Below are 138,607 nucleotides of genomic sequence, written 5' to 3'. Positions count from 1 at the left end.
GATGGATCCAAAGCAGCAGGATGGATCCGAGGCAGCAGGACGGAGCTGGTGCAAAGGGACAGAGCCAGCGCAGAGGGATGGATGGGATGCGGGAGGCTGGTTCTGCTGCAGGGGGATGGAGCTGCTGCAAAGGGACAAGTCTGATGCAGAGGGATGCATCTGAGGCAGACGGATGTGACTCAGAGTGACACGAGCGCAGGGGTTTACATCCCCCCCTCCAGCCCTGCCATCAGCGTGGGGCTGATCCCCTCTCCCCCAGCATCGGGGGCAAATGAGCCCATCACCTCCCCTTGTGCACCCCGAGCAGAGCCCCACCTATGCCTCAGTTTCTAAGGGGCAGAGGCTGCTCCATCCCCATTTCCCCACATGCCTCCATCTGCCCGTCCACCCCTCCACCATCACGGCGAGGACAGGGGCTCCGATCCCTCCTGCCGCAGCCAGGAAGGGCCGGAGTGACGCGGGGCCAGCACAAGCTTCACCCCCCCCCCCCCGGGTTATTTATAACCACCTCCAAGTGCCGGTGTGCGGCGGCAGCTCCCGGGGATATTTTTAGCCTGCTGCAGGGAATCACGGCGGCGAGCGCTTGGGAGCAGCAGGAGGGAGGGAGAGGTGCTGCAGCACGAAGCCCTGCCAGCATCCCTGCTCCGACAACCCCCAGCCTCGCTGCCCACCCTTTTCGGGAAGGAAACTTCCCCCTCCCGGGATGGCTGCAGGGTCATGCCTGGCCTTGGCACCACTGCATCCCTTAACGGCCTTCTGGGACCCGAGGGACCACGTCCCCCTGCCACCCGCTGCCTCCCCGCTCCGAAAAGCCGGATGCGGGCAGCGGGGGCTGCACCCCGGCACGGAGCACCCAGCGAGGTGTGGGGTGCCGTGGGGAGGCTGGCGGTGGAGGGGCCGTGCGGACGGCTGCCGCTGTCTTCTCGAGACAGGAAGGCATTAAGGCGAGCAGCGCTGTCTGCATCTCTAATCGGCATCGCTGCCTCCCGCTCCCCCACCCAGCGCCGCTGCGGAGGCTGCGGGAAATCCGGGCGAAGGCACCCCCGGGGCTCCACTCCCCCACCGTGGGGGCTGCCGCCGCCACCCCCCAGCCCCGGCTGCCCGCTGGGTGGGTGCTCCGCACCCTGCAGCACCCGCGCGGCACCGCCACATGCACACACACGTGTGTGTGCAGCACTGGCACCGCAGGGAAGGAGCACCCGTCATGAGCTCCGGGGGTGGAGGTGCCACCCAGGCCCTGCTGAGCAGGGAGGGACCCTTGTGCCACCCCACCCTGGGCACATGGATGACATACGCACCGCAGCTTCACCCGCTGCGACCCCTCCCCTACACCCAGTGCTGGCAACACCCCCAAAATTTTCCAAACCCCAAAGCGCACTGCAGCCTGCAGGAGGTGTTGAGCACCCAGTGTCAGCTTCCCGGGCACCCCAGGACCTGGGAACATGGGGACATGGGCACCCAGGACCAGAGCTGGGCACCCCAGGGTGCAGGGCTGGGTACCCAGCACCAGGGCCGGGCACCCGAGACCAGGGACAGACACCCGGGGACCAGGGACAGACACCCAACCCCGGGCAGCGCCAGCAGGGTGTGGGGCCGAGGTGTGAAGTGCCGCCATCCTGTTCCAGGCAGTTTCCCAGTTTATTTTCTCCCCTATTAGATTCCAGCTGGCGGGATGGCGCTTATAAATATACATAAGGGCTCATTTACATGACGGTTTATTCGGGAGCAAATTCCACAGCTGCCTGGCAGACGGCTCGCTGCAGCGGGCGAGAGCCGTGCCCGAAACCAGCCGTGCCTCAGTTTCCCCAACTGCAACCCAGGCCAGGGTGGGAACGGCTTTCCCCGCATTTTTGACGATCTATTCCTGGAAAGCCCAGGCTGTTATTATCGAGGCTATTTATAGCGCGGTAAATGGGTTATTAATACGATTATTCGCAGCGTGGCAATGGGTAATTGCCCGGGGTGGGGCTGACACCCTGTATGTGTGAGGCGCTGCATGGGGATGGTCTCAGCCCCAACCTGCCTCCAGCCCGGGGGGAAAACTCACCTCAAAGCCCCGGGGGGACATCGGCCATGCCTGACAGGCACTGGGGTCCTGCAGCGGAGCTGGGGGCTCCCGTCTGCCGGGGGCCGGGGGGAGGAAACAGTTTGGCACTGCTGTGCCCCAGTGCTGGAGTCCGGCTCTTGTGTCGATCATGATGATTAGCTGAGTCACAGCTGGGGTGCTGCTAATTAAATGTATTTCTTAATTAACAAGATCACAGAGAAGGCCTGCCAGCCCGGCTTGGCTTTCAATCACGGCTGACAGAGGCAGCTGCAGCCGCAGTGGTACCGCCTGGCCTGAGGTGTGATGAGTGTCCCAGTGCTCAGCTCTGCCCTGCAGCCGCTTCCGCTGCTCTCCCACCCCAGGATCCCATTTCCCCATGCAGCAGCGGTGTGAGGATGAGGAGGGCTCGTACCCAGCATCATCCAGCCCCAGGTGAGACGAGCAGGGCGGCCTCAGCCCCTGCCTGTTGTGGACCTGGGGTGCAGCGAGCGTGTTGGTGCTCAGCACAGGGCTGGGCCACCCCCTGCTCCTGCCCCATGACTCAGGGCTGCTTCATGTCCCCCCCGTCCTCCCCCACCACCTGAGCCCTGACCGAGCCTGGCTATTAATATTAATAATAACCCCCTGCAGCTGCTATTTGCTGACCTCAAAGCACAACCTGAAGTAACCCCACTCCCTAGATGGGGAAATCTCTGCTCCCCACTGGATGGGGAAACTGAGGCATGGGAACTGGGGCAGGAGCACTGCCAGGAGCTTTCCCTGCTCCTCTATAGGGCCTGGCCTGGAAGATGGGGCAACAAAACCCCGGGGAGGTACCGACAGCGACCCACAGATAGGTGAGCCAGAGTGAGTGGGGAGGGTTTTTCTGGCTGTGGGGAAAAAAAAAAAAAGATAATTTTTTTTTTTTTAAAAAAAAAAAAAGCCCATTTTGTGCCCCAGCCCGAGCTCTGCCCTATGGTGATGAGCTGATATCCCTGTGGGAAGCAGAGGCTGAGCTCTCCGGAGGGATTTCGCGCGTCCTCATGCGCCAGCGTGGGCAGGCAGCGGCGTTGGGGCTTCTCCCTGGCTTTGGCAGTCTGGTCATGTCCTGCCGGCGAGAGCAGCAGGACTGAGTCACGTTCCAGCAGCAGCCGTGACTCACGGCCGCCTCAGCCTCCCGGGGAGCCGCCGGCACATTGCAGAGATTCCTGGATGGAGGCAGGAAAATAAAATTAAATAATAACAACCGCCAGTCGTCCCCCCCCCCCCCCCCTCTTTTCCTTCCCCCAGCCTCCTGCAACACAGGCGCAAACAGCAAATTCCTGCGCCACCGGGAAACACCTCCCGCTTCGCCAGACGCCGAGATGCACGACCTGCTTCTCAATCACACCAAACGCAGCCCGTGGGGTCCCCCGAAAAGGAGGGGGAAGCTGAATCTCTCCCCCCTCCCCGAAGCTCCCCTGAGCCTGGGTACACCCCAGCAGCGAGGTGTTGGCACTGCAATGCAAAGGGGGGGGGGTTGCAACTGGGTGGATCCTGGGGTCCCCCTCCTGCTTTGCATTTCTCCCTTGGGGTGATTTGGGGGGGGCGCAGAGCGGTATGGGGGGGTACCCCAGCCCTAAGGTTGCTCAGTCCTGGCTGTGTTTTTTTTTTGGGGGGGGGCATCAGATATCTTACACCATTTAGCATCACCTCCTGTCCTTAAATCCCCCCAAACCCAGGGGGGTACCCCCAGCCTCGGAGGAGATGGGGGGTCCCATGTGCCCCCGCAGACCCCAGCATGGCGGGTAGGGATGCACCAGGGCAGGGTTCCGTTGCGGCCACCTTTGGGCTCGCTATGTCTATTATTTAAAGCGCTCGATGGGAGCGGTGGAAGCCCCCGTGGGCTGCGGAGGCTGCGCGGCAGGGAGAGGCCGTGCTGTTGCAGCTCCGGCCTGTGCAGCCCCAGCGCGGCGGCGCTGCGGCGAGGGCGATGCTGCTGGATCCCCCCTCCCCGCCCCGGGGGCTGCATGCTCAGCATCTCCGAGTAGAGCCCCTGTGGGTCACCGGCCCTATAGGGGATGGCACAGGGGATGGCACCTGCGGAGTTTGACACCTATAGAGCCCAATTCCTATAGAGCAAGAGCACTTGCTGCAGAGGGCTGGCCCCTATGGAGCCCAACCCCTATACAACCCAACCCCAGGCATTATAGAGCCCCAGTGATGCAGTCCGGTAGAGACCAGCCCCTATAGAGCAGGAAATCCCATCACATAGCAGAGTGCAACCCCTATAGGGACCTGCAATTAGCAAGCAAGAGAATATGCCCCATAGAGCTGTCCCTATAGAGGGGGAGTGCCCACCATGTAGGGAAACCCCCTATAGAGCCTGTCCCTATAGAGCAAGAGCCCCCACCCCACAGAGCAGGTCCCAGGGCAAGCAGACCTGGCTGGGGGCGTGGGGACCCATACGGTCCCAATCCCACCCCACACCTGGGGGGCACGTGGGAGAACCAGCCCTGGGACCTGCCGAGCCCCTTGCCAGGGAGAAGGGGGGGATTGCAGCGCGCAGAGCCCCACAGCACGTGAGGCGGACAACAATGCACCCCCCTACTTCTCCGTGTCCCTGCCAGCCACCTCTCTGCTCACCCCATGCCCTTGAACCTCTCTGCACCTCCTTTCCCGCGGCGTGGGGGCAGATCAGGGTGTGGTACCCGGGGTTTGGGATGAACACGGGACAACAAAGCCTCTGCAAAGCAATGGCTGCACCGGCACCCGTTCCCCTTTGCTGCGGGCTGGGTTTTCTCAATGAAGGGTGGCCCGGCCCCCAGCATAGCCGCAGCGGCCAGTTTCACAATGTATTTTGGTCAGTGCTTACAAGAAGAGGCCGTGGGGAGGGCTGTGGCGGGGGGGGGGGGATTCCAGTAAATGGCCTGTGAGCCTTCCTCATTCTCGAGAATAGGAAACTGGCCGACTTCTCCATGGGGTGTCGCTTTCCGCGTGGGGAGGCGAGAGGCCAAACTGCTCCACTTGACCATCGCCGCGATGCAGCAAGGGGACTGAAAAAGCAGGGGAAGAGAAAAAGTCATCATTGCGTTTGCTGCACGTCTTGGGTGCAAAAAAATCTCCTTTTTTTTTTTTTTTTTAATAGGAAAGCAGAGCGGGGGAATCATGAAACCCCACAAGTTAGGTCTCCCACCAGCCTATTTCGGGGATGCAGGTGTCCCTGCCCAGGGCTTGGGGGTTGGAATTAGACAATCTTTAAGGTCCCTTCCAACTCTGACCCTTCTATGGTTCTGCGCTCAGGGCAGCTGAGTGATGCTGTCCCCCAGACAGCTGTTTTTGGGGACAGCGTGATGCTGAGGCCATGGCAGTAACCTGGCCTTATCCATCACCCCCTCCATCCCTTGGCCATCTCTCTTCCCCAGCACACGCGGATGCTGCAGCGGGACAGTGGTCCCCGAAGGGCGGCCGGGGGCCGGGAGCAGGGTGGGCAGGAGCTGGTAAAAATAGCACCCAGGTGCCCTCTGCCCCAGAAGCAATTTCTCATTCGGTAAACAGGAAATCTATTCTTAGGCCCATTCATGAGCCGCGGGCTGACGGCAGCTCCTCGCTCCGGGCTTGTTTTGTTCCTCGCTGACACAGGGGTGACGCCGAGGCGGAAGGCCACCACGCAGAACCTTCCAGCCCTGCGGGCTTCCCCTTGGCTCGCTCTTTTCCCCCTCAGTGGCATCCTGCACTCTCCGGCTTTTCCAGGGGTGTTGGGGTTTCCCTTTCACACAAGGTGGAGGTGGGAGGGGAGGGCTGTTTTGGGGTGTCTCTGTAAACCCCCGTGCTGTTTGCTTCTGGGCTCGGCCCTGTGCTGAGTGGCACCTCAAGGGGGAATTGCTTTGGCAGAGCTCTTCCCCCCAACAGCTAGCTCCTCTCCCCTTTCCTTGATGGTATCTTTCAAGTTGGAGGAGATAAGGCCACCATGGTTTGCCCTTTCCTGGGATGAGCTGGGCTGGGTATATTGAGGAAGGAGGACAACGCTCATAGCTTTCTTCCGGCTCCCCGAAGCCCCCCAGAGTAGCGATGGCTGCGGTTCATCTTTGCTCCCCATCCTTTGCCGAGTTTTGTCCCCATGTGCAGTATCCGGCTCCGACTCTTCAGGCTTCCCTTCCCACTCTCCATGGATCCGTTCAGCCCGTGGCTTCAGCCGTGCTTCAGGCTGGTGGGCTGGAGCTGCTGTGGGATCCCTGTGCAGGCAGCAATCCCTGCCTGCTGGGGACAGCCATCCCTGCCTGCCAGGGACCGCAGGCTCCCCCAGCTCCCTGCGTGGGGCTCCCGCATCCCAGAGCTCAGAATTGGCAACTTCTGCCCTGACAACATTTTTGGGGAGCTTAGAGAGGATGCAGAGAGAGAAATGCGGGGCTGCAGCCTGCAGTGCTGTGTGAAACGACCAGGGGTGCTCGTTATGCTGATGATGGAGAGGGGAATTCCCCCCATGTCTGCCCAGCATCGCTGCCCTGCACCACCTGCGTGCACCCAGCCTTGTCCCAGGGCATCGGCCCCCCAGGAAACCGGTGACTGAGAGAGGTACAAGGGTGGAAGGTGCTTGTGGGCAGGATGGGGTGCAGGGAAAGTCTGGGATGGGCAGGAGCGCAGGGCTGGCTCAGCAACGCAGGCTGGGGGTGGCTGTGGTTAAGGGGTACCCCCACACCATGGGATCGCAGCAGTGCGAGGCCAAGGGGCTATGACAGGCTGGGAGAGGGACACCCTAAATCCAGCACGAGGGTCCCCGAGCCCGGTGAGTGTGATGTACAAGCTGGGTCTCTGCAGCGTATCAGACCGGGGCTGGTTACAGATAGGGCGACGTGGAACCCCGGTGACAATCCCATCGGGCGCTCTGGAAAATACACCCCCAAAAAAGCCTCCTCAGACGGCACACAAGGGTTGCAGGTAGGATTTATCATAGCAGTTCCCGGGCTCGGAGGAAGGCTGAGGCGTTGCTGCCCTCGGGCGGCAGTCGGTGGCGCGGCACAGCGGATCCCGGGGTCCGGCTGGCAGCGGGGACACAGGCTCCCCAGAACGCCTGGTTCTCCCTCCACCTCACAGTTTGGGTACCTCCACCGTCTCCGTGCGGTGCGGAGAGCAAGGAGGGAGGGGAAGGGGCATCCAGCTTGTCCGTGTGGTGGCAAACGTGCCCCCCTGCTCAGCCTTGCCCTTTTTGTGATGAAAAATCAAAACGCAGAGATCGCGGATCTGCCTGGAGCCAGGCGCGGGCAGGACGGGCAGGGGGAGGTTTGACCCCCCAGGCAGCCCAGAAGGTGGGCATGGCCTCATTCTGCTTCGTCGCAGGAGTCTGCATCCTCATCCTCCTCCGGGTGCATGATCCCTGCGGCGGAGCGCGCCATGGCCCTCATCCAGCGCTGCTTCAGCTCCTCCGTGTCAGCCACGAAGGTATAGACCTGCCGGGACTGCGCCAGCTGAAAGAGGTGGCGGGAATCGCCCTGGGGCAGGTCCCTCACCTGGTAGCCCAGCAGTGGGATGGAGGTGTGGGCTCGGACGTCCTGCCAAGAGCAGAGAGAGCAGTGAGAGGGAGGGGACAGGCTCACCGGGATGTCCCTTGAAGATGGAGCCGAGCCTGGCCTTACCTGGGGGGCTGCGTAGATGTACAGCACAAGGGGATCATCCTGTGGGATCACGAACCAGCCCCGTGTGCTCCCTTTGCCATTCTTGTCCAGCAGCTGCAGGGAACTGCACAGCAAACTCCTGCCTGATACTTCTGCAGCTCCTTTCTGCCAAAAAACCAGCAAAGAAATGCCTGAATACCCCATGCGGGAGACAGAAAGGGCTCTGAGCGAAGGTAATTTCCTGGGGAATTCCCTGCCCCCAAACCAGGGGCAGGCGAGGCGTGGTCCTGGGTGTGAGGGTCCTGCTGAGATGCTGTGGGAGAGGGAGCCCCGGCTGCCTGGTCCCCAGGGTCACAGGGTGGGACGGAGGGGGCTTAGCACATCCACCGGCCTTGCAGTTCGCAGGCACCCTCTGACTGCTGCAGCAGCGACTCCCACCCCTCCTGCTGCAGGCACACGGCCAAGCTGTGACAGCAGGGCTGGGGACCGGCGTGGGTGGCAGAGCTCGGAGGAAGAGGGACAGAGGAGCAGGGCACGGGGAGGATGGGCAGCGGTCACCTCCAGGATGCCTTTGTGCTTCTCCTCCTGGTCCTCAAGCACCACGTGGCCCGTCAGGAAGATATAACACTCCTGGCATACGCGGTTCAGGCGGTTCTCATCATACTGCAGCTCAGCCTTGTAGTCAGAGCAGCGAGCGCACACCACCTACAACCACCAGACAGGGACACTGGTGAGACTGGGGCAGGGCTGGGGGATCCCAGGGACAATCTGTGAGGAGCTGAGGGGCAGGAGCCAGGGAAAGGGGTACTCAGGGTTCCTGCCCCAGTGGCCACCTGAGCAGGGCAGGAGGGAGGGAGGGGAGAGGGGACAGGGTAACTCACGTATCCACAAGCTCGGCAGTGGTGTCTCCGGCGCATGATGGCATTGAAGGGCTCCTTGCAGCGCATGCACATGGTAACCAGGTTGTCCCGCACCCACTGTGGAGCTCGGCGACCCAGCTCCTCCGTCTGGGGGTGGGAGATAGCATTGCTGGGGCTAGCTAGCTGTGGTCCAGGTGGTCCCAGCCCCTCTGCTCTCACCTTTCTCCTCCCCAGACCTTCCCCCTTGTCTACAGCTTTCGCCCCCAGCTCTGTTTAGCTAGGGAAACTGAGGCACAGCAAGGTGGGATCTCCCTGAGCTTCCGTGCAGGGGAGTGCTGGAGGCAGCAAGGCATGGGGAGGACAGGAGGGTTACCTTCAATGCAGACGTGCCTGTCTCCAGCCCATGCACTGCTGTCTTAAAGGTCTCGCTCCTCTTCTCCTTCCTGTCAATGGCATCTTGGAAGGCCTAGAGGGGAAGGCAGGGCTGGAGGGGCAGTTGGGGTCTGCCCCTGACACAGGCAGCAGGGGATCAGCCCGGTTTGGGGCGAGTGAGATGTGCCGCCTCTCCCAGCACTCAGTGGTACCTTGATCCAGGCGCTCATCTCTTCCTCAGACCTGGTACAAAACAGGAGTTGGATGAGTTGGTGTCACTCCTCCTCTAGAGGGTCTGCAGGACTGTCGCCCTTCCCCTTACCTAGCTTGCAGCTCCAGCGTCCGCTGCTTTCCCGAGACCAGGAAGGTGTGAGGGAACTGTGTGTCGTTCAGCTCCCGCACCTGAGAGAGACCAAAAGAAAGGATGTGGAGCAGTTGAACCCATATCCAGCACACAGGGACCTTCCTCTATGTGGGGGACAGGGATTTGCCTCAGGCCCAAGCCCTTTGGCCCCATTAAATCTGATGTGCATGAGTTTGCACTGCAGTCTCACAGGATCAGAGCATATTAATCAGTCCTCCTCACCCACAAAGCCATCCCTGGCTCCAACTCCTCCCTCCTTTCCGAGGAACTGCAGGCCAGCAGCCACATTAAGACCCCAGAGTGGTGTGCATTTTAGGGGAGCCAGGGTCCAGGGGAAGCACAAAGACAAGGTGCCTCTCTGACCTTCATGCCATCCACGTTGATGCGGAGGTGGACCTGGAACTCGGCACCCACCTGGATGACCTTGGGCACGCAGTACAGCAGCATGTTGTTGAACTGGGCATGGGAGAGGAGGAGAGGGTTGGTTGGAGCCCAGCACCTTCCTGCTCAGAGCTGGGGACTTCCCTGGGATCCAGGGTCCTTCACCCCCATGGCGCTGAGCTGGTTCTTGGGAAGAATTCAGCCTAAAAAGTGACTGCTTCTGCCCCAGCCCTCTCCTACCCTGCCCAGGCAAAGCACTCTTGGAGCGTGACGTGCCCATGGGATAAGCAGGTTCCCAACCACATCCTCTAAAGGGTGCCCTGCACCAAAGGGCTCAAATCCCCCAGCTCTGAATTCATCCCCTCTGTGTAGAGATTACCCAGTAACACCCCAGGCAGGCTGCGCTGCCCCTCTCTCCATTCCTATCCTATACAACCCCTGTCCCTTCCCCTGGGCATCCCAGCTCCCACCAGGAACAGGTACTTCTCCGATGTGCTGTTGTTACGGGTGGAGATTTTTTGGATCGGTCCCTCCTTGATCAGCTCGTTGGAGGGATCCACAATGTCATCCTCGAGGCCCAGCCGCTGATAGACCGCCCAGAGGTTCTGCAGCCGTTCCTGGGGGAAGGCAAAGGGACCTATTTCTGTGGGGAGCTGAGCAGCCACAACCTTGTCACCCTTGGGTCCCCTCTATCCCCACCTCCCATGCCAGCTGCTGAGTACCAGGAGAGGTGGCACAGCTTTGAGAGTAGCTCCCAGCCTTGAAACAGCCAGTGTCACATCATGGCTGATGTTGCACACACGACTTCCCCAGGCTCGAGGTGACTGGATCAGGCATCAAGAGCAGGGTCTAACCTCCTCTGCTGAACCCACAGTGCTCCTGTCCCGTTCAGGGTAGAGCTGCGCTCCACTGAGTTGCACAGCATGAGGAAATCTGGCAAATCACCATACAGTGAACTGCAAAGCACTGCCAGCCAGGACAGGCACTCACCATCTCGGCGATAGCTGCGTTTGAGTGCTTGGCCACCATAAAAATCATCTCCAGGGCCTCTGCAACGAGAAGAGAAGGGGAGGAGGGTTAAACACTTGCTAGGGAGCTGTGGGAGAAAACCCCGGAGTCTCTCCCTCGTGGGGGAGTCACACGTGCGGTGGCTGCTGCCCTCCCCTGGACACAACCTGAATGGTCCTGAACGCTGCACAAGCGTCTGGGTCCGTCCGGACCGTGGGGTGCCACGGTCGGGTCCCGGGGGGACAGCCAGCCCGCGTTTATCACTTCATCCCAGCAGGACTGGGAGCTGCTGTGATCCGCAGGGGTCCGATAGCTCCCCCGGTCACTGCAGGTCTCCCTGGGGGATGCTTGGGAGGGATCATCCTTATCCTGAAATACCACCCACCTTCCCCGCTGACCTCCACAGACCCTGAAAGGGCAGATTAATCCCTCTCTCTGCTAGAAAAGGATCAGATCGAGAGGTTTATCCAAGGGCACAGGGCAGCTGGTGAGAGAATCCAGGTATCCTGATGCCTGTGTACATTAGGGGGTTGTTATTTCCCCTACAAACCCACCCTGCCGCTCCCCGCACTGGGGAGAGCCAGACGGAGCCCTTACTCTCTGCATCGTCCCGGTCTGGGGACTCGGGTGGTAGTTTTCGGACATAATCTTTCAGGAGGAGTTCGTAGCGTGGGATCCTCTGCACGGGTTCCAGCATGTGGTGCTGCAGCGTTAGGTTGGCGCAGACCTTCCTCTTCTGGGGAGACACATCGTGCATGGAGAAAGAAGCAGTGACTAAGGCAGCTCCCACCCTCTGCTGATTCCCCTTGCGGGCAAATTTCGGGGAGCGTTGTGGTCCCCCACTCTGCTGTGGCCCATTACCTGGATGTCAGCAATGAGCTCCTGGAAGGGCGGAGATTTCTCCGACCAGAAGGTGATGAGCTCCACGGCCTTATCGAAGTTCTTTACATATTCGCCGTACATCTTGAGGAACGGCGCAAGCTTCTGGATCACATCCCCAATCCGTGGGTTGCAGCTCCTGTGGAAGGGAACCGCAGACTGGCAGCTTACTCAGTCCAGCTGGGCAGACAGACAGCGAGGGATAAAGCGAAGGGGTGGCTTGGGCATGGTGGAGAACAGAGGTTTACAGCTGTGACCTGCTACATCCCCATACAACTTCCCGCTCTCCAGAATGAGAACATGCCCAGCTTGCAGCCAGCCTGGACCATTCATACCTCAGCACAACCCTAAAGCACCTGAGATGTCACCCCCCCCCCCCTTTTCAGAAATACTCTGATGTGGGCTGGAGTGTTTTAAGAAAGTGCTCTAGCACAAAGACATTTGGAGCAAAACAGGCCAAGCTCTCTGGTCCTGGTGGGAGACCAAATTCATCACGGCTCCCCCGTTCTGGCAAAGCAGCCCAGGTGTCCTGCCCTCCCTTCCCGCTGCTCACCAATCCTCCATGCGCTTCTGCAGCTCTGGCAGGAAGAACTTGGCGTGGAACTGGTAGATGGAGGAGATGTTGGAGAAGATCATTTTCACCACCTCCTCTGGGACTGTCTTCCCATTTTTGGCTTCTTTCATCAACTCTGTATAGAATATCTGGAAGAAAGCAAGGGTGAATAGAAAAGGCCACGAAGAGGTTTGAGGATCCCATTCCCTCACTAAGAGTGTAATGTCACCCAATTAAAAGGCCTGACTGTGCAGGAGAGAAATCCCAGGCCTCCATGAAGAAGCAGGGGGGATGGAAAGCTTTGCTGGGACAGAGGTGCTCCTTGGAGGTGTGGGGTGTAGGAAAGGCAAAGGCCAGGCTCATTCTCTGCCCATGAAGACCAGCAGCCCAGCACGACTCTCATCTGTACACCTTCAGTCTCTCCAAAACCTCCAGGAAACAGCCCCTGGCTTGTGCATAGGTGGCCAAGCTGTGCTGGTGGGGGCAGACGGCAGCAGGGCTATCACTTCCCAGACTTGTGTGGGCCCCTCTGCTCCCCAGCTCACCTGGTCGAGAAGGTGGAGGCGGTTGACGTAAGCCTGCTCTGTCTCCAGCAGCTCCAGAGCTATTTTCTTTTCCTCTGGTTCCTGCATGGGGAGAAGGGCTCAGTCTCGTGGGCTGTGACGCAAGATTTTCCCACCTGCCCAAGGGGATCCAGCTCTGTTCCCCAGTGTTCACAGCCCACATCAAACTGGACCTCACTCCAGGTGAAGGCAAAAGAAGGATCTCAACAAAGCATATGGTAAAAATTAGGGTGAAAACAAAGTATTTTGGGGGGCTGTTGGGAAGTCTGGATCATGTCCTCCTAGGTCACCCCTTTCTCTGTGTGCCTGTTTCTCCCAGAGCAACACAGGGCTAGCGATCCTAAGGAGTGGGGTAGGGTGGGATGGGTTAACCCCATGGCCTGAAATTCCACCAAGGAATTGAATGCAGCCCTGCAGAAACACGTCTGCAGTCGGCAAAGGGCAGCACAGCCCTAGGATGCCCTGGGATGGACCTGGCTGGGCTCACCTGTGCATCTGACCCCTACAGCATAGTTATATCAGAGCTGGAAGAGACAAGGTCTGCTTGGATCTATCCATCCAAGCAGGGATGGGAATTTGTGCCCCAAGCACCAGGGAACAGGCCACGTCTCTGTCACCCCACGCACTGGCTCTTGCAGGGCAGGGACTTGCTGAGGGCCAACAGAGACCTGGTTCAGCCCACGTGACTTCGCGCCTGAGTGTGGGCACCCATCAGCCTCACCTGAGGTGCCTCTGGAGCTTACCTTGCTGCCAGTCTCAAGGTCTGGGTCCTGCTGCCTCCTCCAGTTGTCCTCGCTGATCTTGTGTCGGAAAGAACGGAGGCATTTGAAGCTGAGCCCCCGCTGACCCTGCTGCTCCTCCTCCTCCTTGTTCTCTTGCTCCGCTTGGTTCCCAGCAGCCATCTGGGAGAGGCTCTGGCCCTCACTGGTGGGGGATGCTGGAAGCTGCTGGGGCTGGCTGGTTGCTGGAGTAGCCTGGCCATGCGGAGACTGCTTGTCCCTCCAGGGAAATTTCCCGGCCCTGCCATGGAGGAATCAGTGTGATCAGTTCACCCATTCCCCCAGCACAGCGCAGCCCGCTCAGGCCCAGGTTACAGCCACTGTCAAGTGAAGGCACTAAGACACAGCAGCACGCTGATGCTGCTTTGCTCTACTACAACCCTGCTGACACAAACCAGGGTCTGAAAGCCCATACATCCTCCAAGAGGGCCAGAATCCAGCCTCTCTTCTCCCAGTGCCTCCTGCTGATGCGGTCAGCCCCCATCCTGCTCTAGAAAAGCATGAGTCTGCTGTTTATCCCACCCACAGCCATCGCTCATCCACAGCCATTCAGTGCCCGAAGCACAGCCCTGCCCTTTGCGACACTGGTACAGCTCTGGCTTTTTCCTGCTGCCACTGTGGAACCAAAGTGGGGAGCCAGCAGCCTTGGGCACGAGGCTTTAAAAGCCCAATAACCAAGAGGTGTCAGCCAAAAGGAGTGTTTGTGTAGGTGGTTTTGCAGACGGGTATTTTTTTGGTGGCTTTCTCTCTTCCCTTTTCTGGCAAAGACAAGGAAAACAGGTCCAGAGCAGCTATGGGGGAGAAACCTCACAGAGCACAGGCCTTGAAGATGATAACAGCTGGTTCCTGTAGTAAATTGCTCCAGGCAGAAACTGGAAAAACATCCGTCAGTGGCCTGCAGACAGAAGTGGAATGAGGAGGGAAAAACCATGACTGAACTGGACATAAAACTGCAAAGTTGAGGATAGGAGATATCTTGAGTGGCAGATGCGCATCTGAAGAGGATGACAGGTCCATCCCCACGCTGATAAGCACATGTCTGTGCCTCAGGAGTGCACCCACAGCCATGCACGCATACCCTCCTGTCCATGGGGGCTGACATAAGCCTTCACGTGACAGAAAAACTTTATCTGTCCCTCCTGGTGCCTCCCAGACTTGTGCCAGCCTAAACCCACTGCCAAGATCCAACAGGGAACTTCTCTCTTTCTGTTTGAGCTGACTTGGACTAAACCGTTTTCTGTTCCAGAAAACTTGTTTCCAGTTTACCCAGCTTCCTCTGAAAGTCATAAGTTACTTTTATTTCCTCTAAATCAAACTCATGCTTCATGATAAACAACAAACACACTACAGCAGCGAAATGGAGGCAGATCAAACGCCGCAAATGGTTCCAACACAACAACATCACAAGCCAAATTTCTACTGTGGGACCATGGGGACAACCACGCTGCCCTGGAGCCATCCAGAGCACAAAGCCTGGGGCAATGGAGATGCAGGCAAAGGTCCTGGAGCAGAAGGAAATCTTGTGCCTGACCATCTTCAGGAAGTGTTGCAAAACTCATCTGTCCAACCACACAGCTTCATTAAGGCTCACTGAGACCACCTCACTGATACAAGGAAAGGCAAGATTCAATCTCCCGATTCAACAGATGGGGAAACTGAGGGACCTCAGGGTCTGTGGGTCCCAGCTCATGCTCCAAGTGAAGCTGCTGTTTTATGGGGCTTCCACACTGCTCAAAAGGAACTTGCTCTTCTCCTTAACATGGTGCTTTCTCTTCCCCTTCCTAGGAGCCACATTGCTGCAAACAACTTGATAGTCTCAGGCTAGTGCCTGAGGCTTGGATCCTCCAGATGCTCCAGCGGCTCATCCCCAGTGAAGACCCCTGTCAACGTATTTGCAAGCCAAAATCTTTTTTCCCCAGCAGCAGGGGAAAAAGCATTCACTAGCTAAGCTGACTGCAAAGGTGCTGAGCATGGAGGGAACAAGCATGCCACAACCTAACCCTGGGCCCAGCACAGAAACCTCCAACAAAGTCAGTCACATCCCACTGAGGTTTTCAGTCTTCTGTCCATGACCTGCAGCAGGAGGAGGACATTGGGGCAGAGCTAAGTGCTAAAGAATAGCAAATCACCTAGTCAGCTTCTCCCCAGCCTCCAAACCACCTCCAAAGTGGGTTTCTTCCATACAAAACCCACACACCAAGGAGTCCTCATACACCCACGGCCCCCAGGATGCTCCTTCCTTACCCGTCCTTTTCAAACAGAGCCACCAGGTTCAGCACTCTCTGTTGATTATCAGCCTCTCCCTCCATGGCACTGGCTGCACGGGCTGGGAGCGGGTCCTGGGTGTAAAGGAGTTGCGGAGTGCTGATGGCTGCAGCTCCCTTCTTCTCTCCCACTCTCTGCTTCAAGGTGTTCCTGGGACCCACGATGTTGTTCGGGGAAGAGGATTTGCACAAGGCAAAGACCATCTGCTGTCCTTCTTACTGTGGTAGGAGAGCTTGTCTCCGGGTTAGCCTCAAAAGGAAAAGAAAAGAGGAAGCGCAGCAGGTTGCAAGTGGGAGAAACCCTGAGAAAACACTGGGAATGTGTTAAGCTTGGGGGGACCTCACCCTGTGGCCCAAACTGGCGGCATAACCAAGCCCAGAGCAGCAGCGGGGATGCTGCAAGGGGACATGCTGGGCAGGAGACCTGACCTGCTGCAATGGGGTGGGCTGCGTCCCACCAGGCGTTAGAGCACTGGGATGTCCCTCAGGGGCTGTGTGCAAGGCTGAACAGTCCCGGTGCTACAAGGGGCTGTGAACAGGCTGGAAGGGGACTCCTGAGAAGGAGGGATGAAGGAAGGGAATGGGTGAGAGGCTTCCTAGCACCACAGGCTCCACAGCCAACCCCCACATGTATGTCCTGCTGGATCCGACCCTCTGAGGAGAGCAGGTGTCCCTGCCCAGGGCAGAGGGTGGGACTAGATGGTCTTTAAAGGTCCCTGCCAACCCAAACCATTCCATGACGCTATGATTCCCAGTCAGGTCTCAGCCCCATGCCCGGCACTGTCACGACCTGTCATGGCCGCGCCGCGCCGCCCCGTCCCCTCCCTCACACCGCGGCTCCATCCCCCCTCCCGCCATGGTTCCGCCCGCGCTCCCCCCGCCCTTTACGCAATGGTTCCGCCCACCCCTCCCGGCGCGGTGACGCATGACGCACTGCGGAGGACGGCGCAGGCGCAGTGGCGGCGGGGCCATGGCGGCGGAGGCGCCGCTGCCCCCGGCTGCGCGGGCGCCCCCTGGCGGCGCCGCGGGGCGGGCGGCGGCGGCGGCCCCGGCGGGGGCCCGGGCCGAGGGCGCCGAGGGGCTGTTCGTGGTGCTGGGAGCGGGGCTCGCCGCCGCCAGCCACCCGCTGCTCTACGTCAAGCTGCTCGTCCAGGTCCGGGGCCGCCGAGGAGGGAGGTAGAGGGGTGGCGGAGAGGGTGGTGGGCACCGAGGGGACGGGAACCCCACGTATAACGGGGGATCAGGACCTCGGTGTAACGGGGGAGGTGCTCCTATGGAGACCTCCATGCGCTGGGGACCACTATATGTACAGCCTCCCCCCCCCCCTTTATAATAGGGGGGCACCTATATAACGGGGGGGACACCCCTATATAAGGAGGCAGTGAGGACCCCCATCCAACGGGAACCTCCGTATATAACAGGGGATGAGGTCACCCTGTATAATGGGGGTCCCTGTATAGTTGGGGGCATAAGGGCACCTGTAAAATGGGGGAATATATTGTAGGAGAATGAGGATACCCACTACAACAGGGACCCCTATACAACGGGGAGTAGGAATCCCTAGGTAATGTAGGGATGAGGAATTCTATACAGTGGGGACTCCTTTATAGTGAGGGCATCAGGACCCCCTCATATGGCAGGGTATGCTAACACCCTGTACAGTGGTGACCCCTACAAAATGGAGAGGATGAGGATACGCTCTGCAGTGGGGGCTCCTATATAAGGAGGGACAAGAAACCCCTATATAATGGGTATCCTGAGAACCCCTCTAATAAAATACCCCATAAAATGGGAGGGTTGAGGACCCCCTGTACCCTGGGGACCCTATAAGATGGGGAAGGGACTGCCCATGTCATGGCACCCCCACGTATCTGAGGGTGACGGGGAGGGGATGTGGCCCTTTGGCAGCTCACAGACACTGGGATTGAGACCCTGTGGCTGGGGGGCTTTGGGAATGCCGGGAAGGGGACCTGCTGACTGGGTTTTTCTTGTAGGTCGGGCATGAGCCACTACCTCCAACCATTGGAAGAAACGTGCTGGGAAGGAAAGTCCTGTACCTGCCTGGCTTTTTCACCTATGGTGAGCGAACATCCGTCCCTCTCTGCCAGCGTGAGGTCCTGCCCAAAACCAGGGCTGGGAGCTACCGATCAACTGAGCTGACCTCCTGCCTCCCCTTGGGGTCATCCTGAGGCTGCAATGAGATATAAACCACTACAACCGGTTGCAAAGCCGTCATATTTACCCACCTGTTGTTGGGGACAAGGAGGTGGCAGTCCCGGTGTTGGTGCTGCATCCCCTTCCCGTGGCATGTTGCTCTGGGTTTGCACCGTAGCGGAGGGGCTGGTGGGGGTTTAGGTGGCATAGGTTTGTCGGTGGAGGGTTTTGTGTGTGTTAGAGACAGAGAAGCACTTTTCTTCGCTACAAAATAGCCCTGCAATAACTTGGCCGCCTGCCCTGCTCATTTGTATTGTAGATGGAGCCCTAAAGGGACAGAAATACCAAGAAAAAGGATGGTAATATGTTTAGAAGGAAAATGAAGTACTATTTTTCTTTCTTTGCGGGTGGAGCAGCACAGGAGAGGGAGGTGAACACTCTGTAACCTTTGGGGTTGCTTTCATAGCGGGATTGCTGGGGGGAAGGGGAGCACAGAGATCTGAGAGATGAGTTGAGCCAATCCCAAATTGGACAGCAGTACCCATGGGGTGGGGGAGATCCAACACAGGACCAGTACGTAAGCACCGCAAACCTGTCCTGGGATACCTGGGTCTGGAAATGCTCCAATGCTGCCCTTTGGAAGATGCATTTTCCAAGCAGATTTACAGCTTTGGATGATGGAGAAGCGCAGAGCCTTCCTGGCTTCACTTGGGACAGCAGAGGATGGGGGCAGGAGCAGTTGGTACCCACAAGCTCATGGTGGGTCGTGTTCCACCTTGTTGCATCAGGGAGAAATTGCATCTGTTGGCTTATTTTTTGGCTGGAGACCTGAAGAAACTTTCCTGGGAGAAGGTGGTGGGCAGGAACTGAACCTGGGTTTGCGAGATCCATATTAACCCTGAGTCCGACCCCCCAGGGCGGAGGGAGGAGGTGACACTGCTCAACACATGAGGTCATCCCTCCCTACCCTGGTTCAGTCCAAACTGCCTTATAGCCCTTTCGGGTGAGCAATCAAGTAGCCCAAAATACTGGAGCTATCCTTCCAGTTTAGACAGATATGACAGAATACTTAAGAATTCTTTGCATCCTATATGAAATTTATTTTGGACTGTTATAATAAAGCACTTACGGTGGGACTGCAGAGCAGCTGCCGTGCTGTGCTGAGCTCTGGTGTGGTTTCGGCTGCACGCCGGAGGTGTTTGGGGTGCTGTCCGCAAGTCGGCCGGTTCCCGACTGACAGCAGCCTGGTGTTTTCTTACCCAGCCAGACACATCGTGGAAGTGGATGGGAAAAGAGGCCTCTTCCGTGGTCTTACTCCTCGCCTCATCTCAAGCACTTTATCAACCATCACCAGGGGGAGCGTGAAGAAGGTAAAGGTCAGCTTCTCCCTCCATAAATCAGCGTGCAGGGTCAGCTGGTGCTACTGCAGCCGAGCCAGGGAGCCTGCATGTGCCTGCACCCAGCCACGACTGCGCATGGAGGAATAAAGCGCCCGTCCCTCTCCATCTCCTAAACGCTTTGAATAGTCCTCCAGGACAGGAGGACAACAGTACCCATACCCCAAAACTTATTTACTAAACAATATTTATTTGAACAACCACTTGCCTTTTGTAAGCAGTTTCATGGCCCCTTTCTTCCCCTGTTTTGCTTTCCCTCCTTCCTCCTGTGTTCCTTCTTGCCTGTTTTTCTTCTCCCATGTAGAGCACAACTGCTTGTGGTTTCCTCCTGTCCTCAGGCATTGAGGGTTTGTGGGTCAGCATCTCTGTCAGTTTTAACCATATTGTTTCTTTTCTCCCCACTCAGGCCTTTCCACTGGAAGACATGGAGCACGTTTCTAACAAGGATGATGTGAAGACCTCCCTTAGGAAAGTGGTGAAAGAGGTGAGAAGTGGATATTGCATGTTAACAGGAAGATCGCATTGGGAATGTGCCTGGAGAGCAAAGGAAGCTTAAACTGTGGGCTGAGGGTGAAATCACTTGGAGAGAAATTCTGGGTGAAAAGGCCATGGTGTTTAGTAGCCACTCTGTATTCAGCTATTAAATATTTTGTAGGCATAGAGGTTTACCATGAACAACAGATTTCAGAAGAGGGACCTGAAATGGGTTTCACTATGCTAAGGAAAAGGGCCTGATCTGTGCAGGTCGATCAGTGCAGCTTTTCATGCAGGTGTGGTTTTTTTTCCCCTTCCCAGACATCTCACGAGATGATGATGCAGTGCGTGTCCCGGGTTGTCTCGCATCCGCTGCACGGTGAGTCCTGTCCCTCTGCCTGGCAGCCCTCTCCAGACTGCAGAGCCCTGCCCTGGCTGGGGATCACCCCAAAACCCCATTTACTTCGTGTACTTCTCTATGAGAAATGGCTTCTTACAAAACCACAGAACAGATGCAGGTCTCGAGCAGTGCTTGGGAAGGCTGATGCTTGGGTTGGCCTTCAGGGGCTAACCCAGCTGAGTGGCGAGGTGCTCTCTTCCCATTCATCCAAGAGCTTGCCCAAGTGATCCCATTGGGGTTAGGGACAGAAATCCTTCCTGCCGCTTACAGACTAGGGGAGAGCTCTGGTTTCTAATGAGTCTGACAGTGATGAGGACCACCAAGAGAAGCTGGAGGTGAGGCGAGGCCAGGGAAGGGAGTACAGAGGGTCAGGTTCCATTTTCCTTCACATCCATTGCAACCCCAACTGGATTTGTTACTTTATTAGCCCTATGTTTCTTTCTTCCTAGTGATCTCTATGCGCTGCATGGTCCAGTTCGTAGGACGGGAAGTCAAATACAGGTGAGCAGCTGCAGCTCTGAAGAGTTTGAGCACATAGAAGCGTGAGTCTGGGAGTCAGTGGAGCCAGATGTTCCCAGGCAGTGGGAGATACAGCAATGCAGGAGCTTTGGGAGACTGAAAAGTGAACCTGAGCCATGGTTAGAGGGTGGATGAGTTGGGGGTAAAGGGATGTGGGGAGGCTGGGCTCTGTCCCTGGCCTGCCTCTGTTCTGCCTTGTGCCTGTGGGGATCTTGGTGGCTGTAACACACCTTGCTGATCACACAGTGAGTCTCTCACCTTTTTGCTTTAGGTGTTAACAGAAAGCAAAGTCAGCAGGGAGGTAGAGTAGGTCATATGAAGCGTTGGTGCAGCCCTGCTAGTCTGCAAGGTCTTTCCAAGCCTTTTTTCAGTAATACCTGCCTCTCTGCAGGACAAACTTACACATGCAGCCACCTGAAAGCATGCTAGACACAATTGCAGCTAGCCCAGGACTGCCAGCACGAGCTCCCAGCGGCAGGACAGGGTTCTTGGGTTGAGAATCAACCTAATCAAAGCACATTATGTGCCATAGTTGCGCCACGCGCATTCACCTGCACAAAGCCAAGCAGAGCTCTTCTAGCTTCAGCATTTAAACAGTTGTCAGCAAGTTGAGCGTTATTGCAGACTGGCAGAACGCAGACATGACCCTCCTTGAGGGGTTGAGGAGAAGGAGCAGAACAGAGCTGCCCGCTGCATTGTTGGCATGGTGGCTTCGGGGGGACGCTGCTATGGCTGGTGGCTGCAGAGTGCATGTGAAGCTGTGTAGGACAGAGACAGAGCAGCCCCAGCATGCTTATAGCTCTTTTCCTTTTTTGGCAGTGGTGTGTTCAGCGCCATCGGCAGGATATTTAAGGAAGAAGGGATCCTGGGATTCTTTGTGTACGTGAGTTGTTTAAATACTTTCTACCATCGTCCAAAGGCACCAGTGGCTCTCCTGGCTGCTCTGCCAACCTCAGAGTGGCGCTGAGCTCCCCCCATCTGAAACCTTGTCTGACCGAACAGGACTCTCACATCACTCCCATGAGCACAGATTAAATCTGTGCCTTTGACAGTGCTCCAGTTTGACCATTAAGTTTGCCCCAGATCTTATCTTCAATCAAACCTTCAGAGCCCAGAGAAAACTCTGTATTTTTTCTTACCTTCCTTTTCCCTCTGGTGCTTCTTTGTGTTTCAGTGAAGGGCCATTTAAAGCATTTGTTTGTGCAACAGGCACCAAGATCAAGGGCAACAATGAGACCCCTTGTTGAAGTAAAAGCCAGGGCCTGGATAAGAAGCACATTCCCCTGAAGAGCACCGTGGGGGCTTGTAATGAGCAGGTGGTTCGTGCTGGCAGCAGGTTTGCCCGTGCGGTGCGAGCGTGGTGCTGCCTGGCTCAGCATCGCTGCCTGGACCAGAAAGAGCTGAAAGGCGCTTCCAGCCGCTTACAAAGCATGGTGAATTGATGGCGTATTGATGGCGTCGCTGAAGTGGAAGTCTAGCAGACACCTTTTTGCTTGAACCCTTAATTAACACTTCTTGCCTTTTTTTTTTTTTTTTCACATCTGTATAAAAGCAGAACCACCTGCTGCCTCCGCTCCCGGTGGGGGGATAACTGGCTTTTTTATATTAATAACAGTAAAGGCAGCTCTGAAATTTCAGGAGGGGCTTTCAGGGGCTTTCATGCCTTTGTCTCTGCAGTCACAAAATTTGGGCCTCCAGATGAAACATGAAGGCATCAGGAGTAGGTGAGCAATCGCAGGGGGTCTCACTGTGTCCTTGGGGAAAAGGCCAGGGACCTGCAGAGACCCTGTCAATTGAGTGTCACTGCATCTTCCTTTTGCAGCCCACAGCTTCTCTGCTGAGCTGTGCGGCCCCAAATCTCCTCTGTTAAATACAGGTTCCTCTGGGATGTTCCCTGTGCGTGGGGCATGGCTGGAGCGTGCTGCCCAGCAGTCCTCCCTCTCCTCCACCTCCTGAAGAAATAACGTGAAAGGAGCCACTGCATTCCCTTCCTTCACATAAAATAAACACTGTTGGTAGCCTAATTAAACTTAATAGTTCACAGGAAAGGCTTTAACACAACCCAAAATGTCTCGGGAGGGCTCTGAAGTTGTACATGCTCTACAGCCCCACTAGGAAATCACACTGCCACGAAGGGAACACAAACAGCATCTGTAGGACCAAACTGCTGCTTTTCTGCTCGCAGCCCTCCTAACGCAATCCAAACACGTCCACTCCCTTAAAATCCCTGCGGTGAACTTATTTCTCATGGCCTTATAACCTCTACGCAGCAATAACAGCAGCACACACTCGCTCTGGATGCATGCCTGGCTAGAGATAAAGACTTTTCAGGGGATGGATGTATCTTGCTTCGTCTCATATCTGCAGCGCCCTCCTGCCTGCAAGCAGGACAGAAGGATGTTCTGGGGCTCCAAAACTCTGCACAGTCACCTCAAAGATGGCTTGTCCCAGCCCTGCCCAGCACTGGGGTTTCTCCTGCTGGGTAGCGTCACCATACATCTAGGCTTTATCATCTGCCTGCTGCTGTTTCAGCTTTTTAATGACTTGTCATCTTCTAAAAATACTCCTAGTCCAGATCTCCTTGGACATCTCGCTGGGTGTGAGATCTGTAGCACAAATGAATTTGGGTTTATTAGTCCCCTTCTGCAGCACCCTCAGACCCCTGGTCTCCAGGCACCCTGCAAACTCAGGCGAAGCATCCATCATTACTCTGATGATGGAGGAGAGAGAGGGATGGGATCCTTATTGCAAATGGAACAAATGATCCGATTCTTTATCAACAGATGGGTGAGGTTTTACTTACGTGGCTGCCATGGCCCAGTTGGTCCTGGACCAACCCTCCGTTTCTGGTCTTTATTAAGGCCCTGTTGTATCTGCAGAAGCTCAGGAGCCTGTTTCAGACTTGACTTTGAGTTAGTAAAAGGATTTTTTGCAAAGGCTGAATGCTAAATGCAAAGCAGACCATCTCTTTGGGACTAGAGGGCTTTGATTTCTTTATGCCGTCCGTTGCTCTCATGTATCACATCTTTTAAGCCAGCAGATCTTCTGCTGAAGACTTCTGCTGTGCCTAACCCCTGAGACCTCGGCTTCATCTCCAGAGCTGCTGGGGCCTTGACAATACACAGGTTGTCTCCAAAAAGTATAAATGCTAACACCAAGCAAGCAAAGCAGGCTGGATCAGAGCATACAGTCCATGCAGTCCAGTGCTGTTCCGCTGCTGCAAGCGACCACAGCAGGAAAGAAAACTGGTCCCCTGCTCCGAAGAGGCAGCCTTGCGTTTGGGAAAAAACAAATGACTCGGACTGGTGTGCTTGGAGGTGGCTCTTCCCAGCCCGGCAAACACTTGTGTGGTTCTCAACAGGCTCATTTTCAGAAGAGCTGTCTGAACACGCCTGCTGGTGAAACAGGCGGGTTTAACACACACCTGGATCCTTTCACAGTGGAACAACCGCACAGCCAAAGCAGGAGGCCCTACGCTCAATGCCCGTGCTGGTGCAACAGATGCTGCAGGAGCACTGACAAACTGGAGAAACCCTCTGGAATGCTTTTTTTTTTTTTTTTCCTCCATGTTTTAGTGCCACTAGCTGTGGAAGCTGGGGGTGTTTGTGCTGCTGGGAGCTCCAGCTGGCGTGTCGATGGGAGCTGTAAGCCAAAGCAGCACATTGCCCCACGTCCCCGTGCTCTCATGTGGCAGCAGGGACTGGGAAAATCAGGGACTGGAGTGCTGCCCCCAGTGTCCTGGTTTGAGGTAAAACCACGACACCCCAGTTAATCCCACTTTGCAGCAGAGCAAGTTTTGCGGGAACAACCTCCCTCATTTTAATTTCTAAAAGGAGGGAGATTCCACAAAGAGATGAACTTCTCCTTCTGCATCCTGAAGAGCATCTGCAAAACGAGCTTAACAGAAACCCTCTTCATCTGTGTCTCACCTGGGGTTCAGAGCAGGAGTTGGGCCAAGGAGGGGTTTGGGGTAGAACAAGGGGACTTGGCTGAGTTGTGCCCACATGGCAGATCCCAAACTTCCTACTCCAGAGCATCCCCTGTCCAGAGCAGTGCACGTAGGACCACATTTGAAGGCCAGGCAAGCTCTTCCCCAAAATCACAGACTGGTGAGGGTTGGAAGGGCCTTCTGGAGCTCCCCCAGCCAGTCCCACCCCCCGCCAGAGCAGGGGCACCTCCAGCAGTGGCACAGGACACCTCCAGGCGGGTTTGGAATGGCTCCAGAGTGGGAGACTCCCCCCCTCTCTGGGCAGCTGTGCCAGTGCTCTGCCGCCCGCACAGGAGAGAAGTTCCTCCTCATGTTTAGATGGAATTTCCTATGGTCAAATTTTTCCCTTTTCCCTTCAATTCCTCCCAAAATAAGGATGCGTTTTGGGGAAGTGGGGTTCTTCTACGCTGGTGGAGGGAGGGCGGGCAGGCTGGGCACCTCGGAAGGCAGCACTGGGACCCTTCTGCACCTCACGCCCCTCTTTTTGTTGTTGCAGCGGTTTAGTCCCTCACATCCTGGGGGATGTCATCTTCCTCTGGTGCTGCAACCTCTTGGCTCACTTCATCAACACCTACGCGGTGGACGATAACGTGAGTGGAAATGCCTGATGGAAGGTTTGGGGGGCCCATACCAAGCACCTGCAGTTTGAAGGAGTTAATGGGAGGTTAATGGCTAATTTAATACAAACAGACACTGGGCTTTCTGTAAAACACTGTGAAAGTGCTAAAGATGCAGCCTCTGCTCAGGGTTGTGTTTCAGCTGCAGTTTAGGGGATCAGGTTTGATAGCAAATGCCTTTCCTGATTCTCAGCTGGGATGCTGTGTAGTTGCCGTTGCGTTCTGCCTTCTTCCCTTGCCCCACACCCATCATCTCAGGCTCAGAGGGGTGTCGTGTAGTGACAGTGACAGCCCAGTGTCATCCACCTCCTCCACAATCCCTGTGGTTTCTCTTTGCAGTTCAGCCAGGCATCGGTGATCCGGAGCTACACAAAATTTGTGATGGGGGTACGTAGGCAACTGCCATGCCATTTCTCCTCTTCCTGCTGCTGTGGGGTGAGAGCTCTTGGTCTGGGGACAAAGGCTGGTCTGTACTTTGTCTCCAAAGAAGATGATAACTTTGTTAACGTGCAAAAGCTGGGACTAGCTTTTTTGACGTGGTGAACATTAGAGAGGCTACCGGTTTTCTGTGCTTTCAGATCGCCGTGAGCATGCTGACGTACCCATTCCTTCTCGTGGGAGATCTCATGGCAGTGAACAACTGTGGGTATGTCCATCACACTGAGATCTAAGGGTTTCCCTTCCTTTCTTCCAGCCCCTTGTTGTCTGAATCCTCTGCTAACGATCGTAAAGCTTTCATACAGAACCGTAAACTATATGGCACCTCGCAGAGTTGGCTCGTTTCCTGTCCCAGGTTGCTTATAATTTTAGATCAGAGGGCACAGACAAGAGCAGCATAAAAGCTCAAGTGGAGAGAAATAGGGAGAGTTGAGGTGGTGTGGTCCAATCTGAATGAGACTGGAGGCAGAAGGGATCAAAGGGACTGTGCGGGCTCCAGGGAGCAGCACAAGGGAGAGCAGAGCTCCTAATGCGGCGGTGGGTGCAGACAGGAGCAGGACCAAGGTAGCTTTCCCAGTCCCACTGCTGGAAGAAATCTTCTGCCTTTGTGCTTGTGGGAAGGGGACTGGATCCAAGCTGCTGTGTAATGTCTCAATATCTGTTCGCTCTTGAAGGTGTAGACAGATCGTATAGTCCTGGTCTTGGTGTATCCAGGTAACGCTCCTTGTTTGTACACTCCAGGGGTAATTAAATTACATGATCTGTTGCATTGTAAATAATGAGTTGGTCATTTGGCCTTCAGCCCGGTGCGGACACTGTTTCTGTGTCCTCGCTTACACTTATTGCTGCTCTTGTGTTACCTGTCTGGATAATGTGACATCTGTAGAGACTGTCCCAGCTCTTTCTCATTGCTGTGCAGGTTGCGTGCCGGCCTCCCTCCCTATGCTCCCGCCTTTACATCCTGGATCCATTGCTGGAGGTACCTCAGTGCTCAGGTGAGGAAGCAGGGCACAGGCAGATTTTGGGCTCCCTCTGTTTCTTCATGAGGTCTCCAGCACTGCCCAAGAAGTGCCTGTGCCACATCCTTGATGTGCTCTGTAACCTGTTCCCATCCCTCCAGTTCTGGCACTGGTACCAGGCATGGCAGTACTGGTCTTGCCCATTAGATGCCCCGAGCTTGCAGCCTGCAAACTTGTGGCATGTGCATTGCATGCAGCAATGCAAGATGTCTCTGCCCTTCTCCGTCACTCATCCCTGGGGGAAATGCCCAACCCCAGCACTCGCCGGGCTCTCACCCCGATTTCTCCTGCGGGGTGCTCAGGCCTCGCAGCCCCGTGGTGGGCACGAGTTGGTCCCTTTTAGCCCAGCTGCGATTCTCCAGCCAGGTCTCAGCACGCCTGCCCTGACCCTCTGCTCTCTCCTTCTCAGGGGCAGCTGTTCCGCGGCTCCAGCCTGCTCTTCCGCAGGGCGCCCATGCCAGCCGCCTGCTTCCCCATCGACTGACTCCCTGGCTTGCAGGGAGAGGTGATGAACTTGGACTCCTCAAGAAACCCTAAGCTTGTTTCGATATATGTATGTTTTTTCTTTTCGATCCGAAGTCCATGGTGCCAGAACAAGACACCTCCACTCCAGCAAGGCCAGCAACAAGTTGGCTTCTGGAGATCTAGCTTCAGGCTCCAGCTGGACCAAAGCCCCATCCTTGCGCCTGTCTCGACCGGGATGTGTAGCAGAGAAAGCAGAAGGGAGTTGTCTCTTTGGTCCAGGCTGTAGCTCTGAAGTCACTGGGGAAGTTTGGGTAACCAGAAGATGCCCAGGTACTAAACGAGCCAGCTCTGAGACGCAAGGACAAAAGACTGCTTCGTTCTGCCTGAGCTGAGAAGTGGCAAGAGATCAAGGATGCCTCACGGGGAAGGCTGCGCCAGCTGATGAGCCTCCCACCTTGTCTTTTCTGGAGAGGGCAAACACTTGTGTGGCGCAGGTAGCTCATCCTGGGTGAGATCAACCCTGCGACGCATATTTAACGTTTTGAGGGTACCTGAACACTCGGGAGCATACCACCTCCCGTGGGCCTGAAAAGGAAATCACAGTATCAAAACAATTGCACTATGAAGAGCAGCGCAGTCCCAAAGAGAGGTACAGCTCTGCTCCAGGGTGGTATTGGGACTTGGACACGGAGAGAGCACTTGGAGAGGGATGTGTGCCGCAGATGGTAACTACTTTGGGAAGGCTTTTTGCAGCGGGATGGGCTGTATTTAGGATACACCTGACAGCTGCTGGGTGTACCCTGGGCAGGCAGTTTGGTTGCCTGTCTCAGGGAAGATGGGTCCTGGATAGGACCAGCCCAGCTGCATCGCATGAGCGTCTCCCTGCTGGCAGGACCACAAGCCCTGTTGGGCTCCTGCTGAACCCAATCACCGCTGATGGATGTGGGGCCATGTGTTGCAGTGCTGGGGTGCTGTGTGGCGGTGTCCTGATAGCTACACACAGAAGGGTTCGCCTTGCAGGAGGGGCGTTCGGTCCATTGCTGTCTACACTAAAGGAATAAACCTTGAGCTGGCCAAAGGCTTGCGAGGCGTCGGGCTTGAGAGCTCCTCATGCACACAGGAGCGCAGCCAGCCATTGCATAGCAGACCTCACCAGTGGCAGCAGGGCAGGATTTATCCACAGCTCCCCTGACCAGAGGTGTTTTTTTTTTTTTTTTTTTGCACCAGTCTGTGCTGGCATGGCAGCCAGGCAGATTTTCCCCCATTTTGGTTCCCCCACGAAGCAGTCTTTTGCACAGAGATGTTGCTGCACTCCCTGGGAAGAGGTTTTGGGGTCCTTGAGCAGGTTCTTGTGTGCTGCTGCAGCAGCAGCTGGGGTCGCATCCCATGCTGGTCCTCTGGGGACCCCAACCTCCCATCACACAGGGGTTTTCCTCCATCAGACAGATTTGATCCACACCTTCCAGCCAGGGCTTGTGGGACAGTGCTGGTACACGCTGGGACCGGTGGTTCCCACCCAGCTTCCTTCGGTGTCGTGAAGTTGGTCCTGTCTGTCCTCCCTTCCTCCCATACAGTTTATGTTACGGTAGAAGTTCAATAATGCATGGCCCTATTCCTTAACACCAGAGATTATTTCAAAGAGGATTTAACTGTGCTCCAAAATACATCTGTAAAACAACAACTCTTGAGTGTTTCTTTTGTTACAAAGTGTTGATTTTTTTTTTTTGCATAACGGGCTCCCTTGCTCAGGGAAGGTTTCAGTTTAAGACAGGCATTTCCTTTGGTTTCTTCCCCAAAGCCAGAACTAAAGCAGCTGCTACAAACTCGGATTCCCTCTGATCTTCCTCAGCTCCATAGAAGGTTGGCAGGTTTAGGCTGAACCAACTGGGAGCACCTGGAGCAAGGGTGCAGGCAGCAGTGGACTGGAGTACTGCCTCCAGCTCTGGAGCCCCCAACATAGGGAAGACATGGACCTGTTGGAGCAGGGCCAGAGGAGGCCCCGGAGATGCTGGGAGGGCTGGAGCCCCTCTGCTGGGAGGACAGGCTGGGAGAGTTGGGGGGGTTCAGCCTGGAGAAGAGAAGGCTCCGGGGAGACCTCAGAGCCCCTTCCAGTGCCTAAAGGGGCTCCAGGAGAACTGAGGAGGGACTCTGGATCAGGGAGGGGAGCCATGGGATGAGGGGGAATGGTTTGACACTGGAAGAGGGGAGATTTAGATGAGATATTAAGAAGAAATTCTTTCCTGTGAGGGCGGTGAGCCCCTGGCACAGGTTGCCCCGAGAAGCTGTGGCTGCCCCATCCCTGGAGGTGGTCAAGGCCAGGTTGGATGGGGCTTAGAGCAACCTGGGCTGGGGGGAGGCATCCCTGCCCAGGGCAGGGGGTGGAACTTGATAATCTTCAAGGTCCCTTCCAACCCAAACCATTCTGTGATTTTATGAAACAACGTACATGCAAGTAGGTATTTGGAGTTAAAGTGACCTGAGCAATTCTAGAAGGGATGATGGACACCCTGTCAGACCCATCGGGTTGGCTTGGTTGCTCCATCTTCCCCTGCACAGCTCACAGGCTCCTTCCTTCCCCACTGGCCTTTTATCACATTAGCTGGTTTCTTGCCTACCCCAACACTGGGCATCGCATCTCCCAGATTGCGTAACACCTGCTCAGGAACACATGCCTTTACCCTCAAAATCAAGGCCACCTTCTGCTGGTCACATGTGTGTAAAACCTCCTCCACCCTGCACATAGCCCGGCTGCAGCCGCTGCAGTGAAAAGTGCTATTTCCTTTAAGGAATTTACCTAAATCTACACCAGAGCAGGCGCCCTGCCTGCGATTCCTACCAGTTTACTGGGACCCACAAGCTTTGCTGGAAACAGAACACCTGAACATAACTTTTGATCAATTTAAATGAAAACCAGGTTTCAAAGCGCTGCCTTACACAAAGCAGGGGCTGCCATTCATAGGATGATTAAATAGTTCCTTACCTCCTCCTGCTTTTAGCCCCAGTTCTTGTCCCATGCTTCATTTGTGGTGTCCCACCATGGGAACAGCATCTGCACCAGGAACAGGCAAGAAGACAACCCAAACTCTGACTTGGCACCCCCCTCCCTTAAATTGCTGCCCCGTTAGCGGGTGCTCAGCCCCGCAGCTGCTGCTCCTGTAGCACAGCTGATGGGGATGGGGTCCCTCTCCCACAGGAGAGGGGATCTGGGGTGAAACCTGCAGTCAGGAGAACAAATGGACGGGCGTAGGAGGAGGTTTGGGTCCGGCACCTGGGATGGAGCCAGGGATTTCTCCCCCACACAGCCCCAGCGCTCCCCTATCTGCCCAGGAAACAAACTTGGGTTTAAATATTGACTCTCCTGCACAAAACTGGGATGGGTGGAGATCACTGCCGTGCTGTGCCCGTGCGGTTTATCAGCCCTCAGTGGAACACAGAGATTGCCGGGACTTTGGCCTCATCTGCTCCCAGCTGCCGGGGGCAGAAGGGAGGCAGCGACTGCAGCCAGGAGAGGGAAACTCAGGTCAAGGCTGCCCCGAGCCTCCTCGGGGCCTGGGCGCGTGGGTCTGGCAGGATTTGGGGAACAACAAGGTGCTGGTGGAGCCCTCGTGCCCAGGGAAAGTGCAGCTGAGCTTGGAGGGAATGCATCGTCCTTCCCTTTCCCCCTGCAGAGCCGTCCTGCTAAAGACCCTGCAATTAAAACCAAACCCCGACTCGGCTGTGCTGCTCTCCCTGCTGCGGAGCCGGGAGGAGAGCGGCCCAGTGGGCCTCTCCCCATGGCTGCCCAGTGCCCGTCGCCCTGGTGTGTGGTCAGCGGGAAGGCCGGGGGCTGCCGGTCCCCCCAGGTCAGCTTTGGCAGCGACGGAGGGGCCCCGTCTTGCGGCCGCACACGAGTAAGCGTCCCTGCGGCACGGCTGCCCTTGATAAGGCTGTTTGAGCTGTTCTCCCGCAGCGCCCAGCTCCACGTAGGCAAATAACTCTTTAAAAAAAAAGAAATAATAAAATAATGATAAATAAATAATAACCCTCGTGGAGGAGATTCTGCCGCCGGGGAGGTGGGACTGGCTGGTGCCGGGAAATGCTCAGGGTGGGGACTTGGACCGGACCCAGGTGCCACCGATGTGCTGGCCCTGGACCTTCGCGCAGCCCCGTCCTCGCTGGCAGCAGGGTGGCCCCGTCCCCCGGGATGGGCTTCGCCCGAAGAGGGAGGTTATGGAGGAGTTGGGTTGTGCTGGATTCCTCCCCCCTGGACAAGGGAAATCCCGGCTGGAAACAGGGAGAAAAGGCCACAAAGGGCACGGTGGGAAAGCTTGGCGCGGCGGCCTGACCTGCCACGCTGGCGGCGGCGGTGGCGCGTAAGAGGAGGGGAAGAGCTGCTTTCCACACTCTCTCTTGTTTGCTGCGGGCCCTTTTTTGGGGACAACTCCCTCAAATCCCCCCAAGATGAGCCACCCCGTTCCCTCCTGGGATGGCAGTGCTCTCGGGGGGTGCCGGTGGCGTTTTACCCCACCCTGAGGAGACCCCAGGCCTTGGGGGAAAGAGGTGGCGGTGCAGGCCGGCCGGGGTTGGCCATGACATCTTTCCCCGCAGCCGCCCTGGCCCCCACATGCCTTCCTTGGCACTTGCATGATGCTGGGCCCCCCCCTCAGTCCCAGGGGAGAAGCAGGAGGCCCGGCGAGCCGGGGAGGGGGGAAAAAGCCTCCTTGGCTTTTGATTTGGCTCGCGACCCGGTGGCCGGGCCGGTGTGGTGAGGGACCGCATGGCTGCCGCAGCGGCCCTCGTTGGAGGCGCCGTCCCTTGCTGCAAAAAGTGTTAATTCCCCAATCTTTAGGAATGGAGTTTCTCCCTTAAAAGCCGCCTGCGCTCTGTGGCCGGGCGGCGCGGCTCTTGTCAGGCTGCCAGAGGAGGCCGGAGCAGCGTCACACGCCGCAAAGTTTTACAAGGCGAGCGGAGCCGTCTGGGGAGAGGGACAGGAGAGGGGACAGACGCACGCACGCACTTGGACGCGCACACAGAGAAACCTCCTCCGGGCTCCCTCCGGCTCTGATCCCAGCGTTTATTTTTTTTTTCTTTTTTTTCTTTTTTTTTTTTTGTGGAAGAACAAAGACTTTGGGGTGGGTTGGCACGTTTGTTTTTCCGGGGTTGGTGTTGGGGACGGAGAGGGAGGGAAGGAGGCCGGAGGTGGAGGGGGGAGCCGGCAGCTTGAAGGCGAGAAAGTCCCGAATTTCCTCGGCCGAGTTGCCAAGACCGTCTCTGCAAAACTTGAAGGAGGAAAGACGGGGCGGGGGGGGGGGAAGGGAGGGAGGAAAAGGCGGGGGGGGGGAGAAATAATTAAAAAATAAAATATGATGACGTCACTTGGAGCAGGGGTGCCTTCCCTGCTGCCTGTCAGATGCGCCTGAAAAGAACAGGGCAATAAAACAACAGCCGCCTCTGTCTCCCTCGTTAAACACGGCACTAATTGGATGTTAATTTCTCCTTGCTCTTCTTGCTGCTCGATTGTGAGGGCTCTGCCCGGCTCTCCCGCTCCCGCTTTCTTTCTTTCCTGTTGCAATGCTCTTGGCAGCTCCGAGGGACTCCGGACTGTGCGTTCCCCTCCCGCTCATGGACTGGAATAATTCAGGAGCTGGGAGTATTAAAAAAGACGAGGCGCGGGGGCGAACGGTTCAGAAACGGGGCGGGCGCGATGGATTTCGAGAGCTACGCTAATCTCCCCGTTTCCCCGTGCATTGTCCTGCCGACTTGGAGCTATTTGATTTCTCTTTCCCCCTGCTTTCCCTTCGCGTTGGGTCTGGGCTGCCGGGAAAAATATATGTTCCAAAAGAAAAACCCCAAAGCAAAAAGGCATTAAGAAAAAAAGAAAATAAGCCAAAAAAAAAAAGAAAAGGAAAAAGGGGAAAAAAGAAGAAAAAGGGGGAAAAAAAGAAAAAAGGCCAAAAAAAAAGGAAAATAGCCAAAAAAAGAGAAAAAAGGCCAAAAAAAGGAAAAAAGGCAAAAAAAAAAAAGAAAAAAGAAAAAAGGCAAAAAAAAAAGGCAAAAAAAAAAAAGCATGGTTCAATGACGACAAACCCCCAAACCTCCTCCCAGCTCCCCCCGTCTCGCCGCGCCGCCTAACCCCTGCGTGGAAACAGGCGTTTTAGGGAGCCGGAGCAGGAAGTTGTTGTTCTCTGTCTTGCCCAGGTCATCCGTAAAGGGTATGTGTGTGCCAGAGCAGTGGGCGTGGGGGGCTTCGGCGGGTGCCCAGCGGTGGTCGGCCGCCCCCCTAAACGCTGCCCCTCGGCCGATGTAGGGGCGGAAGGTGGTGGTGGTGGGTGGGGAGGGGGGGAGCGTGAGCGTGTTTTGGGGGGGACGGGAGAGGGGCCCAAGGGACAGGATGGGTGGGGGAGCGGAGGGGAGGGAGCGGGAGGCGGAGGTGGGGGGAGAGAGCGGGAGCCGGGGAGTAAAGTCCTACCTGGGATCGGTGCCAACTTCCTGCAAAGGGTTACAGACCCGCGGCTTTGAGAGCCCACCAGAGGCGAGTGCGCTCTTGTCACGGTTCCAAGGCGAGATGAAGGCAGCGGGAACAGGTACAGCAGATGCCGAGTGGCCTCGTTTGCCCGCCGAGCGGGGCTTCGGCTCGATTTAAACCTCGCCGACAGGGAGGCTTCGGTTCTCCCACCGGCGGGGGCCTCGCCATCCCCGCACGAGGCCGGCGGGGCCGGTGGGTGCCAAGGGTGGGGTGCGCGGGCCGGTGGCGACGGTGGAGGGGGGGGGCCGGGGGGGTGTTGTTGCGTGCATGGCAAAGGGGGGGCCCTCCGCCGCTGGTTCGCCTTCTCGCCGTTTGGATTAACATGCGGAAGATGCGCCTGTCACTTTGCTTACTGTCAGCGCCGGCTCGGGGATGGGTGACGGCTTTGTTCGGCGCAGCCGGGGGAGCCGTGCCAACTCGGACTTGGCAGGCGAAGGCGGGTGGGCAGGGAGAGGGGGACGAGGGAGCGGGAGCGGCCGCCGGGGCGGCTGCGGAGGGACGTGGCCGCAGGCCCGCGTTGGAGCGCGGCGGCAGCGGCGGCTTTCTTGGCGGCGTGCGCCTCCCTCTCCCTCCCTCTCTCCCGCGCTCGCCTGCGCCCAGGCTGGTGCAGACAAAATGAAAACGTGTTTTGTTTTGTTTTTTTGGCATCTCCCCAGCAGCGCTACCAACCCTGGCCGCCCCGCTCTCCCTCCCCCCCCTTCTCCCTCTCCTCTCTCCGGTCCCTTCCCCAACCCGGCGCGACTCCCCTTTTACAATCGCCACAACCCAGGTGCTTGGGTGGCAAAATATAAAAAAAAAATTAAAGGCCAAAAATACCCCTTGGCACCCAAACCACCCCCAATCCGTTCCCCGTTGGCGGCGAAGGCTCCCAACTGTCCTCCATGGCGGGCAGGCGGTTGTTTATATCTCTATATTTTTTTTTTTTGTCCTTTTTCTTTTTGTCTCCCCCCCCCATCGGATCCCTCTCGCGTTGGGTGTGTGCGTTCCTATTCAAGGACCCGCCGCCTCCTGTCGTGCTCAAACCAGGAAGGAGGGAGCCCAGGGCTTGTTGCTGCCTGGACACTGGGGCAGCAGGCGAGGGAGTTGGCGACGGCGGGTGCAAGGAGGGAGGAGGGGGACGGGCAGGCGGGAAAAAAAGCCTGAGGGGGGGCGGAAAAGAAAATAATCCATCTCCCCAGGCCTTTTGTTTAACCTGCATCGATGCAAAGGAAGGTCTTCGCTTTTATTTTTTTCCTCCCCTTGTCCTTTTCTTCCCCCCCGCCCCCCCGTGCTTGAGCCCGGTGGGGCGTTTTCAAACCCAACGGGGCAACTTTCCGATGCGGGTGGTGTCGGAGGTTGATTTTTTTTGGAAGGTGGCGGGCTCGTCCCGCGGGCGCGCGGCTCCGAGTGCAGGAATTCCTGCCAGCTCGCCTTTGTGCCAGCCTCCGTTGGCCTTGGGTGTCTCGTTCGGATGGAGCCTGGCATCCAGGCACCGCCCATTTCTTGGCGTTGAGCTGCGAGGAGAAGGAAAGGGGAGAGAGCGAGCGAGAGAAGGGAAAAAAAAAGCTGTCTCACTCAAACTGGCCTTTCTCGGAAAAGGATCCTTCCCCGATGATTGTCCGGATAAGCGGAGCTAAATCCAGCCACCACTCAACAACAAAACCACTCTCTTCCACGGTGCGTCTCTCTTGCTGCCTTGGTACGAAATCGAACCTCACTCTTAATTTTGGGCTTTTTTTTTTTTTTTTTTCTTGTGCGGTTGGGTTTTTTTTTTGCCTTTGATTTGAAATAATGTTTTGTTCCTCCACTTGCTCAGTCGCTTTGTTGTTGCTGTAACCTGCCTTCTCCCCGAAACCCCCTTCCAGTCGAGTCCTCCGGCCCTTGGCTAAAACATCCGACTTTAAAATCGGTCTCCTATGGAGAAGGATGTATAGCAGATAGGCAGGTCCCTACGTGCAGTGTTTGGAGCAGGACTGGAGGGTGATTTCTTTCCCTGCCCTCACCCTGCTGCCCGGGACGTCCCCGAGACCTACCCAGGGCTGGGTGCCTGTTGCCCGGGTGCTTCTTTAGTTCTTCACCGGGTACTACTGAGAGGGGAAAAAAATATGTCGAATCATGTCGGATTTGCAATTCAACATGGCAGCCGCAGCTAACGTGGTAGGAGCTCCCAGCGCCGAGCAGAGAGCAGCGGGCACGCGTGCTCCCGGCTGGCCATGCCAGCCCGGGGTTGGGGCACGGGAAGGGTGGAAGAAGGGAGAGAGAGGACGGGAGGGAGAGAGGGAGGGAGGACACCCGGGCGAGGTCAGAGGAGAAGGATAATTTTATTTCTTTTTGGAGGGGGGGATGAATTACACCAGGAGCGATTCGGAAAGGAGGGAACTCAAGCGGTCTGGTTTTGTCAGCGTTAACTGTTTAGAAGCTGGCTTGTTACTCAGGTTGGCACTGTGTGCCAGGGCAGGCGGCAGGGCTGGGGAGATGCCCGGGAATGGGGCGGGAGGCTCTGCCGGCCCCGGCGGGCGAAACTGGCTTAGGGAACGCTCCGACGGCTGCTTTTCCCGGAGCGATGGCGGCCTTTAGGCTTTGGAGGTGGACCGAGCCGGATGCTCCTGGGAGGAAGCTGCTTTGTGAAGACATCGGGATGATTAACGGGGCCGCTTGTGGCCGCCCAGTGCCTCCTGCCTCGTGGAGGTTTGCACTGTTCCCCTTGCACCCGGGCGAAATTTGGCACCACTGTGCCGAAGATCTCCAAGTCTGCCTGGCCGTAACCAAGCCCAGGGGGTTTGGCTCCAGCGCGTGTGAATCTGCCCTCTTTCTGTCAGACTTAATTTAGGCCTGTTTGGGACACTACAAAAGCAACTTGTTTGCAGGGCAGGGTCCTCCTTGCCGGCTGCCATGCACTTTGCAAGAGCTCAAGAGCCATGAAAGCCACCCCTCCTCCTTCACCAAATTTTTCCTCCTGCCCCTGCCCCCCCCCCCAAAAAAAACCCACCCTCTTTGGCGCATAGCCCTACAGTAAAACCTTCCAACTAGCCACAAAGCACCCAAAAGCCCCAGCCCTGCTTTGCCTCCGCGACCCACCAGCCTGCGCTGGCCATCTCGGCTGTGCTCCGGGGAAATCCCCAAAATCGCCCTGCCTGTCCCTTGCCTCCCAGGAATGCCGTCCCGGGTGTTGCACATCTTCCCAGCCCCGTGCACCCAGGTTTGGTGGCCAGGATGCCAGGGTCTGGCTCTGGACCTTGCTGTTCGGCACAGCCGTAGGTAGGTTTTCACAATACCCTGGAAGCTGAAACTCCCGTGTTGCAGGAGCTGGGGGCGGTCAGTCATTCGTGGGGTCTGACCCCCCCAAAATGCCCTCTTCAGCAGAGCGTATTTATACACCAATTTGCATCCAGACCCTTAATGCCAGCGAGAAGGCAGCACAAGTGCTCATCAGTCCAGCTTTCTCCCTGCAGATTATTTGTACAAACAGGGGCTGGGGTGAAACCGGACCTTTCCCAATTCACTCCCAATCCCTATTGCTTCCCTAGGAAAAGCTGGTGGAGGGCAGATATAAAAAAAAAAAAAAAAATCCCACGGAAGCTGCAGTGGGCTCTGCAGTGGGCAGCCTGAGAGGAGAGAAAGTCTGAACTCAAGCGAGACACTTCTGACGTGTCCTAAGCAAAACATCTGGCACCCCTGGAGGAGCCATCCAGCCAAGGGACGCAGCTGTTTTATTCCACACAGCTCGCAGCAAAAGAGAGCTCGTGCTTCCAGAACATGGCTCAGCAAAAAGGATGAATTCTTGAAATTGGGAGTTGGATCTTTCTCCTGTTTATTGCCTTCGCTCTTGGGCTGCTTTGGTGCGAGCTCTGCTCCATCTCCAGGCAGGAGACCAGGAGCTTTTCTCTGAGGCTCAAGCCTCATTCGGCTGCTATAACCCCCCAGCAGTCCTCAGAGCCACTCTGGATTTGTGCTGACATTCCTGAGAGCAGGATTGGGCCTCCAGGTTTGTCAAGGGGGGCTCTGGGAAATTTCCTTTCCTTAAAAGGGACAGGTTTGGCCAAGGCAGACTTTGGATTGTGATTTTTTTTTTTTTTTAAAAAAAAAAAATATCCCACAACCTCAGAACAAAACTTGAATTGGTGAAAATTGCCTGATTTACGATTGCAGAAAACGCTGTGCTCTGTGTCTCCACAGGCCAGACCTGAGGGGACCAGCTTCCCTCATGCTGGACCATCCATGTAATCAGCTTCACCACTCCAGTGGCCACTTGTGGTGGGGAAAGAGGGGGTAAAGGCAGGGAGACTGACTTTGGCCTTTGTGGGCTCCATCCTCAGCCTTTCCACTAATTGTTCCAATGGATTTGAGGGCACACATTTAACAGGATCCTTGTAGAAACACATCCCAGGGAGAACTGATGCTAGCAGCTTCACGCACTATGGGGAAGATACAGTATCCAGAGGTACCCAGTCTGATCTCACCCTCTGTACCACCACAGAGCTGGTCCTCAGAAGAATCAATATTGTTTATTTTTCCTTCCTGCAGTTTTTTTTCCCCTCTCTCTGCCACCTCTTTCATTCCCTAATTTCCCTCCAAATTTTTTCTGTAGCACTGGTTTGTTATTGCGAAGTTGTTCATGGCTACTGTTTATCTTTGATGTTACTTGGCTGCTACAAAAGGTGAGGTCTGGGAGGACAAAGTGAGGCGGATGGTTTGTTATTGTAGGGTTGCTCATGGGCACTGAGCTGTGCTGTCTGGATTTGCGGTTGGAAAGCCCGTGAGATACGCAGGGCTAACACACGCTGGGTTTGGCATGCTAAGGTTGCTCACGAGATAGTCCCAGCTGCAGAAAATGTAAGAGAAGTAGTAGCCCAGCACAGGGCATGACCACCATGCTGCATAAAGCGAGGTCTGGGGGGGCTAAGAGGTAGGTACTGTATTATTGTGATGATGACGACCAAAAAGCACCCTGTGTATAACACCCTGTGGTTTTGGGAGGTCCGAAGCCAGGCTGCGGGGTGGCGGTTTTGCAAACACCTCTCCTGCTCGTTCCCACCAGCGCTGTTCTGTCCTGTGGCTGCTGCCAGCGCATCAGTGTCACTGTCTGGTGGGACTTGGGGATGGAGGACCAGCCCAAGGGAGATGGCTATGCATCCCAGGACAGCTCTGGCCCTTGCAGGACCGGGCAGGAGGTTTCTCCTCACCTGCAAGACCATGATGAGCGTCGTGCTTCCTCCTCCTCTTCCTCCCAGATCAAGGGCTCGGAGGGGCAGCCATGGCCACCTTTGACTTGGTCGACTGTTCAGCCAGGATCTTCAGGGTCTGGTGTGAACTCACAGGATGGCCCATGCTGACGTTTTAGAGCCAGGTGTGAGAACCTGAAGTGGCTTCTGCTGTGCAGGACGGTTCTGGGAGTAACACCAAGAATTCACAGAGTGTTTCTCCTCTCCTTCCATCTTGGCTTGCTTGACGCTGGGCACCGGCTCTGCTGAGGGGAATGGAGGACTCGGGGGCAACGCATGGCATCCTGGTGCATGGAGCCGGGACAGCTTGTGAGCATGCAGCAGAATGGGAGCAGGCTAATTTGCTTGCGCTGAGTTTGACAACACAAGCCTGAGGGCCAGGAATGGAGGCACCCTGAGCGTGCAAGGGGAGAGGGTCCCAAAAAACCTGACTTGGAGCAACGGCTTGGGTTATAACATTTTTCAAGTCTCCTCATGTGGAGACTGCCAAATTCAGGACAGGTGACGATACCAACGTGATCAACAGCTTGAACTTCTGCGCATCCTCTCCCAGACCTCCTGGTTGTGGAAGAAGGGTTGGGCTAAGACCCTGGGAGCTGAGCAGCCCCACAGGGAGAATGTCTGGGGCCATCCCTCCAGTCATGCTGTCTTGGGAGCATATCATTGTGGCTGAAGAGAGCTGGGATAGACGCAAAGGGACACGGATAAGGGGGTCTAGGAGGGTTTTGCTCCTTTCTCCAAGCTGGCACAGCACAAAAGTTAAGCAGGTGATGAAACCCAACCACGCGGCCTGTTTCAGTCTCCCATGAATAAGAACAGAGATAAGGTCTCCAACATTACCTCCCAGTTCAGTCTGGCCAGTCGTCCTACAGCCTGCTGGGGGATTGCCTCTGCTGTTTTAAATCTGCAAAACGCTCCTTCACTCCTACGGGCTGTTCAACACACACCGGACTCCACCCCAGAAGCGGCTGCAGCTCAGCAGAGAGACCTGGTGACACGTGACGCGTCGAACCCCAACACAGTCTTTGCTACATGACTTGTTCTCATTAGTCCTGAAATCTTCCCAGGCTGTTCAGAGAGGCAGTGGAAGGAGAAGAGTCCATCAACAAGCTCCCAAAGTAGGAAAACTCGAGCCGGTGGAGCCTGGCTGTGCTGGAGCTGACAGCCAGGATAGGCCCTTGACCTAGGGCTGGATCCAGCCATGCCTAAGCACTGTGGGAATTCCCATCTGGATCTCAGCTTTGCAGTCTGGGCCCTCCCCTGCCCAGGGGATTAGCCGAGATGTGGTTCCCAGGGCGGGGGAAGGGGCTAATGAACAGAGACAGGATAACGAAGCAGGTAAGGGCTTCCTGTCCTTTAGGGCTCAGGAGGAAATCCTGCAGCTGGTGAATCTGGATACGATTAGTGTCCATTTCTCCATGTGTAATCAACCCATCTGTTCATCCTTGCGCATCACCAGCGCACACCCCGTTGCAGGCAGATGCCTCCCAGGCACTGTTTTTATCCGTGTCTGCCACGGCCACTCCAGGCAGACCGAGAACAAGGCTCGGTCTGAGCCGTGGGTGCCGTGACGGCATCTGCTCCCTCTCCCTGCCGGGCTCAGCAGCGTAGGTCAGGCCAGAGGGAGCTCCGGGAGAGCTGCAGCCCACAAACCGGCTACGATTGCTGCAAATAGCAGGACCAAGCCTCCTCTTTGGAGGGAGGGCGGGCGTCTTCTCCAAAGGGCTTTGAACAAAAGTTCAAAGTGATCTTTGTAACACGCTGATAAGCTCAGCTTTCCAGAAGCTGCCTGCTCATCCAAGCTCAGCTTTACCACAAGCAAGTGAATGTGGATTATGTTTGGCTACCAGGCTTGTAAAGTCTTGTTCAGCAGGTGGGATCCTGAGTACGGGTTATACAGTCCCCATGTGGGCACGGAAGGGACTGGGCTTTCAGTCCTGCTCTGTAGAAATGCTGGTTAAATTTGATAGGTGCTGGTGCAGGATCCCGAGGACTTGTTCCACCTTCTTTTCCTTGACAATCTTGTCCAACTATGCAAAAAGGCATGTGGCAGCCCTGCGTTGGCTTGCAAATGCCAGGCCAACATGCCAGCTTGGGCTGAAGCGAAGTCAAAGGAGGAGCTGATGTGCAGATCAATCCTGTTCCATGGTGCAGTGGCTCAAACTTATGTGGTCCTTTAGGGTTTTCTGAAAGGTCAAGCTTGGTGCCAGAGGCTGGACAAAATCGACGTATTACAATTCCCAGTCCTGTTATCCTGTAAACTCAAACTGTGTGAACCTGCAGTTATATTAGCTCTTACTTGTGTCGCATTTAGTCATTGGAGGGTCTTGAGGGATCCATTGTACTGAGTGCTGTCCACATACAGGAGATAAAGAGTCCTTACCCCAGGGCAGCTTATACGCTCAGCCCAGATATCTCCTGTGTGTAGTTTTAAGTGATCCAGGCACCTGAGCTTCTGCCATTTGCACAGAGTGCCAAAATGTTACTACCGGCCAGAAACAATGTGAGGTATGCATCACAGATTAAACATTTCACTTGCTTTCAAGGGATACTTGTTGCTTAACTTCTAAATGCAACCTGTCTTCAGCCCCTATTATATTGCTCTGGACTGCTCTTCAGGTCCTAAATCTTCTGATTTTTGTTTGGTTTGGAATGCACTGATTTACCACTAAGGAATAAATGAAAAGCAAAAGAAAACTGTGGTACTTGTTTGCAAAGGCCCTACATTGTTCTGTGTTCTGCTGCTACTGAAACAGAGGCAATAAATCCTACTCCCTGGACAGAGAGAGGTTTTTTGGGTGGTGGCTGTGTGCAAATAAGGCCAGGGAAGATAAACAAGCAGAAAAATATTGGTTGTAGGAAATGACAGTCGAGGATGGCCAATCAACTGATGGGTCAAACCCAACACGACACCATCAATTAGCAAATACATATTGATATTATTTCTCCAAGGCATTTTTGCATCAACAAAGAGGGAAGAGAGATGGATCTGTGTTATGGTATCTGTGGTCAAACTTGGCTGCAATTAGGAATCTGTATAGTTTCTGTGTTTGAAAAGGGGAGTTTTGTAAAGAACTCTCCCTGTAGAAAATGCGTCCACAGTTCCAGAAGGGCTCAGCCAAAAAGGTGATGAAAATCTGTCTGTTGGTGTCATCGTCAGAACTGGTGGAGGTGGGAACATTTGCTAATCTTGCTTATTTTAGGGGGCCTGCTTTCAGCGGCAGTTCACTTCTGAAGATGCAGCTCTGAAAACTCAACCCTTAAGAGTCTAATACAATACACGCCTCAGACTAGGCTAGAAAGAAGGATACATTTTCCAGACTGTAGGTTCTTGCCTGCCTAATTATGATTTTCGGCTTCTTAAGATTAGGCCTTTGCTTTGTATAAATGTGACACAGAAGAAATGGCTGTGACATTGCCTTGCATTTTCTTTTGCAGCTGGGGAGGAACCCAGCTAAACCGGCAGAGCTTCAGAGCTTGCAGAACTGATGTGGAAGGAGGATTTAGTCTCACATTTGGAAATCAAACTTGACCTCAGTTCCCCAAGCAATTAAAACCGTCGTAATTTCTCTTCCATCCAGCCCACACAGGATGGTCTGGGGACAGTCTCACTCTCAAGGGGTAACCTTTGGCACCCTGATGAAGCAAGGGCTCTAGATAGATTGCTGTATCCATGCCCGAGCATGGCAAACAACCTCCATCAGCTCCAGTGGTTACATCTTTGTTGGAACCTTTCAGAACTAGGTCACAGCCTCCGCTGTGGGGTTTGACTTGACTGTTCAGTTGCCTTTATAGATGCAGAAGGTGCTTGAAGCTGCATGAAATGGCCTTTGGATGAGCTCAGGACTGGCCAAAGTCTAAAACAGTTTGGTTTGTGGGATTCATTGCAGCTGCAGCTCCAAATCCAGTTTGGGGTGGGTCCCAGTGATGTGGGAAGTGAAGCCAGCTCACACTAGCAGGCAGAGTGCTCTCTACCACCATCCATCTTCTGGAATAGAGAGGAGGAACTGCCTTAGGTGTTTGCAGTCCTCCAGAGCAAGGTGGGATATGGGTCACAAACAGACTGCTGGGCATGTTCCAAGACATCTAGCAATGTTGTCAAAACCCCTAGCTTGGATTTCCCCATTTCCTTGGTCTGGAGACCCAGAGCTGTGTTTGTGAGAAGAAAGCCATCTGCATCTTCATCCTTGGTGGGAGAAGCAGGCAGGGAAGAGCTTGGATGTACCCTTTGTACTTCAGATGTTCTGTGGCAACAGTATGAATAATGCATAGAAGTTCAATTCTTTTCTCTCTGGCCGAGGGCAAGGTGTCCCAGCTGATAAGAACTGGGAGCCCACCCTTGTTAAAGCCAGTATTAGACCCAGACCTTCATGAGATCTACTGCCTCAAGCGATTCCATTGTTCAAAGCACATTTGGTTAATTAGTACATTAACTAATTAACCTTCTCAGCATCCCAGGTAGGGAGTATCTATCTCCCAAAGGAGGAAACAGAGGCAAAGTGACTCACTGAGACTGGATGCAGGAACTCAGCAATGCAGCTGTGTTAAGTCTGTTTTTTTTTTAATTTCCCAAAATGATTTTGTTGTTGCTGCTGTGGCCTTATGTTCATAGTTCCCCTGAGACAGAGATGGAGAAGTCCTAAAGACTCCCAAGAGAGTACTCAGGCCCAGTGAGGAAAGGTACCACCGGATAAACCTGGAGAAGAAAAGAATCCAGCCAAATACCCAGAGAAGGCAATTTGATTCACCCACATGCTCGTAGCAACTAAGGAAAAACAGCGAATGTCATTTCTCCCCATTCACAAGGAAAGTTTTCCTCATCAGCAAGTGAATAAAATCCCTTTGCTTCTTACTCACATTTTCATCCACTCTAAATTTCATGAACCAGGAGCAAAATGACCAGTGTGGAGAGTAGAGAGCATGTGAGAGAAAACAGTGGGGCTGTGTTTGCATGGGCTCACTGGGATGTGAAGAGACCAGAAGGATGAGACCTGAAGAGACTCCAGCAAACAGCCAGAGGGGAAGCTTTGATGCTGAGGAAGTCCACAGACTCAAACACATGATGATGAGCAGCTGATTTCCACTGCTTTACAACATGGTAGGATAAAATAGAGCTAAAGCACAAGGACGGAGTTCTTTGGCTTGCAAGACCCATGACAGCACCACAGACCCTTTCTCACAAGCCCTGATCACAAACAGAAATGGGAGTCTTGTCCTCCCCACCCAGCTCTTAGCTGAGGTCAGACAGCACTCTGCTCTGCCTCCCATCAAATGACAATCCTTGGCAGCAAGTACACATGGACGAACAAGCACCAACTCCTGTATTCAATGATTATTTGCCTGAGGAAGAGTTTCCTGGGGCTTGACTAGGGGCCCATCTGCCTTACCAATCCTTTGCTCCTGGTTTTCGACCGGCTTTTCCCCAGGCACTAAGTCCTTCACAACGCTGGAAGCTTGAACAGCGATGTCAAGGGTCTGCCTTGAACAAGAACTCTGGTGAGGCCACAGCAGCATCATCTGAAGGCAGAAAGCACCAAGAGCAAGTGGCTTGTCCTGTAGAAGGGACTCCTTTCATAACCATATCTTAATATACCACCAGTTTACTAAGCCTGCAGCGGTACCCAGATGGGAGGCTACAAAAATATCCCCCTGCTCAGCAGCTCCTCCCTTGTCCTTTGTAAAGCTCCAGCATTTTAATCGTATTCACACCTCCCTCTCCTAACACAAACCATCTCAGCTCTCTCAGTAACCCAGGTCCACAAAACCTGTGCATTCCTAATCTCCTTCCCTCGCTTACGCACTCAGATCCCTTCCAAGCCATGCTAATAAGCCTCCCAAGCGCACACACCCTCTTGTTTACTCTTAAGTTCTTATTCCCATCTTTCACCCTATGCACACTCCACACCCCTCCATTTGACTAAGATATATTGAATAAGCAACTACTGCTGAGGGGCTATATGCAATTTTGTGTGGGCTATTAGTATCTTCAGCAATTCCAGTCCCGCGCGTGTTCCTAATCGCCTATTGCTCCATCTCCAGACCCACCAGGAAGGTGCTGCCCACCTGATCCAGTGGCCTTGTTATTGGGAAAGGCAAAACACCCTGTCTTGTATCATGCCCTGCCCCGTTCATAATAAGTTTTAACTTAGAGTAAGGACAAAAATAAAGTTCCTCAGTTTGTCAGGGTCTTTCTAGAAGAAAGTATTGGTTTCAGAACAGCTGAAGTTGTTTCTCATTCCAAGCTTCAAACTGACACGCTGCATGTGGCCATTTCTTGATCTATGGCTATAGGCATCCTTGGTCTTCATCTATTCCTAGAGGCCCTTTGGTCTTTATTCTGCAAGCTGCCTTGATGTTTTTCCTGGAAGAGTATTGCTCAAGAAATGCAATATTCTTTCAGTACAAAGGCTAGGGTTTTCAAATGAGCCTTGTCTTCCCAAACTCTATTAAAATAAACCCAACTTGGATTTCTCAAATGCCTTCAAATTTCCCAAACTACAAGGTTAATATAAAGCACGCAAACCTACCTCTGAGGTCATACAGCTCCCCACCAAGCCCATGTGAGAAGTTAGGATGGGCAGGCACTTGAGAGAGTGTATTACAGGTGCTATTTATTTTCAGGGACTACTCAATCACAGCAAATTCCTAAGCAATACATCCATGATAATTTTCACCTGGAGATGTTAGGTTACTTTGCAGAAAGTTGGTGAGGATCAGATGGTGAGGAATAGCGCTTGTTAAAAAAATCTTAAGATTTGAGGTTTCTTCACAGGATAATTCAAGATGTTGGCATTACGTTTCTGCTCTGAATTACTCTGCAGGGAAATCGTCCTCCCCACTGACTAGATAAAGCTTAGCAGGTCCAGCCTCCAGTGCTTAAATTTATCCCACATGAATATGGCACAAAGTACCTTGTCCAATTAACAACCTTCCTTATCGGATTTTTTCTACAAGATCTGTAACACCTACAAAACTGTGCTAGGTTTTGGCATTTCCAGTTCCCTACATCCTTAGGGGACAGGGCTTGTAACTGGGAACTCTTACCTGTCCTAAATCCGGGGAATAATCCTGGGTTTTACCACTTGTCTTGCCTACAGGAGCAGAAAGCCCAGGAGGTGTTCGCTTTGTGTGCTCCTAAGGGTCTTCCCATGCTGGATACTCACATGACGAGGTCGTGAGGTGCTTCCCGTACTCTACCAACCTCTTGTCTGGTTTTGGCCAGGACTTGAAGGGACTTCACCTCTGTGGTGGCGCCTCTGTGGTGGCTTCATCTCTGCAGCTTGTTGGCTTCTTCAGTAAGGCTGCTAACTAGGAGCTCAGCTCCGTGATCTAGGGAGAAGAGGGCCCAGGGGGTTTCACTCCACACTTCTCTGGTCCCGCAAGCCGTTGGCGTGCTGTCCGGCCGGGCAGTTGTGGAGTTGGTCTGTGGAAGGGCAGAAAGACAGGGAAAAGTCATGGACCTCCTGAGGTGCTTTGCAGGCATGGGGTGCTGCTGGAGAGAGACAGCCAGTCACTGGGCTGAGAGCTCGGTGTGGCTCAGCACCGTCCTCGGTGTGCTTGGAGGGACGGGGACAGACCTGTCCCCGGGTTATGGGCAGGAACCAGGCAGCTGCCTGCACTGTCCCTTGTGTGCCAGAGAGCAGGGAGGCATCTTTGCGGAGCAGCCCAGACCCTGCATGGGCTCCGGCCGTGTGGCTCCCTTTCAGAGGCAGGCTCAGGGAGCAAGCGAGGGAACCTCGGATTGCTCCTCCCCAGGCCTCCTCCCCACAGATGCCATTAGGATCCGGGTTGTGGAGGCCATGTTGCTGCTGAACCACCGTCCCCAAGGCCTCCGGGTTCCTCTCCCCCTCCCCGCGGGTGTTATTTACACCATTTCCTGCCCAGGGAAGTTCAGGAGTTTGACATTACCGGGTTGGTTTCCTCTCTCCTGCCCGGCTCCCATCGGGAGCTCCAGCAGAGCCCAAGCCCTGCGGTACTGGCAGTGGCCGGGCAGGAGCCTGCGTGTGCCAGCGGGGAGGATGAAGGTGCCAGCTGGGCCCGGGGGAGGAAGCGTAACCCCTTTCAGGCTGGACACCTCGAGCTCAACCGGGCTGGGACAGCTGGAAAAGCCGACCCCATGGCCGTCCCTCTGCATGGGTCATGCGGTGGGGCTGGACCCACTCCGCCCCGGCGGGAGGAAGGGAGGACGCGCCCGGGCATTGCTGCAGAGCTTTTGGGTTCCTGCCGAATTGACGCCCTCCCTTCTCCCTCCCTCTCCCCCCCCCCCCCCCGCCATCCTTCCCGCCTGCTCCCGCCTGGCCTGCGTCTCCCCTCCCTTCCCTTCTCCCTCCCATCCCGCAGCAAACAAAATGGCTGCTGCATGGCCATTTTGTTTTCCGTCTGGAAGTGGGAAGCCAGGACGCTGGGACTTGGCTCTTTTTTGGAGGCTGCAGCCATGTTCGAGCCCAACTCTCCCGTCTCTACGTGGCACCGGCTGTAGTCAGAGAGAGAGAGAAAAAAAAAAAAAAAAGGACCTTTTGGAACGAGACCAAAGTCAGAGGCAGAGAGTGGGTAGTTTTGGCGTATGTTGAGCACTGAAAATGCCTGGAATTGCCAAACTGAGCTTTTGTATTAGCAGCGTAAGGCTACTCGGTGCATGCAGAGCCGCGGGGCTGCACGGTATAGCCGGACGGAAAGGTTTGTTCGCTATATTCAATAAAACAGCCCTCCTTTCTTCTGTATTTATAAAGTACCAGAGAGCACTGTTGTCTAATTTGTTTTTGGACAGGCGGATGGTTTTACACATCGGCTTGGTATGATTAGAGCCGGTCATTGCCGGACGGTAGCATTTTAACCTGTTGTGTGTCCTCTTGTTTTTGGTGAATACAAGATCTGACCTTTCCACTGATCTGGCAGTGCCTGGGTGTAGCTGATGCGATCCGGAGGATTTATTTTAGGGATTTTTGTTGTTTTATTTATTGCCGCCTTGCCTTGAAAGTTTTCATCTCGGGAATACAAAAACTTAATTTAAATATTAAAAGAAATAGCTGTTCTTGGCTTTTTAAGCACTTGCTTTTCTTCCGCGGATGGAGCTGTACTGTGATAACAAGCTGTTTACTGCACCAGCGTGTGTACCCTGCACACGTTAAGGTGTGATACACGACAGAGACGCCATCAACAGTAACACGCCTTGAAAGTTTAAGGGAACTTGGTGGCGTTACCATACAATTTTGCGCAGAAGCATGGCAAAAATACCAGAACATGCGCCAAATAAAAGCGATTTTTTTTTTTTTAAAGTGATTCTGCATTTCCTTCAGTAGCCTGGACGTCTTGGAGTTAGTAGTCACGTCTCTTCGTTCACGGCTGATCGGAGGAACAGATCTCTGTCCAGTGGCACAGTGGGGGGGGATCGGGCTTTCATGAGGCATCGGTGTTGGGGTGATCATCCTCCCTTTCCGTGAGGGGCTGCCCGGACATCTGGAAAGACACAGACACTTTCAGAGAGGAGCTGGGAAGGAGAGCAGAAAGAGGGGAAATCGCTTTTCTTGCACAGAAAGGTATTTGCCTCCATATCTGCTTGGTTTGCTTACAAACAGCCGATGTCGAGAATTGCACGGGTGACGGTGGTCCCGGAGCCGGGGCTGCATGGGTGGGCGCTGGGCGGGTGGTTCGCATTGCAAATTAAATGTTTTGGTCCAAATCAACGTTAGGGGTGGACATTACCTGCACACCTTTCGTGAGCAGTTTGAACTGAACATCGAGAAGGAAAACAGTATTAATAAAAGAGTTTTATAGAGTATTCCGGGGAAGATGATCTCGCTTTAGATTTTTGAGTTAACCTATAGAATTGGGCAGGGACCACGCAAAAATAAATCAAAAAGATATTTTTTCTCTTATATCTCTTGATTTTTAGTATTTTGGAGAAATTACTCTATGAAATATCAATAGCGCCTGTTTCAGTCTAATGACAAAAATTCTGGGAATTTTTTTTCCTTCGGGCAACTGTAAATTATATGCTAATTTACAAGGAAAATACACGAACGTTTAGAAAAAACATCGCGTTTGTGGCCACCTTTAGTAACGGATTTATGACAGGTTAATAAAAGATAAATCATGTAACAATCAGGTTACAGATGCCTGTATTATAAATAACAATACCAGATTCATTAATGATGATCCAGATGTTTATAAACATCTGAAAGGACTTGAGGCAACCCCTAACAGATGAGGAGCTATTTATTAAGATACCTGCTAATCGTTTATTAATAACAAATATTACAGCAATGTTGATATGAAATACTACCTACGTCATTAAAAGAGCACGGAGGAAAAGCACTGCTGAGACACGGGCTCTGTTGCAGGAATGAACTTTAAATATTTTTATACTTCCATTTCCCTTCCCCTATTTGCAGTACCTTTGATTAACTCTTTCAAAGCGTGATATTTTAATATGTACTCCAGGATCGGGTGTCAGGGAAGATGGCTGGCCTCGCTTTTCCCCCCCCCGAGAGGTTCGCCTGGCCTGTGAGAAGTTAAAAACAATTTGTCCTTGTGGCTGGTTTGGCAAATGTAATTTTTTTTTGCTTTCCAGTGGCACAGGCTGTGTTCAAGATGTTTTTTTGGGCCGTCTGCTGCTTTTTCTCCGAGCGGGTTCCTCGCTGCCGGCCGATAGAGTTGCGTGGCTCTGAACGGTGCTGGATGTGGATGCACGCCTCGGGAACGTTGGGGACCTATTGAAAACCTTCCCCACCTCTTTTTGCTTATTTTGGTTTTGGGGTGGTTTGGGTTTTTTTTGGGGGGGGGGGCTCTATTTCCTTGTTATTTCGCCACTCCACCAACGTGGTGAGGCGAGGACATGAAGTCACGACCAGCTTCCCTACAGGCAAAGCTGAGGAAACAAAATGGCCGTCGGTCAGCCATTTTGTGCCAAGGCAGCCGGCTGGCTGCCGGCAGGCTTCAGCTTGGTCAGGGCCGCTTCTGCCCCAGCCCAGCTCCTGCTCCGGGACACTGAAAAGCCTCTCGGGGACATGGGGCCATGATTTCCCACTGAGAAGCCCTGCCTATCCCCGGCACGTTTTGGCACCGACGCGCGGGACTGCGGCTATACAAAGGCTGAAAGCAGTGTCTGCTTTTAAAGGAGCGACTTTGTTGTTTTATGGTTTCCTTCTCCCTCCTCCCCCCTCCTCCATTTCATTCAGCGCTCCTTAATAAACCAGATCAGCTCCTCAAAGCTTCGGAGCCTTTCCAGCTACTCTCCAAGGCGGGCTCCGCGCCTCCCTGTTTTAAAGGCAGAGACTTGGCTGTGCTCGGGCATCTTTGGTCTGCAAATGCATCGAAATTTGGGGGGGACACCAGCTTGGGTTGGCTGGTGGGGGTCATCACAAGCTGTCCTGAGCCCTGCTAACCAAAGAACAGCTGTAGGTCACCTCTCCCTCCCAAAAACGAGCCTGAAAGCTGGACTGGAAATGCCATTTTTTTTTTGCCAGCCTGGAGGATCTTGCTGTGATGAAACATATTTATCCTTTACCTGCCAGTTTTCCTCACCCCTCCAAGCACCTCTAGACGGCAGGACTGTGCTGTGGCACATGGGGACCTTCCTGCAGTCTCTTGCAGAGACTGACTGAGATTTTTCACAGAAATCAAATTTGGCTAATTTTGAAGGATTCATGTGAATCTGGAAGGGGAAAATTGCAGTGCCACTACCTTAAGGTGGCACAGAAAACGGTGTTTTTCAAAGGGGTCCGGTTCTTAGCAGCCAAGTGTCCAAAAACCTTCAAAAAATGGGCTTAAACAACTGAGAAGGCAGTGAGAGGCTTTGAGGTATAGGCTTCTGACTCCTACAGACCCTGTTGGCTATTTTATCCAGAATTTTGCATAGCTACATCACAGTTAGACACTTGTAAATCTAATGCTCCAGCAGTGATATGCTCGAAGGGAAGGTTTTGTGTCTGGAAAGCAGGGCAGAGCTGGAAAGCAGCTCGCTTTGGTGATTGCCATGGGATTTTTGTTGACAATCTCGGTAGATAAGGAGTTTGCACAAATCTAGCGGCTGCATGGGTATATGACTAATTCATAGTGCCTCTTTGTGAAACCCCAGCGGGGTTTTACTATTGAGCTGTTATCCAGTTCGTGTGTGATCTTCTCTCTCCCAGGATCTATGATTCTCCTGCAGATATTAAAACAGAACATCATTTTTTCCCTCGCTGTCAAAGACAGTCAGGAGGAGAGGTGGATATCGACCTGTCCTAACGCGGTTAGGCAAGCCATTGCCCTGGCACTACGACCAGAGCAGGACTTCCCAAGGCTGGTTCCAGCATCAGTTTTACCATGGACTTGCTCTGTGATCTTTGACAAATTTGGTCGTCTCTCTCTTTCTCCTTCTTTCCCCATCTTTTGCCTTGATGGTTTAGACCACAAGCCGTCCAGGAGAGGGGTTTGCTGTTTTTGCAATTCGTACAGCACAAACGAGCATGACAGTGATACCGATCATAGTGATCCTTACCAGGCATAGTGTTTCTAAATCCTCCTGTTTGACTCCTTTCTTCACGGATCCGGGCAAGATTAGGGTTGCAGAGTCAGCAGCTGGGTATTCCTGAAACCTATACTCATTAAGACAATTATAATAATTAAATCTCCTGTTTTCAGGATTACTTATAGAAGTCAGAAGGGATTTTTTTTCCCCCTCTCTATGTATAATTAGATCTATGTGAACTAGGAATTATTTAATGTAATTTCCCACCCACTGTTTGAGATTGGCTGAAACGCCTGTTCTCTGCAATGATTTCAAGAGTGACCTTTTAAATGCCTGGCCTATACATCTTGCTTACATGCTTAAAATGATATAAGCCGCCAGATCGGGAATCAGGAAAAATTGTCCCTCCAGATCAGTTGCCAAGAGGCTCTTCGGAGAAGATGAGCGTCCTCTGCTATATGCATCACCTGATGCGATCATCTGGGCCACCCACCTCCCCAGTCCTCTACCATTGCAGCAACCACTGGCTTTCTTGCCACCATGATCCCTTCTGGTTGATGCCTGTGGCACTAGCTTAATTTTTTGGAAGCTGAAACACTTTAGTCTAAACTAATACTTCTGTCCCTGTGGAGACAGAGTGGCCTGTGATGGACTGCATGGAGCTTTGAGCCTGATTGTAACCTGGGTGAAGCTCTGGCAGGTATTGCACGTGCTAAGGAAGAACGTGCAACCTCTGTGCATTACTTTTTATGCCAATAAAACAGGAAGAATAATATTTCCCATCAGAAGGCTGTTTGGAATGCAAAGTACTTGGCACTGTGGATGGGCTGCGTACTTAAATGTTACAGGAATCAGTCCTGCAACATTGATTTTTTGACATTTTTTATATTCTCTCCCACTAGGAGGGGCCTGGGCCAGATGGCCTGGCACAGTAGGTCACCCCTTGTGAAGGCTGAGTTTGTCAAAGGAAATTAAGAGAATTACCTGGACTGTGTTGAATGCCAGCGAGAAGGACTTCTGGACAGCTCTGGAAAGGAACAGAGACATGTTCCAAACCTTGCTGCAAAGATATCCTTGTACCCCAGACCATCCTAAACTCTCACCTCCAGGATCCCAGCTACAACAGTTCACCAAACTTTTGGGAATTCCACTTACTTAGGCTGCTGCCTGTTAACTGTGGAACCACAAAGCATTAGGCAGCCTTTGTCCCTTTGGGGACTTCTGCCTTAGCCTCTGCCTCTCCCACCACGACACTCGGCAGATGTTTGGGGAGGGTGGGGACCCCCCTGCTGAGCTCTCGTGGGAAGTCCTCCTTTGGGTCTCTGCTGTGCTGCACACGCAGCCTGCTTAATGTGCTACTGGTGGCTCCCTTTTCGCTACGGCTTTCTTTAATCTTCAAGGGGAATTCTTTCTCATTGCAAAAGAACCTCACGCGTTTCTTTTAAGCTACCAACTTAATACCTTGCATCTGTATTTGGGTGTGCAGAGAATGAAAAAGCCTCAGAAGGTGAGCCAAGGGCTTGGGGGGAAGCCAGTCTGTCTCAGATCCATGCTAATATTGCCTGGCTGTGCTATAGCATTAAAGGGACACCAAGCCTGCATGTTGCACTCATTTGTTTAGGAAATGAGATCTGCCTTGATGTACTCGATACTATTACATTTACAGCCTAAAAGCTTCCTTGTACTCAGTTATTTCTAATCTGCTCAATTCTCTGGAGTGCATAGCAGCTAAATTGATGGATTCTCTTATCTGGTCTGGCAGGTTTGTTCTAGATACGCTGTGTGTTCAAGAGGTGAGGTCAGCCTGGCTGTATGTTACTTGGCATTATTGCAGTTCCAGAAGGGACGTGCTATCTGCGTGTATGGCCCGGGGTTCAAAGGGGAGGGCTGCTGCTTCCGCAAGCCCTTGGGTGCATAAAGTTTGCAGCCAGTGTGATTGCCAAGGATAAAGTATAGTCCGAGTGGACTGAAGGAAGTTTAAAGAAGGAAAGGGAGCTCCAGGACGAGGTCGGGTATGAGCGTCCTTCTCCCCTAACATCGTGAAATCTGATGAATTTTCATGCATTTCTCTTCACAGGAGCCGCAGAGCAGCCCATGCCTGGATAAGGATCATCTCATTGCCTTAGACTGTCACAGTCCCAAGCTGTCCTTGAGGCTGAGGTAGTAGATTGAATAGTTGTGGAGTCCAATCCTCCCTTTGAGCTAACTATACAATCTACTGTCTTTCCTAAGGAGACAGTCAGGTCTTCGGTTCTCATCATCTATTTCTACACCAAGCATGGAGGCAGGTGGTGCAAGCCATGCAAAGCCCGTGATACGGCCGTGAATCAGGCGAGACCTCTGCACTGCTCTGTGGAGGTGAGGTAGTAGGTTGTATAGTTTGGTGGGAGGGATTTTATCCCATTTCAGGTGATAACTATACAGTCTATTGCCTTCCTTAAAGAGCAGCAAAACCATCAGAGGACTGGCTCTGCCACAGAGCTCGTGAGGCATCACCTCTTTCTGTTGAGGATCCCAAAACACATCACAGCATTGCTGAACAACTCAGTGGGTCTTCTCTTACAGCATCCAGGATTGCATTCTTCCAAGGACTGCTCTGCGCCTCGGCTGAATGAGCACGGAGCCACCTACTTACAGAAAATCCACCTCTCTGTTTAATGGGTGCAAGAGAAACAGTGAAATGACTTGGTGCATCACCTCCTGGTGTTCAGTCCTATTCTTTTTTTGCAGGAGATGGGCTCAAGTTGTAGAAGGTTTAAGTGCGCTGTTCTTTTCTGGTCTGTCCTCGAGTCTGGAAGGGATTGGATACTTTGGTGGAAAGAGGATAGATCTGAGCTTGCGATTTAACTTTGTTGCACCCAAATTCTGAAGTTTGGGTTATGAACTAGATCCAAGAGCAAGCTTAGCCTGTGGACTCAAAGCCCTGGGAGCTGATCAGGTTTGGCTGGTTGGCCCCTGGTCAGGAAGCACATTCTGTTTTGGGCAAGTTCCCAGCTCGCCCATGGTATAGAGTCAGAGGGTGGTCCTTTCTGATTTGATAATCCATATCAGCCTAACTCACTTATATGCAAACCCTGGCGAGGACATTAAGGCTCCTGTGTATTTACATAGAATAAGCCAATGATTCATATTAACACCCTGTCCTCGTGGGGAGACAGGTAAGGAAGAGGTGCGAGCCAAAGGGAGCAAGTCCTAATCCTTCTGGGTTCTCCCAGGCAGGTACCACTGTCATCTGACAACAGACACGTGAGAAGGCAGCAGGCTTCAGAGCTCTGGCACTCGTCAAGGGACAGGGAATCGTTATTTCTTCTCTTTCTTAGGAGCAGATAGGACTATCCCTCTGCCATATTCCAAAGTAAGCAGAATCAAGACTGTGAGTGGAGCTGTAACACGATCAGGGCTGCATCAGTTCTTCACCACCGAAGGACACCTCAGGCCATTATCACTTCCATCTCACTGTCAGGGAAACACATGAGATCCGAGACATCAGGGAGTGAGGGCAACCAGAGGACACCTTCTCAGATGAAGTGGGAGGAAGAGAGCTGCAAAAAGAAATTGGAGCCCTCAAATTTCACCCTGAGCAAATGCACAGGGAGACCCAGGCCTGACTGCTTGGGCCGTGGGACTCCCCAAAACAAAGCAGCTTCTTTAAGGCTCCTCTGCTCCTTGGGATGGGGCGTAGCTCCAGCAAAGCTGGGATGCGACTTCCTCAGGCTGGGCAACAGCTGGTGGGTGGGGATGCCGCAGTGTCTAGCGGCGAAGGAATGCAGTCCTCTCTTCATAAATCTGGCTCTTCAGCAGTCCTGGCGACTTGCTGTGCAAAACCACAGCTTGGTCCTCTTAGATGCGTTATTATCCTCTAGCTGCTTGCTAAGGGGCAGGAACTCCTACTCACAAATTGCTTGGAAGGTACCAAAATAGCACCGCAAGCATGGGAACAGAGCGGCATATCCACTTCACAGTTAAGAGGTATCCCCCAGAAAAGAACTAATCCTGTCTGTCCCATATGAATTCAGTTCAGTCCCCCTCCACTGAATTGGTGTTAAGGCAGAGAATCTCGAGCAGTGAAACTGCATGAGCTGGAAGCCGTGAATAAAATATTACTGGAGATATTCTCTTATGAAAATAAACTTGTTTTGACTTTTTTAAAAACAGTGTCTTTTTACTGCCTTGAAGTGAGCTTGGCTGGTGAATTGGGACCTCTAGAGGGGTGGCCAGCGTTCCTGTGGCCAGCGTTCCTGACTGTGTGTCACTGACCAAATTCTCCGTTTGACCAAAAGCCTGAGCATGAAAGGGAAGCCACAGTCAGGACACAATGAGGATGTGGGGCAGGTTGGGTTGGCCGAGAAGCTGAGACCATCCGTTTTGGCTGTCGGCAGGTGCTTTCCTGGGCCAACCCGAATCCTACCACGAAGCCCTAACCTGCTTCCTCACCCTCAGTCAGCTCAAGGGCTGCAGGCCGGGCTTCTCTCTGCCTTGGATGGTCCTTGCTCTAAGCACGTTTATAACTCTGATACCAGCAACAGGAGACACAGGGACCTCCAGGCTCCACTAACTCATCATCTTGTCTCCGATAAGTCACAACTAGGGCTCAGAAACACGCCGAGGTAATATTTACTCTCTCCAGTGCTTCCTGGTGTATGGGAAAGGGCAGCCTCTGCGCAGGAGTAGGATTGGCAAGTTGTCCAAGCTTATAACTATGGATATTGTGGACACCCAGCTAACTTCAGGATGCCCAGGCACATCTCAACGGGGCAGCAATGCCATCACTAGCCACAATGGCAAGGAGGAGCAGCATCCTCTTTTTAGCCAAAAGCAGCCAAGAAACAAGAAGGAGAAAGGTGGGTCCTCACGAGCCCCCCTGGGGACACCACGGGATGAGAGCGCTTTCAGCCCAAATACTCAGAGGCAATATTGGGCAGTTGGCTGGACCTCCCAGCAGCATGGCCCCAATTGCAAATCCCCCAGGAGAGTGTACATGCTTGCCCCGACCCTTCCAACTCACCACGTTCAGGGGAACTTCAGGAGCACAAAGCTCCATGACATCTCACTCAAACTGCAGTGGGTACATCCCTCTCCCTGCTGGGAAACAGGACCTGAGGTTGTGGGGGAACCAAGCAGGTGGGGTTAATGCAGCAGCCAAGCCTTATAAACACCACAAATCCCATGATTTTAACCCAGCTGACCACAGCTGATGGTTAAATGCCTCCTCCCACCACACTGCCAGGACCCAGCAGCACCTTTGCCAGGGTCTTGGCTTCATTCCCCCCGCCAGGAGTTGCCTGCCACATCACTCCAATGCCAGAGCATCCTTCATGCCAACCCCAGAATGCATCCCTTGCATGTTTTGTGTCCTCCTCTGCACATCATACCCTGCCCCTAACATGTGGTCACCTTCTCTAAACCCCCCTAATTTAGGATTAAACCACCCCAACCCAAATTCCCCGTGCTGGCAGGGCTCAGCCCTGCTGTCCTCAGGTGCAGGGGGAGGAGGAAAGGGGATTTACGTTCTGGTTTTGAATTTTCTGTTACAAGGAACTCTATAATAGGCCCTTGCACAACTATGTGTCTCCAGAAGTCAAAGCCTTAAGGAAAACAAAGCTCAGCATTATTTAGAAGGTTCACTAGCCCCCAAATCATGATAAAGTATTTAAATCCTCTAATTATTTTGATGGGCTTCTGCTAACGCTGTTAATCAGCAGCACCGTTGCTCCCAGCTCCATAACGGCTCTCAGCAAGGTGGGGGATCCAGCAGTGCAAAAAATCAGCTGTTGACCAAACGCCCCGATTTTGCTGGGAGGAAAAATGCTTTTCTTTTCCTTTTACTGTTTATAGGGAATTAATGTTACAGTCTCCTTCACCCAGATGTAAAAACAGCCACGGTCCTAAAACGCTCTCCCAGCTCCATCCCGTACAACAGGCGGAGAGCAGTGGCTCCGGCTGTATTTCTATCGTCTGTCCCTAACCCAAGGCTGGCTTTTTTTCCCCCGAAAGCAGCTCGGCAGCAGGAGCTCAGCCTGCAACGACAGCCTACAGCAGCCACGGCACCTGGGCAGGAGGTTATTTTTAATCTGATTCTTAACTACATCTGATGCCTGTGATTAAATAAAGCACTAAACTCTCCGTAGGGTTCTGCGTAGCGAGTTCAGAGCTGCCCAGTTCTCTGCGGTGTCTCTCCCACTGCCATCTGCCGGTCACCGTTTAGCTGGGCTAGCGGTGACTGTGACCTAAAAAAACCCCGCAGGCAGCTGGTTCCCTGCAGGAGAGCTGGTGCTGCTGGAATCCCGCAGCGGGATTTCAGGGTGATGGGAAAAGCAGAGCCGCAGGACAGCCTCGCTGGGCAAAGGAGGGCCAGAAGGATGGGGAAAAGCAAAAAGCAAAGGTCGGATCCCAGCATCACTCCCGTGCTGCGAGTTTATGCCTCGCAAGGCCCTTTCTCCCCGTGCTGCTCGGGGCTGGGTGACGTTCCGCAGGGAAAATGCTGCAGAAACAGAGGATCTGGGAGCTCACGCTCACATTTAACTTCTTTCTTTGCTGCAAAGATGAAAAAGTGTGTGTTGGGGGGAGGGAGGGGAGAGGCTGGCTGCAGGGTCTCTCAAAACAGGGAACCAGCTCCAGCCCCAATTTTGATCTCTTTTGTATCTCTGAGCTCTCTTCCTCTTGCTTTCCTTGCCCAAAAATTCCTGGCGGGGACATATTTTTGCTTTGCACTCAGCTGGGCGCTCCGGGAATATTCCCTACGTCATCTTCCACCTCCTCCTGCCGCTTTTACACAGGCTTAGAAACATTACGCTGCAACCTTGCAAAAACCGGTGCCTGGGTGCTTTTGGAAAGCCAAAAAAAACCCCTTCAGCAACCCCAGTAACCACGGTGTCTTTTAGGAATTCCACCTCAGGACACAATCAAAAGCATTTTACAGACAGAATACGTGGGGGCCCGGACTCCAGATCCCCCAGCGAGACACTGCACGCCCCACAACAGACTTTCACAACAGGATTTATTCAGTGCGTGCTCTGGGGGTGCACAGGACACAGCATCATGGGGGAGGACATGAATATTGGCCTTCAGGTCATTCTCCACCTCATCCGTATAAGAAACCAAAGGAATCTGCAGCCAGAGAAGGAACTATATCTTCCAGTCCCTTCCACTGGTCTGCAAAGCTTGTCACATATTTAACACACCTTTCTGGGAATCCTTATGTGAAGGGAGTAGAGACACACGGGAATAAAGCACACAGCGTCCCAGACAATGAAAGTCACCTTCCAACACGTCCTGGAACCACCAGTAACCTCTAACATCATTCATTTGGCTCTCTTGAGCTCAGTTTGTACCAGCACACGTGATGACTTGTTTCTCCTGACCGGGTTCCACCACACGCAAAATATATGTCAACCGGGATCTGTATCTAAATTCAAATACACCTAAGTTAGGCAAAGAAGGAAGCCATGCAGAAGAAAGCTGTATGAAGGAGCCAGTAACTCCTCTTTAGCGCTGAAGGTTTTTCTTCTGTGCACGCACACACGTGCAGGCACACGCGTAAAATCAAGTCATGGCAATGGACTAACTGTGGAATGGGTACATGCGGCAGAGAGCAGAAGGGAGGAAGGAGGAAGGGTTGCGGAGGTGTGAGGAGGAGAAAGGAGTACCTCTGGGTAGTACTGGCCACAGCTGTACCACCACCAGGAAGGAAATAGAAATCCTCTCCTGTGGAAGAAAAAGAAGTGCCACTCTTTTTGGACAAGGAGGGAAGAGATGAAACTTCTCCAAAATTGAGACAGACACATCAGGAGGGGAAAAGCACATTTTTGTTGGAAACTCATCCTAACAACCACCAAATCCAACCACCACATATCAGCTACAGACAAACACCCAAACCAATGACCACGTCTCATCGCCACTCAGGTTTCCAAGTCATTCTGCTTTCCCTGGGGACACGGTGTGGCAGGGCCTGCAAGCCACACAGGTGGGTGGGACAGCTCATCATTTCCAGTTTGGAAACGGACCAGAAGCCCAGGCTGGCTGGGAAGAAGGGAGAAGCATCCAAGGTCACCAGCGTTATGGCAGACACCCTCCTGCCCTTGGGTCTCCTCGGGAAGGGGACCAAGTTCCCATGGGACTGCCAGCTGCCCTTGGCTCATCAGGGTTGGAGCAGATAAGGCAGCATAAGAAGAGAGCGTGTCAACCTGAAGTGTCCATGGTGTCTCCCAAGCCTACCAGGGTTGTGGAACAACCAATGCTGAAGAAAGCCTTGGTGACTGGTGCAGGAGCAGCTGAGAAAGACCATTCAAAGCAGAAGGCCCACCAGGATGATGCTGGGTAGGAGAAAGAGTGAAAGCCCCAAGCAGGTACTGGGAGCTCCAGCTGTGGGCTGATCCATGCTTGTCTGGTCTGAGTTTGTCTCCAGTTCTTCAGTGTCCAGGGCACCTGCTAGCAGAAGAGAAGAAAAGGTAGAGTTAGAGGGGAAGATCTGGGCAAAAGAGACTCCCGCTCATGCAGGTCCACCAGTGACGTGCACCAAGACACGGCGAGGTGCGGGGCAGCAGTGCAGTGATCCAGCGAAGGCATGACACAGCTGGTGGGTTAGTGGGGAGCAGGCTGTGAACAAAACCATGCTTCACGAACGAGACATCCAACCAGCCCCTTTCAGTGTTAGAGGAAAGAGTGAGGAAAAGGGTTGGTGCCACATACGAGAGGAGGATCCAAAGGACCAGTTTGATACTGGTTCCTCCCAAGCACTCTCCATGCTGCTTGGGGATCACTAAATGTCTGAGTGTCCATGCCAGGACGGAATCCACAATTACCTTACCTGAGAGGGAGGTCTGGAAAGCAGGGCTCTGCCCTTTTTTTTCTTTGGAAGATGATGTTAAGCGCAAGAAGGTGGGCTCTTCAGGGCTGAAGACCACTGACTTTGGGGGGGTTATGAGCTCAGCTTTATTGAAACCTAACTTGACCTCTGGAACAATTTGGCTGAAGGATGGAGGTGGACTGGAAAAGGCTGATTCCTCTTTCTCATCCTCTTTGACACTTTTATTTGTTTCTGGGACTGATTTGGGGCTGAAAGCTGTGCCCATGCTTTCTAGTAAGGCTGGATCTTCTGTAGTTAAGGGACTAACAGGCTCTCCAGTGTCTACCTCTACTGCTGGAGATACTTTATAATCCAGGTCTAATGTGGGCTCAAAGGAAAGAGTTAGACCAGTTGCCTCAGTAGGATTGGGTCTTTCTGTTTCAGTGGGTTCTGGCTCTGTGGTTGTGGCTGTTTTCAGCTGTCTCTTTGCTGTTGTGGTGGGTGCTGGTGTTGTAGTGGTGAGTTTTGGCTTTGCTGATGCAGTGGCAGATGTTGGCTTGGCTGTAGTGGTGGTGGATGTTGGTGTGGGAGCTGCTGGCTTGGCTGTAGCTGTGGCAGGTTTTAGCTTAGCCACAGCTGTGGTGGATTTTGGCGTGGTGGGTGCTGGCTTGGCTATAGTGGTGGCTGTAGCGGGTTTTGGTGTGGTGGGTGTTGGCTTGGCTGTAGTGGGGGTTGTGGTGGGTTTTGGTGTGGTGGGTGTTGGCTTGGCCATAGAGGTGGTTGTGGCGGGTGTTGGCTTGGCTGTAGTGGTGGTTGTGGAATGTTTTGGTGTGGTGGGTGTTGGCTTGGCTGTCGTGGGAGTTGTGGTGGGTGTTGGCTTGGCCGTAGTGGGAGTTGTGGTGGGTTTTGGTGTGGTGGGTGTTGGCTTGGCTGTAGTGGGGGTTGTGGCAGGTGTTGGCTTGGCTGTAGTGGGAGTTGTGGTGGGTTTTGGTGTGGTGGGTGTTGGCTTGGCTGTAGTGGGGGTTGTGGTGGGTATTGGCTTGGCTGTAGTGGGGGTCGTGGTGGGTTTTGGTGTGGTGGGTGTTGGCTTGGCTGTAGTGGGAGTTGTGGTGGGTTTTGGTGTGGTGGGTGTAGGCTTGGCCGTAGTGGGAGTTGTGGTGGGTTTTGGTGTGGTGGGTGTTGGCTTGGCTGTAGTGGGAGTTGTGGTGGGTTTTGGTGTGGTGGGTGTTGGCTTGGCTGTAGTCGGGGTTGTGGTGGGTTTTGGTGTGGTGGGTGTTGGCTTGGCTGTAGTGGGGGTTGTGGTGGGTGTTGGCTTGGCTGTAGTGGGGGTTGTGGTGGGTTTTGGTGTGGTGGGTGTTGGCTTGGCTGTAGTGGGAGTTGTGGTGGGTTTTGGTGTGGTGGGTGTTGGCTTGGCTGTAGTCGGGGTTGTGGTGGGTTTTGGTGTGGTGGGTGTAGGCTTGGCTGTAGTGGGGATTGTGGCAGGTGTTGGCTTGGCCGTAGTGGGAGTTGTGGTGGGTTTTGGTGTGGTGGGTGTTGGCTTGGCTGTAGTGGGGGTTGTGGCAGGTGTTGGCTTGGCCGTAGTGGGAGTTGTGGTGGGTTTTGGTGTGGTGGGTGTTGGCTTGGTGGTAGTGGCTGTTGTGGTGGGTTTTGGCACGGCAGCTGTGATCATGGTGGGCTTTGGCTTGGCAGTAGTGGTGGTGGGTGCTGGCACGGTGGGTTTTGGCTTGGCCATAGATGTGGTGGCTGCTGGTGTTGAGGGTTTTGGCTTGGCTGGGGTGGTTGTTGGGAGCGTGGTGGCAGGTTTTGGCTTTGCTGCCATTGTGATGGGCGCTAGTGTTGCGGGTTTTGGCTTGGCTGTAGTTGGGAGCATGGCTGTGGGTGGTGGCTTGGCTGTGGTTGTGGTTGCAAGCATGGTTGTGGGTGGTTGGGCTGTGGTTGTGGTTAGGAGTGTGGTTGTGGGTGGTGGCTTGGCTGTGGTGGGCACCGGTGTTGTGGGTTCTGGTTTGGCTGTGGTGGGCACCGGTGTTGTGGGTTCTGGTTTGGCTGTGGTTGTGGTGGGCACTGGTGTTGTGGGTTCTGGTTTGGCTGTGGTTGTGGTGGGCACTGGTGTTGTGGGTTCTGGTTTGGCTGTGGTTGTGGGTTTTGGCATGGCTGTGGTTGGGGTGGATGGGCTTGCCTTTGTTGTCACAGAGGCTGGAGTGGTCTCTTCTACAGTGGGTTCTGGTAAGAAACGAAAAGTGCCGTGGGTTAGGGCGGGGGTCAGCTGACTTCAATGGGTCCCCTGCTCTGAGGAGGGCCAGCAGAAATCAGCGGGGGGTGAAGCAGAGCTGACCCCTCTCAGGTCACTCTGGGCCATCCCCCAACCTGGAGACATCTCATCTGCCTCACACAACCTCCTGCCCCTCAAGGGGCATCCTCATGGGGCAGAAGTTGCTGGCTAAGGGGGTACGAGGTCCTTGTCTGATCCTCCTCATCTTCAGGCAGCTGACCTGTCTCAGGGGCTGCTATCGCACCTCATGTCTCACAGTCTGGCCCTGGAACTGCTGGTCCAGGGCTTCCTGATAGCCCCAGGAGGGTTCAGAGCTCGGACCCCAACCCAGGGGTCTGAGTCCCAATAGCCTGTCAAGAGACACGCGTCGCTCCGTTTCACTTACCACACAAGGAGTTGACACAGACTCTGCCCTCCGGACACTGCGAGCATGAGGGGCCTTCCTTGTACGGCTTTCGGCCTTTCATATTACCCCTGGAAGCAGAAGACGCCAGGAAAAAGAAGGTGTGAGGAGAGAGGGAAACACCCATCCCAAAGAAGGGGTCTGATTCAACTGGAACATCCCAGTCAAGGCAAAACTCAGGATTAGTGTAAAAACCAGGTCTGGGCCTCTTGCCATGAACTGTCAGTGCCGTTTACTCAACGGCCCGACCCCAAGGCTGCCGAAACCAGGGGAGACACCTCCATGGACCAGATCCTTCACCACCCCTTAGAACAGAGCAGTCGAGGGGCATCTGGACAGGTGATTTTGTCTCCCTCCTGCTCAAGACCCCTAAGAAGGTCTGCAGCGACCGGCCGCTCTCGTTGGTCTCACCAGCTCCAAGCAAGTGGTCCCCAGGGCTCATCCCAGGGCTCTGCCAGCGGGCACCCACCTCTCCTCCCATATCCAACCCTTCCTGCTGGGGCCAACATGCTTCTCCACCCCAGGCGACCGCTGCTGCTGGCGGGGAAGAACAAGGCACAGAGCAGGGAGCTGCCGGTTGTACCCTCAGCATCGGCCTTGGGCGGCTCTCGGGGGGGAGCTCCCACCCCGGCTCTGCGCCAGGAGCTGAACCAGACCTCAGCAATCGCAATCACGGGCATGGATCACCAGACAACCCTTCCTGCCTTTGTGACCAACCCAAGATAACAAAGGCCTTCCTTGGAATTGCTTTGCTTTTATTTCTGAACAAGGCCAAATCCTGCTCTGTTATAGGCACTAAAGGAAGGACCTTTCCAGCACAGAAACCCCATCAAGACACACCAAGCCATGCGAGGCATGGGACTTACGGGGGATAATAGTTGCAAACAAGCAGGTACATGTCCTCTGTGTCAATTCCGTCGATCTTCTCGCAAAACTTTGCCCCACAGCCAATCTGATGTGTACTTGCCCAGACCACCTAAGGCAAAGACCAGGCATGAAGGTGAGGTGACTGGGTGAAGGCAGATGCCCTGTTGGCAACCTGACCTCTGGCCTTGAAGGCTGCTCTGTCACTACGCCGTGTCCCCCTCATCTCTTAGTGTGTGCCCGGGATCCCACATCCGCACGTTGCTTTAGCATTCAGGATTCTGCCCCTTGCCCCTCTCTGGAGCACCTTCCCAACCGAGGGCTGCAGCCCACTTATCCAAGTGCCACAGCTTTCCTACCAAATAGTCCAGCCAGGTAGAGCATCACCATCTCTGCTTTGGTTCTGGAACCCTCCGTACATCCAACCTCATATTTACCACTACCATCTCTGCTCCTCCTTGCTCCCACCCAAGCTGTGAAGAAACACTGAGACCTCATGTCTCTGCCTAAGACAAGCTGGCACCCAGCTTTGCTGAGTAGCCAAAAAAGGGCTGCAGAGCTTGTTTAAAAGAGGTCTTCTCCAAAAAGGCTGGTAATGGCTGACACCGTGTCCAGGTCCCCCTATATCATTGTGAGTCCTACCTGGTTCCCCATGCCTTTGCTCTGGGAGGAGCTGGGGCTCAGGTACAGCTCCTTTCCAAACAACCCCATCCCTCTGCCCCACCAGCTCGGTACCTGGGTGTAGTGGCCACACATCTGCCCGGGGACACACGTGGAAGTCGTCAGGTTGTAGTATTTCTCCTCCCCGTTCCAGTCTTCCACTGCGAATTCCAGGTCCAGGGTGGGGGCCATAGCAAAGAGGTTTTCTCCTCGTCGGCCCCTCTCCTTGTTGTGGTCCCAGATGCACTTCTCTGCGTAGGCTTGAGCAAAGGCCTCCAGCTCCGTGTCCCAGCTCTGGAAGGAGCTCAGCGTCAGCATACAGAGAGGGACACTGGGCTCACTGATATACACACAAATACCAAGGACCCCTGAGCTCTCTTGGCCACAGTTCATAGAATCATGGAATGGTTTGGGTTGGAAGGGAACTTGAAGACCATCTGGTGCCACCGCCCTGCCCTGGGCAGGGACACTTCCCCCCAGCCCAGGTTGCTCCCAGCCCTGTCCAACCTGGCCTTGAACACCTCCAGGGATGGGGCAGCCACAGCTTCTCGGGGCAACCTGCTCCAGGGGCTCACCACCCTCAAGGTGAAAATTTTTTTCCTAATATCTCATCTAAATCTCCTGTCTTCCAGTTTGAAGCCATTTCCTCTCATCCTATCACTACATGCCCTTGCAAAAAGTCCCTCCCCAGCTCTCCTGTAGGCCCCCCTCAGATACTGGAAGGGGTTCTAAGGTCTCCCAGGAGCCTTCTCTTCTCCAGGCTGAACACCCCCAACTCTCCCACCCTGTCCTCCCAGAAGAGGGACTCCAGCCTTTGGAGCACCTTCGTGGCCTCCTCTGGCCCCGCTCCAACAGGTCAATGTCGTTCTTATGTTGAGGGTTCCAGAGCTGGATGCAATATTCCAGGTGGGGTCTCACGAGAGCAGAGTAGAGGGGCAGAATCGCCTCCCTCGACCTGCTTAATTTCCCCATTTATACATAAAATTCAATTCCTACCCAACACGTGGGTCTCTCTGCGTGTCCTTTGAGAAGTCCTCAGAAGAGGGGAGCTCCACAGTCAGTCCCAGCCCAAACCAAACCTTAGCTTATAGGTCAAACAGGGGGAGGTCAGTGCATCAGCACGACTCTCACAACCTTGCCCGGAGCATCTCTATCATCATCATGGAGCATCCTCAACTCAGCATGGAGAAACTGTGAAGTTGGATGGAGGAAGGGAGGAAGCTCACCCTGGGTCACCCAGGAGGGGGGCCTGGGGACATCCCGCTTTGACCAGGGTGGGGACGGGAGGAGAGCAGGACACACCTCCCCTAGCAGCTGCACAGAGCCTGGGAACACACGCTCCTGGGAAACATCATATGTTCGCCTGGATCCGAGACGTGGCCGGCTGCGTGCCAGGAGCCCCCTCCAGAGCGGCTGCGGCCCCACCGCCAGCTGAGCCCACGGGCCCACGGTCCGCATTGATATGCGGTAGGAGGAGGAGGAGGAGGAGAGGTTTTCTCACAGGGAGGCATACGGGGAACCCTCTGCTGCAGCTGTTTGGACTGTCCTTGCGCCATTTGATGGAGACAGCAGCTTTGCGTCTGCAGCGGGCTGGAAGGCAGCCCAGCACCCCGTGGGTCCCAAGGGGGGACCTTCCCAAACAGAGCCCGGGCTGGATCCAAAGCAGGACAGAGCATGGCCCTGATGCAGGACACGTCACCTTTGGGGTGGGGAGGGGATGTGGACAGGCACCCAAGCAGCAGCGCTAAGGGACCCGGGGGGAAGGAAACACCAAAATATCTGGATGGGGGCACAGAACGTTGGTTGACCTCCACCGTGGCCCCAAGCCAGGCTGAGAGTGATGGCTGGAAACCCAGTTTGGGGAGCGCACACCCCTCTCCCTTGAGCAGGGAGCTGGGCTCCGTAAACAGGGACTCGCACCTGCAGGATTTGCCTCATTAAAAAAAGAAATGTGGCTTTAGGCTATGTATTCCCCCCCCCGCCATCGCCCAACTATTTCCACAGCAACCAGATCCGTGTCCCAAACAGAAGCGCGGGGTGACCTCAGCTGGGCACGGTGCCACCGCAGCAGGTGAACTCGGGAGGCGAAGAGAGCCCGAGCAAATGTCCCAGGAGGGAAGTGAGGATGGTGCTCTCATGGAAAACCTCTACCAAGAAATTGTCAGAGCTGCTGTGAGCTAAATGTTTGCTGTGCTTCAAAAAAAGGAAAAAAAGAAGAAAAAGAAAAAAAAAGAAGAAAGGAAGAAAGGAAGAAAGGAAGAAAGGAAGAAAGGAAGAAAGGAAGAAAGGAAGAAAGGAAGAAAGGAAGAAAGGAAGAAAGGAAGAAAAGGAAGAAAGGAAAAAAGGAAGAAAGGAAGAAAGGAGAAAAAGGAAGAAAGGAGAAAAAGGAAGAAAGGAGGAAAGGGAAAAAAGAAAAAAGAAAAAAGAAAAAAGAAAAAAGAAAAAAGAAAAAAGAAAAAAGAAAAAAGAAAAAAGAAAAAAGAAAAAAGAAAAAAGAAAAAAATAAAGAAAAAAGAAAAAAGAAATAAAGAAAAAAGAAAAAAAGAAAAAAAAAGCCTTTGGGTCTGGACCGTGAGTGGGTCCTGTATGTTTTAACCAGAAATAAAGCAATGCTGTGATGGGGAGCGACTCAAAGTACACGATCTGCAATCAAAGCTTCGGCTGGGAGCAGCAGCCACTGGTTCAGAGTTGCCGCTGCCTTTAAGGACCTTGAGAAATTATTTCCCTCCGGCTTTCTCTAAGAATTTGTCTCCAAATCCCTTATTGTCCAACTTTTCCGTGCCTTGCTCTGATGGGTTGCTGTGGGATCATGGTGCTCAGGGGTCTGGCTCTGTCCCCTTTGAGTCTGAAGTCACCAGTGAGCCCTCCTATGCCTGAATTTAGCTTTTTGCTGCATTTGCTCCGTAAGCTCCCATTTACCAGCCCACAAAGGTTTAATTCAGCCTGGGCAACTTTTGGGTCAGAGAGAGAGGTCTCCTCTGGACACACCGAGACCGAAAGAGCAAAGTACTCCAACTATCCATGATAAACAGTTCTCCTCCTCCTCCTCCTCCTCCTCCTCGTGTGTTGCAAACGGTGACAAAAAATCACGTGCAGTGCAAGATAAAACACGATAGCCAAATTTTAATCAAATCAAGGGTCCAAATAAGACAAAAAGCAGCACCAGCTCGAGAGCTCGTTTTTGCTGCCACTGCAGCTACACGTGATGGTGGGCACCTGACTCAGTTTCCCCAACCAAAATGGGGGTCCCTCGCCTGCAAGACAGCCACACGCAAGTCATGGTGGGGATCAGGAGCACGACGGAAAGTCCCATTAACTGAATGACCCGGTTGTCATGTTTGAAGTTGACGTTCCCTCCTATGGATTAAAGCCCGTTCACCTGCAAAGGCGATGCCCCACGCAGCAGGATTCCCCCTCCAGCCCGGGGCACCTGCTCCGGGCAGTGTCTCGCCTGCCTTTCCTCCCCACCACGAGGAGCTCCAGTGGGCACTGCCGCGAGTGAGGGCTGCAGCGCTCTCACATGGAGCATCAGGGGACTCGGATGACACTTAAGAACTTCCACAAACAATCAAAGGCAACTCTACAGGTGAAAGGAAACTCACCTCTTTAGAGGCAATTTAGGGAACCCTTCCGCTGGTACCTAGCTGTAACCCTACAGAAGAATTGCTCTGTCGCCCCTAAAGAAAACCCCAATTCCTCCTCGCATCAAGACTGAGGCTTGCACGACACAAACACCCTCTGACATGCCCCTGCAATAAAAGCCACTCACCATCTTCAGCATATCCATAGCAGGAGGGGACACCTGGGAGCGGTATTTATTATGTCCATCCAAGATTATCTTCTTTTCTTCATCGCTGAGGGTCCAGCTCAACTCCAGCGCTGTGAGCAACAGGAAAACAGGAGGAAGACCTGAGCTCAGCATCGTGCAGCCAGCTTCTGCTCTTAGCAGCCCACGGCTCTGGCAGTCAGATTTAAAGCACCTCCCAAAAGCAAGGAACACCCAACAGCTTGAAGATTGGGGAGGAAATGTATTTCTTTATTAGAGCAGAGTTTCGGAGCCACGTGGAACACACCCATCTCACATATCGGCCTTGATGGAGAAGCGGCAGTATGGCCGGTGCCAGCGAGGGTGCAGGGTCTGCTCCCCGAGACGGACCCTGTGCCTGATTCGTAACCCCTGGATTGGCATTCTCATCCAAGCCTCTGCTGCTCCAAACTTCAGACATCGCCTTAGCCCTTGGTTACGGGTCCCCTCTTCTACCTCCTGTCCCGTTTCTCCTAAACTATAATAATAATAATAATATAATTCCTAAGCAACCAGCAAAGCCCTGTTTTACACAAGGGTCCTCCTCCCCTGTCCCTGGAACGCAGCTGCGTCTAGAAATAAAGGCAGCAAGAGGTGACTGCTGAGAACAGTTTGCAGCACAGTAACTCCCCAGCTGGGAGCCAGAGCCCACCTCGGAGCCAGAGCCCACCTCGTCCAGCCCCATGTCCGTGCACCGGCCATGCTGGGGCAAAAGCAGCGGGCAGCTGGGGAACGGCCGCCCCTGGGGCTCCTTCAACCCACTGGGAAGGGGGGGTGAGCAGAGGGTTGATGCCCCTTTCCCTGTGCCAGCAGGAGAAGGGTGAGCAGAAGAGGAAGGGCAGGAGATAGAGCTGAAATCGCCCCAAAAAGGGGAGTTGAGAGTCTATAGCTGCCTTCAGGGTTGGCTGGAATAACCAGCTGGAACAACCAGCGGGGACAGGCTGTGCTCCTTCCCCAGGCAGATACCTGAAGGGCTCTACGTCAGGCATCCTGAAGCACCGCACCACAGAGGGACCACCCAGCAGAGACCCTCCAGCCTGCCTGCAGCCTCTTCCTCCCCATCCCAGATTGTGCAACTGCCCCGGCTCCACTCCAGAAGCTAGCCTGCGATCCCCAAAGGCATTAGAAAGTCTCAGCGGGTGGGCAGCTCTGGCTAGCAGAGCCAAGTTAATCACACGCCGGCGGCTCTGCCTCCCCCTCTCCCCTCCTGGCTCCCCAGGCAATGCTTTGTCATTTTCCTTTTTGGTTTGGACCACTCTGATCACTGCTCTTGCCCCAATAGCTCTCCTACTGCCCCCCGAATCTCTTACCTCTGCATATTACCTTCCTCTTCATTAGGTCCAGGGTCTACCGTACTCTCAACAATACAAGTTCTGCAAGCAGGGTCTGAGGCCAACGGCTCAACTGGCCATCTTCAACTCATGTGGTCAAAGCAGAGGTTCTCATCTCTTGCTAAGGTGAAGTGCAGGACTGGAATCTGTGTCAAGGCAAACCTGTCTCCATCATGAAACACCTCCAAAGCTCTGCTGCTGCATCTCCAGGGATGCGGAGACACAACAAGAAAGGAACACCACTGGCTCCAACTCCTGTCGGCCAGCTGGCCGGGGCCTGGCACGGGAGGAACAAGGCAGTGCTGAGAAGACCCCAACACACGTACCGCGCTCTGCAAATGCAACATGGAGATGAAGGCAAAGCTCCACGTAGTCCCTGGCACTGCAGCACCCTCACTAAGCCTCACAGGAGATAGCGCAGCGAGGATTAAGGAAAATGGGGGACACAGTGCTCGTGGGGAAAGGGAAAGGAAAACAGCCCTGGAGGAGTCACAAGCGGGGCATGTGGCTCATGGGGAAGAGCCGATGTGTTCGGCGAGGTCAGGCGCGGCTGCTGGCAAAGGGGGTGCAGGGCCATTTCTCAACTCCCCAACCTGCCCCGACAGCTCTTTCTGGAGCCAACGTCTGAACCACGGAGATTAACAGCATGAGGTCCAAAGCCCCACCCTGGGGCTGACAAACTCGTGTCCAGCCGGCATTAGGTAAGCGCATGAAGAATGCGGCTTCCCTTCTGCTCACTCAAGGAACGGCGTGTCCACTGCATCCCCAGGGAGCCAGCACAGGGGACGGGAGCTGCACACCGACACCTGACGAGGTGAGCCCCGCAGAAGCGAGGTAGCACGGTTTGCTACTGACTCATGTCTTGAGGGTCTTCAGGGTGGCTCCTCTGGTGTCCAACAAGGCTAACACATTGTCTTGGGAGTAGTGGGGTCTTTCTCCTCTCTACTTGCCTGTTTTTATGAACTCTGGAGGAGTTTATCTTCTGTCCCTCAAGGTCTGGCTGAAATAAACTGAATTGTGAAGGACAGACAGACTCTAATTCGGGAGAAAGGAGGGACAGGCAGAACTGTTGCATCCACTTTGTTTAGGGAACCAGGCTAAAACCAACAGGATATTTTCTGAAGTGTTTCTTTTGACACCTTCCAAACAAAACCATTCTAACTTTTCACTTAAAATGACACTTCCACTTACAAAAAGTGCCCTAAATAGGGTCAAATAACCCCTCAATGGCTGATGTGCAACAGGAATAGAAAATAAATCAGGAAAGGGGAAAAGGTGCATTAACGCTTGTATTTAATTGCAAAAAGTAAAAACTTTTTTTTTATTCTTCTTACATACAAATCTCATTTATTTACACACTTTACAGGCTTTTTCCAAGTATTTACAAAGTTTGCAATATATTAAATTATGACCATCCATAAAATTCTGCATTAAGTGCATATTTACATTCTTTTTTTTTTTTTTATCCACCACTGAATTGATAGTGTTCAGCATTGAAACAGTCTTTATGCATATATAGCTTTACCTCCCAGCACCCCTGAGCCTTTATAACATGCCTTCCCTCCCTGTAGACAGAGATAATGCTAAAAATAGATCACCTGTCATTTGTTTGAATCTCCAAAGTGAAGGGGAAGTCCAGCATCTCCCTTGTTTAAACTCAGCAGGACAGTAAATCTATCCTTTACAAGGAGTTTCCTGAAGAGAAGAATATATAATTCTACATATAAAATTTACGAAGAGGAGAAAGTTTTGGTTTGCAGGAAGCAAAAAGCTCTTTGCGCACCCACCGCACCAAAACGGCCTCACCCCGGAAAGTGCTCGGTTCCCCTGGGGGCCACGGGGCTGAACGTGGACCACTGAGCCTGGGATTGGGCGGATCCTGCAAATTTCCCTCCCTGGAGCAGCGTTACTGATGTGAACGTGGGGGTTTGGATGCAGGAGGATCACCTTTCCGCGACGCCGGCGTTCATTGAGCTCGCACCTCTAATAACAAGATGCTCTCCTGTTCCCCACCTCCTCTCGCTCGGGGTGTTCCCACGGTGTGAGCAGGATTTGCTGTGGAAGGGCGTGCGTGGCTTGCTGCTAGAAAGCCGGGGAGGACAGCCACAAGAGAAGGGAGGTGCTTTGATCCAGCCCAGCAAAACCAGCTTCTCTGCCAGACCATTACAGCAGGAGGACCAGCAGGAGAAGCTAAAGGCCCGAATTCCTGGGAAACCCGACCCTAGAAAGCTCTCCAGGGTTTTGCAAAGGGAGTTTGAGGCTGGGATCTACAGAGCCGCCTTAGGGGAGTTTGTGTGTGCAGTGCCAGTGGGGAGGCAAAAAAAAAAAAAAAAAAAAGTAAAAAAGAAAAGAAGAGAGAGAAAAAAAAAAGAATCAATAGAAACTGGCAGCTTGGCTCCCGTAGGGGATGCTGATTTCCTGGTACTGAAGTACACAATAATACTCCTTTCTCCTCCTTTCAGTTACCCTGAGTTCAGGACTGACTGAGAGCAACGGTCAATGACCCCTGCTTTTGGAAACCAGCTTTAAACCATGATCCTCCTGCCCAGCTGATGGGTGACAGCCCATCTTTTGAGCCTGGCAAGGAGAGAAATGATCCCTCTGCATCTCTGCCCACGGGGCTTTCAGGTAGCATCGATTTCTGCACCTCGCTGCTGTGATTTTAGAGCAGCTTTGCAACCTTCGGGACATCGGCTGAGTATGAGCCCACCTCCCACGCAGAGCGCTCTGAAGCACACACATCGATTTTAAAAAGCTGGGAAACATGCAGGGACCAGGCATCCCTCTGAGCTAGACAGGGCGGGGAGGGGAGGATTGTCCAAACTGGCACATACGCTGGGATACGCGTAAGTGCCAAAGTGAAGCTAGAGATGAGGGAGACTACGGTGGGACAGACACCCTCTGCGACTCATCCAATCACATCTGATTCATCAATAGCTGAGAAGACAGCCACGTTCCCCCCAGCCCAGCCTCAGCAGATCATTAGGGGCTGCCAGGCTCTCTAGGGAAGCCACAGCCTCCTGCAGCCGCTGCAAAGGTTCTGTGAAGCCAGAGCCCCGGATAAGGAAGACAACCAGGGCTTGCTCACAGCCATCTGGCCAAGGTGTCGACACCTCCTTTTGGCCATCCTACTTTTGCCACTCTGGCCTCACCTCTGAGTTTTCCATCCCGGCTCCTCACCCGCCTTGCAATGCGGAAGGCGTTAGCACTACTTCTCTGGCAGCTGAAGACAGGAGCTGCTCTAGAAGCCGTGCTACAGACCAAGGCTCTGCACTCAACAGTGACGAGGGCCAAAATCGGCTCTTTATCAGCAGGAGACTTGCCCTCCTGTTTCAGTTTAGCAGCTAATTCCTTACAGCTTTTGGAAGAGGAAGAGAAAATATACTGAAAGTTTAAAAACAAATGATGTAAACTCCAAAGGGAGTGAGGTTGGGACATATGCAATGTATCGCCTAGACACAGATCTGGAAACTTATGCACAGACCATAAAGTGCACTTGGAAAGCTGATCTGCAAACAGTCCAGATTCACCATCTTCTGTCCAAGCAGCTGCAACTCTTTGCGGAAAGAAGCAGCAATATGTGAGAGCGCTTTTGCTAAACAGGCACAAACCTGCCCTAGAACCACCCCTTCCCCCCAATCTAAACAGCAACCGTAAATAGATCCATTTTCTTCAATTCTTCCCAAAGGAGCCAGACAGCCACAATGGCTTAAGCACAACTCACAAAATACAGGGATTTCACAGACACTTGAGAATTGTCTCCGCAGCTCTTTTACAAATTACATTCAAGGACACTTAGAAGTAACGGCATCACCAAACCACCTGCAATCTCGGCACTAACAGGCCCCGCAGGCGTTCTCCCTCCCCACGCATCTCTAACCAAACACTTTACAGAAATGGATCAGGTACAAAACCAGCAAGAGGTGAAGTAACCTTGTCAGCCTTTGAATTTGACTTGAGAAGCTGCCAAAGTGTAAATAGCAACAGTCACTAACGAGGCTCTAATTCTGCCATCACCAAACTCCCAAATTTCCATGAACTAAGACCCAGGCTTTAAAAGGAGGGAGAGGGGTGGTGTGTGTGTGTGTGTCTTGGCATGTACAAGATTGCATGTAGTGTCATAAGTGTAAAACACCCCCCAAGCATTAACAATACTAACAGAAGTCTTACTAATCCAATTCCCTTTAATATTTTGCTACAAATTAAATTAGTCCTTTTCTGTCCTAAGAGAGTCAGACTCTCCCCCTTTGGTTCTGCTAGATCTGGTCCGTATTGGGCCAGCGTCAAGGACCAGGCACACAGACTGACATGGGTGCTGGGGTTGTTCTCATTCATTTACATGAGAAAAACAAGGGTTATGCATAGAAATGTTTGTAGCGTCAAGGCCTCAGACTAAATTCTTTGGAGCTGGAGCTGTCCTCTGCCTTATCCTCGTACGGGAGCCAGACGTGGTCATCTCACTTGGCAGCTTTTGTCAGACCCTGATAAGATTAATACCACATTTGCTCCCATTCTCCTGGTCTTGCTCAAAAACAAAGGATAGACATTTTTCCAATCTGTCATTTTATGCGTACCTAAAATATTTACAGAGGAAAAGGTTCTCACTCGTGAGAACAGAGTTAACTCGCTTTCAAACAAAACCCCTCCCAATTCCATATTAACAAGTGTGAGAGTATGTCCTGAACCGCAGCCCTGGCCTATGAGTTCAGCCTAACACATCTGTAAATGATCTTCAACAGCAGGATCAGACCCAAAGGATCAGACTTGGAAGGGACCGCGGCATCTGCAGCCTGCAAACACTGAAACCGAGCCTCTCTCAGGGCATTGGATAAAGCAGTGCTCGAGCAACAGGAAGCATGCGAAGGCAGCTTGGAAAGGACTCAGGAAAAACCAATGTTCATTCTGAAGACAGAAGTCCAGGTCTGGAAGAAGTCGAGGCAAAAAAAAAAAAATATGCCAGGGACGACGAAGCTTTTGGGTGCTCCCGTAGGTACCCTGGCCGGGAACGCAGGCAGCACCCCTCAAAGCAAGGAGTATCAGAAAACAGTCGTGCAGTCCTGGTGTCTTAGGTGTGCAATCAGAAGATGAAACTTGTACAGAGCTGCTCTGCAGCCAGCCCCAACTCCATCCAGAACTACTGCACCCTCAGCACCATCACCACTAAAACTTGCATTGGTACTTTTGTAGGAAAGGAGGAGGAGAAAACAAAAAAGCACAGTTACTATTTGACTCACTCACAACCTGCTGATAGAGAATGGCAGAAGAGTGATCACAAGACACAAAGAAGAGGCCTGAACAGATTCTTTTGGTACAAGAACAACGCAGTGGGTGAGGGTCTCTGCCCCGAAGCTGCAAGGCTCATCTCAGCCCTGAAGCAGGGAGCTGAGACTGGCTTCACGGGGCATGCTACTGAGGCACACAGCTACGTACGTGACGGAGAGATGGGGTGGAGTTGGGACACATCACCAGTTCATTCCCTTTATAGAGCTGGCCTGACAAGACAGGCTCGAAGCCTCCTCCTCAGGAGGAATGTACACAGAAACGTCACACACCCCCTCCACTCCCAACCCCCCCCAGGAAGTTTCAGAAGTGTCATAATCCACAAAGGACACAAGGTGAATCTCATCCTGAGAAATCCCTCTGTTGTTCCTGGAAAAAACCCTTTGCTGCAAACCCAGGGCTTACCTGAGGGGACAGGGAAGGTCATAAATAGCTTGAGCTTCTCCCAAAATACATTTGAGGAAAGGCAAAGAATTACCTCAAGGGTCAGAAAAACAGTCATTTTTAAACACTGTAAACATGCAGGGTGGCAAAGCTGCCTGTCCCAGTTGCCCCAGCTCAATCGCTTTCAAGACGTTGCCTTGGCTTCAAAGCTGAAAGTCGTCTTGCCCTGGAAACAGCTCTGTTTTCCCACCTCACTGTCCTTAGCTAGCAGCTCCATCGCAAACAACCGCCGGCTCTGTCCCTTTGGCCATGAAGCTCATCATCCAGTAATCTGTGCTGGCATAACCTTAGGAAGATGCAACAGAGGCCATATTAGATGAATCCACGTTTAATGACTGCACACATTTCCTGTGCAGTGATGGGGATATGCAGAAGCTCTTTGAAAAGACACTGCCCTCAATGACACGCTGGGTTTGTAACACCCGGCAGAGCGTTGTGTCTTGTGTAGCCCATACTGCTCCATTTTCACACTGAGCATCACACACGGTATCCTGTTGTTTGTGTTCCAGGCCACAAACTCCCAGTCCAGAATGATCGCTCCTCTGTACTGTGACAGGCAGGCACAAACCTGCTTGCCAGACAGAAAAGACCCAGCTGGAAGCAGTCTCCTGACTCCAAGGGATCTCCCAGCTCCTGCACGCTGCAGCACCAGTACTCACCCAGATCTCCAGCTTCCAGCTCCACCTTGAACATCTCACAGTGTCCTCTGCACTCGTCCAGAGGTACAACAGTCAGGGTGAGCTGTCCGCTTCCAACAGCAAAGAGGCTGTGCAAACTGTAGCTCTAGGATGAGAGGACAGTATTTCAAAAGCCTTGCTAGCTTTTCTTGGGTCTGTCTGATCAAACAAGGGGCAAGTCGCTGCCCTGCAGCAAGGCGAGACAGCGCAAACCACAGATTTGCTTCTCCTCCCAGTTACCAGCAGATCATAGCTGAGGCCAGCAGCATGCAAGGGTCCTCCTCCCCTCTTCTGTCCAAGTCAATATAGACCCTCCACACCCACTAAGCCCACAAGGAAAGGGAGGAGGAGGAGATCAGGCTAGAAGCCTGAAGTGTCACTATCTTCAGTGAAACGTCTCCATGGCAGGTAACTCAGAATGGGTGAGACTGACTGCCAGGAACAGCCCCTAAAATGCAACTCTTAAATGAATTCTGTCCAACTGTGTACAAAAAGACCATCCCAGGACATAAATGTGAACGGAGCTGGGACATCACATGGGCACCTGTAACTGCCGAGGGAGATGGATGTGGTGTACCACCTGAATGAAACTAGACAACTTCTGGGTGGCACAGCAACCTTGAGATGCCCCATTACACAGGGATGGGCAGAACGGGTACAACACTAAACCCTTCTGCCAGGATTGTATCAGCTGAAAATGTCCTACAAATCCCCCAAAGACTTGGGGAACTGGAGGACAACTCACAGACAGGGAGATAGTATCTCTGGGATGAATTTCTCACCTTATTCCCCAAATCTGGGTGGCGGATGAGGAAGCAGCTCTCCAAGGACACTGTCTTGGGGAAGGACAGCAAAGAAGAAGCGGGGAAAAATTCCTGCAGAATCCGAGTTTTATTCACAGATTTGTTCCTAAACAAAACAAAACAACCCATATTAAAGAAATACCAGGCAATGATAACACTTGTATTTAAGGCTACTTCCAAGATCAAAACTCTTCACAAATATCCATGCTTGATAAACAGCCTGCTGATAGACTAGTCCCTAGGAGTTAGGGGCAAAATGCAACCTCTCAGCTTCTAAACCTGTGCTCCCTTCATATCTTCCTTTTAGTACTTGCAGCAGGACCATATAAACATAGAACAAACAGATCACCATGGATACCTAAATTAATTTCCCTCCCCTCTTCCCTTAAAGTGATCTGAGTCATTGATCGGATCCATTAATTACAAAAGATGCAGAGAGGTGGCATTGTACGCAACCATAACTAAAAGCACATGGCAAGGCGGGGGCAATCCAAGTCTATTCTCTAGGCCAGGGAATGTAACTGGAAAAGGCAGGGTGGGGCTTGTTATTTTTACATCTCTGTCTAGTGGCTTGACATGATTAATACTTCTGTACCCTGATCATCCATCTCTCAGTGCTGCGGTCGAGCAGTGCAGCGAGAAGATCCCATCTAAGCATTAGCCAAAGCACAGACTCCACCATGCCCTTCTCCAAGTCTGCTTGGATACGGGTCCTTTGCTCATACAAGCGTGCCAGGGAGCCTGTTCCACACCAGGTGTCACCTTCCCACGTTACTTCTCACCCTTCTCCACATGAAAAGACTTTGCTAATAGGCTGGGTTGCTCTGCAGCCTTAGAGACCTCAGAACTGTTCACGTCTTGTAGCCGCACTAAAGGCTTTAGCAAAAAGCTTTTAAGTTAACAGAGGGTCAGGATTAGGGTTGGCCATTTTTCCTGCATTTCCAAACGCAAATTGCGGGATCCCCTAGTTTTGTGTTAATTCTCAGTGTTTTGCTAAGTCATGGCATCTCTTCTCAGTCAACGCTAATGGTGGAGGATTTCCACTGAGCAGACAGAGGTGATGAGAAATGTAAACCGGGTGCCTCAGGTGATGAGACCACAGCCCAGATGATTAGTGTCTGGCCTGAAGAACAGGACTGAGCAGTCACTGGGATATTTTTGTTTTGTAAGGGGAGCAGTATGTGAAGTCCAAACCACAACGCTCCATTTTTAGTGCAGAAGTCTTCTGCTTGGATCAAATCAGCGCCAGCAAGCAGACAGAAGCCTGTAGCCCACTCCTGTTCCCCTTCCCTCCAGTTAAAGTATAACTTGCAAGCTCCTGGTAATTCACATCGGCAAAAAGCATGGGCACCCCTGCAGAAGGGTTGTATGCATCTATCACGTGTTTTGTCTCTGACTCACCAGGGAAAGAAAAATGGGCAGCTCCACAATTCAGCTGAATTTTCTTCTATTATAACCTCTGCCAGGTCTGGATCCTGGGACTGAAAACGCTTCAGTTCTTCATAGGAGAGATGCTGCCCTGTCTTAAACAACACAAAACAAAGATGAAACCTGTGCACCTGGGGTTCTTTCCCTCTCCTATTTCCACCCTGCCAAAGAACATCCAAAAGCATCAGCCATTTACATTGCTAAGTTTCCAACCATAACGATAATTAGTCAGAGGACCAACCTGCTAAGGAGGCAGTGAGCTCCTCACCCCCTGACATCTTTAAACTGGAGCTAAATGTCTTGGATATATGTTCTACCTCAATCAGCAGCTGGAGTCTATGGTTGAAAATACTGAGCAGGGGTCTTTGGCTGGTGCTAATCAAGAATTTGGCCTAATCATCCAGCCTTACATATCCATGCATTACCTTGATTAGAAAAGGCTGAGACCTCTGGAGCTTTTCTGATAGTTCTCCAAAGTCTGTCACTATCTGAAGGCTTTTCACAGCAGAACAGACTGTGCAGTTTGCAGGAAGCGTTGAAGTGTTCTGTCTGCAACCTGCTGCCCACCAGTCCTGGCATTCTTGGGAAGAAACAAGAGAAACGTGTTTAATAAGACCAAAACTGAAAGGGAAAGGGGACAGACTCGATGATAAACTCATTCTCTCTAACATGAAACACTGAGATTTCTTATAGCTTTCAATGGCTGTAAGTTACTCAAAAAGAGCAGGCTTCATCAGGCCAGGGAACTCATCACAGAACATCTCCAGCACAGGCTGAAGATTTTGGCTTGAGGTTGTGAGAAATGGAGAGCTTTACAGAAATTAGACTTCTCTCTGCATATGAGGCACACAGGCTAAGTTACCCTTTCATTATCACTAGAAGGATGCCAACCACCATATGTAGTGCAATTAAATGGAAACAAGTCCACAAGCAGAAGAGCAATCCAAACATGTTCTCAAGAAGACACCCAGAAGACATAAAAAAAAAAAAAAAAAAAAAAAAAAAAAAGAGAAAAGAAAAGATCCAGGTTGAAAAGAGTAACTCTGTCATGATTAGAACTGGTGCCATGGACGCTATTAAGACATCCCTGAAATCACTACCCTCCCCTTTACCTCCGTGTTAACTAAGAAAGATTCTGTCCCGGACAAAGTTTGCCCAGTCTCTGATGTGCAGAAGATGCTGGGGAATGTGGGATTTCCCCAAGATGTGCTGCTGCTGGTTTCATTCACCCCATGCATTGACTTGAAGATGAAACGGGGAGAAAAGTCCCAGCATGAGGAACACCTGGACCACAGCTACACCCCCCATTTTAAATTCCAGAAATTGTTGCTACACCACAGTCAGCTGGAACTGGCCTACAATGAACACTGCATATGTTTACATCTTCAAAAATTCAATTTTTACAGGAAACCATTACTTGATGCCCATATCCTGCCTCCATCCTCCAACTTAACAGCCCTCCCAGCACAAAAAAGTACATAGACATTACCAAAAGAAACTTGTCGTAACACCGAATGAATAGAACAAAAGCTGATAATGCCGAATGCCCCATGTATTTTTATGCTAAAGGATCTGCAGGAGCAGCCGCCACACTAAAAGGACGCGGCTCTAATTTCACGGCAGTGACAGCCCTGCTTCGGCAGCCTTAATTCGACAGGGAGATGTTTAACTTGGGCAATGGCAGCAAACCCACCCAAACGCCTGATCTATCAGGGTGGGTTAGGAAAAACCGAAGGCTCCGGACACACCTCACACGAAACGTCCAGAGATCTGTCCTCATGATAGGCCCACCCGCCCCAGCTGGTGTCAGCACATGTCAAAACAGCTGATGTCTCCCTGGACATTGCTGCAGGCCACCCCGTTGGGAAGCGGAGTGGATGGCAAAGGTGAGAAGGAAGAGACAGTGAAACCTGTCTGAACAATAAAGTTGGGAAACAAGAATGCACAGCAGCTTTTCAGGGGGAAAAAAGACCACACGCAGCCTGCCTGTTACTGCCATCGCAGTTTCCAGCCACACTCACGCTCCTGCATATGGGTAATAACTGATGAACAGCACTTAATAGGAAAGCTCCTGTTTTACTTTTCCCTCCGACATCTGCAACAGACAATGAGGAATGTTATAGAGGATTTAGGTGCATTGGGATGTAACAACAAGGAGGAGATTGGGATTCATTTTGCTTTTTTCCTCTCTAAATATGTCCAGTCAACTCCCAAATGCTGCCTTTCCCACCCTACTGCTGGGATATGGACTGAAAGGGACTAGGATACAATTCCTAGTCTTTCTGGAAGACGCATCTACACTGTTTTCAGGGAAAGGGGTAAAAAGGCAAAACAAAGTGTAAAATCCTTATTGCGAGCAGAAGTCCCACTCCCATGAGAAACTGCTCCAACGTACTTTCCCTCCCTGCTCACAAGAGAAAAAAGAAAATCTTTGTTCCACTGCCTGTAGAAAGCTTCAATTTTACGACAACAAAAAAACTCAACTCACAAAAACCAGCTGGTCAGTGACAGGAAACAAAAGGGTGACAGATCTCACCAGAGGAAGGGCAGTCGCCATGAAGAGAACAAGAAAGCATATCTTATGGTCTCTCATCATACAGGGAGTAGCAATACTATAATTTCCTTCCAGGCAAAACTTAGAAACCTCATCCCAGAGCATTAAGCACAGTTGCCCGAAAATTTTCCTCTTCAGGCTCAGGGCAGTGCCCCATGTAACGGGATGCTAATCAGCTTGACAGTATAGAGCTTGATTCCTCTTTTGAGCTAAGCTGGGATATTTGCATTCTCAATTGCTCAATTCAGGAGGTTATTTCTTTTCCCCATGAATAACCTAAGCAGAGCATAGTTGAGACGCATTTCAAATGCTGCAAGTGGGGTTGTGGGATTTTTCTTTTTTTTTTTTTTTTGTAATTAATCTTTTAGATTTATTGTTGAGGGTGTTAGTCTGTGCACCAGCATGCGTGTGACTGGCATGACAAGTACGGGCAGCGAGAAGCGCCTGCCCTTCCCAGGGAGGGAGGGAGAAGAGACCGCGCGCAAAGGAGAGGGCATGCAACTGCACACTGGGGACCAGAGCAGGAGTTTTACCAAGGATGCTCATTCTCTCTTTCGATTACCCTCCCTGCATTCCTTTTACATTATCACCCTGCCCAGACACCCTGGGGGATTCGTTTGGTTTAAGTCAAGCGCGCCGTCTGTGCGCATGCACAGTCTGCTTGGAGACTGAAAAGAAAGATACACTCTTCATCCCAGCGCAACCATCACGTGCAGCCATCACACCACGGTCCCATCCACTCGCATTCAAATGTTAAAGTGCTGGGCGTGTGCAATTATCCCTGTGGAGTTTGAGTGCAGGAAAGCAGCTGTAGTATTGACACGTACAACTATCCATTACTCGACAGACGCACAGGCCAGTCCCAGCTAACCTCTCCTCCATGCCTGTGCTTTCTCACCCCTCTTTGAGGGGCAGCCTTCAGTTTGTAAAGCAGAACTTCAGTTCCCCATCGGTCATACCCACCTAATATTTGCTTTTATGCTTTATTAGCTCTCCAGAACAAGAGCTGTCTCCTCCCCTGCGTCAGGAGAACTCCTAGCAGAGCCAAGGCTGGTGACTTCCAGCTGCTAACACAGCACAGACGAAGAGATAACAGCTTTCCTTAAAACGCGCCTATGATTAATGCGAGGAGTTTATGACTGTACTTTCCACTATGCAGAAAAATAATTTTCAACTTGCAATCAGTTTAAAATGAGTACCCCGCCCTTCTTGGCCATTTTCACAGAGGATCTCCCAAGTTCTTGGCTGTCCCCAGAACTACAGAGGGGTGTGTGCGCACAACCCCAGAGATGCTGGGTGTGGATGATCAGATTGGAAGCTAAGAGGTTACTGAGAAGACCTGGCCCTGCTTCTGCAGTTTTATTGTAGTGAAGCAATAAAACTTATGGAAACTTGCCCACATAGATCTAAGAGCAGGACCTCAGCAACAGCCCCGGTCTCTTCAGGGATGATATGGAGGGCTAAATACCGGTTTGCCACTGCAGCAGGTTCAAAGGGAAGCCCTGTAGCTGGGGGACTTTTTGCTCCTGCAAGACACGTGGAGCCAAGGGCTGCTCCTGACCCTAATGAAGTGTTGGAAATGTAAAACCTCCTGCATGTAGAACTGCAGGTGCTCAGGCAGCTTGCTGGCTCCCCCGCAAGCTGGTTTGCTCCCCAGCACTCAGGATTGCAAGGCTGAAGAAATCCCCAGCAGGCCAGCATCAGCCAGGTCTGCACAGCAAAGTCTGGTCCAGGGGAAGGGAGACTCCCGCAGGACTTCACAGTCCCCCCAGGTCTTCTGTCCTTATGGGTTGTTGCTACCCCCACCCACAATAACTAGAAGAAAGCTTCCCAGAGGGCTGTCTAATGCTCTATGCACCTCCACAATCTGCAAAGGTTGGTTCCAAATCCCCAGTTCCTCAGAGGATGACACGATTCCCCATTCCCACCACATGCCTCCCTAGGGACCAGCACTAGGAGTATTCAAGCAACTTCAGCGAGCCTAGAATGAACTCAGGGCTCTCAAGAAAGACTGGCACATGCACTGAATATTCACAAGACATTTCTCAGTCTTTTCTCGTAGGTCCATTTTACAATTCCAGCTGCAAATGTTCATTAACACCCGCAATGCTTTTGGACTGTCCCTCACAGGATCCAACATAGCATCAAGAACTACAAAAATACTTGTAATCAGGGTAGGTGAGCAGGTAAATCTTCAGGGCTCCCAAAAAGCATGACCAACCCTACGTTGGTCAACTCAAATGTAAGCTCAGGACGGGGGTGGACTCACCTGGGTCCAACCCAGTGACTCATTTGTGGCACTGCACTGACAGCCACAATCTTGTTCCTACGTGCTAGATCCAACAATGAGAAGATGCTGATCTCCACTTCTACAATGTCTCCTCACAGCTGCACATTTCCAGAAGTCAGGGAATTTTTCAAGGTGAAACTGAAGAGACCCTTGAAGGGATTAAGAATGCAGCCTACACTCTTGTTGTCTGCAACCATATTTTCCCCTTGGCCAAAGGGACCCTTTATGGACGTGCATCTGACAGCCTGTGGAATACTTACCTCCTCCACTAATTGTCATAGCAAAAGCCCAACTACCAGCTGATTCTTATGGGTGACATAGGGCAGAGCTTTTTAAGAAACATTCAATCCCACCTGTAAGATTCCCAGTGATGAAGGGGCCACGAGATCCTCTGTGCTACAACATCCAATTACTATCACCACAGAAGAGCTGCAGCTCTCCCTCCAGTTGGAAATATCTAGCTTCCAGGTGCCGTATTTTACAGTGCTGTTTTCCATTATTTCAAGGACAGGGATTTGCAAGGTCTAGCCCTTAACCTTAAAGTGAAGTTGCAGCTCATAACCTACTGTTATTGCTTTCACAGCCAAAGAATATGCAGCCCAGGTTGTTCGTGCTCCTAAGATATGACTAGCCACTTGCCACATGGAGATCACTGCAGACTTATAGATACTATACCATACTCCTCAAGTAAATAGCTTGTTACTCATCATGCCATGTCATTGCAGCAGGACATACTACATGCTTATCACCATGACCCTTTCTCAGACTTTATAGAAAGAGAACACAGTATTTTAAAAACTCAAAGCAATTTGGGCATCAATTCATGATCGCAGTCCATAACACGGGTAAATCCCATTCTTCTTACTTTACAGATATAGAAATTAAGAGTGCTGTAATTACTGTGTGGCATGGTTTGGAGGAGACATCAGTAACACTTGGACCAATAGCAACGTTTCCCAAGCTCCATCTTGCTGAAATTTTTCACAAGGCTAAAAATTAATTTGACCATTTATAATGTCATGTCAAAGTCAGGCTAGACTGATGAATTCTTGAGTAAGTCAGACAGGAATCACAAGGAGTGCTTATTAATTACAGTGTGGAAGTCCTGATTAAGGAATGCATCACAGTGGGGTTTTAAAGATATACTACAAAGAGGGTCCCTGTTCAGCACAAGATCCTCACCTCCTTCTCATAGGGAACTTTTTTGTAGCTCTGAGTATATTGAATATATTTATGCCAGGAGAAGAAAGTACCTCCCGGTTTGGTTCATAGCATTTTTTAGGAACAGCTAGCAACAAAATAACAGCTACAAACAAACCCATCAAGAAACCTTTTACTTTTGTTCTGGGTAAAAAGTCAACAGCTCTAAGAACTACTCATTCATTTCACTAATGGGTAACGGCTGGTCAAACAACCAAAGGATGATTAGTCAATCTCTAGCAAAGCACAAAAATGATTTTGATCCAACGACACATTGTGAAATCAAGTCTGCTCAGCCTAGCCCAAGAGGAACTCAGAGTCCACTGGGGCAAAAGAGCATTATTTCCAGGAGAAATCTGCACCTACCAATCTAGAAAACGAAGGAAGGGACTAAGCTGTCAGGAAAGCCTCCAAAGTCCACTCCAGCCTGCACCTCTGGTTATGTGCCCTGGAAAACAGCTTGTACTGCTCTGGCAGTGCCCGCATGAGCAACCTGGCTCGGAGGAACAGCACACTTTTGAAGCGAATCCCTCCCAGTTGTTGCCACTTGCCCAACAGTGGCTTGAGTCTGTAAAAGGTTTGACGTGCCTGTGTCGCTAGTGCAAACAGGGCTCTGCTAGGCTGCTAAATGCCTCTGCAACAGGCCATGCACAGCACACACACTCTCCTTCCAGGGAAGCAAATCCAAAGTGAGAATTCACTTGCCCTGCAAATGAGGAAACAAGAACTTCTGGAGGCATTAAAATATAGAAGCAAAAGGAAGAGTTTTTCATGATCTGGATTACCACAATGGTTTGGAGTTAAGTTTACTGTCAGCAAATGCAAATAAACAGTCCACTGGCTGAACAGAGGCCAAAGTAAAGCAGTATACGAAAACAGCTTGGCACCGCCCTGCACTGCAAAGTCAGCCATATTTTTTCCCCTTTGAACGAGCCAACACGTGTCTGTTGGCCACTCTCAGGTTATACTATAAAAGGGTTGTTTACACACACACAAAAAAGATCACATAAACTGGCAGCTGTACGGCAATGGGAGGGAGCCCTGCACAGTGCTTCAACCTACATCACGCTGACATACACCTTAAAACGCTCCAGCGCCCGGAGCTGGTGCATGAGAATATGCACGAACACAAGAGTGAACCAGCTTGACTTTGCTTAGGGGGAAAAAAAAAAAAAATAAAGTATGAGCAAGAGGAGAAGGCCATGCTGAAGGCAGCAAGAAGTTAGACATCAGATCCTGCTTTACCTCCCAAGCAGCATTGTTGTGCAACCCTTTCATTCAGAGCAGGCCCATGTTCCTCGGGCTCAAGCATCACTGAACCCAGCAGGTCAGATGCAGCGTGGGCTGCAAAACCCACAGGGACAGGCTGGCTGAATACCTGGGTGTTTAGCCCACCTCGAGCTCAGGAAGCAGAAAGTCCACCCTCGTGTAAGACAGGCATGCTGGATGCTGCCTTTCTGCACAGAGCTGTGCCAAGGATAAATGCACTTCAGGGCTACAGTAAGAGGGGAGGAGAGGAGCGTGAGAAGCAGAGAGAAATGCGGCTGTGGCTGGCCGGTTGCAGGCTGCCTGCGAAGGGTTAAGATCAGAAAGAAAGCCAGGACCTGGCCGGGCGCCAAGGCAAGCCTCCAGCTAAATTGAAGGTGGCCAGCCAAGAGGCAGAGGCTGCTGTCCTCTCCCAGTAACCCAGCCTGCTGTGACCCGTCCCCACAAACAGCTCTCTCGGAGGCACCCAGCAGGCCTTGGGATGCGACAGTGATAGGCCATTTACAAGGCGTTGCTTAAACACCACTCCTCCAGCAGGGTTCCTTTCCCTAAAATAAATTACATATAAAAACCATAAACATGACTACAGCCCTACTGGTCTAGGCAAAAAGGATTATTTAACACAAGGAATCTTCTCCAAACTGGGGGTAACTAGCACAGGATCCCTTTTCCAACACTGAGTGATGTATATGCTTGCACCTTATTTTAGGTGTGCTAAGCAGCTACTGATCCAGTTCGTTTTGAACTGTGTAGGATGTATGCGGTTGAGGACTGGGTCTCATTATTAGAAGCCAAGTTGGATTTTCCTTGAGGTCATTACAAACCCCTGCTACCAGTACAACGTGCAAACTGTCACGTTGTTGGATGAGAACCTGTTCGCCACTAACCAACCCTCTCTGCTGAAGTTTTTGTGCTGCAAGGACTGAACTTGCCACAGGCAAACACACAAGTTAATGTAAGAGCAACTTCATGCTCTGCTCATCATGTCGTTGCTCTGCCTGGATACTAGGGAACAGTTATCAACCAGTTGACATGGAAATTCATATTTAGATATTAACAAAGCTGTAAGGATGTCACACAGCTGTGAAGGAAAGAACCACTGAAAAACAGGTAGAGTGACCATCATTGTGGTTTTAAAACCTCTGTTAAAAAAAAAAAAAAAAAAAAAAAAAAAAAAAAAAGAGAGAAAACCCCTTTTCATTTGGCTCCAGTTAGTAGAGACTTTGAGAGCACATTCATGGTCCTGTTGGAGTGAGTCCAGAGAAGGCCACAAAGATGCTCCGAGGGGCTGGAGCCCCTCTGCTCTGAGGACAGGCTGAGAGAGATGGGGCTGTTCAGCCTGGAGAGGAGAAGTCTCTGGGGAGACCTCAGAGCCCCTTCCAATCCCTAAAGGGGCTCCAGGAGAGCTGGGGAGGGACTCTGGATCAGGGAGGGGAGCGATAGGACGAGGGGGAACGGTTTTACACTGAAAGAGGGGAGATTTAGATGAGATATTGGGAAGAAATTGCTGACTGTGAGGGTGGTGAGCCCCTGGTGCAGGTTGCCCCGAGAAGCTGTGGCTGCCCCATCCCTGGAGGTGTTCAAGGCCAGGCTGGATGGGGCTTGGAGCAAACTGGGCTGGTGGGAGGTGTCCCTGCTCAGGGCAGAGGTGTGGAACTGGATGGTCTTTAAGGTCCCTTCCAACTCTAATGTTCTCTGACTCTGATATTACTTCCTAATGCTTGCAGGGGAGAGGGATGTACTCATATCCCTACTTTGCACTAAAGAACTGAAACACAGAGGAAATGACTTGTCCATCCCAGTCTATGTCAGAGAAGAGAAATTAATCCAGATTACATAGGCCCTACTTTCTGCTTGAAACAGCACTAGAAAGCCCTGAGTTAACCCATGTGCCCACCCAAAATCCACTGTGTTCCTTAGAGCAGGTAGAGCCCAGAGGTCTGCAAACCTACTGCCTCCTTGGGGGCCACGTGAAGCGCTGATCTACCCATCGACAGCCGCATGCTGTGGCAGTGAGAGGCGTTTCCTCCAGCCTGGAGTAAGCAGCGTGACCCAGAACTAGGGTTTTCACAAGCTCTGCGTAAACACGAGCTCAGGAAGAGCAAATGCAAACCACGTTTCCGCAGAACTTTTCCCCAACCGAAGGGACCTTGGTTCCTAGCCCTGGGAAAACAGCTGAAAAAGAGGTATGGACGCCAAACCCAAGGGTCTAAGAGTCAGCTTTGAAGAAACAAAGGGTGGGAACATTAGTTTTAATATGGGAATTGATCCGGGGGAGAAAGCCTGCAAGCAACAGAGCAGAGACAGACAAAAGGAAATTTACTTTGGACCTAATCCTACAAACTTGACACAGGCAAGAGCTTTGCGGACACTGCTCCTCACCTCGGATGCTCAAAGGTCCACCCACAGGCACCAACAGACAGACAGCCCTTGTTATCCACAGCACAGTTCTTGGGGTGGAAGGGACGAGGGTGAAGGTGAGGGTGAAGGCAGGTCACCCTGAGCTGGAGGGAGAGGGGAGCAGTATCCTGCACCCCTGCTCCTCCCAAAGCCTTACCACCACTCTACCACGGGGCTCTGGCTCTTGGGTGAAAATGAGTCATCCGGGATCCCCTTGTTCTGCAACATAAACCTGACTGCTCAGCCCACATCTACCAGGGGACCGGGCTCCAACCTGCAATCCCGGAGACAGGAAAGCTGCCCCAGGCAGGCTCAGGAGGGACAACATGGCCCCAGACCACAGCCCCACGCAGGCAGGCTGCCCCTGCCTGCCCAACCGGCTTCAGGCCCGGAGGAGGCGAACCGGACCACCCGTGCGCCCACGCTTGCCATGGCTGGGCTCTGTCCGCACCACATTGGACGGTGTGGCCGAGGGAAGTCTGCCAGCACTGCCGGTGGGCCAAGGCAGCCTCCAAACTGCTAACAGGTGGCTTTCAACAAGAACAGCCCGAGCTGGATTTGAACGGGTGCCCGAGCACAGAAAGCTCCAAGTTTCATCCTCAGCCCCCTCAAAATTTTCATCTACCAGGATCTACACAGAGAAAGGAAGAGGAGTCTGTACATCGTGTCCCTTCATTAGTGGTTTTCTCTGCTGCTCAGTCTCCTTGCACAGTGTCTTCTCCTATGCAGGGATGCACCGAAGAATGCTATGCCTGCTTGTAAGACCTCCTGGCCTCATGCTCACATCAACAAACAGGATGACAAGCGGTAGCATTATCCCTTCCCTTCAGCAGACACGGCCAAAACTAAGGGCAGAACGTTACATCATGCACAAGGCGGGGATGAAAGACAGCTTGGGAGACCACCCAGCCCCACACCATGCCGGTTCCTCTTCCAGATCTCTGCTGGATGGCTTTACCATGGTCCACTCAGCAGCAAGCCGTGAGGTTGACACCAGCGCCACTGGGACAGCCGGATGCTGGGACAGCCCCGGGGGCTGCAGCTGCCTGCCGGGAAGCCAGGACACAAGGGATTCCCACAGGATTCCAGCCAAGGTTCAGGCTGGGTGCTGCACTCTCCCATTCAAATAACCAGGGGCTAGTGCGGTTCCTTTTGCTGAGGCAGGATCAAAGCTACCCCAGCCATCCCTAGCGAATCTGTTAATTGGGACATGCTGTGGCTTCCACAACCTAATACCATTGGAAAAAGAGAATGGGAACTGCCTCAACCCCTCTGTACCTTCCCTTCTTTCCCCAGAGCTGGCTTGCTGCCTACCCTATTGCTCATCACTTCAGAAGATTTCCGGGACTCATGAAAGCATAAGGGGTTTTATATGCATTTAAACAACAACCTCGCATCCTTCCTCCCCATCCATCCTTCCCTTTCCCCTTGCTCCTTTGGACGTTTCCCTGTCTCCTCCCCGTTCAGCTCATTTTCCCATCAGTAGCCCGACTTGCTCCTGCTCTTATTTACCTTCACAGCAAGATGCTCATGATTTCAGGCAGCCCTATATGCCTTTTGCTGTCCCAAGGAACCTCCCTGGGCTCTCCCCACCCAAGGGGGCCCCGCAGCATCTAAAGGAAGAACCTGTCAACTTTCTGAACTAAATTTCACTGAACAGATATGAGCATTAAAGTTTCTGTTGGTTTCCTTCTCCATACAGGAGCAGAGAGGTGCTCGCTCGTGTCAATGCTGAAATGCAGCAGATGAACAGGCTACTAACGTCGGGTGGTTATCCGAGCCATCTCCTCGCCTTTGGTTTTTTTCCTCCCTTCGAGAGATCCCAGTGAATAAGGAAGGAGATGAACAATGGGGGATACCCTGTCGCACCCATATGCACCCGAATCAACAGAAATCCCACATGTCAGCGGAAGACAGGGAGACACACAGAGAAAACGCAGAACAGCACTGGCATTTCTGGGCGCCCTTTTTAGCTACGGCAGGAAGGTCAGAACCAGAACAGACAACTCCAACACAATGAACTGCCGAAGCTAAATATAAACCTGTCGAGGGCATGGATACAGGAGTTTGTTTTTACAGTGAGCCGACAGACGATCAACATTGTGCCACATCCCTGTTCAAAATAATTCACAGCTTTATCATTACTGACAGTCTTTGTGTTTTATCAAAGAGGCAAAGCCCATGCTTACACCCATTTGCCAGTCTAAGTCAGTGGAAATGATTAACTGAGAATGAGAAATACTCAAAATTTTCCATTTCTATTATGCCAGACTAGGAAAATCTATTGTGTTCCTCTCCCGTGATGGGACCACCTCATTAGGGAGTCGTTTATCTAGCTTCCTCACACGCACATTACCTTTAATGTTACGTTAACTGCTATAAAAACCCAGGCTCTCAAGCCCACAGTCCTTTCCCAATATGCCACTTGGCAAAAACTACTTTTCCTTAAACCCGGGTCACATGTTGAGGGTTTTACACTTTGCTCACAGATACCAAGATTTGGATGACAAACTGTTTTTGCCTGCTTACTCAGAAAAAAAAAAAAAGAAAAAAAAGTGACATTTACCCAGCATAACTATCTCAGTATGATTCTCAGAACTGAAGAGAGTTTTTAGAGGAAGGGGAATTCTTGTGGAAGAAAAAAAAACGAGGTGCTGAAAGCAAGGAAAAGAGAATGTGCAAGAACAAAATGATGAAGTTAAAGATAAAATATGCTTCAGCCCCAATGAATGGAAGGGAAAGTGCCCTAGCTAGAATTCAGGATGCTATTTTTAAGTACAGTGGTAGGAAAAGAGAAAACCATGGTGCCATGCCAGTAACACATTTGTTATTTGGTACCCAGGGAGACACTCAAATGATTTGTACGGCTGGTATTTAACTTGGTATTTCTTGCTAGGCTTATGTTACAGCAGAGAAATAATTTCCTTACTCTCGAGCATGTACTTCTTGGCAATGGGCAGAGAGAGCAGCCGGATGTGACCGATGAGGGAGCCCCAGGCATGGGCTCTGGAGAGCGGAGCTTCAGGCGGCAGCGGACTGTATGGCTGGATCACGAAGTAAACAGTCAGCAAGACCAAGCCCAGCGTGAGCAGGCCCTGTGAGAGAAAACAGACATGTAATTAATTATACTGCAGTGAGCTGGTGCGTCTTCAAAACTGGACACACCTTCTGGCTGGTATCAAAGGGTTGTGGCTGTGTGCTGTAAGAGGAACACTCAGATTTTTGCTGTGGCTCCTCGTTCAACTGCAATGCTATTTACGTACACAGAGCTGTCACCGAGTTTTATTGTTAGGGCTGTCCAAGGACAAAATTAAGCAGTCTTCAAACCCAAGTCACACAACTCTATTTGCAGTGGTAAGATAGAAGAACAATCTAGTGCCAGAGCAATGAGGGTCATCTACAGATACTTCCGATTCCTCCCACCTAATCAAATAAAAGCTTGCGCTTCTGCCATACCTCTTACACAAGGTTTTTCAAGGCTTTTTGCAAACATCCGTCAAGCCTCGAAACACTTTGGCAGAGTTGGCACCAGCTCCCTCCTCCATACCAGAATCCCAAATAAGCCTTAAAGAGATGACATGACGCATTTCTCCCCCTGGCCAAAGTCAAAGTGAATCAACAGCAAAAACAAGAACAGAAGTTCAAGCTTCCAGTTTCCTGTTCTCCTGCCTCATTTTACAGCTTTTTATAGGGCTCAAGGAAGAAAGCTTGGATTTTTTTCTAAATAGAAACCATTGTGATGATTTTGTAAAGATGACACTAAAATATTGCAGAATATTATGCCAGTGGAAAGTTTTCCATCCTTGTAGCAAACATCTCAAACCTACCTAACAACAGCATCCCGTCATCCACTTTGCAAAACTTTTTACAGTGTCTTTTAGTTAAGGGTCTCAAAACATTTTTCTAGCATCAAGCATCATCTCAACGGGTCTATTAGACTAGAAGGAGAATAAGGACAGGCAAGAAGCTTGTGACGTGGTCAGGAACAGAACCTGGATCTCTTCAATATTCAACCCCGAACTTTTAAGAATCTCCTTCCTTCCTCACTGAGGGTGCTGACACTGGGAATCTTTGCCTGAAGAACCAATCCAGGTCTCATTCTTTAATAATTTAAGGACAGGAAGGTGTTGACATGTTAAACTTTCAATGCACATGAGTTATTTCAAATCTTGGTCATCTGTCTTCTGTTTTCAAACCAGCTCATGGGACAAAGGAAGGAAGCTACACTTCACAGCTTTTTAAATAAAGAACTCAGAAAAATTCATCAAGAAAATGCAATGGGAAATAAAAGGCTCGGGTGCAAAAGGAGAACTCCGACCCTCAAATGGTCTGTGCATGCACAAAAGACATCTTACCTTATAGAGAGCCACTAAGATAGGGTACCGTGGAGGTCCCCTTTGGGGTTCGTTTCTTTCCAAGAGCTGCTTGATGAATTTCTCAATGGCTTCTTCTGACATCCCACACTGGTGGCCAGTCTGCCTCACTAGATCAATCGTCTCTGATAGTTTGTCATAAATGCTGAGCTCACTGGCCGAAAGCTCCATGGCCTCCGATGAAAAATCCCTGTGGAGAGATTCAGTACGTTAACAGAAAACACACTCCAGCCGTACAGCTCAACACCAGCATGTGCAGAAAGATCACAGGAACGTCGCAACGTCTAGGCAAGAAGGAAGGTGTCTCTGGAGCAAACCTGCTCGCAGCCAAAGGCACAACATTTAGCTGCAGTCCTAATAGTCTCAGCTGGTTCAGTATCTCCCGGGGATTGAAAGAAGCCATGAAATTTCCTGACAAGAGAAGAACCGGCTGAGATTCACAGCTTATGTAAATGAACAAAGCTTCCCAGAAATCAATGAAACTCCATTTATTCATCTATTCCAAATGAATCCATCCCATAAAGCGATTGCTCACTGAGTACAAGAGCCAGCAATACAAAGCTGATCATCACACGCAGTAGCCAAGCTAAGCTCTCTTGCACTATAATTTTCATCCCTTATTTTAACGCAGATTTGTTTTCATTAAATCTCCTGTCAGCAATAAGAACAGGACAGAGAAACAAGCAGTACATGCGGGGCAAAGTTCAACAGTTTACAATTTGTTTAATTTTTCACAACCTAATGTCCAGGCCAACTGATTATTGAGAAACAGTAATGTGATAGCAGCACGCTCTGCAGGCAACAAAAGGTCCTAGTTCCTCTGAAAGTTTGCCTGCAGGTCATCCATACGCAGAAATGCCACATAACTAAATACTGCAGCAAGAATTGCATCGTGAGGGCGAAAGAGAGGCAAAATGGCATTTGACAGCAAATTATTTCCCACCGTGAAATTTCAACAGAGAAGCATGTAAGAACACATCTATGAGCGATCAACATTAAGATGCCAAAAAGAAATGTGTTCCTCTACCACTTCCCCTGTCTGCCACAAAGGCAGAGAGCCTCACAATACCAAAAGCAGCAGATGGGCTGAAGAAAAGATGCAAAGAAATTGCTGGACAAGTTAATAGCTGCCAACATGAGAATCTCATTGTTAGAGACATTCAGCCTCGGAAAAACACTGCTGGGGGAAAAGGGAGCATCTGTGAGGTCTCGCTTTGCTTCTTGTTTCTGAGCTGGGAAAACTCTAACCTGGATCAAACTGGGACAACCAAAACTCCTTCTGGAGAGACACAGTTTAGCAATGCATTGCCCTGAAAGCACAGCCTCAGGACCATCATGTAAAATCACAAACAGCAAAAACAAACACACCCAGCTTGCAGCTGGAAATGGAAATCGGGCCCCTGTCCCCCTTTTGCTTCAAGTACCACCCGATACCAGGAACCAGCTCCTGAATCCTGTGTGCTGCTTCACCCAATTGACCACCTTGCTCTGCGGAGTCTGTCACTGCACTGTGAGAATTGTATAACTATTTACACGGGTCTCCTCTGCACACACCTCACAGCGCAGCCTGCATTTTAAAAGCACAGATCCGTTTTGCTCACTCGAGAACGAGCTGACAAGCACTGTGTAACATGCTACCTAAACTTAGATTTGCTCTGCTGCAACTTGTTCTGGATGTTCCCACAGGACAAATCAGCCATAAATGTATGTAAGTACGTATCAAGAAATAAGCTTCTCTTGTTAGGCAACCAAACTTGAAATCTTATTTGCCTTTTAAGAACTGGCCAACAGCTCTCCCCCTAAACCACGGGCTCCCAACAAGTCAGAACTCAAGCAATGGCATTTTTAACCTTTTTTCCCTGCAACGCTAGGGTGTATTTTCAGAAAAAAAGCCACTTTTCAACAAGGACTACCAGCTTCTCTCCCGCCAAGATCAACTCCCTGTTCTGCTCTTGCCTATTTGTTTATGTGGTCACACGGTGAATCAGATCAGGAAAATTATCTGGCTGAAAAATAACCCCTATTTGTTTGGTCAGCAGCTGCCTAAGCATCTAACTCAAGCAGTTAATGTCAGATGTTATATTAACATCAGTGTCAAATTTCTAGCCACAACCTCAGAAACACCAAAAGAGTAAAATGCCAAATTAAAACCTAACCCCAAGCACGCAATGAGAACATGCTGCACTACATTGCCAGGTTAATTAGCTCCTGGCCCTGTTCTACCGACATTCCTTGCGTTCCATGCAAATATTTGTCCCAGATCTTACCACCTGAGCAGCCCCATGGGCTAGCAAAGCTGTCCCAAAACAGGTTTGATCAATAATATCTCATTATGGATTGTAAGCTCTCTAAGGCAGGGACCTTTTCTTCTCATCTGTAAAGCACCTGGCATGCACTTGGCTCTATAAAAACAATACATTGCTTTACAAACGCTTTCATTTATGTAATACCCCTATTCATATAACAAGCAAGAGCCAGCACATCTGCAAGCTATTAAATGTCTCCCCCCCCCCCCCCCCCCAAGCTTTTATGATTACTCTACTTGCCTTGACGCTGCAATGACTGCATTAAATGGTCTGAAAGGTTATCTAGCTTCCTCTGGCTCCCATGTGCCAAAGCTTTCGCCTGTAAAGCTCTTCCGTGCCGAATTCCAGCAGATTCGGCAAGCTTCCCCTGCTTGCAGAACCTACCTGGAACCACTTAAAACAATTATCCCTACAGAAATGCTGTCAAACATGGCGATTTCCCCCTTTCCAAACAGCTGGAGCATCCTACTAGGATAAAATGCTGAGATACATACCAGTTCTCCCTCCTCCTATGTTAGTCTTCAACTCTGAGCCGCCTGTGTAGGCAACCCCTACAAGTCACAGGCACTAAAAACCCAACGCAGCTCCTTGACAAACTCAAAAGTAACCAATGTCCTCAGCTAGGAAATAAGGCATTAGGCTCCCACATTGTTTTGAGAACAGATGAGGCCTTAAAAAACAAATAACAACCCATTATTTCCCTTCCTATGGCCACAATACAACTGACAAAATAATAACAACAGACTACTGTACCCACTTTGCCGTCACACACACATACTGAGCAAGCCTTATCCCTTGCACACAGCAACCCCTCAGAGACAGGCCTTTTAAACTAGGGAACCCATACGGTAGTGCTATTTTTTTTTTTATGAACTCCACCACCCGAGGAGGAACGAGCAGCTCTCTCTGCAAACATAAATAGCTACAGTTCTCGGCCTGGAGGGCTTCCACCCAAGCGCCCAGTCCGATCCGCAAACCCGATGCAGGGTGAGGTGTTGGGACCCTGGCTGTAGAAAGATAAATATTCAGAAACAAACACTGTCGGAGGAGTCTGTAAAAGGGAAAGGAGTCTTTAAAAGGGAAAGCTTGCCCGCCTTGCCGGTCAACCTGGAACAGCGATATAAATAATAAAGAAATAAACCCCAACCCATTCTCATCTGCTTTAACACCGTTTATCCGCCACCCTCAGCCCCCCTCAGGGGGGTCAGGCCCCAGCCCTGGGCTAAAAACCCTCCAGAGAAGGACCTGCATCCCACCACAGGCCCACGGCATCGCCCTTATTTATACCTCCGAGGCAGAGGAGCTCCAGCCGGGACCTTTTATTTTTTTTTTAATTATTATTTTTTGTCTCTCTCTAATCAATAAAATGGAGCAGAAAACAGCCCTCACCCCCGCAGCAGGGCGCCTGGCGAAGGCCTGGCTGAGGCCCGGGGAGCCCCGCCAGGCCCGGGGGGGAGCCGCCGCCTCCCCCCGACCCCCGCCCCAGGCCCGGGCCCACCGTGAGGGGCCGAGTCGAATCCCGTCCCCCCTCCATCGACCCCCCGCCCCGACCCCCCTCAACCGCCGCCGGCCTCACCCCGGCACCGCCCGGCGGCTGCCCCGCTCCGCCGCCCGGCTCCGGGCTCCACCCGCCCGCGATGGAGGCGGGACGCGGGGGGCCGAGGGGCCGGGCCGGGCCGCCCCCCCGCTTCCTGCTTCCGACATGGCGCGGCCCAGACGGGGCGCCCCGGGGACCCCGAGACCCACAGCACCCCCCGGTGGCCCTGAGACACCCCCCTCCAGCATCCAAATCCCCCCCCCTCCCCGGTGGCCCTAAGACCCCCCCAACACCCACCGGAGCCAAGAGTCCCCCTGAGGCCCCCCAGCACCCATTTGAGCCCAGAACACGGACACACACACCCCCAGCACCTGCCCGAAACCCCACCACCCTCAGACCCCCGGGAACGCTAAGACACCCCCCAGCTACCACCTGAGCCCATGAACACCTTGAGACCCCCCCAGTACCTGCCTGACCCCCCATTACCTTCGGACACCCCCCTCCCCCAGCACCCATCTGAGCCCTCAGCACCTTCAGACCCCCCGGCTAACCCTAACACCCTCCAGCACCCACCTGAGCCCACGACCACCCTCAGTTCCTGCTCCAGCACCAGCCTGACCCCCTCCCAGGACCCTCAGACCCACCTGGGAACCCCTCCCAGCACTCACCTGAGCTCATGACCACCTTGAGACACCCCCCCCCAGCACCTGCCTGACCCCTCATCACCCACAGATGCCCCCCAACCATCACCTGAGCCCCCAGCACCCACAGATCCCCAATGGCACCTTAAGACACCCCACCCAGCACCCCCATGAGCTCCAAGCACCTTGACACCCCCCCCAACACCCACCTGAACCCCCAGCACCCTCAGACACCCCCCCCAGTAACCTTAACAGACACCCCCAGCACCTGCCTGAGCACACAGTGCCCCTGAGACACCCTCCCCAGAACCCCCAAATCTTTTGATAGGAGATCCCACAGCAGCCATGAGACCCCCCTCTCCACCCCCAAGCACCCCCTAAGTCCTCAGCACAGCCCCAGCATCCCCCTCCAGCACCCACCCGTCACCCCTATGGGCCCCCAGACCCTACAGCAGGCCCCCCAGACCCATTTACCTCTTCCAGCTCCTCTGAGCCCCATTTCTGCTCCCCACCAAGACCCATCCAGTGCCTTCCTGAACCCCACTTACCCCCAGCCCCGCGGGGACATGGATGCCTGTTCCCACAGCTCCAGTGACAAGCAGTGACCATGCATGGGGTGTTAACCCCCTAAAAAGCGTGGGGAAGCCCTAAAAAGCATGAAAAGCTCGGAAGAAGGCAGAAGCAAAGGGTCTCAGCCTCCCCCAGCTCTCAGGCACAGGCTTTGGTCCTTAATTGCAATTAAATGCATTTTCAGAGCCAGCTGTTGGTCATGGTGGTTTTGGTGTCTCTCCGGTCCCTTTCCAGCCTTGTTTAAGTTCTCGGCCTCAACAACTTCCTGCAGCGAGGAATTCAGCAGTTTAATTAAACATTGCAAGAAAAAGTGCTTCCTCTTATCAGCTTTGAATTTCCTGTCCTGTCAATCCCTGCGCGGGGAGCAGGACGGTCTCCACGTCCCCATTTTACCGCCTTTCGAGAGGAACAGGGTGAAATTGTGGAGGATGCGGCTGGAGCACCGAAAGCTTTGCCCGATGAGTTGGCCCCGCTCGTCAGGAGCTTCTCTGGGTTCTCCACTTTCAAGGTGGACACATCAAAGCGAGTCGGTGGTAAACGCCTCCTGATTTTGGGCTGGTATCTGAGATCTTCTGCGCTCTTGGCTTGGCTGGCACGGCTCTTCTATTTCTCATGAAGTGCCTTCAGGAATTACAAATGGCTTGAAGGGAAACAACCCAATTTAAAAAAGAAAACCAAAAATTCCTGTGGTCCAAACAAACATGCATTTCCCTGTTGCTATTAATATCTCAGACCTTGATCCTCCTCCAAACACTCCCGCGCGTGTTTAGCAGCTTGCAAATGAGCGGTCCCTTTGATTCGGGAGTGGGAACGTTTGCTGGGACTGTGAATTAACAGAGATGAAAGATGTTTTCAAACGCAACACGCTGATCACATTTTCCAATGGGCTTTATTGCCTTCCCGGTGTTTCTCTCAACCTGGCGGTGAAAAACTCATTTCCAAGTTTGGGAGGGAGGTTTGGAGGGGAGTTACACTTGTTTTCTGCAAGACCTTCGGGCGCAAACTCAATCCTTTTTTCTAGATGTGATTTCTAGTGGAATAAGGCAGACATTCCTTGCTCTCCGCTGTTCTGGGAAGCGTTTTTCTTTCGCAGATCTCTCTTTTGGGCCCTGTTCAAGCTCCCTGGTCTTTCTTTGCAGCGGCAATATTGCAGTTTGAAGGTATTCCTGCATTTGCTGCCATCTAATGGGAGGATTTAGCCTTGGCGACATCAACTCTGTTTTGTGAGCAAATAAAAACGTTTCCCTGCACAATCCTGCTGCCGCTCTGCCGGGCAGCATCTTCCGCACATAATCCCAGCAAATTTAGGCGAAGGGAAAAGCCGATCTGACGGATAGCTTCGGCGTACGTGCAGCTCGGCGGCTCTGCACGGGGTCACGCAGACCCAGCAAAATGTATTTGGGGGTTAATTAGGCTAAAATGGTGCTTCTCCTATCACGGACCAGACTTGCAGAGTGTGGTTGGATTTATATAATTTTAAGATAAAACAGCAAGGCAGAAATAGTGAAGATGGACCCAAAAAACCAAAAAAAACCCCAACCCCGAATCCAGGCAGAGTTCTGAACTGAGCCACATAAACTCTTCCTGAGGAGCTGTGCTCCTCAGGCTGCTCCCACTGCTCCGTCAGGAAAAATATTTTATAAAGAAATATGGTAGAGGGATGGGCATGGAATGGCAGTATAAATGTATTATGTTAAGAAAAGAAAGTCTTTTAACCATAGAGCCAAGGGAGGATGGCTCGTGGCAGGGAACAGGCTGAGGGGAGACGCTTAGGGGGGGAGCTTTGGTGGTGCAGAGATGATGGAGCCCCGAAATGGGGCGTGCAGAGGGGATAACTCAGCTGTGAAAGACTCAAAAATTCCTTCGTCATCGCAAAGTTGTACCCTACCTGGGTACAACTCATAACCTTGGTCTTACTGAGCATGAGCGTGGGCCATCGGTGGTCTTTGCGCATCTCCGTCTGCAAATCAACATCATTGCCACCGAGCGCTTTTTGGGTATCACACGGGGCCGTCCCCAATTCAAGATGTAATTCTGTGAGCAGCACAACCAGGAAAGTCTGCTCTCGCCTGGCTCTGTGCACTGCAGGTCTCTCCCATAGAGATTTGTCATTGTCTGATGAAGACTAAACTTAAACTGCAATTTCTCCATCAATGGGGATGTTAATTAGTCTCAGTTACTCAGTTATTCATACAGAAGTCGCAATGTCTCATAGCTTTGCGGTTGCCACCCATCAGGGACTGCTAAAAACAGCCCGTGGACTCTAAACCCCTTTGAAGTAGGGAAAGAAAAAACAATTACATATACACAGGCATCAGGAGCTCTTAAGCCTTGTGTCCCTGGAAAGCTGAGCTATAACAGAGTCAGAAATATGCAAAATGATATTCTTTTTTTTTTTTAAATATGCATACTGTTATTAGAAAAACAGCTCTTGTTGTCACTATATTTTTGTAAAGCAGAAACTGGCTACTCTTGTGCTTTTCCATAATTATACTTATACATAGTAATGGCAACACAAAGCAAACGCATCTGAGCAGAATTATTTCCCCCAAATCTGCGTGTAAGCACAGTCTTTAAATACACCTGCTGAACTGCTGGGGACCAGGCAACACATGTGATATATAAAAACACTAAAATATAACACTTGTATTCTTGTTTATTTGGTCTGTATGTCTTTCTCTGCAAAAATGTAGTTCTCTGCATCAAGCTGTAAAAGGAAAAAAAAGAAAACTAACCCTGAAATTGTAACATGTGCTTAGATTAGATTTTTCACACCGGGTTTTAAAACCGACACAGCACTTCATAACGAAGCTGTCACGGTTGCAGAAGTGCATCCTCCCTGCCCGTCCTGAGATTTGCTGCAATAGTGCCAAAAAAAAATCCGCTCTGGGAGCAGCGCAGGCAAAAGGGCTCTTGCAGGCATTTCTCTGATCGTATATCCCACCACCCCAGTGCTCTTTCTATTGCTCTGGACATGCTTTTCAGGCTTTTGGATTTATTTTGAGCAAAGTTTGTAGTAGTTTTCTGTCAAGACGCATTACTGCTCACCAGCACGACAAATCAGGAAGAAAAAAAACGAGCTTTACCTTGCCTAATTGGAGAGACTTACAAAGTGCATTTAGGATATATTGAATATTTCATTGTTCCAGATCCCATCTGATCAAAAAGCCGAAGCAAAAGTCACCGCTGCACGGCAGCACCGACAGCCCTAAACCCCCTCATTTTACACACTGCCCTGCGGGTGGCTCCTGGTATTCATTTCTTTTATCCCGAGACTTGGTTTTGCTCCCCACTGCTTCCATTATCATTCCAGCACCCCGGATCCAACTGGGTTCCTTTTCTGCCCCTTTCCTTAGCCTGTTTTTTGTTTTTTTTTGTCTCCAGAAGAAAGCGGTAAAGTTTCCCAACAAGTATTTGGGGGGCTCGTGTGCTCTGGGATAACGGCAGGAGATGAGCGGGGAAGGGGCCGGGTGACAGCCGGCTCCTCCGTAGCGGCTTTTGCTCTCAGCATCGGAGGGAGATGAGGCAAGGCAGACACACGGGGAGCCGAGATGGTGCCTGAGGGCTATTTTTATACTTTTCTGGCTGTCACTGAAGTTTCAAATCACAACTGGAGGTGTCTGTCCATCGCTAGCAGCAGCCCTTTTTCTTCTGGGGTGGCTTCGGTACCTCTTCTGCCTCAGTTTTTAATTTGTCTTCATGAACTTTGAGCAACCTGGGAGAGAAGGAAGCTAATTAGCCGGGTATTTCCCCTATATTTCGCAATGCTGTGCGATTTGTCTTGACAAGCCTCGGTGAAGGATGCTCAGCACGGCTGAAAGGAGTTAGGAGCCTTCCAGCTCAACATGGTTTAAGGACCGTGGACTCTGCTAAAAACGCCAACCTAAGTCAAATCACAGGCAGAATTCATTTTCAGTCAACCCAGAGAGAAATCGGCAGCATCCCGAGAAGGGTTTTATTAATCTCCTCGCAGTGCTGACTGCTCAGGAGACATCTTACAGCACTTATCTCTGGCTCATCCCAGCTGTGCACATGCCGCTCTGAGTTTTCCCTGACATTTGGGCACAGGGAGTCTCGAGTGACAGTAACACACCAGTGTTGGGAGTTAAAAAAGCGGGGAGAGAGCCCATTAAATTCAGGACAGCTGGCAAAATCCAAGCCCATGCCTCACCTGATTAAGCTGACCATGGACTCGGAGACGTTGTGGCCCGAGGCAGCGCTGCATTCGTAAAACATGAGTTGATGCTCCTGGAAGACACAAAGCCCAAACAGATGAACAGAAATGTAATATTCTTGTGTTGGAGTAGCTTAATATGGGAGTAAATAGCCATGGGACAGTCATGGTCAAGAGGAAACAGAAGGACTCAAGGAAACAACGCAATAAATTATTTACTGGAATTTGAGGGTGAAATCCAGCTTTTAAAGTAGTTATGATACTAACATTTAGTATCAAGGAAAAGGTTGACACTTCAGACAGAATGAGATGTGATAGACTTTGACTAGTGGAGCGAATACAGAGACGTAACTAAAAAAAAAAAGAAAAAAAAAAAAGGCATCTAACCCCTTGTGCTGTCTCCATTTGTAAAACTGGTCAATGGATGGTGACCCAAATCCCATAAATTTTGAAATTAAGTCTGTACAGGTGAGATTCTTCTCACCTAATTTTTATTAGCCATCTACATTTGAAGAGACTAATTGTACTCTGGCATTTCAGTATCTTGAAAACAGGATAGGGTTTGGTGGTTTTATTATTATTTATATGATGCTGGGAAGATTGAGTGCACCCTCAGCAAGTTTGCCGATGATACCAAGCTGTTTGGCAAGGTAGACACACTGGAGGGGAGGGGTGCCATCCAGAGGGACCTGGACAGGCTGGAGAGGTGGGCCCAACCCAATCTCATGCAGTTCAACAAAGCCAAGTGCAAGGTCCTACATCTGGGTCGGGGCAATCCCAAGCACAAATACAGGCTCGGTGGGGAATGGCTGGAGAGCAGCCCTGAGAAGGACCTGGGTGTGCTGATTGATGAGAAGCTCAACATGAGCCAGCGGTGTGCGATCGCAGCCCAGAAGGCCAACCCTATCCTGAGCTGCATCAGAAGAAGTGTGGCCAGCAGGGCGAGGGGGGGATTCTGCCCCTCTACTCCACTCTGGTGAGACCCCACCTGGAGTACTGCCTCCAGCTCTGGAGTCCCTAACATAAGAAGGACGTGGACCTGCTGGAGCGTGTCCAGAGGAGAGCCACGAGGATGATCCGAGGGCTGGAGCACCTCTCCTATGAGGAGAGGCTGAGAGAGTTGGGGCTGTTCAGCCTGGAGAAGAGAGGGCTCCGGGGAGATCTTATTGCGGCCTTCCAGTACCCAAAGGGGGCCTACAGGAGAGCTGGGGAAGGACGTTTTACTCGGGCATGTAGTGGTAGGACGAGGGGGAATGGCTTTAAACTGGAAGAGGGCAGGTTCAGATTGAACGTTAGGAAGAAGATTTTCACTTTGAGGGTGGTGAGGCACTGGGACAGGTTGCCCAGAGAGGTTGTTGAGGCCCCATCCCTGGAGGTGTTCAAGGCCAGGCTGGACGTGGCCTTGGGCAACCTGGGCTGGGGGGACGTGTCCCTGCCTATGGCAGGGGATTGGAACTTCAAGGTCCTTTCCAACCTAAACCATTCTATGATTCTATGAAGATCTGTGGCACCTCACAGCAAAGATAAGCAGAGCTGAAAATGTTTTAACTTATAGCTCCAGTTCCATAAACTGTTTTACTGGGGAGGTGCTCAAAACTACAATGGCAAGGGGGAAGCGAGACAGGGAGAGGTGACGGATGTGTTCAGATGTCACTTTGCCGACCACCGATGCACAAAAGGTGAGTTAAGGGTTTCACCTTTCTCCAGGTCCTCGGGCTGGTGGCACCCATCCTTAGCTGCCCTTGCCTAACCTGGCGGGACAGCACACTTTAGCAGGGCCATGCACCTACCTTGGCCAAGCGTTCCCCATCCTTGGTGGGGACCTGTCTCTCTGCAGTGCAGTCGGTTTTGTTCCCGAGAAGCAGAATAGCGACTCTGTCTTTTGCTCCTTCCTGGGCAATTAAAGAGGGGAGGATCAGGAGTGCAATCTCGCTTGAATCACGGCCGCCCACGCTGCCCGCACACATCCTGGAGCACCGTGAGGAATGCCCATGGGTTTGGGCCGGTAGCAAAACCTTAAAGTCTTAAACGAGTTTAACAGCATTTAAGAAAGGGATTTTTTTTTTCCCATCTTAAATCATCTGTCCTGGTCTATTAACAGGGCAGAAGACTGGGCGAGTCACCCCTGAAGTGAATTCATGTTGTGTTCAACTTCAGGAACCCTTCGGAAGATGCTCTGGCTGGGAAACACACGCACTGGGCAAGGCAGCATCCCATTTTGTAAATCCCATTTGTAAACACTGACTTTGTATTTGATGGGAAATCTCTGACAAGAGGTCAGTAATAAGACACAAGTTACCTCCCACTTTGCAGGACTCAAAGTGGGCTGTTCTTGATTATAAAGTTTTATCAAAATCACTTTTAACATTTTCCGGTTTTTAATTTTTAAAAAGTCAATCATTATCATAGTGATGCTATCAAGAAGTTACCCCAGGAAGCACTGCAAAAATGTGAAAATTGTCAGTATCTGAAATTAAATCCTCCAAGAAAAATCATTTTCTAATCAGAACGAAGCAGAACACCCTTTGCAAAGTGCTCGGTCACCCCCAGATGCCCATCCCTAACCGGTGGCAGAGGTCAGGTGGGGAAATGCTGATCTGGGAGTCACCACCAGTTCCCAGACCTTGGGGACAGAACGAGGTTTTCCTGTTTCACCCACCTGGATGCAGCTCAGCCAGTACCGCACGTCCGAGAAGGAGTGCTCTGACGTGATATCATACATCAGCACGACCCCGTCCGCCTTCCGGAAGAACTGCTTGGTGATGCTGTGGTACCTGTGTGCATTTCAAATGGTCATTGATACGGTCTAAGGAGGTTTTGCGTAGGAGTAATCTGAAATCCCAATGGGAAAGCTGGGAATGCATGTCAACAAAAAAGGCAAACCCCAGATTTTGCTCTTATCCCAATTGTAGAGGCCATATAAACAGCCTTTATCTTAATTACTTCCTTTATTATGCTTTATTACACCACATACTGTACAGAGTCCCTCCTTAAACAACCTCTCCTTTGCTTAGCAAAGACAAGAACATTCATTTCCACTAAACTACCAGGAAAAAAAGAAAACCACAGGTTGCGCTCTTTAAGCAGACAGCACAGCAGCTCACCTTTCTGTACCAGCCGAGTCCCACAGACGGAGAGCAAAGCACTTGTTGTCCACGACGAGCATTGTGACCTGATAATCCAGCCCTAGGAGACACAAAAAGGGATATTTTGATACTGTAGAGTTCGTCAGAGGGCGGATGGAGAAGCCACACGGTGCATGCGTGGTCTGAGGCTGCGGCTCAAGCAGGCTGGTCCCAAGTGAACCTCCAGCTTTTAGATCTTTAATGGCTGGATCTGGAGAAGGTCTCTAATTTTGTGGTGAATGAAACCAGACTGGTTAAGAGAGGAGAAGAGAGCTGAAAGGCAAAGCAGAGGGGAAAGCACTAGGACCATTGTATTGGTGCCCTAGAGAGGGCAAGGAGGACCAGCATTGCCTGCTCACGGGCATCCAGCCATGTGAAATCGGTGGTCTTATTTGTCCTTGGTGACAGGTTTTGTAGCATGCTTGGTGTGAGGTGTAACACAAGTGTGATGATCACCAGCAGCTTGTGGGGTGGGGGAAAGGGAATTGTGAAAGGTCACCCAGAGCTGTGCTGGAGAGGAGCTGGAGGAGACCTACCTACTGTGGTGGTGAGGTGCGGGTTGAAGGTGTTGGCGTGCAACCGGTACAGGAATGTTGTTTTGCCCACGTGGGAGTTCCCAACAAACAGCACGTTGTAGACGTGGTCCGGGTCCAGGCAGGCTTCAGTGGAACCCCTCGGGGCAGGTCCTGCCCCACCTGCAGTCACAGTCCCTGGCTCTCCTGGGCTGGGCTCACCTTTCTGGATTGTTTTCTGCCCAACCTCTTGCTGCTTCTTCTGTTGAGTGACACTGAGGTCTTCTCTCAGTTCTCCCAAGAGCTGACTTTGAGGCCGCATGCTGCTGTTGGCTGCATCCCCCAGGGAGCTGTCTTCGAGGACCACCCCCAACTGATCATTCCCAGCATCTTCTTCCTGTTGGACCCTCGTCTGAAGGGTTGACACTGGGGGCACCTCTTGTTGTGGAGGCTCAGCAGGTCCATCAGCTCCCTGCTCTGTTTCCATCACATGCGGTGGCTTGACCTCCGGTGGTTGGGAAGCAGCGTGAAGCCTCACCTTATCTGCCTGTGCTGAGACCTGCTCCTGGAGCTCACTTTGGGCTGCCTGTCCCGAAGTGCCTAGCCGACGCATATCTGGAACGAGAACATCCTCCTGCATCATCGTTTCCAGCTTTAGCGTGCTGATTTGTAACGGCACCTCGGAGACCGGGGAGGCCAGCGCAGACGCCCCGTCATCATGGCCCTGCTTTAGCCCAAGACCCTGAGCTTTGACTAAACTCCTCGCCCCTGCCTCCAGCATCTCTCCCTGCACCACATCCAGACCTTGAGCTCCATCCAGAGGCCTCCCCTCTACAGCAGCCCTCTCTCCCTGTGGTAATTCCAGTGGCTCAGTATCCTCCAGGATCTGCCCATCAGGACCAGTGAGTGCTCCCAGCTTTGCTTCTAGACCAGGACCCTCGGCAGCAGCGGCACTCTCAGGATGCAAAGCGACCATGGCTGGAGGGGACACATGTCCACCGGCAGATCTCTCCCATAGGTCTGTGGTACGAGCTGCACAAAGAGCTACCTCCGATCCAGGAGTCAGGCTCTGCTCCCCTTCCCTCATCCCAGCTGCACCCAGGGGTGCCAGATCTGCCTCTGCACTCCCTCCTGACTCCTCCGCCTCTGCAATTAGCCGCACATTTGCAGCAGTGCTCTGGTCCTCCAGCACATCCAGGCTTTCAGCCTCCTCCTGTGGCTGCACTCCTGCACCAGTCCCCTCTCCCTCCCTGACTCCCGTTCCCTGCGGATCAAGCACAGGCTCATGTGGCAGCGCATCCTCATCCTGCCCTTCTGCCCCATCCTCATCCCGGAGCCTTGTGCCTACTCCACCCTGCCCTCCCCATGGGGCTTCTGGGCTGAGACTCCCACTCAGCTGCGTGTCTGCCTGAGCATCCTCTACCTCCACTTCCACTACCACTTCTTTATCAACCCGATCCAGGGGTTCAACATCTGGACCCACACTCCCTCCCTGCTCTGTCCCCATCGAGCCAGCCTCGATCAGGGGCTGTAGGTTTGTCTCTGTGCTCCCTCCTGGGGTCAGTTTGAGTTCGTCTGCCTCTGCAATTAGCTGCACATTTGCAGCGGTGCTTTGAGCCTCCTGCACGTCCAGGCTTTCAGCCTCCTCCCACAATTGCACTCCTGCATCAGCCCCCTCTCCCTGCCCGATATCTGCTCCCTGCGCATCAAGCACAGGCTCATGTGGCAGCGCATCCTCACCCTGCCCTTCTGCCCCATCCTCATCCTCATCCTGCATGCCTACTCCACCCTGCCCTCCCCATGGGGCTTCTGGGCTGAGACTCCCACTCAGCTGTGTGTCTGCCTGAGCATCCTCTACCTCCACTTCCACTACCACTTCTTTATCAATCTGATCCAGGGGCTCAGCATCTGCATCCACGCTCCCTCCCTGCTCTGTATGCAGGGAGCCAGCCTCACTCGAGAGCTGCAGGTCTGCCTCCGTGCTCCCTCCTGGGGTCAGTTTGAGCTCGTCTGCCTCTGCAATTAGCTGCACATTTGCAGCAGTGCTCTGGTCCTCCAGCACATCCAGGCTTTCAGCCTCCACCTGTGGCTGCACGCCGGCACCAGCCCCCTCTCCCTGCCTGATGGTCACTCCATGGGGGTGAAGCACAGGCTCATGCGGCACCTTATGCTCACCATGTCCTTGTGCCCCACCATCAGCCTCCTCCACAAGCCGCGTGGCTGCATTATCCCCGTCTTCCTGGAGGATTTCAAGGCTGGGATGCTCACACAGCTGCGTGTCCTCTGCCTCTATTTCCACTAACTCAAGTTTATCAACCTGATCCAGGAGTTCAACATCTGGATCCACGCTCCCTCCCTGCTCTGTATGCAGGGAGCCAGCCTTACTTGAGAGCTGCAGGTCTGCCTCCGTGCTCCCTCCTGGGGTCAGTTTGAGTTCGTCTGCCTCTGCAATTAGCTGCACATTTGCAGCAGTGCTCTGGTCCTCCAGCACGTCCAGGCTTTCAGCCTCCTCCTGTGGCTGCACTCCTGCACCAGTCCCCTCTCCCTCCCTGACTCCCGTTCCCTGCGGATCAAGCACAGGCTCATGTGGCAGCACATCCTCACCCTGCCCTTCTGCCCCATCCTCATCCTCATCCTGCATGCCTACTCCACCCTGCCCTCCCCATGGGGCTTCTGGGCTGAGACTCCCACTCAGCTGCGTGTCTGCCTGAGCATCCTCTACCTCTTCTTCCACTACCACTTCTTTATCAACCCGATCCAGGGGTTCAACATCTGGACCCACACTCCCTCCCTGCTCTGTCCCCATCGAGCCAGCCTCGATCAGGGGCTGTAGGTTTGTCTCTGTGCTCCCTCCTGGGGTCAGTTTGAGTTCGTCTGCCTCTGCAATTAGCTGCACATTTGCAGCGGTGCTTTGAGCCTCCTGCACGTCCAGGCTTTCAGCCTCCTCCCACAATTGCACTCCTGCATCAGCCCCCTCTCCCTGCCCGATATCTGCTCCCTGCGCATCAAGCACAGGCTCATGTGGCAGCGCATCCTCACCCTGCCCTTCTGCCCCATCCTCATCCTCATCCTGCATGCCTACTCCACCCTGCCCTCCCCATGGGGCTTCTGAGCTGAGACTCCCACTCAGCTGTGTGTCTGCCTGAGCATCCTCTACCTCCACTTCCACTACCACTTCTTTATCAATCTGATCCAGGGGCTCAGCATCTGCATCCACGCTCCCTCCCTGCTCTGTATGCAGGGAGCCAGCCTCACTCGAGAGCTGCAGGTCTGCCTCCGTGCTCCCTCCTGGGGTCAGTTTGAGCTCGTCTGCCTCTGCAATTAGCTGCACATTTGCAGCAGTGCTCTGGTCCTCCAGCACATCCAGGCTTTCAGCCTCCACCTGTGGCTGCATGCCGGCACCAGCCCCCTCTCCCTGCCTGATGGTCACTCCATGGGGGTGAAGCACAGGCTCATGCGGCACCTTATGCTCACCATGTCCTTGTGCCCCACCATCAGCCTCCTCCACAAGCCGTGTGGCTGCATTATCCCCCTCTTCCTGGAGGATTTCAAGGCTGGGATGCTCACACAGCTGCGTGTCCTCTGCCTCTATTTCCACTAACTCAAGTTTATCAACCTGATCCAGGAGTTCAACATCTGGATCTACGCTCCCTCCCTGCTCTGTATGCAGGGAGCCAGCCTTACTCGAGAGCTGCAGGTCTGCCTCCGTGCTCCCTCCTCGGGTCAGTTTGAGCTCGTCTGCCTCTGCAATTAGCTGCACATTTGCAGCAGTGCTCTGGTCCTCCAGCACATCCAGGCTTTCAGCCTCCTCCTGTGGCTGCACTCCTGCATCAGCCCCCTCTCCCTGCCCGATATCTGCTCCCTGCGCATCAAGCACAGGCTCATGTGGCAGCACATCCTCACCCTGCCCTTCTGCCCCATCCTCATCCTCATCCTGCATGCCTACTCCACCCTGCCCTCCCCATGGGGCTTCTGGGCTGAGACTCCCACTCAGCTGTGTGTCTGCCTGAGCATCCTCTACCTCCACTTCCACTACCACTTCTTTATCAACCTGATCCAGGGGCTCAGCATCTGCATCCACGCTCCCTCCCTGCTCTGTATGCAGGGAGCCAGCCTCACTCGAGAGCTGCAGGTCTGCCTCCGTGCTCCCTCCCGGGATCAGTTTGAGCTCGTCTGCCTCTGCAATTAGCTGCACATTTGCAGCAGTGCTCTGGTCCTCCAGCACGTCCAGGCTTTCAGCCTCCTCCTGTGGCTGCACTCCTGCACCAGTCCCCTCTCCCTCCCTGACTCCCGTTCCCTGCGGATCAAGCACAGGCTCATGTGGCAGCGCATCCTCACCCTGCCCTTCTGCCCCATCCTCATCCCGGAGCCTTGTGCCTACTTCACCCTGCCCTCCCCATGGGGCTTCTGGGCTGAGACTCCCACTCAGCTGCGTGTCTGCCTGAGCATCCTCTACCTCCACTTCCACTACCACTTCTTTATCGATCCGATCCAGAAGTTCAATATCTGGACCCACACTCCCTCCCTGCTCTGTCCCCATCGAGCCAGCCTCGATCAGGGGCTGTAGGTTTGTCTCTGTGCTCCCTCCTGGGGTCAGTTTGAGTTCGTCTGCCTCTGCAATTAGCTGCACATTTGCAGCGGTGCTTTGAGCCTCCTGCACGTCCAGGCTTTCAGCCTCCTCCTGTGGCTGCACTCCTGCATCAGCCCCCTCTCCCTGCCCGATATCTGCTCCCTGCGCATCAAGCACAGGCTCATGTGGCAGCGCATCCTCACCCTGCCCTTCTGCCCCATCCTCATCCTCATCCTGCATGCCTACTCCACCCTGCCCTCCCCATGGGGCTTCTGGGCTGAGACTCCCACTCAGCTGCGTGTCTGCCTGGGCATCCTCTACCTCTTCTTCCACTACCACTTCTTTATCGACCCGATCCAGAAGTTCAACATCTGGACCCACACTCCCTCCCTGCTCTGTCCCCATCGAGCCAGCCTCGATCAGGGGCTGTAGGTTTGTCTCTGTGCTCCCTCCTGGGATCAGTTTGAGTTCGTCTGCCTCTGCAATTAGCTGCACATTTGCAGCGGTGCTTTGAGCCTCCTGCACGTCCAGGCTTTCAGCCTCCTCCCACAATTGCACTCCTGCACCAGCCCCTTCTCCCTGCCGATCAAGCACAGGCTCATGTGGCAGCTCATTCTCACCCTGCCCTTCTGCCCCATCCTCATCCTCATCTCTACGCTGCGTGGCTGCATTGTCCTCCCCTCCCTGGAGGGTTTCAAGACTGGGATGCTCACACAGCTGCCTGTGTGCCTGGGAGTCCTCCGCCTCCACCATTTCCACTAACTCTGGTTTATTGGCCTGATCCAGGGGTTCAACATCTGGAGCCATGCTCCCTCCCTGTTCTGTCCCCGTGGAGCCAGCCTCATTCAGGGGCTGCAGATCTGCCTCCATGCTCCCCCCTGGGATCAGTTTGAACTCATCAACCTCTGCAATTAGCTGCACATTTGCAGCAGTGCTCTGGTCCTCCACCACATCCAGGCTTTCAGCCTCCTCCTGTGGCTGCACGCCGGCACCAGCCCCCTCTCCCTGCCTGATCGTCACTCCGTGGGGATGAGGTACATGCTCGTGTGGCAGCCTGTGCTCACCATGTCCTTGTGCCCCACCGTCAGCCTCCTCCATGAGCTGCATGGCTGCATTGTCCCCCCCTCCCTGGGGGGTTTCCAGGATGGCACCCCCACACAGCTGCACATCTTCCTGGGAGTCCTCTGCCTCCACCAGTTCCAGTGCCTGGGCCTTAACTGGGAACAGCCCACACACATCTGGGCTACCTGCAGGGGTTTCTGCTGGGGAAGGACCCTCACCACGCACCGCAGCAGCACCTATTTCTTCTCCCAGCCCTAACTCTGGTTTATCATCCTCCTCCAGTGGTTGCACATCTGGATCCACACTCCCTCCCTGCTCCCTCCCTGGAGAGCCGGCTTCGCTCAGGGGCTGCAGAGCTGCCTCCACCTCTGCCAGCCGCTGCACGTTGGCATTGCTGCTGTGGGCCTCCAGCGGTTGCACATCTGTTCCCACTCTGCCTTCCCACACATTGGCTGGTGGCACAGCTGCCGGCACCTCTGCACCCACGCTCCCTCCCCGCGCTGCCTCTCCCCTCGCAGACTCACCCTGCGGCTGTGGCTCTGCCTCCCTGCGCTGCGTTGCCTCCACCTCCCCTTCCTCAGCCCCGGCTCTGCGGCTCCCTCCATGCTGAGCTCGGGCTGGCAGCTCATCAGCATCTAAGGTCTCTCCCCAGGGCTGCGCCTCTGCACCGACGTGCTCTTCCTCCAGCATCGCAGGGTCAGGAGCCACTGTCACCTCGGGGTGACTGTCACCATCGCCCTGGGCTGCTCCCATTCGTGCCTCACCCCGGGATGGTGGCTCTGGCTCCAGGAGCTCTCCAGGCTTTATCTCAAGTTCCTCAGAGAGCCCCAGTGGTGGGTCAGCCTCTTCACCCTGACCTGCACCCAGGGGCTGTGCGCGCTCTCCCAGCACTGCAGCCGGGCCGGTGTCACCCGTGGCAAGCTGCCATCCCACTGCTATACTTGTGTCCCCAGCCTTGGGTGGCCCCAGACCTGCCTCCGGATTTTCTCCCTGGCTTAATGCCGCTTCCTCAGCTTCTCCTGGGGGCTGTGCTTTTTCCCAACCCGTTTTTTCCTGCATCCATCCTTCTCCCTCCACCTCCATCAGCGCCTGCTCTCCTGCCTCCGTGCTCTCTCCCGGTGCTCCTTGCGGATGCTCAGCCACCTTTAGCACCAGCTCCTTCACACCAGCACCCTTTCCCTGCAGGAATAACATCCTCCGTGCCTCCTCCGGGATCTCTCCCTGCTCCACCCCCGGCTCCTGAGCCCTGTGGTGCCCGGCTCCCACGGACGCACCAGCCTGTGTCACATCTGGAACACGAAGCTCAGCTGTGGCCGGTCCCTCTTTCAGGTCTCCTTCAACCAGCTCGTGACCGAAGTGGCTGGGAAGGGTCTCTTGCAGGACCCCGGGGATTGTGCCGTGGGCTGCGGCTGCCTCTGGCCCCATCTGGGGCTCAGCATCATCCCGGGGGTGATGGGCAGCATCTGGGGGTGCACCCGGTGCCTGTGGCTTCAGCTGTTTGCTCAGAGCCGCTATTGCATCATTCATCTCTCTTAGCAAAGAGCTTTGGTCAGAAAAGTGTTCCTCTTTCAGAAATTCTGGGAAGGGGTCCTCTTCCGCAGAGCTCGCTCTCGGTGGGGGTCCCAAAAGGCTTATTTCTGCAGGCGGCATTTCCCAAACCCTGGAAAGGGCAGAAAAGGGTCAGCGCAGTCCCCAGGTGAGGCTCCAGCTCCCTCCCACCCACCTGGGCTGGTACTGGGAGGGTCCCTCCTCCACCACCTCACCCCATCCCTCTCCAAACCTGACTTGATTTACCCTCCGGGTGCACTGGTGGCTCACATGGGCAGTGACCAGGGACGGGGGAAAAGGGGGTGCACACCCGGGGAGAGAGACCCGGGGCCGCATCCTGCCTGGTGAGCAAGCGTGCCACTTCCCAGGCCCCGTGTTCACATTATCGGAGATGAAAAAACAACTCTCGGCCACGTACAGCGACTGCCTGAGCCCAGGGAGCGACGCAGGGCAGCGAGCGGGGGTAAGCGAGCCGATGTCCGGGAAGAGAGATGGGTGGGAGAGGAACAATAAAAGGACTAAATATCGTGTTTTTTGCCCGGGGAGGGAGGAGGACTTGGGTGTTGGGTACCGGTTCGCAGGTGTCGAGGGCAGGAGCTGAAGCAGCAGCTCTTGCCCAGGGCCCCTTACACTTGGTGGATGCTCTTGGCTTTGGGCTCGCCGCTCTGGGACCCCAGCCTGATCCGCATCTCCGAGCGGTACTTCTCGCTCTTCCCCGGACTCATCTGCAGCAAACAGGGTGGGAAGAGGAGGGAGAAAAAGGAGTGTATCGGCATGAAATGATGCTGAGCTTTCCGGCTGGTATCCAGACGTACCCGCCCAAAATCTTGGGGGTGTCAGAACTAACGTGCTGCTACCCCCTCCCTTCCCGAGCATCGGTAGGGCATTGTGCTGACACAGTTGGAGAAAGCTTTTAGGGGAGGCACTGCCCCTGCTGCAGAAGCACCCTGTGCTCCTGGGCTCCCCGGCAGTCCCAAACCAAACAGCATGAGGCCCTGGAGCCCAGACACCCCATCCCGTCCCCAGCTGAAGTACCTGTGGGGACAGGGGTGTCTCGCCGGGCAGCTCTGCCACCGCTCTGTCCCTGCAAACACAGAGCACAGGGGTCAAAACGGCAATTCCATCCTCTTCCCCATGTCCATCCCTGCCCTAGGGTTGTCCCTACCCCTGAAGGCAGCGATGGGCTGGAGCAGGACAGCAAAACCCATAACTCTTGGATCAGTCCTGGTTGGGTTCTTCAGGGGGAAGGATGTCCCCATCTCTGTTGGCACTGCCCTTGAATGACAGGCTCAGTGCATGGTGGTGACAGTCCTGGTTGGTTTTTTTTTCTGATGCTTTTCACACCAAGCCGAGATTAATCTGCACCGTGGAGACCACTGAAGCACCACGATAGCTGAGACCCATCAAACTCATTCCCCATCCAGTGCAACCCCCCAGAAGGAAACCACCAATAGGTACAAGAGGGACATGATGGTCACTCAGCTACTCACCCAGGCTCCTCCATGTGCTCCCAAACCATGGCAGCCCTCGCTGTCTGCAGGCGCCTGTGGGTCTGCTGGAGCTGCTGGTGGAGGTGCTGCAGGCGGTCCTCCAGCACCCGGTTGCTCTCCTCCAGCTGCCGGTTTTCAGTGCTGGCGGCTTGTTGCGTGCTACGGAGGCTGCGGCACCTCGTCTCCAACTGCGGGATGGCAACCAGGACACTCACACCTTGCCAGGACCCCCATGAGACCCATGCCGAAGAATGATGGATAACCATCTCCTCTAGACCTGGGGCTGAATTTCCAGCCCCCAGGGTGGTGGGTGGGAAACTCAGCTTGGATGCTCTGGGGTTGGAGGGCAGCGTGGGGATGGCAAAGGAGAGATCCTACATGACAACCTGCATCAAGGACTGGTGGGGACAGACAGGGATCAGCTGTACAACACCGTGTTGCTGCTACAGGCACAGCCCAAAGACCCCATACGCACAGTGGGGGACCAGGGGTTGGGGCCACCTCACCTCCATCTGTGCCGTGACCAAGCGCTGCACCTCCCTCTCGCTGGCATCCAGCGCTCGCTGCAGCTCCACACTGTGCTGGTGGCTCCGGGCCACGCTCTGACATGGCAACAAGGATGTTAACACCCACTCATCCATCTCAGAGTTGCCACAGTGGTTTGGGGCCCCGGTCTTCTCCCGGGGTGGGTGGTAAGGGGAGAGGAGCTGCTGGTGACCCACCTCCTGCTGCAGCCGCTGCTGCTCCTGCTCGATCTGCTGCTCCAGGGCCTCACAGAGCTGCTGCACGTCCTTGTCGTGCTCAGCCACACGCCTGCGGGGGACAGCAAGGCCCAGGGGGGCGGTCAGACCCTGCTGCAGTGGGTGAAGGTCCCTGGGACCCCACATTGCCCATGGGACCTGCAGGCTGCAGCCGGGTCTGCCCAGAGGGGTTCACCCAGCCAAGGCCATGTCCAGCTGTCTGAGTCCGGCACTTTTGCCATCCTGTGCATGACTGTAGAGGGAGCCCAACCCCAAACGTCAGCTCTGAGCAAAACCTCTGCTCCAGCCACCGATGGACACGCTGAAAGCACCCAGTTTCTCCCTCCTTGGGTGCATCTCCACAGCTGGGGTGAGCAGAGGGCCCCATCCCTGTCCCCATCCTTCCCGTCCCATCCCTCTCCGCTGCCCAGGGGGGGACTCACTTGTTGAGGGTCACCTCCAAAGCCTCCTTCTTACTCCTGGCTTCTTGGATGCGGTGCCTCATCTTGGCCAGAAAGTCCTCCAGGTTGCCCAGGAGCTGGGGTTCGTCCTGCCGGAGCTTCACCCAGAGCTGCCAGATCTCCTGTCTGCAGGGAGATGTTTTTTTTTGCAGTGAGCATCTTCCCAAAACCCCCCAAAGACAGGCCATCTATGGGGTCCCAGGTTGCTTAGCTCACATCATTTGAGACGTGTGGTCCTGGGGGACAGATGAGCATTGGGGTGACTATGATCCTGTCCTCTGCTCCTGCGCTTGGGCCAAAGGCACCTCCAAGCCATTTCTGGGCTCTTTGGCCACATGGGAACCTCCTGCCCCAAGTCTTTCCCCCTTGGACAGCTGTGCCCCATCCTGCAGGACACCCATGGGTGCTGAACAGGGTGGCTTACTCTTCAGAGATGTTGTCTGTGCCCAGTTGGTCCATGAAGGCAGCAAAGTGTCTCCGCTCCTCACTGTCCGCCCCCTCCAACGTTGGGCTAGGCAGGACCAAGCGGACCCTCCGGGATGCCGTTTTCCGCCGGCGGTGGTCCCTGGCAGCTTTTTGAGAGTTCAGGAACTGACCTGCCGACAGACACCCCAAACCTTCAGTGCCCGGATGGGGCAATAGCAAAGCCCAAACCCTGACACTACCCACCCCACGGCTTCGAGAAGCTGCTTCGGCACATGAGGACCCCTCACCAGGAGAGCCATGGGCTGAGACCCGGGCATGGGGACACTTTTTAAATCATCATGTGGAAGAGAAGCGTTTCAGTGCCCCCCTGGGAAAGCACCACGGCCGTGTCCAGGATCAGCCCGGGCTGCTTGGAAGCAGCGTCCTGGCACTTACAGAGCCCGGCAGTGAACTCCTCAATGCTCAACTGCCCGGTGCCGGCAGCATCCAGCCCATCAAAGACGAGCTCCAGCTCCTCCATGCTGCACGGGAAATCCTCCTCCTGCAATTTCTAAGAACAAAGCAAATCAGGGGAAAAACCCTGTCCATCATCCATCTCCTTCCACCCCGCCGGCATTTGACCTGAGAAGACCTCCCCATCCCTTACCTTCATGTCTGAGCGGGTGACAAACCCCGCCTGGTCCTTGTCCTGCTCCCTGAAGAAGTCCTGCACCCTCTTCACTATTTCGGATGCCCACGGTGGCTCCTCGCTGGGGCCAGGGGCTGCTGCCGGTGCCTCACCGGAGCCCTCGCGCAGCTGCTTGCGCCGGCTGGAGCCCAACCGCCGGCCCTTGGTGCCCGTCCGGCGCTCGGCCATGGCTCCCGGCTCGGTCCTGGCGAGGGGGAAACCGGCAGGTGCTGATCCTCAGCCAGCTCTTTCCTTGCTGGAGACCTTTGCTGCGGTGTGGTGGGAGACGGCGGAGCAGGACTGAGCTGGAAATTCATTTTGGGTGGTGTGAGTGCCCCCCCCGCCAAGGTTTGGCAATAGGAAGAGAGGCGCTTATCTCCGATTGCGTGGTGCAAACGGAGCCTTGACCCACAGCGAGCAACGGCCGTCCCCACCGGCTGTGAGCCCAGTACCCACCGGGCGAGCAGCTTCTCCTGCCGCTGGCCAAGCACCCATCCCAAATCTCCCCATAGTCCCACTATGGAGGATGCTCAGGGCACCAGCACCACTGGGGCTCAGGGGCCACCCAGGAGGTGACAGAGCCCGGAGGTGACAGCGGCAAAGAAGTTGGTGCCGGAGGTCTGGGCAAAGCGTGGTGGTTCCACCTGCTTTCTCGGAGCTCAGCAGCAGCTTTTAAAATTCCTCCCCCGACTTTCACAGCCGTGAGTCACCTCCGGGGAGAGCTGCGTAAGACCTCGGGGAGGTTTTTGTCACTCGCCCCAGCTTGTGGGGCCCGAGCTCAGGACCAACCCCCCACCACTCCTCTCTCTGCATTCTGGGTGGGTGACAGCATCGCCAACAGCCACCATGCCGTCCCAGTGAGGGGTTGTTCTCTGCATGGCAAAGCCAAAATACTGAGCAGAGGAAACCACAGCCACGGAGAGCGGTGACGCAGAGCCGGGGCCATGCTCGAGCCCTCCGCAGCCTGGCTTCCCGCTCCCGGTCCAGGGACCCCCCCCCCTCTCCGGCTGCTCCAGTCCCCTGCCCCATTCCTTCTGCAATATGAAACAGAGATTCTGCTAAATCCCAGGGGGCAGTGGAAACATGAGAATAAGCCCCAAAATCATCCCCTTCCCCTTAAAGCAAGAGGGTCTTGTGGAGTAGCCGGAGTCCCACAGGACACTGAGGGGGGCAGGAACCAGGTGCCTATATGGTGGTCCCAGCCCCTAGGACAGCAGAAGTGGGAGCTCTGGGGGGCAGGTGGGGTTGTTGAAGGCACTGAGAAGCTCCCAGTTACCTGCCCCAGCCCCGGGGGGTGAGCTGAGCCCACCACACAAAGGGGGTGCAGAACAAGGAGGGGGGCTGGGATGGGAACAACACACTCCCCCGGCTCAGCAGTGTCCCCCCCTGAGCATCGCCTGCGACCTGCCTCCCCTCCGAAACACCCCATGCTGCTCCCAGCCATCAGAAAAGGGCCCCCCACCACAGTCCCCCCACAGGCAGCAAGGAAAAGCCCCCCCCAGCTCACCACCAGCGAGAAAACCCCCTTCTTTTCCTTGCTTTTCTACTTTTTAAGGTGATGTATGAGCTATCCGCAGCACAGCAAAGCTTACCTTTCCCACCTCCCCAGAGAGACCCTCAGTTTCGGGGTGCACGGGGCAGCGATGCTCCCTGGGCCGGGAGGGATGCTGGTCCTGCGCCGGGGATGCTGCTGCCGCCCACCGACCCGCCCTGTGCCCGAGCTCTCATTTTCTCTCTCTTACTCAAGGCGGCTTTCCGTTTTCGGGTTACACTCAACTGCCGGTGCTCACACGTTTCCTGTTTGCCACGGTGTAAGCGGGGTGCAGGAAGGGCCCGTCCGGAGGGTCCGCGTCCCCCCAGACTTCCCCGGATCCCAAAGCAAGGGCACCGTCGGCATCATCGGGAAGCGCCGTAGAAGTCCCCATCCTCTCCTTGTTTGCAGTGGTCCAGCCAAGGCCAGAAGGTGTTTGAGGCAGGGGAAAAAGCATCAGAGAAAGAGCAAATGTTATTTTAAGAATCCGAATAACCCAAACTACAAGACTATATATAACCCACAGGTTGTAACATCCTACCAAAGGCAGATCAAACCTGCAAACCCCACTCTGGCCCCAGGATTTGGAGACCTCCCTCACTGTGCTGCTCACATGGATAGGTTTTTTTTCCCCCCAGTTATTAACTCATCTTGAAAGCCGGCATCAAATCCACCGACTGCCCGTGGTCTGCGTCCACGGTTTGCAAGGGGACAGAGGAATTAGACAGGCCACATGCATTTTTGCTCCCCTTTAACTGCAAATTGGGAAGAGATGCCAAGCAAAAGCTTAAAATAACAACAAGGGGAAACACCAACTATTATCTTCAGGTTGTAGAGTTGACACCCCCCCGGCTCACAGCGGGGCTCCGGGGGCAGGAGCTGTGGGGTGGAGACTGGTTGCTCTGCCCATCTCTCCCCATCCCAGTTGGTTAAATCACTCGCTGGGAACCGGCCGTGCAGGTGCCCTGCCCCATCACACCCACCCGCTCGCAGCCCAGCCCTGCTCGTTTGCCGTTCCACCTAACGAAGCAGCAGCCAGCTCAGGGGCAACTGCTCCGCTTGGATATTTGTCGGCCAATTCAAGGCTCAGCCGTTCATTCTCCGCTCTCCGAGCAAGGCTGGTGCCTGTTACCCCAGACTGAAGCAACCCCACAGCCAGGTTGGGGTGTTCAGCTCGCAAAAAACACCTCTGAGCTCACATTTGCCACCGTGTCTCACAGCCCCACGGCTGTTTGCTGCTGCACAAAGACTGAATTTTGGCTTTGCTTTCCCTGAGGATGCTTCTGGGGGGGAAAACCTAAATACCTCTATGAGAGCTCACTGATGCGTACCCTCTGCCCAGCAGCACTCCAGCTGCAGGGCCCCGCCAGCAGCCTGCGCCGGGGTTAGCACCAGCCATGGGAGGGTACGATCCAGCCCCGCAGCACCAACGGCTCTTTCCAGCCCCAAGGAGACAGAAACGTAGAATCAGAGAATGGTCGGAGTTGGAAGGGACCTTTAGACCTTTAATATCACCCAGTGCCACCCCCAGCCCTGGGCAGGGACACCCCCCCCCCCAGCCCAGGTTGCTCCGAGACCCGTCCAACCTGCCCTTGAGCACCTCCAGGGATGGGGCAGCCACAGCTTTTCGGGGCACCCTGCGCCAGGGGCTCACCGCCCTCGCAGTCAGCAATTTCTTCCTAATTTCTCATCTAAATCTCCCCTCTTCCAGTGTAAAACCGTTCCCCCTCATCCCACCGCTCCCCTCCCTGATCCAGAGTCCCTCCCCAACTCTCCTGGAGCCCCTTTAGGCACTGGAAGGGGCTCTCAGGTCTCTGCGGAGCCTTCTCCTCTCCAGGCTGACCCCCCCATCTCTCCCAGCCCGTCCTCCCAGCAGAGGGGCTCCAGCCCTCCCAGCATCTCCGGGGCCTCCTCTGGCCCCGCTCCAACAGCTCCGGGGCCTTCTGCTGGGGGGACCCCCCGAGCTGGAGGCAGCACTGCGGGGGGGTCTCCCCAGAGCAGAGCAGAGCACAGAAGAGGGGCACGATCCCCCCCTGGCCCTGCCGGCCACGCTGCGGGGGATGCAGCCCGGGGGGCCGGGGGCTTTCTGGGCTGCGGTCGCACATTGCCGGCTCCTGGGGAGCTTCTCGCCCACCAACACCCCCGAGTCCTTCTCCTCAGGGCTGCTCCCCATCCATTCCCCGCCCAGCCTGGAGCTGTGCTTGGGATTGCTCCAACCTGTGTGCAGGACCTTACTCTTGGCTGTGTTGAACTTCATGAGGTTTGCACAGTCCCACCTCGGTGGGACAGGTCTCAGCAATAGGAGATTAAATACTGTGGGGAAAGGAGGGGAAGCGCCTGACCCCCCTCCCGGCCCCACTTGGCCATCGTGGGAGTTTGAACCCCCGGCATCCTCGCTGGGATGGGAGATCAGCAAAACACAACCTGGGCTGAAAGGGCAAAGTTTCCATCCATTCCTCAGCTGCTGGAAGCCCATCGTCATTCTGCGGTCCCCAAAGCTGCGGGGGACACAGTCCTCCCTTACCTGGACGAGGGGGTCCAGGGCTGGGGTCTCCCAGGGGGGGTGCAAAACTCAAGCCCCGGTGGGGAGCTCCCTCTCACACCGCACAGCCAGACCCCGACCACCCCGCAAACGGGGAACGAGGCAGGATTTGCTGATTTATTTCTCGCTTCCTCCACCGCCACCGCTCCTGACAAAACAGGAGGTGACAGCGGAGGGGAGCAGCTGGCCGCAGCCAAGGGGGCTGGAAGGACTGACGTAAGGGGAAAGATTAAAAGGGCTAATTCTGTAGGGTTTGACTCAGCAGCAGCTAAAAGGCCGAGGTGATGGTGCTCTGCAAGCATTTCAAGGGGCATCGGCGCGCACGGGTGTCACCCAACACTATGGGGACAGGCAGATGCTTTAGGGATCCTTGGTTGAACGATGACACAAGGTCGTTGTCACCATCAAAACTTTTTTTCAACTGGATCCTCTGCAGATCAGGTCCTTTATCACATTAACCATAACTCGAGCTCACGGTCCACCTACAAGTCTTGCTCAGTCCTTGGAGGCAGCAGCTGATGGCAGAGATGTCCCTGACTCCCAGGAATCTCAGCCCTGGCATCCAGCAGCTCCAGTCTCAGTCCCACCTGGGACTTCTGCTGCACATTTCCACCAGCGGTGCCACCACATGTCCTTACATGTCCCTGTCCCACACCACGGGTGACCCTCATCAGCCTGGATACCTGGGACTCCTTTAAAATTAGAGGATAGGGGACATGACCAGCTTCCCCATGGGCACTTGCCCCACAAAATAGTCCACTAGGTGTTAGGAGCAGGGGAACCAGGATCACAGTGGGGAAGGGGGAATGGTGCAGGCAACAGTGGAGCCTACATTGCCACAGGTGACCCACCGTGAGACCTGGCACAGGCAGCAGTGGCTTCTGCTGGGGACACAGCGGCAGCACCAATCCTGCAGGTAGGACCACCGCACAGACGCTGTCCCGAGGGAGGGGGGGTTAAGCACAGGGGCTGTGGTGAGGTTTTGCCCCTCACCGCCCCCCATCCCCCTGTTTTAACATTTCATGCCGCAAAGGAGGCACCCAGGGCTGCGACAGCCCCTTCCCACAGCCCTCCAGTCTGCACCCCCAGAGCGACCCCCCCCAAACCCCCAGACTGACCCCAACCAGAGCATCCTCCTCCCCATAGCCAGACCCTGCTCCCAGCACAATTATTTCCACTAACCCAGAGACACTCATTCCCCTACATAAGTGTTTATTCAGAGTTAACATTTATAAACAAACAGGTATTTCCCCCCCCCCATAAACTTAATAGCATTTATTACATTTATTATTACTTTTTTCCTTTTATAAATAAACATTTAGTGCTGGGAACTTGCCAGCTTCACCGACAGCAAAGTGCATCGCGGTGCAAGGTGGGAGGTCGATCCCATTCCTTTTCTGTCTGGGACCATCTTGCACCGGTTTCCAGAGTCCAAATCCAGCAGAGCAGGAAATGAACCCCGTAAAAGTGCTGAGACCTGACAGACTCGAGTCCTTCAAGAGCAGGGACTCATCCTTCAGCGCCGGGACCGAGCAGCCTTCGCTCCGGGACATCCCTTGGTCCCAGAGGTGACCAAAGCTTCTCGCTCTGCAGAGCCAGGGGAGGGTCCTCTCTCTCCCAGTCCCAAAGGAGAAAAAGTCCAGGAGAAAAGCTACAGTTTCTTCTTTCGGTGCCATCCCTGCTGGTGAGCAGGGCCCCTTCCTTCCTAGAGCAGTCCAACCTGGCCAGAGCAGGCAGCCTCCCAGCCTGGTGTCAGTGTTGAAGGAGGCAGGAACAGGAGGGCAAACACCACAAGCCAACAACAAGGTAAGAAAGTGGGGGTTTGGGTCAGCAGAGTCCAGGGAACCCCAAAGCCTCCCAGGCTGCATTGGTCCCACAATGAGCTCAGCGCTGGGGACCTGCAGTGGGTTTGTCACCATCTGCAGCCCGTCTCTGACGGGTGACAGCACCGGTGAGTCACCCAAAGGAAAGGCTGTCCAGGGACCAGCATTTCCTCTCCCAAGCAGCCGTGGGAAGAAGCGGCCCCTGTGTCACTCTGCTTCCATGCACAGACGAGGGCTTCCCACCACCGGGTCCATCCTCTGGGAAGAGGACCACCACCATGTGCCAGCAACCGGGGTGGCCTCAGGGTCAGGCTGTCCCAGGGCTCTACAATCAGTAGATGTGACCCTTTCTTAAGGATATCTGGTGCCACCAGGTGGCCGGGCCACAAGTGTCCTCCATAGCCAGCCATCAGGCAGGGGAAGGACCACAGCTGGACAGCAGGATGGTGCAAGGACAATGCTTGGCCCCACCAACATAGGGCAGAAGACACACTTTCTTCTCCACAGGCAGGGCAATGCCTTAGTCTCACCGGGCCCATTTCAGTCCTCCTCCAGCCCCTCTGTGGGGCTACAAGCCTCAACATGGGCTATTCCTATACATTGCACACAGTGAAGGTCCCTCAGGACCCCAGAGCTACTCATAAATAGGGAACTACAGACTCTACATTGCTTCATACAGACGGCTTACACAGTACAGGGTGGGGGAAAGAGACACGGACACCCCCAGGGCACACCGGCATCAGCAGCTGTCCCCGATGGCAGAGGAGCCAAGCACCACCAGGTCACAGCCTGGGCTTATCAGGCTTGGGTTTGTCAGGGATGATCCTCCGCTTAGAGCTGTAGAAGTCTGGAAGGCAGAAAGAGAGGGTTGGGAAGTGCCTCCAGCCCACCAGGAGCAGCAGTGCAGGAAAGGGAGGTGTCCCCAGGGAAGCACCCCAAATCCCATCCCAGGCAGACTGTGTTTTAGAGCCACCCACCCGAAGCCATGCATTCCTGGAGAGAAGAGTCTGTGGGTCTCCACCATCTCTTCTGTTTGGTCTCACCTGCGCTTCCACCCCAGCCCTTCATTCAGAGGACAGGCTCAGGCCATGGGAAACTGAGAGCGATGAACTATTTTGGGGCATCTTCAGCTGTAAGACCCACAAGCCTGATGTAAGCCCCCCCCTGCCTAACCCCCAGCAACCAGAAGGCCCCCAGTTTGCAGCCTTTTTCTCCTTGGAAGATGGGCTCTGCTCTCCCAGGAGAGATGCACAGAGGGTGGTCCCCTCCCCGTGCCCAGGAGCCAGGCAGGGCTCTTGCACCCAAGTGCCCTCCATCTGTCCCTACCAGGAAAGCCATGACACAGGCAATGCCACCAAGCATGCACAGAGTGACACCAAGCCTCCAGCACTCACCTTTGATGGTGGTCTGCCCACGTTTCAGGCTTTGTGGGGAACCAGCCCTGTAAACCTCCGAGCTCTGCTGAGACCCCTCAGGGCAAATCCTGCCAAGATGGTCCTTGGGGCAAACCTTGTGGACCAAGGAGCTCCTGCTCTCGCTGCTGGTGACTTTGACCAGGCTGTGGACCTCCTGGGGTGGCTGCTCAGCCAGGAAGACCCTCTCCCACTTGAACTGTCCTTCCAAGGGAGTCTCCGCCTCAAAGTTGAAGTTCCACCGTTGCTGAGCTTCTTCCAGCTGTTGCTTCAACATGTCCTCAAAGTCATTCTGGAGCTGGTGGTGGTCCACGGGGCCAAAGAGGTTCCTGCACACCTTACTGCTGCATGGCAACTGCCCGGCCCTGCTCTGGGACAGGGGCATCGTGGTGGCTGGAAGGAAAGCAGAGCAAGTTACTGGGGTGTTGGGCAAGCCACGAGCGAGCCCAAGGGCTGGCACATTTGCTACCAGGGCAAAGACGGCAGTAGCCAAGGTGGGACAAGCTGGGTTGGGCTCTGCAAGGAGGCAGCCCAGAAGGGACCTCCATCTGCCAGCACTCACCTTGGACTCAGACATTTGGGATTTTAGTGATGCCTTGGGCAGAGGTTTGAGCATGACTGAGGTCAAACACAGCCTGGTGTGATATAGAAGGATGGAGAAGGTGCAAATGTTGACATTCCCCGTTCCTCCTCCAGCAGGTAAAGCCCTGCCACGCAGGGCATCCAACACTGACTGCCACTGACCCCATCCACAACCCTGATGCGTTCCCACTTCCACACAGACACAAGGCAAGTTGGCACATGGGCAAGTGAAGCAATGAGATGTTTTTCTGGCCAGTTTCTCAAGAACCCAGGCCCAGTGGCAAGGAAGCCTTTTAAGCAACTGCAAGAACATGCCACAAGCTTGACCACTTTGTTAACCACCCTCTTTATCTGCAAGAAGCTGTTGGGCAACCAGAGACAAGAACCTGTTTGGTTTTTTTTCAAATCGGTGCCAAAAAGTCACGACCTTCACAATAAGTGGCAAAACCTTTCCTTCCTCCCCCTTACACATGCGTGGGGCTAATGGATGCCGCGCACTGCCTGTGGTTATTGAGGAACCTCCTTATCAGAGCAGAGCAAACAACGCTCTGGGATTTCGCAGCTTTCGGAGGTAAGGTTTGACCCCGCTTGGAGAGCTGCGCTCATTATATCTGCTTTAAAAAAAAAAAAAAATTCACAGAAATTAAATCCCTGTGCGCAAGACAGCTTCCTCGTCGCCCGCCCGATCCAGGACTCCCAAAGGCGGCACCACGACAGACCCCCAGGCTTACGCCCCCAAGTGGCCCCAGGGATGGGGTGCTCAGTCTTCTGCAGGGAAGATTTCTGTCCAAATTCAGCACCCTGAGCCCCTCCGGGTCGCTTGCGCCGCATTACCAGCCACACCACCGGCACAATGCGCCAGCGGGGGACTGGAGAGCCTTCATCCCAGGTGCCACCAGAACCTTCCGTCCAGCACTGCGCCCAACCCAGGCTGAGCATCCCCGAGTAAAAATAGAAATCCAGCTTCCTATCTGCTGGCAGTGGGAGCGCGTAAACAGGGTGACCTCATTGCAAGGCAAGTCCCAGCATGTCCAGGCAAGCCCTGGCAGGTAGCGGGGCAGGGGACACATTTCGACACCCTGACCGGACACCCTCCGGACCCTCCCCAGCCCCTGTCAGGTGCCGATCTCCCCATCTTTGGGCCACCACCGTGGCCCAGGTGCCACCCCAGAGCCCCACGCCTTGAGATAACAGCTTCGCCCTGACTCATGGTTGCCACAGCCACCAAATAGGGGAGGACAGGGGCCGGGTCGGTCACCGTCCCCTCCCATGGGGTTGGCAGTGCTTTCAGCAGCCTCTCCAAAAGCTCCGGGGCTCCCTACAGCCCGGCTGGCGGACCCCGGGAGGGGGGTGATGCAGGTGCACCCCACCCGGCCGGGCTGGGAGATGAAGGCGCTCCGGGGGACACCCCCACCAGCCCCACCTGTGACACCCAAGACCAGTTACACCAGTCGGGAGAAGGTTTGGGGAGCCGGAGGGGCTGGGAGCACCCACACCCGGGGGGGGGAGGGGGACGGAGGCGGCAGCCGATGGGACCCCGCGCCAGGAGCCTCCCCGGGGGCGGGGGGACGGCGCAGAGAACGCCCCGCTCATGACACCGATGAGCCCGTGGGGGTCTTCCGCCGCGGGGGCTATTCCGGAGCCCTCGGGGGGGCGGTGATGGGGAAAAGGCGACAGGATTCCCCCCCCACTCCGCCCCCGCGGGACGGCGGACACGCAGAGATGCTCCGCGGCCGCGCCCCGCACCGCGCCCCGCCGCCACCGGGGGGCGAACGCCGCCCGGACCGGGGCTCCGCGCCCTCCCCGGGGCCGGGGGGGGCTCCAGAGTCCCCACCACCGCCCATCCCACCGGACCCAACCACCACCGGACCCAACCACCCCCGGGAGCGGCCCCACTCCCCCCCCCCGCTCCGTGGACGCGACCGCCGGGGCAGAGCCGCCGCCCGTTCCCGCTGCGACGCTTCCTCCGCTCCCGCTCCCCCTCCGCCCCGGTGACGACTCGACACCCCCTCCCCCCCCGTCACAGCCCCCCTCGGGCAGGAGCCACCCAGCGCCGCCGCCGCCACCGCACTCACCGCCGCGTCGCGTCTCCCGGCGGCCGGTGCCCGTCGCGTCTCGCCGCGCTTTATACCGGGGCGGGGCGGGGCCTCTCCGCCGCTCCCCGCGTCGCCCGGGATTTCCCTCCCGCCCCCGCCCCGCCCCGGCACCGGGGCAGCCGCCTCCCCCCTGTGTCTGTGTGTGTGTCCCCATCCCGGTCCCCGGTCCCCGGTCCCGGGAGGACGCGCGGTGACAGCGGGGAACGGGACCTGCCGGGACCGCGGTCACCGGGTGCGGGGACACCATTCCGGGGGGGGGCGTAGGGACACCCCCACCCCCCCCTGCAGGGGATGCAGCGACCCCCCATCAGGGGGTACGGGGACCCCCTTCCCAGGGAGGTGCGGGGGACCGCGCATCACGGGGTACAGGGACCCCCTTCCAAGGGGACGCAGGGACCCCCCCACCCCCCGGTAGGGGACACAGGCATCTCTGCATCAGGGGGTACAGGGACCCCCTTCCTAGGGGGGTACAGGGACACCCTTCCCCCTCACAAGTAGGGGACACAGGCATCTCCCCATCAGGGGATACAGGGACCCCCTTCCTAAGGGGGTGCAGTGACCTCACATCAGGGGATAAATGGACCCCCCCTTCAGGAGAAAGAGGGAACCCCCCAATTAGGAATGGAGGGACATCCCCCATCAGGGGATGCAGGGACCCCCCCCACTAGAGGGTACAGGAACCCCCTTCCTCAGGGATGGCGGGACCCCCCATCAGGGGGTAGAGGGGTGTCCCCTCTCCATCGGGAGAGGCAGGAGGGCCCTGAGACGGCCACGCGTGAGCTGGGTGCAGGGGGGTGCAGCACATCCCACCCAGGCTCTCCTGCCCGCGGCGCAGAGGATTCCAGTGGGACAGGGGGATAGTGGGTCAAGGACAGGGCGACTCTTTCATCCCCTCGGGGTGCCAACCTCAGAGCCACGCCGGGATGACGCTGCCCCGGTCCCCAGGCACTGCCCGACCCCGTCCTGGGCCACCCGGGCCACCCCTGCCCCCTCCTGCTGGATTTTCTTCGCGGGGCCTGAATCTGCTCCTCCAGCTGAACCCCCCATCGGCACCCAAAAGCGTTTGGGGAAGGATGTGCTGGTCTGAGTCCCGCAGGGGTGAGGAGGAGGAACAAGTCCGTTCATGTCCTGCAGGAACCCGCGGGGAGGATTTGGAGGAATTGGGGGCTTATCTGGAAAACACATCCAAGTCCCCATGCAGGGAAGGTCCGAGCCCCGGGTGGCTTCTGCCGGGGCTGAGCTGCGAGGCCGGAGGGCACCGACCCCCCGTGCTGCGGACGGCACTGGGGCAGCGGGGCCGGCTCTGCCCCACGGCGCGAGAGCTGATGCCCCGGGAGCCAGTTGCCCCCGCTGCACTGGGGGGGGGGGGGGGGCATATCCTGCAGCGCCATCCCGGTACAGCATCACCTCCGCAGGCACGGCGGGCACCACGACTGGGGCAGAAAGAGTGCAAACATAGTGTACTCCTGTTGGGCACAAGAAGGTGACAGCACACTCCCAGGTGACAAAGACCCAGTTGAAGCGGTCCCTTGGGAATGACGGACACCCTCGCAGGCCCCTGGAGTTGGGGTGCTGAGCAGGACCCTCGGTGTGGCAAAACACCCGTGTGTTTCCCGGCTGGACCAGCAGCTTCCCACCGGCCCGAGCAGCTGGAGGATATGTTGGGGCATGTTTGGCTGGAGGCTGCCGCACACCGCAGCGGCGTTTGCCATCACCGGTCCCCTCTGCGCGGTGCTGGGCCGGGCCAAGGCGCTGGTGCTTGGCCCGACGGTGGCTGCTCCCCCCTCGGCTGCCTCCGGGCGGGCACGGTGGGACGGGGAGGAAAGGTGAAAGGAGGATGGGGAATGTGAAAGCATCTTAAATTAATACTCCACACTGCAGAAAACCCACCCTGGGAAAGCAGGGGATGCTCCCAAATTCAGCCTGTCTTTCCGTGTGTGGTACGCAGGGAGAGGAAGGAACCGGCTCGGCCATTCCTCGTAGGGAACCTGTCGCTGATGTTTCCACCCGGGAATGATTTTTGCTCCTGGTGGCAAAGAGCGGCGTTCGGAGCCGCACTGCGGAGGGCTGGCTGCCTCGCTGCGCCGCAGCGCATCGTTTCCCTGCCAACCGCCCGCTCTGCTCCAGCTGCAGCAGTGTGTTGCTTCGCTCCCTCCGGATGCCGGGAAGATGCGATCGGCACCGAAGGGAAGCCCAACGCCGCCCCAGCCACAGCGCCGTGGGCATCGTCCCCTGCTCAGCTGCGAGCCGCGGCTCTGGGATGAAGCAGCATTTACCAAGAGGATGCTCATAGCTTAAATGAGCGGGTTTTGTTTGTTTTTTCCCCCTCCCCCCCCCCTAAAAGCTCCCCCCGAATATACAAAAGGGAACGGGGATGTCAAAACCGGCAGCTTTTCAAATTAGCGCCCGAAGTGGTGGAGGAAGGAGTGGCCTCGCTTGTGCAACCTGCAGCGGAGCCGCTGCGCAACCGCTGATGCAAGAACGAGGGATTGAAAAAGCGAAGGGACGCGGGAGGATAACCGCCCAGCCCGCCCGCTGCGAACGTCCCCACTGCCACGGGGGGATACCTTCCAGGGCAAAACCGGGCAGAAAAGAAATCTGGTGTAGATTTTCCCTAAGGAAAATAACTCTGTGATCATCTCTGTGATTTTTTGGTGGGGTGGGGGTTTGATCCCTGCGCCCCGGGGTGGGGAGGTTGAGGGGGGGCAGTTTTCTGGCTGTTTGGAATTCGGCTCTCACTCCCCTTCCTCGTGCCGGGAGCCGGGGAGCTCCGGCTGCGCGGCGCCGGCGTCAGAGGAGACCTCAGCGAAGTGGATTACTGGAAATGGGAAGTGGGGAGAGGAACGGCGTCAGGGGCTGGGTCAGAGGGTCCATGGTGAAGTCCGCAGTGGCATCACCAGAAAAAAAAAAAAAAAAAAAAGGGGAAAAAAAAAAGTGTGATTAATACAGAAGGCGGTACAGGAACTTTAAAAAAAAGGAATAAAATCCCAAAGGTGACTCATGATGTTCAGCCCCAACAACGCGCGGTGGGAGGAGGTCAGAGGCGCCGGTCGGGGACCCGCCGAGGGCAGACGGGGTGTTTCCATCTCACCGTTCAGAGCTGCCCCGTGGGAGCTGTCACCTCCCCCGTCCCAGGCTCACCCTCCCCGAGGGCTGTCCCGAACCCCCACCCGGGAGGGGAGTGAGCGTGGGAGAATCCCTCCTTATAATTTGCTTGAAAAACCCCATCCTAACGCCTGGAAGCAAAAAGAATATATGAAATGACTGCGTATTTCACAGCCTTCCCAGTAACCTTCTCCCCAGCACTGGGGGCACCCGAATGCCGAGCGGCGGTCGCTGCCCGGGCCGAGGAGCCCTCGGGAGCGTTCCCTTCCCGTTGGGGAGCATTCCCTTCCCGGTGGATCTCCCCAGGTGGGTCCTGCCGATGCCGAGGGGAGAGGAAGGCGCCGCAGCCATGGATGCAAATAGATTATTCACGGCGGGCAGAGTCGGTGCGTGACTCAGCCCGTCCTCAGCGCCGGCGCGGCCGAGGTTTCGTCAGGGAAACGTGTCCGGGCACATCGCCGCTGACACCGAGTTTCATCCTCTCCGGGGAGATGGGGAGCAGCACCCCCAAAAGCCAAGGGGACGTGGGTGGGAGCTTCAGCCACGGAGCGTTGGACTGGTTTGAGCTGGGTGAAGAAATTTGGGTGCGGATGCTCCAGCCTGGGGTGGGAAGGTGGAGAACGGGGCAACGGGGCTTCCCGGAGCCACTTCAGGTCATCCTGACCCCGGAGCGAAGCGCCAAAGCTCGTGCCGAGGAAGGACCTCGGCGCGTTTGGTGGGAATCACACGCGAAGGTCCAACCCGTGGTGGTTACAAAAACGCACACGACCCCCCACGTGTAAGGATTTTATAAAGGCTGAATACAAAATGTCATTACTATATATAAGAACGTGGTCGACCTGGAATCGCTTTCCCAGACAGAAGCCTCCCAGCGCCCACCGCAGGAATGAAGCAATCCGCGCGGATCCCCACCCAGCCCTCCCCAGCCTCCAGGAGGGGCTGGAAATTTGGTGGTCAAAGGTGTACGTGAAGTGGGTTTTTTGGGGGGGGAAAACATAATATTCCTGTTAGATCAACCAATGTAGGGGGAAGAAACAGCACCGGGCCGGGCAGATGAGCGTCCTTCAGGCGTTGGGGAAGGAGCTGGCAATGACAGAGCAGAGCGCACGCTGTTATTTTTCAAGGTGGGATAAATGTAAGTTCTGCAAAAACCTGAATTTCTGCCCAAAACCCAACCGGAGGATGGGGGAGGTAACACCGGACCTCCACCCCAGCGCGGAGAGCGGAGCCGAGCAGGAGGGCTTTGGGGTTCAGTCCCCCCACCCCGAAGGTCAAACCCGGGGCTGTCACCCGCCTCTTGTGGGGCGCTGGGGGGGTCTCCTTCCCTCCTCGGACCCCCAGAGCCCCCCCGGCAGGTGTGAAATCGCCCCACTCAGGGAAGCAGACGGACAGGCGCTCACTGTAGGTGTAAAGGCTCCGCTGGGGACAAAGCCCCCAGGCAAAGCCCCACGTACTCGGGCAGTAAAACCCCTCTTCAGCGAGATCCGCATCTCCAAGATTTTTCTTTTATTTATTTTTTGTTATCTCCACTAACAAGCTTTTTTTCTTTTAAGTGGGAAACGTGAAGGCTCTTAATGAAACCCTCACGCTCCAGCAAAAGTCTAAATGAACCCAGTGTTCGGCTGAATGGCGTTTATATCCCAGCGAAGGCTGTTTTCCCATCAGCTCTTTGAAGTGCCCAATTAAGTGATTTTATACTAATAGGATTTTCCCAGGAAAGAAAGACAAGAATGACAAAACGCTGAATGCTTGATTAACTCTGCCCCTAAAAGAACTCGGATCGTGTTAATTGACTGTTTCCCTGCCATATACAGCCCTTGTTTGCTCCATTTATGAAGGCATTTTGATGAGACAGCGGACCCAGCAGAGTGGAAATAGAGTCCCACCGAGCACAAATGGGGGATGAGACAGTCCCTAAAACAAGGCCTTTGCTTACTGGAAATATTCCTGGATGCGGGAGCCGGGCTATGAATCGGTCGCTTCATTCGGCCCCTCACTCATTTTCATCCAAGATTGTTTTTAGCCCCATTCATAGTCATTAACGTAATTGCTTCACTGACTTTCCATGAGCAGCTCAGGCGCTTTGTGGGTTGGTTTGTGTTTTTTTTTTTTTTTTTTTTTCCGCTGGCAGCAAAGGACCTCATTGTTCAGAGCCCGGCGAGGGCGGCAGGGAGTACCTGGCTTCGAACCTCGGGCTCGTTCGCCTCTTTCTTTACGCGCTGCTTCACCTCATTGACTACGACCCGAGAGCAAAGCAGGAGCCTGCAGAGGCGGAGGGGGCACGGAGGCCCCGCTGGGAACCGGGGCGAACGCCTCCGGCCTTTTGCCTCTTGCGGGGAAGAAGCTCCATCCAAACCATCCACAGGTTGGGTTGGTTTTTTATTGCAGCCAACTCTTCCCCGCCGGCACTGCGGGAGCGTCCCCTTGGGGTGGCGGTGGGCAGAGGGAGGACAGGGACTTCTCCAGCCCCACTGGGACTTTCCATGGCAGGATTCCCTGTGCGGGTGGGAATAAGCAAGCGGAGCGTGGGGCAGAATTGCATACGTGCAGCGTATGGCACAGCCTGCCCCATGGGAAGCTGTCGACCGATGTAGCTTCTCCCCAACAGACGACACGTGTGGCACAGCGCTGCTGCTGAAGGATTTGCTGCTCCCTGAGCCCTGGCATCGTTTGAAATCCATCGGGAGCACGACCTGGCCCTTTACAGCCATGCGTGAGGAGGTGGTGACTATGGAGAGCTGTTGACTAACACTTGCTCACCGTGTGTGCTTTATAAATAACCCCCGATTCAGCGGAGCACCCTCCGCCCGGAGCAGTCAGCCCCAAGGATGGGGCGTCTGCGAGGGAAGTCCCTCTGCTCCCACTCACGGAGGCAGCGACACCGAACCCCAAACCCGCAGCTCGGGGAGATGCGCACCGGCCCGCTCGCCCATCCCGGTGCTGGCTCACCGTGTGTCAGCATCTCCCGGGATCTCCCCGCTCACAGCACGCGTTTTGGGATTCCTGTCACCCCGGGTGAAGGCGGGCACAGGGACGTGATTCACTTTGCTGGGGGGTGAGGAGTGGGGCTGGGTGTGGGGCAGGGGAGAGGGAAGGGGCAGAGGCAGGGACAGATCGGGGCACTGGGAGTAAAGAGATGCCTGCAACAGCATCTGTAGGAGGGCAGCGCCCAGACCACGCACCACGGACAGACGGATGGATGGCTGTCTCGCACGGCGGCTCACTGCACGGTGCTGTGCGGAGCAGAGGCAATGGGAGGGGATGGCTCTGTGTGTACAACCTCCAATAAAGCCATCGGTGATGATATGACAGCCGCCAGCCAGACGCCGGGGTAAGGGTCGATTGCACTTTCCTTTCTTACGTGTCGGTCATGCCCAGCAGGATTTCCTGGAGCTGGGGGTGAAGGAGCAGCTTTCTCCCCGCACTGAACCTCCGCTGGCCTTGACACCGAGCGCTGGCACACAGCTGAGCCAGCCCCGGCCATGGGGACCGACGCGGTCCATGCAGCGCGGTGGTGCTCTGCTCAGTCCCACCCAACGGGGAGCAGAGTCGGGGAGGTCCAAGTGCCAATATAAAACCTTTTTTCTTTTGGTTTCAGCCTCCCTCAGTGGTTTCTCTGCCTCACCTGTGAGAACCCACCGCGCACCAGGGAAAGGAAATTTGCGGAACGTTGGAGCTGCTCTCAGTAACACAACAGAGGCTGGAAACAGGTTACAAATGTCCCGTACTTCACCCGCCAGGAGTGATGCTGCACCAGAGCCCTTCCCATCTCCCACAAGAAACCTGGGCTTTGCAGAAGACACGAAGATTTATAGATGACCAACTGTAATATGCCACAAAGAGAGCAGGAAGGAGGCAAAGAGGGAGAGTGAGGTTGGGAAACGTTGAAACCTGAAAATGCCTACAGGTCAAAAAATACCCCAGCGGTCTGTCAGACTGACCACGGGCAGGGGAAACTCCTGACTCCAGATCTGGTGAACATTCAACCACGAGTTTCTGAGGGGCTGTGTCAACCGGAATGACTATTGGCAGGAGCAGCAGCGCAGCACTCCTGCAGCCTCTCTCTCCACCTGGGGCAACCTCCTCCCAAAAAGCTAAGAGTAACGTGTGAAAAGCTGATCAATCCACCATTTGCCAGCACCAGGAAGCACAGCACCCAGTCCAGCCGGTGGGTGTTCTGCAGTGACCGACCATGTTTTAATGTGATGGCAAATAACTTCAGGATTAGTCAGAAATGAGCGACTGCAAACATTTTATAGCAAACGCTACCGGCGAGCCCTCCGTAGGCAGTGGCGGGGAAAGGCTGGGCGGAGCAGCGGGGCTTCCTCCCAGAGACGCCGCTGAATATTGCTGAATATTCATGGGCAAAGCAGCCTCTGCACGCAGCAGCAGAGATAATGCCGCTCTCTCACAGCTGGTGGTAGCGATCTTCCAGCTGGCTCCAAAGTGACACCCAGGGTGACACGGTGCCTCACCCTGATACCGCTGCTCCACCCTGATACCACAGCTCCCGACGGAGGGCTGCAGCTTGCCAAGCGCCTTTCACACCACGGCGCACGTCGTCGCCAGGCTGCTTTGCCGGTGGCGTCGGGCAGCGCACGGTGTCTGCACGTGCTGTCGGTACATCACAACCCCTCAGCATGTCCGTGTGTTGTCCAGCGAAGCACCCAAGGCTGGGACAGACTGACTCCGGCTGTAGCAGAATGGATCCCAGGGTACCACCGGGAGGTTTTGGGGTAACACCACTGAAACCGGTGGCAGAATCCAGCTGGGAAGGAGGGATGTTTCCCTTTTCTGATTGGGATTACTCCCACAGAACATCTGACAGCTTAAAATTACTTGGAGGACGGAGCAGAAACACCACTCGAATCAATGTGAAGATTTGTTCAACGAAAAGTTGTGTCAGCTACTAAATTATTAAATAATAGATGAATGAATCACTTGGGAACATAGCGTTCCTCTTGCATAGTCTATTTTATATTTGTCTGGATCTGGTGTTTATTTTAGTCCACAACAGCATTTGTTTGAAGGGCACTAAGAGAACGTAACTAATGGCAGCGCCTCGGTGAAAATTTCAGAAATGAAACAGAAAATGGAGACGGTGACAGTATTTCTAGGAAGCCAGAAGGCTTCTTGCGTGGGCCGGCAGGCCGGGATGCTGCTTCGGCTTCAGCAACTGCTTTATTAAATGACTGCAGTCGTCGCCAAGTGAAAACTCACTTTATTTTGCCTGGTTTTGGCAGGTTGAGGTGCGAAACGGAAGCCAGCTGCATTTCAGCAACCGGGAAGCAGAGACCCGCCTCTTTCGGGCAGGTCTGGGGTGCTGCACTATCGCTGTGGGGGATCCAAGGTCGAACTGGAGCTGCTGGAATTGCACTTCTGCCCTTCGGCCTTCTGTTTGCAAAAGGGGTTGATGCTCCAGTTTTTTCACGTTTGTTTTTTTTTTTTTTCCTAGCTAAGCAACGCTATGCTACATCAGCACCAGAGTGGGACAACTGATGGTGGTGACCGTAGCTCAGGTTTTGGGACCTTATTTCTGGGGTATGATTTGAACATGGGTATAGGCACAGGGATTAAAACCAGCAGAAAGAGGAGGAAGTTTGTCAAATGTTCAGATGCTTCATGGATCTTTATGTCAGGAGATACTGCAGCATCTCGTGGTGATGGGATCAGTGAAAGAAAGTAAAACTGGGAACCGAAAAGAGGTGATGTTAACAGCAAAGGGGAAAAGCCCCAAAACTGCTCGGGCGCTCGTCACTTCCAGTGGTGAATTCTGCTGCCAGGTCCCCGCAGAAGCACGTAGAGGCGCAGAGATAAGAGGCGTAACCAACCCTTCCAGGCAGGGCCGGGTGCTGCAGGGAGACCCGAGGGCATAGCGCAGAGTCTCTCCTGCCTCCTCCAACTCCAAACCAAAAGAAAGGCAAAGGCCGAGAGCACGAAGCATGCCAGTGATTTGCTATCCAGAATATATTTGAGCTCTTGGTGCGCCTGGAGCAAAGGACAGCACAGCTCCGGCCACCTGTTTGTCCTGGAGGTGAACTGCAGCAGCTCCCCAAACATACCTGAAACATGTTTTTTTTTAACTAGAACCACTGTCAGTGCTGGGTAAGATTGCAGTTTCTCACCCAAGCAGGACCCTGGTTAGCTGAACCTCTCTGAAGGTCGGTGGAACACCTCCCATTGAAAGGAAGAATATATTTAACCTCTCAATTTTCCATTTTAAGTGCAAAGCACATTCTTAAAACGATCTTGTCTGCCATAAGCAAAGAACAGCATGTACATAAAAAGAAAAAAAAAATAGCCCTTTCTTCACAAAACCATTGCACACAACACCCTCCCAAGGGAGAGTGAGAAAGGAACAAAGCGCACATAAACAGGGGGTAGTGATGTCGTTTTAACGCGCTTCTGGAACGGGCTTAGACACAGCACTGATGAGTGATGAGGAACGGGGGCAGCATTAACCTCAGGACGCTTCTGACAGGCAACAGCGGAGGCAGCTCAACCTCTCCCCAAATCAGGAACGCAGCTTAACACGTTAGTGTGAGTTCCAGGAAACCGGGCCCTGGAACAATTTAGGCAGTGGCAGACAGAGGAGGTTCCCCTGTCACTTGGGAGCCTTCAGGGCAGGGCTGTCACTGAGGACGGGGTGCGAGTCCCCTAGTGCTGCCAAGGAACCACCGGGTAGCGTCCGTCCGTCTGTCCTCTTCTGGCTGGGACGGATCGCTTAGTGACTCTCTCAAAGAATCTTTGGGGAGAGGTGAGGGACGGTCCTGATCTTAGAAGGTCAACACAAATATTTCCTTGTAAATTTAATTTCAGAGAAGACTTTTCAAACAGGAGCCACAACGCGCTACCTGTCAGCAGGCTGGTTACTCTCTCACAGAGCAAACTGGAAGCCTTATATCCGAGAATGTGTTGCTGGGTTAAAAATAACACTTGCTAATTACACCCTGGGAGAAGGGCTGTACACAGCCAGTATTTACACATTTCCCATCTTTCTCTAGGAGTTGCTAATTTTGTTCCCCATCAAACCCCCACCTGATTACATAAAACCAGTAGTCCGCTGTGAAACAGCAGTTCTGATCCAGCTTAAGAGCCAACTTCTTCCATCAGCCAAGAAGTAGAATATGAAGTCAGAAAACTGAAACTGATAAATATTCCCAGTTCTGTAGACTCCCTTTGTGCTCAAAAACCACAACCTGCTTCCCCGCAGCGTACATCATCTCTCGCACTCCGGATTTCTCTCCCTCCTTTCCCCTGAGTAGTTGAAACTACTGTAAGGCTGCTTGTCCCCCGCCGTTCCCTCCCCACTGTGCAACCACAAGAGGAAGCGACGTGCCAGCAGAGAGGCCGGTGCCCAGGCAACGAGAGCTGCGATCCTTCCACAAATCACACCCCACTAGAAGCGTGTTTAAAAAAAAAAAAAAAAAAAAAAAGGGAACACAGCTGTGTGTGGCACATGATACCATCTCAGCCCCTGGCTGCCTTTCATCCAATACAAACAGCCCCAGAGGAGCTGGTCTGTCAACATTTTGAAACCAAACCCACTTGGGAACAGGTCCCTCCGGCTGATGGGGACACCCCGACCTCTGCTGGGGAGCCGTGACAGTACACAGCAGCAGCCACCGCACAGGCAGCCTCAGAGCCCTGTCTGGGCCATGAGCCCGATGCTTCCCAAACTCCTCAGCAGGCCGGGAGTAAAGATGATGGATTTTTCTCTACCTTTGAAGCTCACCGCACTCCCAGTTTAAAGCGATTTAGGGCTGCGTGCGCCTTTTGCACCACCCTCAGCCTTCCTGCTTTTCAGCAAACGCAAGCCTGGTTATGCTTGTACCACCACATGCTGCTCAGGCAGGGGCTGGTAAACTCCTACTCCAGAGAGCCATAGAATCCAGGAAAAGACCTTTAAGATCACTGAGACCAACCATAAATAGTACCAAGTAGTTAAAAATGAAGAAATTGACTCTACACCTCTGCCCCAGCTGCCAACTAATGAGCCATGCACTGTCCACACCCCCCTCTCCAGGCAACAGGGGAAGCAGCAGAATTTCTTTCCATTCCAGCTTCACCATCATCTTGTCCCCGCCTGGATACCACAACTGAAGGAAATTAAACCACAAGAGGGATTTGACATATTTAATCTAAACACACGCGATCAAAACTGATGTAGCCCATCCGCTCTCAGATACAGGAATGAAAAGGAGCCCTCGGGAAGTTTGGGAGCCCCAATCGCACTTGAGCCATGCCATGGTTTTACACTCCAAGTGAAATCTTCATGCAAAGCTTCAGTTTACAGACCAGCGATTTGAAAAGGGACAGATGTGAAGAATATCTCAAATGTTATCAACCCACATCCGGGATGCAAAGAAGGTTGTGAGCCTTAAAATCTCCAGCTAGTTTTTTTTCCGGTAAGCACTACAGAGCTCAGTGTTAGGCAAGAACTCAAGCTGGCATCACCACGCTCACCTAGGCTGCGTCTGTAACACTGGTGCAGGATGCCAGTGACAGAATGAGGCCCAGCCCCTGGCCAGGACACGAGATGGTCTGGAGCCCAGCCACAGGCAGTGACCTGCCACTTACAGCAGTGTGTGAACAGTTTATGGGTGTGCCACAGCGAGATGCAGCGAGTGCCATCTCACCCCCTACTGCGGAGCACGCTTGATTTGAGCCAAGCTGCACCATGAGACCCAAGCGCATGTTCTGCAAAGCGGATGTATGGAGCAGGTACTCAAATACTGAACAACAAGTTGTAACCAAAACTTTAATCCCAAGGATCTCACAAAAGACATTTTACAAGTGACATGAAAATTCTTGTACAGTAATGTTTAATTCATAACTTTTACAATGTACCATTACACACTCAACACATCCACTCCAGTTGTCAGTTCTGCTGTGTATTTGGTCTATTCAGAGGTTCTGGAATAGATGGTCAATCAGAAAGTTGTCTATTTAAGTACTCTAGTAACATGAAGTACAAAATTAACTGACCCTACGGTTAAAAATTTATATTTCACATAATATAAAGTAGCTCAGTTCCAGGTAATGGAAGTCAGAACTGGAGCTCTGAATGAAACTGCAGCTCAGTCATTCCCTTCACACGCCACTGGCTTGACGTTCCTGACTATTTCCGGGAACTGCACTATGGAACATCTACATCCCGCTCTGCAGAGACAGACACCGCTCGCAGCCACGCATCCGCAATCAACACCTCTTCATTGCCCGCTTCCTTCCAACAGCTGAATCCCAGCAAAACATACCCCAGCATGTCAAGACCAGAAACATTCTTCTATTTATGCAAGACAAACTGATTACCATTCAACACAAACAAAAAATCATGGATAATGGTACATTGTAAAGCAATTAATATTACAAATCATATGATCTGCTCAGAACCATATACAGATTCACATCTTTACATTTGCCACCTGTTACAAGATACAAGGAACAAAGCAAGTTCAACAGCTAAAACATTTTAAAAATGCACCAAGCTTTATGAAGTTTCAAAACAAAACAATGTTCTGTACATACTCCTCCTGTCCTCAGATCTAATGTTGTCTCTCTTCTTCTTTAGTCGCTCCAGGTCAAAT

General features: G+C 53.6%; 6 protein-coding genes across 6 annotated transcripts; 1 reads left to right on the top strand and 5 right to left on the bottom strand.

Moving 5' to 3' along the window:
• Nucleotides 1–6,950: 6,950 nt before the first annotated feature.
• Nucleotides 6,951–16,612, bottom strand: FGD2 (FYVE, RhoGEF and PH domain containing 2; the record flags this gene model as incomplete). Its single annotated transcript, XM_082494584.1, is given in 21 exon segments — nt 6,951–7,554; nt 7,639–7,782; nt 8,176–8,322; nt 8,499–8,624; nt 8,851–8,943; nt 9,062–9,092; nt 9,172–9,251; nt 9,577–9,669; nt 10,065–10,211; nt 10,585–10,643; nt 11,200–11,338; nt 11,464–11,620; nt 12,035–12,183; nt 12,580–12,660; nt 13,341–13,617; nt 15,621–15,733; nt 15,736–15,770; nt 15,773–15,946; nt 15,949–15,964; nt 15,968–16,131; nt 16,546–16,612. Coding segments are annotated over 21 exon segments (2,523 nt in total). The 3' UTR covers nt 6,951–7,323.
• MTCH1 (mitochondrial carrier 1) lies at nt 16,611–28,783 on the top strand (the record flags this gene model as incomplete). The annotated part of the gene is made up of 12 exons (XM_082494691.1): nt 16,611–16,793; nt 17,635–17,719; nt 19,058–19,164; nt 19,598–19,675; nt 19,987–20,044; nt 20,515–20,566; nt 21,404–21,463; nt 25,069–25,162; nt 25,529–25,576; nt 25,768–25,835; nt 26,547–26,622; nt 27,056–28,783. 12 exons carry the CDS (start codon nt 16,611–16,613, stop codon nt 27,128–27,130), a joined length of 984 nt encoding a protein of 327 aa, XP_082350817.1. The 3' UTR covers nt 27,131–28,783.
• Nucleotides 28,784–58,254: 29,471 nt separating this feature from the next.
• On the bottom strand, nt 58,255–68,171 carry PI16 (peptidase inhibitor 16; the record flags this gene model as incomplete). Its single annotated transcript, XM_082494462.1, has 5 exons — nt 58,255–59,695; nt 62,708–62,796; nt 63,592–63,701; nt 64,325–64,543; nt 68,019–68,171. 5 exons carry the CDS (start codon nt 68,169–68,171, stop codon nt 59,553–59,555), a joined length of 714 nt encoding a protein of 237 aa, XP_082350588.1. The 3' UTR covers nt 58,255–59,552.
• Nucleotides 68,172–75,040: 6,869 nt separating this feature from the next.
• Nucleotides 75,041–96,030, bottom strand: LOC309680801 (bombesin receptor-activated protein C6orf89 homolog). Its single transcript, XM_082494530.1, has 8 exons — nt 95,983–96,030; nt 92,083–92,290; nt 90,657–90,822; nt 78,443–78,597; nt 77,991–78,112; nt 76,569–76,695; nt 75,769–75,892; nt 75,041–75,395 (listed from the first exon to the last, which is right to left on the bottom strand). Exons 2-8 carry the CDS (start codon nt 92,269–92,271, stop codon nt 75,310–75,312), a joined length of 969 nt encoding a protein of 322 aa, XP_082350656.1. The 5' UTR covers nt 92,272–92,290; nt 95,983–96,030; the 3' UTR covers nt 75,041–75,309.
• Nucleotides 96,031–99,469: 3,439 nt separating this feature from the next.
• Nucleotides 99,470–116,118, bottom strand: RAB44 (RAB44, member RAS oncogene family; the record flags this gene model as incomplete). Its single annotated transcript, XM_082494680.1, has 16 exons — nt 99,470–100,869; nt 101,326–101,402; nt 103,119–103,220; nt 103,988–104,102; nt 104,433–104,514; nt 104,990–105,580; nt 111,122–112,257; nt 112,776–112,870; nt 113,181–113,229; nt 113,636–113,823; nt 114,142–114,237; nt 114,358–114,448; nt 114,819–114,962; nt 115,261–115,432; nt 115,698–115,812; nt 115,909–116,118. 16 exons carry the CDS (start codon nt 116,116–116,118, stop codon nt 100,785–100,787), a joined length of 3,348 nt encoding a protein of 1,115 aa, XP_082350806.1. The 3' UTR covers nt 99,470–100,784.
• A 5,086-nt stretch (nt 116,119–121,204) lies between these two features.
• CDKN1A (cyclin dependent kinase inhibitor 1A) lies at nt 121,205–125,906 on the bottom strand. Its single transcript, XM_082494647.1, has 3 exons — nt 125,895–125,906; nt 123,220–123,630; nt 121,205–122,672 (listed from the first exon to the last, which is right to left on the bottom strand). The coding sequence occupies exons 2-3, from the start codon at nt 123,620–123,622 to the stop codon at nt 122,608–122,610; spliced, it is 468 nt and encodes a 155-aa protein (XP_082350773.1). The 5' UTR covers nt 123,623–123,630; nt 125,895–125,906; the 3' UTR covers nt 121,205–122,607.
• Nucleotides 125,907–138,607: the final 12,701 nt, after the last annotated feature.

Source organism: Vanellus vanellus (assembly GCF_965231255.1).
Source record: "Vanellus vanellus genome assembly, chromosome: 23".
Classification (NCBI taxonomy): Eukaryota; Metazoa; Chordata; class Aves; order Charadriiformes; family Charadriidae; genus Vanellus; species Vanellus vanellus.
This window is presented reverse-complemented; position numbering and strand designations above follow the sequence as displayed.

Excerpts from the sequence above, each read along its gene's own strand:
- LOC309680801 (XM_082494530.1), bottom strand. The coding sequence starts at position 92,271 with ATGGAGCTTTCGGCCAGTGAGCTCAGCATTTATGACAAACTATCAGAG. Across the intron at positions 78,598-90,656 it reads CAAGAAGTACATGCTCGAGA|AATGCCAGGACTGGTGGGCA; the intron begins GTAAGGAAATTA and ends TTTCTTCCCAAG. Across the intron at positions 75,893-76,568 it reads ACCCAGATTTGGGGAATAAG|AGCTACAGTTTGCACAGCCT; the intron begins GTGAGAAATTCA and ends CTCTCATCCTAG.
- CDKN1A (XM_082494647.1), bottom strand. The coding sequence starts at position 123,622 with ATGCCCCTGTCCCAGAGCAGGGCCGGGCAGTTGCCATGCAGCAGTAAG. Across the intron at positions 122,673-123,219 it reads TGGGCAGACCACCATCAAAG|ACTTCTACAGCTCTAAGCGG; the intron begins GTGAGTGCTGGA and ends TCTGCCTTCCAG.